This window comes from Leptodactylus fuscus, chromosome 5 (genome assembly GCF_031893055.1).
Source record: "Leptodactylus fuscus isolate aLepFus1 chromosome 5, aLepFus1.hap2, whole genome shotgun sequence".
Classification (NCBI taxonomy): Eukaryota; Metazoa; Chordata; class Amphibia; order Anura; family Leptodactylidae; genus Leptodactylus; species Leptodactylus fuscus.
The window spans coordinates 219,308,878-219,430,773 of NC_134269.1; the positions used below are offsets into that span (position 1 = coordinate 219,308,878).

The 121,896-nt window shown below is 44.3% G+C and overlaps 5 protein-coding genes across 5 annotated transcripts; 3 read left to right on the forward strand and 2 right to left on the reverse strand.

Moving 5' to 3' along the window:
- The first annotated feature begins 5,555 nt into the window (after positions 1 to 5,555).
- On the forward strand, positions 5,556 to 16,234 carry PTHLH (parathyroid hormone like hormone). Its single transcript, XM_075275443.1, has 5 exons — positions 5,556 to 5,782; positions 8,605 to 8,675; positions 10,308 to 10,426; positions 13,122 to 13,520; positions 15,748 to 16,234. Exons 3-5 carry the CDS (start codon positions 10,326 to 10,328, stop codon positions 15,755 to 15,757), a joined length of 510 nt encoding a protein of 169 aa, XP_075131544.1. The 5' UTR covers positions 5,556 to 5,782; positions 8,605 to 8,675; positions 10,308 to 10,325; the 3' UTR covers positions 15,758 to 16,234.
- Positions 16,235 to 23,079: 6,845 nt separating this feature from the next.
- On the reverse strand, positions 23,080 to 33,419 carry KLHL42 (kelch like family member 42). Its single transcript, XM_075275435.1, has 4 exons — positions 33,321 to 33,419; positions 31,623 to 32,469; positions 29,919 to 30,112; positions 23,080 to 24,166 (listed from the first exon to the last, which is right to left on the reverse strand). The coding sequence occupies exons 2-4, from the start codon at positions 32,429 to 32,431 to the stop codon at positions 23,733 to 23,735; spliced, it is 1,437 nt and encodes a 478-aa protein (XP_075131536.1). The 5' UTR covers positions 32,432 to 32,469; positions 33,321 to 33,419; the 3' UTR covers positions 23,080 to 23,732.
- Positions 33,420 to 33,531: 112 nt separating this feature from the next.
- Positions 33,532 to 55,307, forward strand: MANSC4 (MANSC domain containing 4). Its single transcript, XM_075275439.1, has 5 exons — positions 33,532 to 33,607; positions 50,623 to 50,798; positions 53,352 to 53,600; positions 54,248 to 54,382; positions 54,582 to 55,307. Exons 3-5 carry the CDS (start codon positions 53,378 to 53,380, stop codon positions 55,238 to 55,240), a joined length of 1,017 nt encoding a protein of 338 aa, XP_075131540.1. The 5' UTR covers positions 33,532 to 33,607; positions 50,623 to 50,798; positions 53,352 to 53,377; the 3' UTR covers positions 55,241 to 55,307.
- Positions 55,308 to 60,184: 4,877 nt separating this feature from the next.
- MRPS35 (mitochondrial ribosomal protein S35) lies at positions 60,185 to 66,834 on the reverse strand. Its single transcript, XM_075275440.1, has 8 exons — positions 66,720 to 66,834; positions 65,664 to 65,713; positions 64,597 to 64,764; positions 64,390 to 64,450; positions 62,292 to 62,431; positions 62,109 to 62,218; positions 61,963 to 62,032; positions 60,185 to 60,505 (listed from the first exon to the last, which is right to left on the reverse strand). Exons 1-8 carry the CDS (start codon positions 66,832 to 66,834, stop codon positions 60,248 to 60,250), a joined length of 972 nt encoding a protein of 323 aa, XP_075131541.1. The 3' UTR covers positions 60,185 to 60,247.
- Positions 66,835 to 81,976: 15,142 nt separating this feature from the next.
- On the forward strand, positions 81,977 to 121,678 carry LOC142204149 (potassium voltage-gated channel subfamily KQT member 1-like). The gene is made up of 18 exons (XM_075275432.1): positions 81,977 to 82,049; positions 83,000 to 83,455; positions 95,706 to 95,796; positions 96,054 to 96,180; positions 96,659 to 96,737; positions 99,025 to 99,121; positions 99,356 to 99,496; positions 99,834 to 99,944; positions 101,209 to 101,304; positions 101,385 to 101,513; positions 101,890 to 102,091; positions 102,395 to 102,454; positions 102,669 to 102,783; positions 108,472 to 108,547; positions 113,690 to 113,784; positions 113,918 to 113,958; positions 118,328 to 118,389; positions 121,520 to 121,678. Exons 2-18 carry the CDS (start codon positions 83,133 to 83,135, stop codon positions 121,676 to 121,678), a joined length of 2,004 nt encoding a protein of 667 aa, XP_075131533.1. The 5' UTR covers positions 81,977 to 82,049; positions 83,000 to 83,132.
- Positions 121,679 to 121,896: the final 218 nt, after the last annotated feature.

Consider the following 121,896-nt stretch of genomic DNA (forward strand, 5'->3'; position numbering starts at 1 on the left):
ACGATCCTGTTCCTATTCTTATCTGCTCGTGTTATTTTGTGTCACCGGAAATATGTGCTATAAATATCCCATTGTATAGTATTGGCGAGTCTTGCACGCAACGACCATCACAACACTGGCATGAAAATAATAACACGTTTTATAACATACATATATATATATATATATATATATATATAGACACTATACTGTATATACTCTATATATGTATATATAGACGCACTCTATGGTCAGCATTATTAGGATACCTACACATCGCACTTACCGTATACCTACATTACACCCACATGTATCATGACGTGTATATAGGTATATATGTTTACCTCATATATGTTACTTCAGCTGTATATATCTTACACTTGACCTTCTCTTCATATACACTTACCTCAGCCATATTTACCTCACTCCTTTCCCATATACAACATAATGCGACCTAATTGTCACTCACTTACCTCAGCTTTATTTACCTCATGTATATGTCAAATATCCCCCATATATTCACCTCATATCCAAGTTCATTGATTAGATCTACCTTGACACATACTATATATCCACCTATTCACCTCACATATATACAATGGCTTCTACAAGTTTACCTCACACACCAAATCTGGCTCCATTTACCTCAGAGATTTCTTCATATACTGTATAATGACCCCTATAGATTTACCTCATATACACGTGCATTGACTGTATTTTCCTTACATGTTTCCATATATCTAACGCCTAAACATTTACCTCATATACATTGACCTTATAGAATAACCTATTAGAGTATACGTTACCTCAGTTATATGTACATCACATATAGCCCTACATCTATAGTAGCCTCCTATATGTTACCTCACAGCTGTAATACATGTCTGGTTATCGGCCACCTCATCTCTAGCTTTACATTTACCTCATATTTATGGCATATATAGTCATTTACCTCAATAATATTCTACACATATTACCCATATTATTCACCTATATATACTTACTATATATAGACACTTACCTTATCACTATTCACCACACCTATTGTCCGTGTTTATCCACCTATGCAGCCATATATTTACCTCAGTCTTCCCATCATTTATAGATGCACGTTATAGTCTTTCTGATATACCTGTATACAGCATGACGTCACATATTTACCATATACACGTATATCCATTCAGTAGGATGCCATATGACCATATACACAGCAGGTTTACCTCACACATCAGACTCTTCTCTCCTCAGCTACAGCGCGGGATGGTGAGAACCGCGCAATACACAGAATGAAGACTGGTCACGTGAGAGGACACGCCCCCCGGGATCAGCGCGGGAAATTGTGACTGCTCCTGGGTGTGACGTGACAGAGAGGTATGGAGGGGCGGGGCGTCGTGAAGGGGCGGGACATCGTGGAGGCATGGGTGAACCTGAGGCGACGACAGAAAGCTGCCCCCCCCCCCCGGGAGTAGGGGGGCGGGGCCTAGCGAAGGGGGCGTGGCCGAGCGGCGTTAGCAGGCAAGTAGAGGACCTGCTCTCTGCGTGAGGGGAGGCCGCTGGCTCTGGTGACAGTAACCTATCTATCTGCAGGGCTGGGGTGATATACTGGTGCTGGTGACAGTAACCTATCTATCTGCAGGGCTGGGGTGATATGCTGGTTCTGGTGACAGTAACCTATCTATCTGCAGGGCTGGGTGATATGCTGGTTCTGGTGACAGTAACCTATCTATCTGCAGGACTGGGGAGATATGCTGATTCTGGTGAGAGTAACCTATCTATCTGCAGGGCTGGGTGATATGCTGGGTCTGGTGACAGTAACCTATCTATCTGCAGGGCTGGGGTGATATGCTGGGTCTGGTGACACTAACCTATCTATCTGCAGCGTTGGGGCGATATGCTGGGTCTGGTGACAGTAACCTATCTATCTGCAGCGTTGGGGCGATATGCTGGGTCTGGTGACAGTAACCTATCTATCTGCAGGGCTGGGGTGATATGCTGGCTCTGGTGACAGTAACCTATCTATCTGCAGGGCTGGGGTGATATGCTGGTTCTGGTGACAGTAACCTATCTATCTGCAGGGCTGGGGTGATATGCTGGTTCTGGTGACACTAACCTATCTATCTGCAGGACTGGGGTGATATGCTGGGTCTGGTGACAGTAACCTATCTATCTGCAGGGCTGGGGTGATATGCTGGTTCTGGTGACAGTAACCTATCTATCTGCAGCGTTGGGGCGATATGCTGGTTCTGGTGACAGTAACCTATCTATCTGCATGGCTGGGGTGATATGCTGGTTCTGGTGACACTAACCTATCTATCTGCAGCGTTGGGGCGATATGCTGGTTCTGGTGACAGTAACCTATCTATCTGCAGGGCTGGGGTGATATGCTGGTTCTGGTGACAGTAACCTATCTATCTGCAGGGCTGGGGTGATATGCTGGTTCTGGTGACACTAACCTATCTATCTGCAGGACTGGGGTGATATGCTGGTTCTGGTGACAGTAACCTATCTATCTGCAGGACTGGGGAGATATGCTGATTCTGGTGAGAGTAACCTATCTATCTGCAGGGCTGGGTGATATGCTGGGTCTGGTGACAGTAACCTATCTATCTGCAGGGCTGGGGTGATATGCTGGGTCTGGTGACACTAACCTATCTATCTGCAGCGTTGGGGCGATATGCTGGGTCTGGTGACAGTAACCTATCTATCTGCAGCGTTGGGGCGATATGCTGGGTCTGGTGACAGTAACCTATCTATCTGCAGGGCTGGGGTGATATGCTGGCTCTGGTGACAGTAACCTATCTATCTGCAGGGCTGGGGTGATATGCTGGTTCTGGTGACAGTAACCTATCTATCTGCAGGGCTGGGGTGATATGCTGGTTCTGGTGACACTAACCTATCTATCTGCAGGACTGGGGTGATATGCTGGGTCTGGTGACAGTAACCTATCTATCTGCAGGGCTGGGGTGATATGCTGGTTCTGGTGACAGTAACCTATCTATCTGCAGCGTTGGGGCGATATGCTGGTTCTGGTGACAGTAACCTATCTATCTGCATGGCTGGGGTGATATGCTGGTTCTGGTGACAGTAACCTATCTATCTGCAGGGCTGGGGTGATATGCTGGTTCTGGTGACACTAACCTATCTATCTGCAGGACTGGGGTGATATGCTGGGTCTGGTGACAGTAACCTATCTATCTGCAGGGCTGGGGTGATATGCTGGTTCTGGTGACACTAACCTATCTATCTGCAGGGCTGGGGTGATATGCTGGGTCTGGTGACAGTAACCTATCTATCTGCAGGGCTGGGGTGATATGCTGGGTCTGGTGACAGTAACCTATTTGTCTGCAGGGCTGGGTGATATACTGGTTCTGGTGACAGTAACCTATCTATCTGCAGGGCTGGGGTGATATGCTGGTTCTGGTGACAGTAACCTATCTATCTGCAGGGCTGTGGTGATATGCTGGTTCTGGTGACAGTAACCTATCTATCTGCAGGGCTGGGGTGATATGCTGGTTCTGGTGACAGTAACCTATCTATCTGCAGGGCTGGGGTGATATGCTGGTTCTGGTGACAGTAACCTATCTATCTGCAGGGCTGGGGTGATATGCTGGTTCTGGTGACAGTAACCTATCTATCTGCAGGGCTGGGGTGATATGCTGGTTCTGGTGACAGTAACCTATCTATCTGCAGGGCTGGGGTGATATGCTGGTTCTGGTGACAGTAACCTATCTATCTGCAGCGTTGGGGCGATATGCTGGTTCTGGTGACAGTAACCTATCTATCTGCAGGGCTGGGGTGATATGCTGGCTCTGGTGACAGTAACCTATCTATCTGCAGGGCTGGGGTGATATGCTGGTTCTGGTGACAGTAACCTATCTATCTGCAGCGTTGGGGCGATATGCTGGTTCTGGTGACAGTAACCTATCTATCTGCATGGCTGGGGTGATATGCTGGTTCTGGTGACAGTAACCTATCTATCTGCAGGGCTGGGGTGATATGCTGGTTCTGGTGACACTAACCTATCTATCTGCAGGACTGGGGTGATATGCTGGTTCTGGTGACAGTAACCTATCTATCTGCAGGGCTGGGGTGATATGCTGGTTCTGGTGACACTAACCTATCTATCTGCAGGACTGGGGTGATATGCTGGTTCTGGTGACAGTAACCTATCTATCTGCAGGACTGGGGTGATATGCTTGTTCTGGTGACACTAACCTATCTATCTGCAGGACTGGGGTGATATGCTGGTTCTGGTGACACTAACCTATCTATCTGCAGGACTGGGGTGATATGCTGGGTCTGGTGACAGTAACCTATCTATCTTCAGGGCTGGGGTGATATGCTGGTTCTGGTGACAGTAACCTATCTATCTGCAGGACTGGGGTGATATGCTGGGTCTGGTGACAGTAACCTATCTATCTTCAGGGCTGGGGTGATATGCTGGGTCTGGTGACAGTAACCTATCTATCTTCAGGGCTGGGGTGATATGCTGGGTCTGGTGACAGTAACCTATCTATCTTCAGGGCTGGGGTGATATGCTGGGTCTGGTGACAGTAACCTATCTATCTGCAGGACTGGGGTGATATGCTGGATCTGGTGACAGTAACCTATCTATCTGCAGGACTGGGGTGATATGCTTGTTCTGGTGACAGTAACCTATCTATCTGCAGGACTGGGGTGATATGCTGGTGTCCCTTTAAGCCCTTGAACTAGATAAAGGATACATATGGGGAATGGGTTTAGGATTGTTCCCGTCAGATTTCTCTCCGATCACTTTCCTCTATTAACCCCATGAAGAAGACATGAATTCCTCGCTACGACCAAGGTGGCGAATCTGTGGAGCAGATATGGCCGTAACCATTACCAGAAGGGAAATTTGCCGGTCCCTTTTTGTCTCTAATACCTCGAATCCCCATAAATCCACCCACATGGAGATTCCAAAGTCTCCTGCGCGTCGGAGGAATCCTCAGATACCAGACTGACACTAACTGGTGTGAAATTCTCAGACCCCTCCACCGAGTCAATGGAATAATCCTTAAAGGAATCCATGGAATAATCCTTAAAGGAATCCGTCATCCCTGTGCTGGGACCGTGCGATGCTCTTATATGGGAATGTCACTTATACTTGGGGCTTTCTTTTTCCTCTTCTTCCTAAAACACATTCTACACATCACAAGAAACCTTTATTGAAGCGCCCGCGTTCTTCTAAGGAAGGAGGGGGGTCCTTAAGAAAACCTATAAGACTCCTTGTATATGGTTAGGCTCTTTGAAGACCTGTGGTACAGTGGTTATATTGTGGGTCTTAAGAACACACGCTTGTGGTCGCGTTCTATCCCCAGCCACTTTGCAGCGTGACCACCCATCTGCCACAGGCAGCAAGTTTGTGGGAAGTTCTGCAAAGTACTTGTGGAGGGAGGTAGCAGGGCGGGCGGGCGGCTGACACTGAGGAGAAGACCCACCTAATAAGACAGTGAGTAAGGAGGCTGTCAGAGTGACAGGTGAGCTCCACTCCTCCTGCCGCCGCCGCTTCTGCTGCAGCTCTCTACACTATGTAAGCAGTGCTAAGAGGGCTGCTAGGTCACATGGCCCAACATCAATGAACCAAACATGACTGTTTAGCTGGAAAAGGGGAATGTGGCTTATGATGTCACAGTTTTGTCTTTATTAAGAGCTCACTGAGAAGGAATCCAGTTCCCCTCATACACAGCCAAAGGACACAGCTCCTTCCTGGAGTCCTGCACTGCTACATCACACCAGGATTATACAGACAGGGCGAGAGCTGCAAAAGAGGAGCCCAGCACAAGTAAGTAGCCTGCACCATGGGGGTGGTAGTGGAGAACTACCCTGCACCATGGGGGTGGTAGTGGAGAACTACCCTGTGTGATGGGGGTGGTAGTGGAGAACTACCCTGCACTATGGGGGTGGTAGTGGAGAACTACCCTGTTTGATGGGGGTGGTAGTGGAGAATTACCCTGCACCATGGGGGTGGTAGTGGAGAATTACCCTGCACCATGGGGGTGGTAGTGGAGAACTACCCTGCACCATGGGGGTGGTAGTGGAGAACTACCCTGCACCATGGGGGTGGTAGTGGAGAACTACCCTGTGTGATGGGGCAATAGTGGAGAACTACCCTGCACAATGGGGGCAGTAGTGGATAATTACCCTGTGTGATGGGGCAGTAGTGGAGAACTACCCTGCACAATGGGGGCAGTAGTGGATAATTACCCTGTGTGATGGGGCAGTAGTGGAGAACTACCCTGCACCATGGGGGTGGTAGTGGAGAACTACCCTGTGTGATGGGGCAATAGTGGAGAACTACCCTGCACAATGGGGGCAGTAGTGGATAATTACCCTGTGTGATGGGGTAGTAGTGGAGAACTACCCTGCATAATGGGGCAGTAGTGGAGAACTACCCTGTGTGATGGGGCAATAGTGGAGAACTACCCTGTGTGATGGGGCAGTAGTAGAGAAGAATTGCCCCTGCACTTGGATACAGATAAGTGACTGTAAAGAACTAAGAAGCAAAATGTTGCAAAGTCTTGGAGACGCTCGTCTGTTCTTGTAATGGGATTGTTACACTGTTGTGAGTTTTTGATGTGTCCTTCAGTGGTAAAGTAACAGAGTAATATAGAAGAGGGGGAGAGAGGAGCGATATCGGGGGATAGATTGTGCTGTATGTGGTTGAATTGTTTTATCTGTTTCTATATGTTCTATATCTATCTACCTAAATCTCTAATATTACATATCTATCTCCTATCTATCTATCTTTCTATCTATCTATCTATCTATCTATCTATCTATCTATCTATCTCCTATCTATCTATCTATCTATCTATCTATCTATCTATCTCCTATCTATCTATATATCTCCTATCTATCTATCTATCTATCTATCTATCTATCTATCATCTATCTATCTATCTATCTATCTATCTATCTATCTATTTATCTCCTATCTATCTCCTATCTATCTATCTATCTATCTATCTATCTATCTATCTCCTATCTATCTATCTATCTCCTATCTATCTATCTATCTATCTATCTATCTATCTATCTATCTATCTCCTATCTATCTATCTATCTATCTATCTATCTATCTCCTATCTATCTATCTATCTATCTATCTATCTATCTCCTATCTATCTATCTATCTATCTATCTATCTATTTATCTCCTATCTATCTATCTATCTCCTATCTACTGTATCTATCTATCATCTATCTATCTATCTATCTATCTATCTATCTATCTATCTATTTATCTCCTATCTATCTATCTATCTATCTATCTCCTATCTATCTATCTATCTATCTCCTATCTATCTATCTATCTATCTATCTCCTATCTATCTATCTATCTATCTATCTGTCTCCTATCTACTGTATCTATCTATCTATCTATCTATCTCCTATCTATCTATCTATCTATCTATCTCCTATCTATCTATCTATCTATCTATCTATCTCCTATCTATCTATCTATCTATCTATCTATCTATCTCCTATCTATCTATCTATCTATCTATCTATCTATCTATCTCCTATCTACTGTATCTATCTATCTATCTATCTATCTATCTATCTATCTATCATCTATCTATCTATCTATCTATCTATCTATCTATCTATCTATTTATCTCCTATCTATCTATCTATGTCGTATCTATCTATCTATCTATCTATCTATCTATCTATCTCCTATCTATCTATCTATCTATCTATCTATCTATCTATTTCCTATCTATCTTTTTATCTATCTGACATTTCCATCACAATCACAATGACTTGCCCCATCTCTCCCGTCCTGCTCTCAGGTGTTGTTGGTCCCTGTAGTGTATTTGGGGTCAGTCATGGAGCCGTCTGCCCCCTCTCACCTCCCCACAATCCTCAGCCTGATCCTGGTCCATACACTTTTAGCTTTCCACATAGACATAATCATAGTTTTTCCTGCAGAGTTGATAGACATCTCTGACTCCCCCACATGTCTGAGCGCCTGCACATCCCCTGGGCTGAGGAGGATGAGAGTAGTTGTAGGTCACTGATATACTTGTGGGTGTCATTGCTGCCACTTATAGGGTAAAGGTTGTGGCTGAGCGATCCCAGACAGTGTTATGGTAAGGGGTGATAGGAGAACAATCAATGGGTGATCTGGATGTGACATCCATAGCTATGAGGTGACAGTGGTCTTTGGTTGCCCCCATGATATGTTCGCTGGTCTTGACATTGCAATTAGCCCTATTGGCCAGGGGGGCACATACTTTATGTCCAACGTCTACCTAAACAGGACAGGGCAAAGTGATAGAGAAGGCATCGAAAAAGATTCCACTACAGTAAAGCGCAGAGTGAAGTTGTCTTTGTCTCTGCCTAGTGGGAAATAAAAGATGCTACAAGGGCGCCCCCTATGGGCGTGAAATCAGAGCAACCGCAGAAAGGACTGACAGTGTCCGAACATGGGAAAGTAAGCTGCAAAACTGGGGACCAGTCCAGTGCCCTATAGAGAGTCAGAGCTGGATGATGGGGCGACACTGCCCGAAAGTAATGTCTGATTACTACCTATTATATACAGCCTATAGTCATATATATAGTATATAGTAATAGTAATGTATCCTTCTCTGTATTTCAGGCTCCCTCTATTTATTCTGGAAAAGAAAGAAAATTATCTTCTAGATAGGAAGTGCTGGAAATATTCAAAAGGTAAGTGTCTACTCCAATGATACGGATAGATAGATAGATAGATAGATAGATAGATAGATAGGAGATAGATAGATAAATAGATAGATAGATAGATAGATAGATAGATAGATAGATAGATAGGAGATAGATAGATAGATAGATAGATAGATAGATAGATAGATGATAGATAGGAGATAGATAGATAGATAGATAGATAGATAGATAGATAGACAGATAAGAGATAGATAGATAGGAGATAGATAGATAGATAGATAGATAGATAGATAGATAGATAGATAGGAGATAAGAGATAGATAGATAGATAGATAGATAGATAGATAGATAGATAGATAGGAGATAAGAGATAGATAGATAGATAGATAGGAGATAGATAGATAGATAGATAGATAGATAGATAGATAGATAGATAGATAGATGATAGATAGGAGATAGATAGATAGATAGATAGATAGATAGGAGATAGATAGATAGATAGATAGATAGATAGATAGATAAGAGATAGATAGATAGATAGATAGGAGATAGATAGATAGATAGATAGATAGATAGATAGATAGATACGAGATAGATAGATAGATAGATAGATAGATAGATAGATAGATAGGAGATAGATAGATAGATAGATAGATAGATAGATAGATAGGAGATAGATAGATAGATAGATAAGAGATAGATAGATAGATAGATAGATAGATAGATAGATAGATAGGAGATAGATAGATAGATAGATAGATAGATAGGAGATAGATAGATAGATAGATAGATAGATAGATAGGTAGATAGGAGCTAGATAGATAGATAGGAGATAGATAGATAGATAGATAGATAGATAGATAGATAGGAGATAGATAGATAGATAGATAGATAGATAGATAGATAGGAGATAGATAGATAGATAGATAGATAGGAGATAGATAGATAGATAGATAGGAGATAGATAGATAGATAGATAGATAGATAGATAGATAGATAGGAGATAGATAGGAGATAGCTAGATAGATAGATAGATAGATAGATAGATAGATAGATAGATAGATAGATAGATAGGAGATAGATAATAGATAGATAGATAGATAGATAGATAGGAGATAGATAGATAGATAGATAGATAGATAGATAGATAGATAGGAGATAGATAGATAGATAGATAGATAGATAGATAGGAGAGAGATAGATAGGAGATAGATAGATAGATAGATAGATAGATAGATAGATAGATAGATAGATAGATAGATAGAATTGCCTGTCTTGTATTAGAGTATATACTCCCCTATTTGGGCTGTTTCTCACATAGTATCCTGTTCTCTTCAGACTCTCATTATGAGCAGGGTAACTAATTAGATGGCTTCGTTATTTGGTGTAATTAACCCTCGGCTGCGGCGGACTGACAGCTAACATGGCGTCTTGGCACTTAGGTCTCTTAAGCATGGGAGGTCTTGGATTTCCATTAAGAGATTAGATCTGATGTCTGTATTTTGGCTTCTCCCTGCGATGCCGATCCATTGTATTTTGGTAGCGCCATGGCTTTCACCTGTGATGTGGTTTGGGATGTGCCAGCCTGTCTGATGGTCCTGTCTGCGTTCCCAGGGAGGATATTCACAACCAAACTGATAAGGTTTCTCTTGCCCGCAGGTCTCGGTTCTTCTCAGGATGTTGCGGAGTCTTCTTCCACATTACAGTTTGGCGGTGTTCATCTTAAGCTGTTCCTTCCCCGCTCACGGGAGACCGGCGCATGGGCTCAACGGCAGAGTGTAAGAGACTGGCTCTGTCCTCATTACTTAGTGTATGTGTATATATACAGTATACGTATGTCTGCATGCAAACCTACTGTAGTCTGCGTGCCAACCCAGAGGCGTGTGTATCGAATCGCCATTAGGATTCTCTTTACATTGGCTTAGCTTACTGTATTATTTTGTTTTAAAGGGGACCTCTCACAACTTCCATCAACTCCAACTCTTTGCGTGCTCCAATAGACACCGCTCCACTAATTCTGGTACAGCTGGAATTTTTTCTCTAACCTTTACCGTTCCCAAGCAATCATTGCTGTTATATACAGCACCGTTTTTCTCTTTACTGTCAGGTGGGCGGTCCCTGTCTTTCTGCTAGAGCCCAGGACCGCCCACCGGACAGTAGACAGCATAATTGTGCTGAAACTAACTGCACTGATTGCTTTGGAATGGTGCGGGCTAGAGAAAAAATTCCAACTGCGCTGAACTCAGTGGAGCAGTGCCTATCGAAGGATGCAAAGTGTTGGAGATGTAGGAGGTGATGAAAGGTCTCCTTTAAGTCATGGGACTCCCTTTAACTAATATGGAAGTTCTAAGCGTTAGTCAAATTTCTGCAAGAATCTGCCATGTGTGACTATATGATAAGTAAGTGCTCAGCCTGTAGAGATTTGCACTGTCTAAACTGATACACTGTAACAGACCCACTGCTGTGTGGACACAAAGCAGAGAGCGAGGAGCGAAACACAAAGTCTTATATAAACTTACAAAACTTTATTATCCCGTGATGAGGTCATCCGTGCCTCAGCCTTTTTTTAACATGTGAACATGTTTTATGACGGTGCACGTATGGTTATCGACACGTGCATAAGGCTCACACATTAATAGCAACCTCAGCCCCCCGGCAAATCCAGCTGACACCCGCATAAAGGGATTAATCCGGCAAGACGGCAGAAGGAAGCAGTGCGGGCGATGAGGACGAGAGTCAAGTGAGCACATGTAGCATTTACGGGAGACGTGTCATTATATCTACACGGGAGAGAACCTCTCACTAACAGGAGCGCAAACCCCCGGGGCACGGAGCTCAGATAAACGCTGCATTGTGTGCGCCGGATCCTTCCCAGGCTTGTTAGGAGGGAGGGAGAAAGGTTAAAGGAGATCAGACATCCCCTGAGTGCCAGGGCAGTACCCCAAAATCACCGCTAAGAACTAAAGTAGGGTCTGCTTAAAAATAATTTGTCTGCGCCATCCTGCAATTTGGTAGTGTGGAGGGAAAAGTCGAATGAAGACAAAATCTCCAATGAAAACTCAAACCACAGCTTGTATATAGGTGATCTACTCCACAGGCAAAGCTGCCCCCTCCATATATACCCCTATTAGTATACCCTGTGTCTTTCATGGTCATTTACTTTAGCAATGAGGCATCTAGCGCCCCCTATCCCTTTACATGTTTCATTCTATAAAAATCCATAACAGATGGCTTAACCAACTGGCCAATAGGTGTAGCTTTAAAGGGGTGTCCCAATCTTGGTATATCGCCAGGATATACCATCACTTTATGATTGTAGGGGGGGCCGCACCGTTCCTAAGAATGAAGGGGCAGCAGATTTGGTTTAGTGGCACAGCTGTACACATAGCACTACACTAGTACACGTAGGTCCGTGTGGACTATACGGGACATACATAGGGGTCGTGGGGTGATCTGAGGTCACACGGAGAAGGCTGCCCGCTCTGACTCTCGAGGTATTCCTTTTCAAGATGTGCATGTCAGATGTGAAAACGCTTCAGCTCATCCCACGAAGCCACATAGTAAAATCCCCAACATCCGGCACGCCGAGTCTAAGAGCTGCTGCTAGATTTACTGTAGACCGCACATCAGTACGTCTGATCACTCCGAGCTATCAGCAGCCATCGCTTAAAGGACTCGTCCATCATAATCCCTGCATAATGAAACGGTCGGAGGCTTCTAATGGACTTTGTGATTCACTTTCTCAACACTAATAAAATCTAATTTCAAATGGGACGGCTCATGGTTTACAATCCCTTCTAACCTAGTCCTGCACACAGAGCTGTAGCTATTCACCTGAAGTCCAGGATAGGAATGAGGTTTGGAACCGACACACTGTAACAGAAGGCAGATGTGTGTGTAGGATCAGGTCTGGATGGGTTTTTGTCTGAATGTGAAAGTGAACATTTCCATTCACTGACAGCAAGCAAAGATGTTAGAAAATGTTGAAATTATGAATTCTTCCTTTTACTGAGAACGACCAGTGTTAAAGGGAGTGTCGCCAGAACCCGGCATATCAATCCAGTCCAAAGGATACATAGGTTAGGGTCAGCTGAATCAGATGGTGTTTCCCCTTTGCGAATCGCTGCCTCCATTGCTGAGATATTACTGTTTTTGTTATATGCAAATGAGTTATTTGGACTTACAAGGGCTCATTTGCATCTTAACAAAACAGCAATATCTCAGCAATGGAGGCCGCGATTCACAAGGGGGGAAACACTGTTTGATTCAGGTGACTCTAACCTATCTATCAGTAGGCTGGACTTATATGTCGCGTTGCGATGACAGAATCCCTTTAAGACAAGCTACATCAGTATCGTTACATTTTGTGGCCTCCGAGCTGCAGTATATAGACAGCCATAGGTTGCCGGTTACATTTGTTGCTCCACCAGATCATCTTCTCCTCTATTGACACGTTGTTTCCTCTTTTCTTAGGCGCCGGGCGGTCTCGGAACATCAGCTCCTCCATGATAAAGGCAGATCCCTCCAAGAACTCCGCCGCAGAATCTTCCTACAGAGTCTCATAGAAGGGGTGAACACGGCAGAGATACGGGCAGTGCCAGATGAAGCGCCGCGCCCAGTTCCCAGTGTCAAGAACTTTAACACCCTAAGATTGGTGGGTGAAGAGGAAGCAGTCACAAGTCACTTGACTCAGGAGACACACAAATCGCTGAGCTTCAAGGATCCCCCACCCAAAATTCATGGCAAGAAGAAGAAGGGAAAACCAGGAAAGAGGAAGGAGCAGGAAAAGAGGAAGAGGAGAGAGCGGTCAGCATTAGAAAGTCTGCAGGACCCGCCAGGGTCAGAGCTTTGGTGGGAAGAGCTGGGCATCAGGTCAGTAGAAAAGCGTTGGGCATCATGGCCCTTATTGGTGGATGTTTGGTGGGAGGTCTAAAACGTGGTGACCAACAAAGGACCCCGGTCAGGGAAGACTTGACCACCATCACCAGAGAGTAGAGTCTACGCCAAATCTATGGTGGTGGATTACGAAATCAGGGTTGGCCAAACAGGCCATAGACATCAGAGTCATCACTGTACTCGGCTAGGTTTGAGAAGAGAGGCCGGGGTCACGCATGACCACCACCCCACTCAAACTTCTCCGAGTATACCCCTATAACTGTCTCCACTGGTCCTCGATGTCAATCCAAAAACTCAAATTTTGTGACCTAATATTTCCCTGATGATAGTGATTCCTTATAAGACAGCTTAAAAAATATCCAAAAATTGTAAAAAAAAATTAAAAAATAGCGCACAATATAAAAAAGAAAAATAACAGAATAGTTGAAAGCAAACGATCCTTCCCCAAAAAAAGAGCTATTAACACCCTCCATTCCAGGCGTGAGCTTTTTTAAGCCCTCCATCCCTCCTCCCATGCGTGGGCCGACGCGTTTCGTGAATTTCCAAGCAAACTGCAAATTTTACTGCAAGGCGGTGAAATTTAAGTGCATTCTGGACGAGCGTCCTCCAGAAAACCACGACTAATACAGTTATTCATCCGCCGAGCCTAGAACTGGGAGATGCAGTTTCTAAGGAGAGCAGAGAGTTTCAAGACATTCCATCCTACCCCCAAATATGTCGGTCACAACAAATTTACATCTCCGTATAATGGAAGATGTTCTGCACACCTCCCACTCCTGGACGGACACACGGCTGGTTTATTTTTCTTAGGGTTAGTGTCTATAGTCTCATTGAAGGAAATGCTTGTCTAGGCCCCGAGTGACCAACGTCTACTACAGTATACCGGGATTTCTGGAACTTTTTCAAAAAAAATCATCACAAATTGGATTTCACTGAGTGCTGTACAATTTTACCCTCGTATTTTTTTAAATGTTTTTCATGATTTTTTTTGCTAAAAAATTCAATTTTTTCAAAAATCATTACTTTAATATTTTTACAAAAAAATGAAACGTAAAAAAGATTTTTTTAAATAAATCAAATTGTTAAATTAATTAAATTTATTAAAGGCCCATAATCTGTAGTGGAGTATTTATAGATTTATTAAAGGGATTGTCAAAAATTTATTTAGACATGGTTAAAAAAATTTCCACTCCCCAATCCCCCAACCCCTCCCATTCCAATGGTTTCTACTTCCTGGTCCATCTCAATAAACAGGAAGTGACTGCTCAACTGTCAAAGCCCCTCCCCTTTTAGAACTTTTGTGAATTTATTTATTATATTTTTTTATTATATACTATAAATTTTTATTTTTATTTTCAGTGTATTTTTATTTTATTATATTCATCATGATGCTTTCGTTTTTTTACTCGAAATGTTTGCTTTTATTTTCTGGGGTTTTTTTTATCTCATATGGTTTTTATTTTATTGTATAAAGTACATTTTTGCTTTTTTTTCAATAAATGTTTGCTTTTTTAAAAAAAATAATTTTTTTCAAATTTATGATTTTATTTTTACAATATATTTTTGCTTTTGTTTTTTAAATTTTTATTAGTTTTTCTCCAGATTTATGATTTTATATATGCAATTTATTTTATTTTAATTTTTAATAATTTTATTATTTTCTCAAATTCATTATTTTATTTGGACAATAAATTTTTTATTTTAGTCTATTAGCTTTAAAAATTCATTTTATTTTTACAATAAATTTTTGCTTTTGTTTTTTTTTTAATTTTTATTATTTTCTCAAATTCATTTTATTTTTACAATAAATTTTTGCTTTTGTTTTTTTATTTTTATTATTTTCTCAAATTCATTTTATTTTTACAATAAATTTTTGCTTTTTTTTTATTTTCTCAAATTTATTTTATTTTTACAATAAATTTTTGCTTTTGTTTTTTTACATTTTTATTAGTTTTTTTTTTTCCAAATGTGTGATTTTATATTTGCAAATTTTTGCTTACATTTTTTTATTTTATTATTGTCTCAAATTCATAATTTTTAATTTTTTTTATTACTTTTAAAAATTCATTATTTTATTCTGACAATAAATTTTTGCTTTTATTTTGCTTTTTTTTGTTTTTGTTTTATTCCTCTCGCTCGCTTCTTAACTTTCGTCAACCCTTTCCGTATCGCATTAACCCTTTGTTTTCCTCTCTCTCCGCAGCACACAATGAGAATTCAACTGGAGCTTCCACTTCTATTGAAGAGACATTACAAAGAAAATTTTCCAAAAAAAATTTTTTTTTAGAGAGCGGGGAGTGCAGCGGAAAAACAAAAACAAAATCTGGACTTGCACATTTTGTGATGTATTTATTTCCTGTAAATATCTAATGATGAGAGACCGCCCCGGACCCCACGTGCGCTGTTCTCCCCCCGCCGTCTGTAATACTGCACAGCCGCCTCCCCCTTGCGGCCCCCTCCCCTTATTTATTGGTTGAATTCTGTATTTATTGTGTTATATTTTTTTTTAATCCTTGTGCTGCTGGCGTCCCGTTTCATGTTGCACTTTACGTCCAGAACTCGCCAAGATCTTACGTGTTTTTTTATTTTATTTTTTGATATTGAACATTATTATTATTATTATTATTATTTTTTTTTTCTCTTTTGTGCATGTATGAAATGTGGCGACTGGTGGAATTTGTACAGAATGTGTAATAAATCCAGTGTCCAAAGTAAGCAAAGCGCCGTCTGCTTCTGAACCCCAGGTGATCGGGGCCAAATTTTCAACCCACGGCCTCGTAAACACTTCGTATTGAAGGAAAAAGTACATTGCTATTTATAGGAAGAGTGGACTTGGCTTAAAGGGACAGCTCATGTTGTTTGTCGGGCGGGGATGGCACATAAATGCTATATGGCAACCACAATGGAAGCCATGACAGGGCCTGTGACTCAGATTTCCTGAATGGTAGATGTCTGTGTCAGTCTTTACTGCAGTGCTGTCATTCTATTCTTGAGCCAGGAAGTTCAGAGTGAACTGTATATGATTGGCCGGTGTTAGACACTGGGAACCCCGACGATCATTACAATGGAGGTGTTTGTATGGACCGGTGCCATCTCCATCAGTCCCAGTCCCCGTGTTCCGACCCCCCCTACTGGTCATAAATATGATAAATATTTGTTATTAAATAACCCCCCTGAGGTTCCTTCCTGTACATGGAATTTTTAAAGTAGTCCTCCGGCTATCCTATAAATCGGAGTTTTTGACTCTGTTATCCGATTGGCCGGATGCCTATTATTATGTAATGTCACAAAACGTGTGATGATGTCATTTATTTGACAGGTGGTCTCCAATTTAGGGTTGACAAATTGGGCAGTTGTCCAGGACCCCCATTTTCTAGGGGCTCCTTCAGGATCGAATTCCCTGGAGGAAGCAAAAATCACTATTAAAGGGGTTATCCAGGACTAGAAAACATGGCCGCTTCTCCACATCTATTGGTCACATGGCCATGCTGCAGAATGTTATGTCACATGGGACTGACCTGCAGCATGGCCATGTGACCAGCAGACGTGATGTACAGGAAGAGGAAGTAGAATGTGTTCTTAAAGGCAGCAGCCATGTTTTCTATCCCTGCCCTTTAATTCATTGACTGTCTTGGGTCACCACTAGGGGGAGCTGAGGAGTTTTCTGTATACTGATTATACCTTAAAGGGGAATTCCCATATGGGTCACATATGGCAGAGATGAGAGTACGAGACCCGTTCTCCCGACCGCCATGTCAGGGATCCAGGAATAGCTGTCCTATGGGGTGTCTGTAACTCTGAAGTGTTTCCGTATGTACCGACCTCCTCAGGGGGGCGAGACAGGAATATCCCTTTAAATCCAATAATAAATCAGCACATGGAACACTCATAAGCTCCCCCTATGGGTGACACCAAGTAAACAGAACTTTAAAGGTGTTGTGCAATGTATGCCAGAAACAGTGCCACCCCTGTCCATAGGTTTAGTCTGGTATTGCATATGTCAGTCGTATTGAAATCCATTGGACTGAGCTGTAATCCTGGACAACCCCTTTAAATCTATGCCATAGATGAAAATAATTAACCCATGCTTGGCCTTATTAGTGGTTCCCTAAAACTAAGTGACCCCCTAATTTATCACATAGGTCGTACATAGGTCAAAGGTCTTGCAGATTCCTATACTATAAAATACAGGTCATTTAATACATGTTGCCTAGCAACCCTTTGACTTCCTGTCTTAGTGACCACCATCTGACTACACGTAGCTCTGGTCACATGATCTTCCATCAGCTATATGATAGGCTGCCTCTCTATGTTACACAGACTTGTTTTAGGCCCCTCCCACCCAGGAAGAATAAGAAAGTAAAGCAAATCAGAAGCTCCAGAAACGGGACCTTTAAAAGGGTTGTCCAGAGTTTCATTTTACTTTCACCGGGGAATTTTTTAAGCTGGACTGGGGGTTATGGGCTGGTTCTGACCGCAGGTCATATGGTCACATGATCAAAACCAGCCCTTCTGCCTGAATGGCTCCGCCTCCTCTCTCCTCCCCATTTTTACAAGTAGTTACCTGTGCTATGGTGGCTGGTGGACTATAGTGAAGCAAGCCCCCAGGCAATAAGTGGTGACCAATGGGGAGGGGGAGGCTGGGTCCGATCACATGACCATGCCTGGAACCCGCAGGACCAGCTTGAAAAATCCCTGGAGTAAGTAAGTAAACTCCCTGGACAACCCCTTAAGATGACCAAACCCTAGATGTCCCAGTATGTGGCCCTCGGGGTGCTCAGTCCCACTCACAGGACCCTGAAAACAGGTGATTTTCCTGGAACAAGTATTTGCCCTGCAGCGGCCACTGCAGGAGACCTGGAGTATTACACGATGACCATTCAGATGTATGGACAGCTCAAGGTCACCAGAAGAGAAGCCCAAATATAAAGGATGGTGACCTTACCATGGGCACCTTGATATTGGGACCAGTTCCAACTCTTAGACCCCTCCCCCTTCACAAGTTCTGGAGAGTCACCAGCTGCAGACCAGTCACCTGCAGGAACCTGTACTGGTTTAACTCCTTCCTGGCTGCAGCCCACCCAGAGAGCCCTGCCCTGGATGTTTTCACAGGTGTCGGCTGGGCCTGGAGTTCTGCGTATCGGGAGATTTCACCGGTTTAGCACACAGTTCACATGTGGCATCTAGAAGAGGGTCCGGCAGGGTCGTTGCTGACCACAGACTGTCATATCTCAGGCACAGACTTGCTGTGAGCAGATTTCAGAGCAGCCATGTCTGTAATGACCTATTGATGGGGTAGTGACAGATAGTGACAGATCTCAGTGCACATAAAGCATCAGCAACGCAGGGAAAACCCACCAACCTGTGTAATATAGCGACATTACTCCTGTCCTTGTTTCCATCACGTTTTTTAGTTGGTTTATCTTGTTTTTCTACATGGAAACCGTCAACAAGCAGCTGTGTAAGATCTTCTGTTCTTAATTTAGCTGTAGCTCTGACTTTTTCCAAGACATGTTTCCCTTGTAGAGTAGAAGACATTATAAAATAAAGTATGTAGGAATTTAAGAAAGATCAGTTCATGGAAACCATCAGCAAGTTGTTGCTATTCTTATTATAGCTGTAACTAACTTCTTATAATATATGCAGCCCAATACATTGGCACATTAGACCCCCCTGCAGCCTGGTACATTGGTACATTAGTACCCCCCGCAGCCTGGTACATTGGCACATTAGACCCCCCTGCAGCCTGGTACATTGGTACATTAGTACCCCCCGCAGCCTGGTACATTGGCACATTAGACCCCCCGCAGCCTGGTACATTGGCACATTAGACCCCCCTGCAGCCTGGTACATTGGTACATTAGACCCCCCGCAGCCTGGTACATTGGCACATTAGACCCCCCTGCAGCCTGGTACATTGGTACATTAGTACCCCCCGCAGCCTGGTACATTGGCACATTAGACCCCCCTCCCCGCAGCCCGGTACATTGGCACATTAGACCACACCCCCACCCCCCAAAGCCCGGGACATTGGCAGATTAGACCCCCCCGCAGCCTGGTACATTGGCACATTAGACCCCCCACCCCCCAAAGCCCGGTACCATGGCACATTAGACCCCCTACAGCCTGATACATTGGCACATTAGACCCCCCCGCAGCCCGGTACATTGGCACATTAGTACCCCCCGCAGCCCGGTACATTGGCACATTAGTACCCCCCGCAGCCCGGTACATTGGTACATTAGTACCCCCCACAGCCCGGTACATTGGCACATTAGTACCCCCCGCAGCCCGGTACATTTGTACATTAGTTCCTCCCACAACCTGATACATTGGCACATTAGTTCCTCCCACAGCCCGGTACATTGGTACATTAGTACCCCCTGCAGCCCAAGACATTGGCACATTAGACCCCCCCGCAGCCCAATACATTGGCACATTAGACCCCCTGCAGCCTGGTACCTTGGCTCATTAGACCCCCCCCCCCCTTTCCCCCTGCAGGCTTGTACTTTGGCACATTAGACCCCCCACAGCTTGGTACATTGGTACATTAGTAAACCCGCAGCCCGGTACATTGGTGCATTAGACCCCCTGCAGCCCAGTACTTTGGCACATTAGACCCCCCCGCCGCCCAGTACATTGGCACATTAGACACCCCCCACCCCACCCCCCAACCCCCGCAGGCTGGTACATTGGCACATTAGACCCCCCGCAGCCCAGCACTTTGGCTCATTAGACCCCCCCGCCGCCCGGTACATCAGCACATTAGACCCCCCGCCGCCCGGTACATCAGCACATTAGACCCCCCACAGCCCAGTATTTTGGCACATTAGACCCCCCCGCAGCCTGGTTCATTGACACATTAGTCCTCCCACCGCCCGTTACACTGTCACATTTACCAGGCAGTTATTCGATACCGCCGTCTCTTATACCTGAAGCTCCAACGTTTTCCAGGTTCAGTTTCCTTGTGTAGAAGAATAAATTATAAGAGAAAGTATTTAGGAATTTAAGGAAGGTCTGTTTATGGAAACCATCAGCAAGCTGCCGAGTCCATTCCAGAATGCGCATAAACAATCAGCAATGGTCGTGATGGATTTGATGTTTTATTTGGAGTCTATAAAGGTGTTTTTCTGCAAATGTTCTGTTCACATAATAGACATATGACCATGTGAGCGCCCCCTACAGCCCGGCCAGTGTACAAGTCTGACTACTAGGGCTGTAGTCAGGATATAATGCCTTGTATAGATGGAACATCCAGGAATGAAGGAGCGGCTCATGTAATACCTATATGCCATTAGATACAGCTATAGAATCAGGCGCTCGTAGGGTTAACCCCGCTCAGTCTGGGGGTTCTGTACATAATATACATAATATAAGAAGGTGTCACATTGACTGATACTAATATGAGCCTGACGGACTCCCCTGTAGCCAGACGAACTCCATGACCTCCTTATTTTTGAGTGGATGGGGATTGGACTGTACCACAGCGCCCCCTGCTGTTAGCACACAACCCCCTTCCTCCCCCGCCTCCCCTCCAGGCACTTCCTTCATCCCACTCATTACAATATTTTTCATGGCATTCTTATTAGGTATTTCCAGTACAATTCTGCCCCCTAGAGGTGCAATCCCAACGTCTTCCAATACATGTCCCCTTGTCTTGCAGAACGCGCTTTGGAAAATAATGTATTTATGAACGAAAGAACGGTTTATATATGGAAACCATCAGTAAGCTGCTGTGTATACTCTTATACAAACGGAAACAATCAGCCAGTTGTTGTTGATGGATTTGTTACTTTCAGGAGTATCATTCACATCTGTAGATATTAAAAATTATTGAAAAACCTAGCACAGCATGCTGGGCACCCTGACGGACACCGGTATAGTCAGTAGGGCCCGTCGGGGCCCCGCGTGTCTGTGGTGCAGGTATAATTCTGCTGGTTATAGACACGTTTGTAACATTGTAACAATCAGCATATACAAATAGAATGTTTGTCAATGGAAACCATCAACAAGCTGCTGTGAACATTCCAAATTGTGCCTGGAAACAGTCAGCAAGTTGCTGTTGATGAATCTGTTATCTCTGTCTAGTACATAGAGTATATATTGTTCCTATCTATAAGGGCTATAGGCATATTTGGCATCAGAAGTCCTTGTACCCCCTGCACCCGGGATAAGGTTGTCAACTCTGACAAGAAATTTTGTTTGTGGAAACCATCAGTAAGCTGTTGGGAGCAATTCATTACTTGGGGTTGTCAGGACTGGGATACTGAGCTCCGCCTCCTCTTCTCAGGACAGCGACATCACGTCCTTTGGTCACATGACCAGGCTGTTGTAGCTCAGTCCCATTCAAATGTATTACAGATACAACCTTATCTTGTAGGCCGGAGAACGCCGTGGCCGCGTGTCCTGGTCCATCAGATGTGGGGTCTGCGCTGTCCGGACCTAGAGCTTGCGTTCATGTGTCCTCTACAGAAGCCAGGAGTCCTCATTAAAGGGGTCCATGTGCTTGCCGCGCACATGGACCATCTACTTTCCTGTCCACATGATTCGTGCAGGCAATGCGCGGCAAGCACATGGACCCCATTATAGTTTATGGGGTCCATGTGCTTTTACTGCATAGCGCTTGCAATTGTGTTTGTATTCCATTCAGGGGGGGGGGTCTCCCTCCATGCAGACTTTCCCGGACGGAATACAAAAGCAGACGTGAAGCGACCCTTACTTGGTTGTGTCTGTAGCGAGCAGCGCGCCGCTGTGTCCATCACATGATCATATACAGAACGCAGATTGGAAAATTCTAGAACTTCTCATTATACAAACAATAACATTTGTCTCAATATTGGTCTGAAGCTGGACTATCCCTTTAAGGACTTGGAGACATTTATCGGCGGCGACTTCCAGCACTGACCCAAAATTCTGCTCTGAAGTCTCCTCCCAGAAGACGACGCCATCGCTGTACACAAATGGGTTCATATCATTTTTTTAATTCTATTTTCTGTCCACGATCAGGGCGGCGGCCATCTTGCCTGAGCTTCTTCTATCCTTGGCCATAGGCAGTAATAGGCTGCAGCCAACTCATTGAGGTCTATGGGAGAGTTTTCTAGACATGCTCAGTGCAGGGAGGGGGAGGAGACAAGCTGTGACATCATCTATTGTCAGTAATGATGTAATGACGGGTGAGTTGTATTATCTATAGAGGTGTTATCTTCCATTGTGATCCTGTCGGTTATATAAATGTGGTGACTGCTGGCAAAGAAAACCTCTACAGAATTGGTGTTAGTCTATTATTAGGCTTAGTGGCCAGGGTGAAAATTTCAGGATAAAATATCTATCGATGTTCAACATAAAAACTCCAATGTGTAATTGTCTCCTACCAATAGGTGGCGCTATTTCATTAAATAAGCTTTGGCCGGAGTCATGTGACCCAGTTTAGTTAATAATAACATAGGAGCTGTGTACAGAGAACGGTAAGCTACTGTAAGCAGTAATGAATCCCCGTAGGCGACATAATTTATTCTATTAATATATTACAGGGGGCGTCACAAAATATCAAAAAGTTACAAAAAGTTTCATAGTGAAGGTTTCCGCATCACTTGTCTGTGGCAACGACTTCCACTTGACCGCTTAATCGGGACGTAATGGACAATTGCTTGTTTGTTCTTTAATGGAGTCGTCAATAAAGTTTATTGAAGAGAGCACAGGAAGTGAGATCACATGTACTGTATGTGTCACATGACTGGCTCCATGGAGACAAGTATATCATAGACCAGAGCGGTGATCCCGGAGATCAAACGGAGTTGTCTTCAATAAACTTTATTAACACAGTTGTACAGAACGCCCTTAAAGGGGAAGTCCACTTATCACCTGATCTGCTGATAACTAGGTAGTTGTGAATACCGGGATCCCCCACGATCAGCTTTAATCTTCTGTAGAGCCGCATTGTGATCAGGAACGTGACAGATCAATCAATAAAGACATCGGCACCTGGTAGCCAATGGATGGCGGCACTGGTCACACTGTATAGGGGCGTGTGGGAGAACCTACCTATAACCTACTACTGCATATGGAATGTGGGTGTCCAATGTGGACAATCCCTTTAAGACAGCTGAAATGGTTGTGACCTCCGGTGGGAGGGGCTTGACCTTCTTTAGGACTGTCCATAGGGGCTCCGGAGCGTGGGTCAGTCCACTGTTAAGGAAGGTGAGGTAAGTACAAGGAGAATAGTTGCATGTTGCTGCCGTCGGTGGGGGGGCCTCGCACGTACTCGCACACCCCGGAGAACACACAGTACTTGAGGAAGATGCGGTGTCTCCCCACAGTGTTGGGGTTCATGTCCCTGCTCAGGATGTAGATCCCATCGTTGTGTAGGGTGCAGCTCACGCTCAGCCCCGATTTTGAGGTGTTGACTTTGAGACAGGTCCAGTCTCTGGTGCAGGTGTTATAGGAGTGCACACTCAGTGAGTCCTCGCTCTGCCCCGACTGAGAGTCCCGTCTAAAGCCCCCGACCAAGAACAAGGTCTCCTCGATAGACACCATCTGCTGCTTCCGCACGTGGTACCGGCACAGGTCAAACACCGACCACTCGTCTACTGAGGGGCAGTAACGCAACACGCTCATGTTCCGACCTGGGCAGAGAAGAGACACCATGTTACTGAGAGAGGAGCAGAACCGTCACAGTGTATCAGTCCTGCATTATTCCTAAGATACAGATTGTCTTATACTTCAGAGCTGTGCTCATGTATACAGTGACTGCACCAGCAGAATAGTGAGCGTAGCTCTGGAGTATAATACAGGATAAGTAATGTAATGTATGTACACAGTGACTATACCAGCGGAATAGTGAGCGCAGCTCTGGAGTATAATACAGGATAAGTAATGTAATGTATGTACACAGTGACTGCACCAGCAGAATAGTGAGCGCAGCTCTGGAGAATAATACAGGATAAGTAATGTAATGTATGTACACAGTGACTGCACCAGCAGAATAGTGAGCGCAGCTCTGGAGTATAATACAGGATAAGTAATGTAATGTATGTACACAGTGACTGCACCAGCAGAATAGTGAGCGCAGCTCTGGAGTATAATACAGGATAAGTAATGTAATGTATGTACACAGTGACTGTACCAGCAGAATAGTGAGTGCAGCTCTGGAGTATAATACAGGATAAGTAATGTAATGTATGTACACAGTGACTGCACCAGCAGAATAGTGAGCGCAGCTCTGGGGTATAATACAGGATAAGTAATGTAATGTATGTACACAGTGACTGCACCAGCAGAATAGTGAGCGCAGCTCTGGAGTATAATACAGGATAAGTAATGTAATGTATGTACACAGTGACTGTACCAGCAGAATAGTGAGCGCAGCTCTGGAGTATAATACAGGATAAGTAATGTAATGTATGTACACAGTGACTGCACCAGCAGAATAGTGAGTGCAGCTCTGGAGTATAATACAGGATAAGTAATGTAATGTATGTACACAGTGACTGCACCAGCAGAATAGTGAGCGCAGCTCTGGAGTATAATACAGGATAAGTAATGTAATGTATGTACACAGTGACTGTACCAGCAGAATAGTGAGCGCAGCTCTGGAGTATAATACAGGATAAGTAATGTAATGTATGTACACAGTGACTGCACCAGCAGAATAGTGAGCGCAGCTCTGGAGTATAATGCAGGATAAGTGTAATGTAATGTATGTACACAGTGACTGCACCAGCAGAATAGTGAGCGCAGCTCTGCACTATAATACAGGATAAGTAATGTAATGTATGTACACAGTGACTGTACCAGCGGAATAGTGAGCGCAGCTCTGGAGTATAATACAGGATAAGTAATGTAATGTATGTACACAGTGACTGCACCAGCAGAATAGTGAGCGCAGCTCTGGAGTATAATACAGGATAAGTAATGTAATGTATGTACACAGTGACTGTACCAGCAGAATAGTGAGCACAGCTCTGGAGTATAATACAGGATAAGTAATGTAATGTATGTACACAGTGACTGCACCAGCAGAATAGTGAGTGCAGCTCTGGAGTATAATACAGGATAAGTAATGTAATGTATGTACACAGTGACTGCACCAGCAGAATAGTGAGCGCAGCTCTGGAGTATAATACAGGATAAGTAATGTAATGTATGTACACAGTGACTGCACCAGCAGAATAGTGAGCGCAGCTCTGGAGTATAATACAGGAAAAGTAATGTAATGTATGTACACAGTGACTGCACCAGCAGAATAGTGAGTGCAGCTCTGGAGTATAATACAGGATAAGTAATGTAATGTATGTACACAGTGACTGCACCAGCAGAATAGTGAGCGCAGCTCTGCACTATAATACAGTATAAGTAATGTAATGTATGTACACAGTGACTGTACCAGCAGAATAGTGAGTGCAGCTCTGGAGTATAATACAGGATAAGTAATGTAATGTATGTACACAGTGACTGCACCAGCAGAATAGTGAGCGCAGCTCTGCAGTATAATACAGGATAAGTAATGTAATGTATGTACACAGTGACTTTACCAGCAGAATAGTGAGCGCAGCTCTGGAGTATAATACAGGATAAGTAATGTAATGTATGTACACAGTGATTAGCAGAATAATGAGCGCAGCTCTGGAGTATAATACATGATAAGTAATGTAATGTATGTACACAGTGACTGTACCAGCAGAATAGTGAGCGCAGCTCTGCAGTATAATACAGGATAAGTAATGTAATGTATGTACACAGTGACTGCACCAGCAGAATAGTGAGCGCAGCTCTGCACTATAATACAGGATAAGTAATGTAATGTATGTACACAGTGACTTTACCAGCAGAATAGTGAGCGCAGCTCTGGAGTATAATACAGGATAAGTAATGTAATGTATGTACACAGTGACTGCACCAGCAGAATAGTGAGCGTAGCTCTGGAGTATAATACAGGATAAGTAATGTAATGTATGTACACAGTGACTGCACCAGCAGAATAGTGAGCGCAGCTCTGGAGTATAATACAGGATAAGTAATGTAATGTATGTACACAGTGACTGTACCAGCAGAATAGTGAGCGCAGCTCTGGAGTATAATACAGGATAAGTAATGTAATGTATGTACACAGTGACTGCACCAGCAGAATAGTGAGCGCAGCTCTGGGGTATAATACAGGATAAGTAATGTAATGTATGTACACAGTGACTGCACCAGCAGAATAGTGAGCGTAGCTCTGGAGTATAATACAGGATAAGTAATGTAATGTATGTACACAGTGACTGTACCAGCAGAAAAGTGAGCGCAGCTCTGGAGTATAATACAGGATAAGTAATGTAATGTATGTACACAGTGACTGTACCAGCAGAATAGTGAGCGCAGCTCTGCAGTATAATACAGGATAAGTAATGTAATGTATGTACACAGTGACTACACCAGCAGAATAGTGAGCGCAGCTCTGCAGTATAATACAGGATAAGTAATGTAATGTATGTACACAGTGACTGCACCAGCAGAATAGTGAGCGCAGCTCTGGAGTATAATACAGGATAAGTAATGTAATGTATGCACACAGTGACTTTACCAGCAGAATAGTGAGCGCAGCTCTGGAGTATAATACAGGATAAGTAATGTAATGTATGTACACAGTGACTGCACCAGCAGAATAGTGAGCGTAGCTCTGGAGTATAATACAGGATAAGTAATGTATGTACACAGTGACTGCACCAGCAGAATAGTGAGCGCAGCTCTGGAGTATAATACAGGATAAGTAATGTATGTACACAGTGACTGCACCAGCAGAATAGTGAGCGCAGCTCTGCAGTATAATACAGGATAAGTAATGTAATGTATGTACACAGTGACTGTACCAGCAGAATAGTGAGTGCAGCTCTGGAGTATTATACAGGATAAGTAATGTAATGTATGTACACAGTGACTGCACCAGCAGAATAGTGAGCGCAGCTCTGGAGTATAATACAGGATAAGTAATGTAATGTATGTACACAGTGACTTTACCAGCAGAATAGTGAGCGCAGCTCTGGAGTATAATACAGGATAAGTAATGTAATGTATGTACACAGTGACTGCACCAGCAGAATAGTGAGCGTAGCTCTGGAGTATAATACAGGATAAGTAATGTAATGTATGTACACAGTGACTGCACCAGCAGAATAGTGAGCGCAGCTCTGGAGTATAATACAGGATAAGTAATGTATGTACACAGTGACTGTACCAGCAGAATAGTGAGCGCAGCTCTGGAGTATAATACAGGATAAGTAATGTAATGTATGTACACAGTGACTGCACCAGCAGAATAGTGAGCGCAGCTCTGGAGTATAATACAGGATAAGTAATGTAATGTATGTACACAGTGACTGCACCAGCAGAATAGTGAGCGCAGCTCTGGAGTATAATACAGGAAAAGTAATGTAATGTATGTACACAGTGACTGCACCAGCAGAATAGTGAGTGCAGCTCTGGAGTATAATACAGGATAAGTAATGTAATGTATGTACACAGTGACTGCACCAGCAGAATAGTGAGCGCAGCTCTGCACTATAATACAGTATAAGTAATGTAATGTATGTACACAGTGACTGTACCAGCAGAATAGTGAGTGCAGCTCTGGAGTATAATACAGGATAAGTAATGTAATGTATGTACACAGTGACTGCACCAGCAGAATAGTGAGCGCAGCTCTGCAGTATAATACAGGATAAGTAATGTAATGTATGTACACAGTGACTTTACCAGCAGAATAGTGAGCGCAGCTCTGGAGTATAATACAGGATAAGTAATGTAATGTATGTACACAGTGATTAGCAGAATAATGAGCGCAGCTCTGGAGTATAATACATGATAAGTAATGTAATGTATGTACACAGTGACTGTACCAGCAGAATAGTGAGCGCAGCTCTGCAGTATAATACAGGATAAGTAATGTAATGTATGTACACAGTGACTGCACCAGCAGAATAGTGAGCGCAGCTCTGCACTATAATACAGGATAAGTAATGTAATGTATGTACACAGTGACTTTACCAGCAGAATAGTGAGCGCAGCTCTGGAGTATAATACAGGATAAGTAATGTAATGTATGTACACAGTGACTGCACCAGCAGAATAGTGAGCGTAGCTCTGGAGTATAATACAGGATAAGTAATGTAATGTATGTACACAGTGACTGCACCAGCAGAATAGTGAGCGCAGCTCTGGAGTATAATACAGGATAAGTAATGTAATGTATGTACACAGTGACTGTACCAGCAGAATAGTGAGCGCAGCTCTGGAGTATAATACAGGATAAGTAATGTAATGTATGTACACAGTGACTGCACCAGCAGAATAGTGAGCGCAGCTCTGGGGTATAATACAGGATAAGTAATGTAATGTATGTACACAGTGACTGCACCAGCAGAATAGTGAGCGCAGCTCTGGAGTATAATACAGGATAAGTAATGTAATGTATGTACACAGTGACTGCACCAGCAGAATAGTGAGCGCAGCTCTGGAGTATAATACAGGATAAGTAATGTAATGTATGTATACAGTGACTGTACCAGCAGAATAGTGAGCGCAGCTCTGGAGTATAATACAGGATAAGTAATGTAATGTATGTACACAGTGACTGTACCAGCAGAATAGTGAGCGCAGCTCTGGAGTATAATACAGGATAAGTAATGTAATGTATGTACACAGTGACTGTACCAGCAGAATAGTGAGCGCAGCTCTGGAGTATAATACAGGATAAGTAATGTAATGTATGTACACAGTAATGTATGTACACAGTGACTGCGCCAGCAGAATAGTGAGCGCAGCTCTGGAGTATAATACAGGATCAGTAATGTAATGTATGTAGACAGTGACTGCACCAGCAGAATAGTGAGTGCAGCTCTGGAGTATAATACAGGATAAGTAATGTAATGTATGTACACAGTGACTGCACCAGCAGAATAGTGAGCGCAGCTCTGGAGTATAATACAGGATAAGTAATGTAATGTATGTACACAGTGACTGTACCAGCAGAATAGTGAGCGCAGCTCTGGAGTATAATACAGGATAAGTAATGTAATGTAATGTATGTACACAGTGACTGTACCAGCAGAATAGTGAGCGCAGCTCTGGAGTATAATACAGGATAAGTAATGTATGTACACAGTGACTGCACCAGCAGAATAGTGAGCGCAGCTCTGGAGTATAATACAGGATAAGTAATGTATGTACACAGTGACTACCAGCAGAATAGTGAGCGCAGCTCTGCAGTATAGTACAGCATATAACAATGTAATGTATAGGGTGTATTTTATAATCTACTGGATTATGGCTTGTGCACCAGATGATCAGACTTTCTATTGGATTGCAGATTATAATCATGTTATCTATAAGTACACGGACCCCGCGGGGTGTAACCTCCGATCACGTAGATCTTCCCCAGACTTTCACAGGCTGAGAACTCCACCAGTGTATCGGGTAGGGGGGTGACCAACGTCCATGTGTTCTGAGCAGGGCTAAAGGACTCCATAGTCTGTAAGGAATGGCCTCCAACTGCATACAGAGCGCCATCCACTGCCAGCAAGCGGAAATTATACCTGCAGACAAACAGGAGAGAAGAGAGGACAGAGAATGAGTGAATGGGCTGAGCTGTAATACCATGCACAGCCACTATACAATGAAGGGCGCTGTGCTTGGTAAGTATTGTAGAGGCCGCAGCGCTCACCTAAACTATGTGGCCCCATTTAACAGCTGATCGGTAACGTCGGGGTTGGACCCCCACTGACCTTCAATTGCTAACCTGGCCTCATCCATTACTAATCCCCTTTATGACTTCATTGCACTGCTGAAGGTTTGTTATAATTGTATCCAGCCCAGATCACACATCAGCAGGCAGAACCTCTCTCGTGTCCTGATAGTTTGTTACAATGTATCAGCCTGGGCCCACGAGCTCACAGAGCATTGTCTAGTCTGGATACAAATGTAACAAACTCTCAGCTTTAGGCTTTTGCAGGTTTTCAGTCTCTTATAATCCACTGTCAGTGGTGGGAACGCTGCAGAGAGGAGACGCCATATTTCCTTGCACCTCATACAGGTTCTGGAGGTGGCTGCCCTATAAGTCCCCTATAGATCTCACCCTATAGAAGTGTGCGGGGGAGGGGTCGCCAAAGTTTTCCAGAAGGTCCTTGTAAGGACATGTGGTACTAACCAGAGGAAGCCCCCAGGACTCCACATTGGAAACCTCCGGCTGCTGCTCCACCTCTGCCTGCAAAACTCCATATAAGGGAGCAGAAGAGATAACTGGGACCGCCCGGGCTCTGCTGCATCTGCACAGCATCAATTAACCCCTGGAGGAGAGGACATCTGGATTTACCAGAGATGAACATGCCCGCTTTGTCTATGTGATAAGGTCATACAGTCAGTTTGTCTACAGTCCTATGGGAAACCACAGATGACACACTCGGCTCTGCTACCTCTGACACGCTCGGCTCTGCTGCATTTGTCCAATATAAAGCAGTATTAATAATCTTTGGCTCTTTGCTGTAGATCTGGGCTGAATTCCCGGCCCTGCTCGGATTTCTTTTTGGATGCAAACAGCTGCCTGTCACTAGTTCACTACAGTCAGCTCTGTTATGGGGGCGCTCGGACTGGCACGGATATAGGGGGCGCTGTGACTGGCACTGATATAGGGGGTGCTGTGACTGGCACTGATATAGGGGGCGCTGTGACTGGCACTGATATAGGGGGCGCTGTGACTGGCACTGCTATAGGGGGCGCTCGGACTGGCACTGAAATAGGGGGCTCTGTGACTGGCACTCATATAGGGGGTGCTGTGACTGGCACGGATAAAGGGGGCGCTGTGACTGGCACGGATATAGGGGGCGCTGTGACTGGCACGGATATAGGGGGCGCTGTGACTGGCACTATTTTATAATGCAACATGCAATGCACTGACATTCTTATGGGGCGCTGTGGCTACTATAGGGGGGGTGCATTAGTTAAAATTCCCCACCCCTACTTTACAACTAGGTTACAGGGTTCTAACATGGGCCGGATACCCCTCTTGAAGGCGGCCATATTGGTTGCCCTCGGCATTTTGTAGGATACCTCTTCTGGTTCATAGCGGGCTCTTCACTCCAACAGCCGGTGCTGGGGTTATAGGAGTGCACGGCGCTGACCTCCTGCCCGTTCTCCCGGGTCCCTCCGGCCACGAAGAGGTAGTTGTTCAGGACTGTGGCCCCATATCCCCGCACCCTCAGCATGCTCGGAGGGATTGTCCCGGGCATCACCTGCCATCCGCCGCCTTCATCCGAATATCGAAAGAGCACCCAAGAGTCAGCGCCCTGCTGGGACAGCACCAGAAGAGACGGCGCCCCCCGTAGTCGCTCTTCCAAGACTCGTTCCTTAAGAGACTCGGGGCTGTCTTGGAAATTGGGCCTCTGCAGCATTGTGTGGTAATGAGTGGCCATATAGCGGAGGGAGGCGGCCGCCAAATCCCACTGACCGTGTATCTGGGACACGTCCAAGAGGTCCAAGCAGGTCTCCTCTGACAGGGAGGATTGTAGGAGGGACAGGAGACCTTGGACTTGTAGATAGCAGGCGGCCTCCACCAGGGCCTGCAGAGGGGCCCGCACCATGGCGTCATATCCCGGCTCCTCTGCCTCTGACTTTATTGGTCCACATTTGGGGTCTTCGATTGGGATACAGTCCTGTAGCGGGCTGCCCATAATGTGGCGGAGGACCCCCTCTAACCCCTCCTGGCTGAGGCCATGTAGAGTCACCACTTCTCCGCTGCTCTCACGCATCCCCGAGCGGAAGAGGGCCTGGAAGAAGCCGCTCTGGGCCACCAGCTGGTCCCGGGGCACGCTGTAGGATCTGGTGCCCAGAAGGATCTGTACATGATCCAGCGATGACATCACACCAACCGCCTCGTCCTGTGAGTGACATCACACACCTGCCAATGACATCAAGACAATGGATAAAGAGGACGGAGATGGAAGAAGACCCCCGCCCTAATGCTCAGCCCAGATGTCCTACAGGCCACTCCGGCCGATCCCACTACTTATTGCCCCAACCCCTTCCCATGCCCTACAGGGGGCAAAAACAGATTCACCCACACAGTGCCCCAGGCCATCAGCTGCCCCAATAATAGGTACCCCCGTGCCCCATAGTCTCCAGTAGTGATCATCCTCCTCTTCCTCAGTCATGAACAGAATGCCAGAATTACAGTGAAGACTGACACCAACCCAGTAAGTGCAAGAAGTACAAGATTAAGGGAATATCATTGCACAACAAAGGCAGATGCTTCAGCTATTCAGGGTCTGAGAAAAGCTGGGTGGTTAGCTGGGGGAAACCTACACCCCTTATAGGCTTATACACAGAATGTCAGAATTACAGTAAAGACTGACACCTAGATCAGCGAGAACGTCATTGCAAATACATAAGTCATGCAGGGTCTGAGAAAAGCTGGGTGGATATGGTGGAAAATCCCTTTACTGGTTCATGGATAGAAATCTAGAGCTGCATCTGTGTCCTCCATGCTGCGACCCCCTATATAGGTGCAGGGACCTCCTGGATTGGGGGTTGCAGCCGTCTCAGTGGATGGATACGAGATATCAGACAATTCCGCCATTTACTGATCAATATTTGAGGATAATTTGCTTGGATTTGGTGAATATGAAGCAGAGCCGGGTCAGGCCCTCCCCCCCCCCCGCCACAAGCCATAGTAGCCGCTGACTACAGACTACACTGCCCGCTCTGATACATTGTATACATCCAGGTCACATGACACAGCCCCCACCTTACCTTCTATATGTGATGTGATCTATAGGGGAATGTCCGGCATCTTCCTGCCTTCAGCTCCTGTGCACACTGCGCTTCCTGCAATCTGCAGCCCGCCCCACACAGCACACCCGGAAAACCCCTGACTCCTCCCAGCTGTCCACCCCCTCCCTATAGCTACACCCCCTGGTATATATATATCTCTGTATATACACCACAGTCTGCTCCACCTGCACAGTCACAGCCCCAAACCTCATATGGAAGAAGAGCAGTGTGAACAGTGTCCTACACCAGATACACAGAACTACAAAGTAATCTCCAGGGAAACTGTATACTAAGCTGTATCTAATCCTATCCCGTGTGATACTGTATACTGAGCTGTGTATCTAATCCTATCCTGTGTGATACTGTATACTGAGCTGTGTATCTAAGCCTATCCTGTGTGATACTGTATACTGAGCTGTGTATCTAATCCTATCCCGTGTGATACTGTATACTGAGCTGTGTATCTAATCCTATCCTGTGTGATACTGTATACTGAGCTGTGTATCTAAGCCTATCCTGTGTGATACTGTATCCTGATCTGTGTATCTAATCCTATTCTGTGTGATACTGTATACTGAGCTGTGTATCTAATCCTATCCTGTGTGATACTGTATACTGAGCCGTGTATCTAATCCTCTCCTGTGTGATACTGTATACTGAGCTGTGTATCTAATCCTCTCCTGTGTGATACTGTATACTGAGCTGTGTATCTAATCCTACCCTGTGTGATACTGTATACTGAGCTGTGTATCTAATCCTATCCTGTGTGATACTGTATACTGAGCTGTATCTAATCCTATCCTGTGTGATACTGTATACTGAGCTGTGTATCTAATCCTATCCTGTGATACTGTATACTGAGCTGTATCTAATCCTATCCCGTGTGATACTGTATACTGAGCCGTGTATCTAATCCTATCCTGTGTGATACTGTATACTGAGCCGTGTATCTAATCCTATCCTGTGTGATACTGTATACTGAGCCGTGTATCTAATCCTATCCTGTGTGATACTGTATACTGAGCTGTGTATCTAATCCTATCCTGTGTGATACTGTATACTGAGCTGTGTATCTAATCCTATCCTGTGTGATACTGTATACTGAGCTGTATCTAATCCTATCCTGTGTGATACTGTATACTGAGCTGTGTATCTAATCCTATCCTGTGTGATACTGTATACTGAGCTGTGTATCTAATCCTATCCTGTGTGATACTGTATACTGAGCTGTATCTAATCCTATCCTGTGTGATACTGTATACTGAGCTGTGTATCTAATCCTATCCTGTGTGATACTGTATACTGAGCTGTGTATCTAATCCTATCCTCTGTGATACTGTATACTGATCTGTGTATCTAATCCTATCCTGTGTGATACTGTATACTGAGCCGTGTATCTAATCCTCTCCTGTGTGATACTGTATACTGAGCTGTGTATCTAATCCTCTCCTGTGTGATACTGTATACTGAGCTGTGTATCTAATCCTAACCTGTGTGATACTGTATACTGAGCCGTGTATCTAATCCTATCCTGTGTGATACTGTATACTGAGCTGTGTATCTAATCCTATCCTGTGTGATACTGTATACTGAGCTGTGTATCTAATCCTATCCTGTGTGATACTGTATAATGAGCTGTGTATCTAATCCTATCCTGTGTGATACTGTATACTGAGCTGTGTATCTAATCCTATCCTGTGATACTGTATACTGAGCTGTATCTAATCCTATCCCGTGTGATACTGTATACTGAGCCGTGTATCTAATCCTATCCTGTGTGATACTGTATACTGAGCCGTGTATCTAATCCTATCCTGTGTGATACTGTATACTGAGCCGTGTATCTAATCCTATCCTGTGTGATACTGTATACTGAGCTGTGTATCTAATCCTATCCTGTGTGATACTGTATACTGAGCTGTATCTAATCCTATCCTGTGTGATACTGTATACTGAGCTGTGTATCTAATCCTATCCTGTGTGATACTGTATACTGAGCTGTGTATCTAATCCTATTCCGTGTGATACTGTATACTGAGCTGTGTATCTAATCCTATCCTGTGTGATACTGTATACTGAGCTGTGTATCTAATCCTATCATGTGTGATACTGTATACTGAGCTGTGTATCTAATCCTCTCCTGTGTGATACTGTATACTGAGCTGTGTATCTAATCCTCTCCTGTGTGATACTGTATACTGAGCTGTGTATCTAATCCTACCCTGTGTGATACTGTATACTGAGCCGTGTATCTAATCCTATCCTGTGTGATACTGTATACTGAGCTGTGTATCTAATCCTATCCTGTGTGATACTGTATACTGAGCTGTGTATCTAATCCTATCCTGTGTGATACTGTATACTGAGCTGTGTATCTAATCCTATCCTGTGTGATACTGTATACTGAGCTGTGTATCTAATCCTATCCTGTGTTATACTGTATACTGAGCTGTGTATCTAATCCTATCCTGTGTGATACTGTATACTGAGCTGTATCTAATCCTACCCTGTGTGATACTGTATACTGAGCTATGTATCTAATCCTATCCTGTGTGATACTGTATACTGAGCTGTGTATCTAATCCTATCCTGTGTGATACTGTACACTGAGCTGTGTATCTAATCCTATCCTGTGTGATACTGTATACTGAGCTGTATCTAATCCTATCCTGTGTGATACTGTATACTGAGCTGTATCTAATCCTATCCTGTGTGATACTGTATACTGAGCTGTGTATCTAAGCCTATCCTGTGTGATACTGTATACTGAGCTGTGTATCTAATCCTATCCTGTGTGATACTGTATACTGAGCCGTGTATCTAATCCTCTCCTGTGTGATACTGTATACTGAGCTGTGTATCTAATCCTCTCCTGTGTGATACTGTATACTGAGCTGTGTATCTAATCCTATCCTGTGATACTGTATACTGAGCTGTATCTAATCCTATCCCGTGTGATACTGTATACTGAGCCGTGTATCTAATCCTATCCTGTGTGATACTGTATACTGAGCCGTGTATCTAATCCTATCCTGTGTGATACTGTATACTGAGCCGTGTATCTAATCCTATCCTGTGTGATACTGTATACTGAGCTGTGTATCTAATCCTATCCTGTGTGATACTGTATACTGAGCTGTGTATCTAATCCTATCCTGTGTGATACTGTATACTGAGCTGTATCTAATCCTATCCTGTGTGATACTGTATACTGAGCTGTGTATCTAATCCTATCCTGTGTGATACTGTATACTGAGCTGTATCTAATCCTATCCTGTGTGATACTGTATACTGAGCTGTGTATCTAATCCTATCCTGTGTGATACTGTATACTGAGCTGTGTATCTAATCCTATCCTGTGTGATACTGTATACTGAGCTGTATCTAATCCTATCCTGTGTGATACTGTATACTGAGCTGTGTATCTAATCCTATCCTGTGTGATACTGTATACTGAGCTGTGTATCTAATCCTATCCTCTGTGATACTGTATACTGATCTGTGTATCTAATCCTATCCTGTGTGATACTGTATACTGAGCCGTGTATCTAATCCTCTCCTGTGTGATACTGTATACTGAGCTGTGTATCTAATCCTATCCTGTGTGATACTGTATACTGAGCTGTGTATCTAATCCTATCCTCTGTGATACTGTATACTGATCTGTGTATCTAATCCTATCCTGTGTGATACTGTATACTGAGCTGTGTATCTAATCCTATCCTGTGTGATACTGTATACTGAGCTGTGTATCTAATCCTATCCTGTGTGATACTGTATAATGAGCTGTGTATCTAATCCTATCCTGTGTGATACTGTATACTGAGCTGTGTATCTAATCCTATCCTGTGATACTGTATACTGAGCTGTATCTAATCCTATCCCGTGTGATACTGTATACTGAGCCGTGTATCTAATCCTATCCTGTGTGATACTGTATACTGAGCCGTGTATCTAATCCTATCCTGTGTGATACTGTATACTGAGCCGTGTATCTAATCCTATCCTGTGTGATACTGTATACTGAGCTGTGTATCTAATCCTATCCTGTGTGATACTGTATACTGAGCTGTGTATCTAATCCTATCCTGTGTGATACTGTATACTGAGCTGTGTATCTAATCCTATTCCGTGTGATACTGTATACTGAGCTGTGTATCTAATCCTATCCTGTGTGATACTGTATACTGAGCTGTGTATCTAATCCTATCATGTGTGATACTGTATACTGAGCTGTGTATCTAATCCTCTCCTGTGTGATACTGTATACTGAGCTGTGTATCTAATCCTCTCCTGTGTGATACTGTATACTGAGCTGTGTATCTAATCCTCTCCTGTGTGATACTGTATACTGAGCTGTGTATCTAATCCTACCCTGTGTGATACTGTATACTGAGCTGTGTATCTAATCCTATCCTGTGTGATACTGTATACTGAGCTGTATCTAATCCTATCCTGTGTGATACTGTATACTGAGCTGTGTATCTAATCCTATCCTGTGATACTGTATACTGAGCTGTATCTAATCCTATCCCGTGTGATACTGTATACTGAGCCGTGTATCTAATCCTATCCTGTGTGATACTGTATACTGAGCCGTGTATCTAATCCTATCCTGTGTGATACTGTATACTGAGCCGTGTATCTAATCCTATCCTGTGTGATACTGTATACTGAGCTGTGTATCTAATCCTATCCTGTGTGATACTGTATACTGAGCTGTGTATCTAATCCTATCCTGTGTGATACTGTATACTGAGCTGTATCTAATCCTATCCTGTGTGATACTGTATACTGAGCTGTGTATCTAATCCTATCCTGTGTGATACTGTATACTGAGCTGTATCTAATCCTATCCTGTGTGATACTGTATACTGAGGTGTGTATCTAATCCTATCCTGTGTGATACTGTATACTGAGCTGTGTATCTAATCCTATCCTGTGTGATACTGTATACTGAGCTGTATCTAATCCTATCCTGTGTGATACTGTATACTGAGCTGTGTATCTAATCCTATCCTGTGTGATACTGTATACTGAGCTGTGTATCTAATCCTATCCTCTGTGATACTGTATACTGATCTGTGTATCTAATCCTATCCTGTGTGATACTGTATACTGAGCCGTGTATCTAATCCTCTCCTGTGTGATACTGTATACTGAGCTGTGTATCTAATCCTATCCTGTGTGATACTGTATACTGAGCTGTGTATCTAATCCTATCCTCTGTGATACTGTATACTGATCTGTGTATCTAATCCTATCCTGTGTGATACTGTATACTGAGCTGTGTATCTAATCCTATCCTGTGTGATACTGTATACTGAGCTGTGTATCTAATCCTATCCTGTGTGATACTGTATAATGAGCTGTGTATCTAATCCTATCCTGTGTGATACTGTATACTGAGCTGTGTATCTAATCCTATCCTGTGATACTGTATACTGAGCTGTATCTAATCCTATCCCGTGTGATACTGTATACTGAGCCGTGTATCTAATCCTATCCTGTGTGATACTGTATACTGAGCCGTGTATCTAATCCTATCCTGTGTGATACTGTATACTGAGCCGTGTATCTAATCCTATCCTGTGTGATACTGTATACTGAGCTGTGTATCTAATCCTATCCTGTGTGATACTGTATACTGAGCTGTGTATCTAATCCTATCCTGTGTGATACTGTATACTGAGCTGTGTATCTAATCCTATTCCGTGTGATACTGTATACTGAGCTGTGTATCTAATCCTATCCTGTGTGATACTGTATACTGAGCTGTGTATCTAATCCTATCATGTGTGATACTGTATACTGAGCTGTATCTAATCCTATCCTGTGTGATACTGTATACTGAGCTGTATCTAATCCTATTCTGTGTGATACTGTATACTGAGCTGTGTATCTAATCCTATCCTGTGTGATACTGTATACTGAGCTGTGTATCTAATCCTATCCTGTGTGATACTGTATACTGAGCTGTGTATATAATCCTCTCCTGTGTGATACTGTATACTGAGCCGTGTATCTAATCCTATCCTGTGTGATACTGTATACTGAGCCGTGTATCTAATCCTATCCTGTGTGATACTGTATACTGAGCCGCGTATCTAATCCTATCCTGTGTGATACTGTATACTGAGCTGTATCTAATCCTATCCTGTGTGATACTGTATACTGAGCTGTATCTAATCCTATCCTGTGTGATACTGTATACTGAGCCGTGTATCTAATCCTATCCTGTGTGATACTGTATACTGAGCCGTGTATCTAATCCTATCCTGTGTGATACTGTATACTGAGCTGTGTATCTAATCCTATCCTGTGTGATACTGTATACTGAGCTGTATCTAATCCTATCCTGTGTGATACTGTATACTGAGCTGTGTATCTAATCCTATCCTGTGTGATACTGTATACTGAGCCGTGTATCTAATCCTAACCTGTGTGATACTGTATACTGAGCCGTGTATCTAATCCTATCCTGTGTGATACTGTATACTGAGCCGTGTATCTAATCCTATCCTGTGTGATACTGTATACTGAGCTGTATCTAATCCTACCCTGTGTGATACTGTATACTGAGCTGTATCTAATCCTATCCTGTGTGATACTGTATACTGAGCTGTATCTAATCCTATCCTGTGTGATACTGTATACTGAGCTGTGTATATAATCCTCTCCTGTGTGATACTGTATACTGAGCCGTGTATCTAATCCTATCCTGTGTGATACTGTATACTGAGCCGTGTATCTAATCCTATCCTGTGTGATACTGTATACTGAGCCGCGTATCTAATCCTATCCTGTGTGATACTGTATACTGAGCTGTATCTAATCCTATCCTGTGTGATACTGTATACTGAGCTGTGTATCTAATCCTATCCTGTGTGATACTGTATACTGAGCTGTGTATCTAATCCTATCCTGTGTGATACTGTATACTGAGCTGTATCTAATCCTATCCTGTGTGATACTGTATACTGAGCTGTATCTAATCATATCCTGTGTGATACTGTATACTGATCTGTGTATCTAATCCTATCCTGTGTGATACTGTATACTGAGCTGTATCTAATCCTATCCTGTGTGATACTGTATACTGAGCTGTATCTAATCCTATCCTGTGTGATACTGTATACTGAGCTGTGTATCTAATCCTATCCCGTGTGATACTGTATACTGAGCTGTATCTAATCCTATCCTGTGTGATACAGTATACTGAGCTGTATCTAATCCTATCCTGTGTGATACTGTATACTGAGCTGTGTATCTAATCCTATCCTGTGTGATACTGTATACTGAGCTGTATCTAATCCTATCCTGTGTGATACTGTATACTGAGCTGCTGTATCTAATCCTATCCTGTGTGATACTGTATACTGAGCTGTGTATCTAATCCTATCCTGTGTGATACTGTATACTGAGCTGTGTATCTAATCCTATCCTGTGTGATACTGTATACTGAGCTGTGTATCTAATCCTATCCTGTGTGATACTGTATACTGAGCTGTATCTAATCCTATCCTGTGTGATACTGTATACTGAGCTGTATCTAATCCTACCCTGTGTGATACTGTATACTGAGCTGTGTATCTAATCCTATCCTGTGTGATACTGTATACTGAGCTGTGTATCTAATCCTATCCTGTGTGATACTGTATACTGAGCTGTGTATCTAAGTCTATCCTGTGTGATACTGTATACTGAGCCGTGTATCTAATCCTATCCTGTGTGATACTGTATACTGAGCCGCGTATCTAATCCTATCCTGTGTGATACTGTATACTGAGCTGTATCTAATCCTACCCTGTGTGATACTGTATACTGAGCTGTGTATCTAATCCTATCCTGTGTGATACTGTATACTGAGCTGTGTATCTAATCCTATCCTGTGTGATACTGTATACTGAGCCGCGTATCTAATCCTATCCTGTGTGATACTGTATACTGAGCTGTGTATCTAATCCTATCCTGTGTGATACTGTATACTGAGCTGTGTATCTAATCCTATCCTGTGTGATACTGTATACTGAGCTGTGTATCTAAGTCTATCCTGTGTGATACTGTATACTGAGCCGTGTATCTAATCCTATCCTGTGTGATACTGTATACTGAGCCGCGTATCTAATCCTATCCTGTGTGATACTGTATACTGAGCTGTATCTAATCCTACCCTGTGTGATACTGTATACTGAGCTGTGTATCTAATCCTATCCTGTGTGATACTGTATACTGAGCTGTGTATCTAATCCTATCCTGTGTGATACTGTATACTGAGCCGCGTATCTAATCCTATCCTGTGTGATACTGTATACTGAGCTGTATCTAATCCTATCCTGTGTGATACTGTATACTGAGCTGTGTATCTAATCCTATCCTGTGTGATACTGTATACTGAGCTGTATCTAATCCTATCCTGTGTGATACTGTATACTGAGCTGTGTATCTAATCCTATCCTGTGTGATACTGTATACTGATCCGTGTATCTAATCCTAACCTGTGTGATACTGTATACTGAGCCGTGTATCTAATCCTATCCTGTGTGATACTGTATACTGAGCCGTGTATCTAATCCTATCCTGTGTGATACTGTATACTGAGCTGTGTATCTAATCCTATCCTGTGTGATACTGTATACTGAGCTGTGTATCTAATCCTATCCTGTGTGATACTGTATACTGAGCTGTGTATCTAATCCTATCCTGTGTGATACTGTATACTGAGCCGTGTATCTAATCCTATCCTGTGTGATACTGTATACTGAGCCGTGTATCTAATCCTATCCTGTGTGATACTGTATACTGAGCTGTATCTAATCCTATCCTGTGTGATACTGTATACTGAGCTGTGTATCTAATCCTATCCTGTGTGATACTGTATACTGAGCTGTATCTAATCCTACCCTGTGTGATACTGTATACTAAGCTGTGTATCTAATCCTTTCCTGTGTGATACTGTATACTGATCTGTGTATCTAATCCTATCCTGTGTGATACTGTATACTGAGCCGTGTATCTAATCCTATCCTGTGTGATACTGTATACTGAGCTGCGTATCTAATCCTATCCTGTGTGATACTGTATACTGAGCTGCGTATCTAATCCTATCCTGTGTGATACTGTATACTGAGCTGTGTATCTAATCCTATCCTGTGTGATACTGTATACTGAGCTGTGTATCTAATCCTATCCTGTGTGATACTGTATACTGAGCTGTATCTAATCCTATCCTGTGTGATACTGTATACTGAGCTGTATCTAATCCTATCCTGTGTGATACTGTATACTGAGCTGTGTATCTAATCCTATCCTGTGTGATACTGTATACTGAGCTGTATCTAATCCTATCCTGTGTGATACTGTATACTGAGCTGTATCTAATCCTATTCTGTGTGATACTGTATACTGAGCTGTATCTAATCCTATTCTGTGTGATACTGTATACTGAGCTGTATCTAATCCTATTCTGTGTGATACTGTATACTGAGCTGTATCTAATCCTATCATGTGTGATACTGTATACTGAGCTGTGTATCTAATCCTATCCTGTGTGATACTGTATACTGAGCTGTGTATCTAATCCTATCCTGTGTGATACTGTATACTGATCTGTGTATCTAATCCTATCCTGTGTGATACTGTATACTGAGCTGTATCTAATCCTATCCTGTGTGATACTGTATACTGAGCTGTATCTAATCCTATCCTGTGTGATACAGTATACTGAGCTGTATCTAATCCTATCCTGTGTGATACTGTATACTGAGCTGTGTATCTAATCCTATCCTGTGTGATACTGTATACTGAGCTGTATCTAATCCTATCCTGTGTGATACTGTATACTGAGCTGTGTATCTAATCCTATCCTGTGTGATACTGTATACTGAGCTGTATCTAATCCTATCCTGTGTGATACTGTATACTGAGCTGCTGTATCTAATCCTATCCTGTGTGATACTGTATACTGAGCTGTGTATCTAATCCTATCCTGTGATACTGTATACTGAGCTGTGTATCTAATCCTATCCTGTGTGATACTGTATACTGAGCTGTATCTAATCCTATCCTGTGTGATACTGTATACTGAGCCGTGTATCTAATCCTATCCTGTGTGATACTGTATACTGAGCTGCGTATCTAATCCTATCCTGTGTGATACTGTATACTGAGCTGCGTATCTAATCCTATCCTGTGTGATACTGTATACTGAGCCGCGTATCTAATCCTATCCTGTGTGATACTGTATACTGAGCTGTATCTAATCCTATCCTGTGTGATACTGTATACTGAGCTGTGTATCTAATCCTATCCTGTGTGATACTGTATACTGAGCTGTATCTAATCCTATCCTGTGTGATACTGTATACTGAGCTGTGTATCTAATCCTATCCTGTGTGATACTGTATACTGATCCGTGTATCTAATCCTAACCTGTGTGATACTGTATACTGAGCCGTGTATCTAATCCTATCCTGTGTGATACTGTATACTGAGCCGTGTATCTAATCCTATCCTGTGTGATACTGTATACTGAGCTGTGTATCTAATCCTATCCTGTGTGATACTGTATACTGAGCTGTGTATCTAATCCTATCCTGTGTGATACTGTATACTGAGCTGTGTATCTAATCCTATCCTGTGTGATACTGTATACTGAGCTGTGTATCTAATCCTATCCTGTGTGATACTGTATACTGAGCCGTGTATCTAATCCTATCCTGTGTGATACTGTATACTGAGCTGTGTATCTAATCCTATCCTGTGTGATACTGTATACTGAGCTGTGTATCTAATCCTATCCTGTGTGATACTGTATACTGAGCTGTATCTAATCCTATCCTGTGTGATACTGTATACTGAGCTGTGTATCTAATCCTATCCTGTGTGATACTGTATACTAAGCTGTGTATCTAATCCTATCCTGTGTGATACTGTATACTGAGCTGTGTATCTAATCCTATCCTGTGTGATACTGTATACTGAGCTGTGTATCTAATCCTATCCTGTGTGATACTGTATACTGAGCTGTGTATCTAATCCTATCCTGTGTGATACTGTCTGCTGAGCTGTGTATCTAATCCTATCCTGTGTGATACTGTATACTGAGCCGTGTATCTAATCCTATCCTGTGTGATACTGTATACTGAGCCGTGTATCTAATCCTATCCTGTGTGATACTGTATACTGAGCTGTATCTAATCCTATCCTGTGTGATACTGTATACTGAGCTGTGTATCTAATCCTATCCTGTGTGATACTGTATACTGAGCTGTATCTAATCCTACCCTGTGTGATACTGTATACTAAGCTGTGTATCTAATCCTTTCCTGTGTGATACTGTATACTGATCTGTGTATCTAATCCTATCCTGTGTGATACTGTATACTGAGCCGTGTATCTAATCCTATCCTGTGTGATACTGTATACTGAGCTGCGTATCTAATCCTATCCTGTGTGATACTGTATACTGAGCTGCGTATCTAATCCTATCCTGTGTGATACTGTATACTGAGCTGTGTATCTAATCCTATCCTGTGTGATACTGTATACTGAGCTGTGTATCTAATCCTATCCTGTGTGATACTGTATACTGAGCTGTATCTAATCCTATCCTGTGTGATACTGTATACTGAGCTGTATCTAATCCTATCCTGTGTGATACTGTATACTGAGCTGTGTATCTAATCCTATCCTGTGTGATACTGTATACTGAGCTGTATCTAATCCTATCCTGTGTGATACTGTATACTGAGCTGTATCTAATCCTATTCTGTGTGATACTGTATACTGAGCTGTATCTAATCCTATTCTGTGTGATACTGTATACTGAGCTGTATCTAATCCTATTCTGTGTGATACTGTATACTGAGCTGTATCTAATCCTATCCTGTGTGATACTGTATACTGAGCTGTGTATCTAATCCTATCCTGTGTGATACTGTATACTGATCTGTGTATCTAATCCTATCCTGTGTGATACTGTATACTGAGCTGTATCTAATCCTATCCTGTGTGATACTGTATACTGAGCTGTATCTAATCCTATCCTGTGTGATACAGTATACTGAGCTGTATCTAATCCTATCCTGTGTGATACTGTATACTGAGCTGTGTATCTAATCCTATCCTGTGTGATACTGTATACTGAGCTTTATCTAATCCTATCCTGTGTGATACTGTATACTGAGCTGTGTATCTAATCCTATCCTGTGTGATACTGTATACTGAGCTGTATCTAATCCTATCCTGTGTGATACTGTATACTGAGCTGCTGTATCTAATCCTATCCTGTGTGATACTGTATACTGAGCTGTGTATCTAATCCTATCCTGTGATACTGTATACTGAGCTGTGTATCTAATCCTATCCTGTGTGATACTGTATACTGAGCTGTATCTAATCCTATCCTGTGTGATACTGTATACTGAGCCGTGTATCTAATCCTATCCTGTGTGATACTGTATACTGAGCTGCGTATCTAATCCTATCCTGTGTGATACTGTATACTGAGCTGCGTATCTAATCCTATCCTGTGTGATACTGTATACTGAGCTGTGTATCTAATCCTATCCTGTGTGATACTGTATACTGAGCTGTGTATCTAATCCTATCCTGTGTGATACTGTATACTGAGCTGTATCTAATCCTATCCTGTGTGATACTGTATACTGAGCTGTATATAATCCTATTCTGTGTGATACTGTATACTGAGCTGTATCTAATCCTATCCTGTGTGATACAGTATACTGAGCTGTATCTAATCCTATCCTGTGTGATACTGTATACTGAGCTGTATCTAATCCTATCCTGTGTGATACTGTATACTGAGCTGTGTATCTAATCCTATCCTGTGTGATACTGTATACTGAGCTGTATCTAATCCTATCCTGTGTGATACTGTATACTGAGCTGTGTATCTAATCCTATCCTGTGTGATACTGTATACTGAGCTGTGTATCTAATCATCTCCTGTGTGATACTGTATACTGAGCTGTATCTAATCCTATCCTGTGTGATACTGTATACTGAGCTGTGTATCTAATCCTATCCTGTGTGATACTGTATACTGAGCTGTGTATCTAATCCTATCCTGTGTGATACTGTATACTGAGCTGTGTATCTAATCCTATCCTGTGTGATACTGTATACTGAGCTGTGTATCTAATCCTATCCTGTGTGATACTGTATACTGAGCTGTGTATCTAATCCTATCCTGTGTGATACTGTATACTGAGCTGTGTATCTAATCCTATCCTGTGTGATACTGTATACTGAGCTGTGTATCTAATCCTATCCTGTGTGATACTGTATACTGAGCTGTGTATCTAATCCTATCCTGTGTGATACTGTATACTGAGCTGTGTATCTAATCCTATCCTGTGTGATACTGTATACTGAGCTGTGTATCTAATCCTATCCTGTGTGATACTGTATACTGAGCTGTGTATCTAATCCTATCCTGTGTGATACTGTATACTGAGCTGTGTATCTAATCCTATCCTGTGTGATACTGTATACTGAGCTGTGTATCTATTCCTATCCTGTGTGATACTGTATACTGAGCTGTATCTAATCCTATCCTGTGTGATACTGTATACTGAGCTGTGTATCTAATCCTATCCTGTGTGATACTGTATACTGAGCCGTGTATCTAATCCTATCCTGTGTGATAATGTATACTGAGCGGTGTATCTAATCCTATCCTGTGTGATACTGTATACTGAGCCGTGTATCTAATCCTATCCTGTGTGATACTGTATACTGAGCCGTGTATCTAATCCTATCCTGTGTGATACTGTATACTGAGCCGTGTATCTAATCTTATCCTGTGTGATACTGTATACTGAGCGGTGTATCTAATCCTATCCTGTGTGATACTGTATACTGAGCTGTGTATCTAATCCTATCCTGTGTGATACTGTATACTGAGCTGTGTATGTAATCCTATCCTGTGTGATACTGTATACTGAGCTGTGTATCTAATCCTATCCTGTGTGATACTGTATACTGAGCTGTGTATCTAATCCTATCCTGTGTGATACTGTATACTGAGCTGTGTATCTAATCCTATCCTGTGTGATACTGTATACTGAGCTGTGTATCTAATCCTATCCTGTGTGATACTGTATACTGAGCTGTGTATCTAATCCTATCCTGTGTGATACTGTATACTGAGCTGTGTATCTAATCCTATCCTGTGTGATACTGTATACTGAGCTGTGTATCTAATCCTATCCTGTGTGATACTGTATACTGAGCTGTGTATCTATTCCTATCCTGTGTGATACTGTATACTGAGCTGTATCTAATCCTATCCTGTGTGGTACTGTATACTGAGCTGTGTATCTAATCCTATCCTGTGTGATACTGTATACTGAGCCGTGTATCTAATCCTATCCTGTGTGATAATGTATACTGAGCGGTGTATCTAATCCTATCCTGTGTGATACTGTATACTGAGCCGTGTATCTAATCCTATCCTGTGTGATACTGTATACTGAGCCGTGTATCTAATCCTATCCTGTGTGATACTGTATACTGAGCCGTGTATCTAATCTTATCCTGTGTGATACTGTATACTGAGCGGTGTATCTAATCCTATCCTGTGTGATACTGTATACTGAGCTGTGTATGTAATCCTATCCTGTGTGATACTGTATACTGAGCTGTGTATCTAATCCTATCCTGTGTGATACTGTATACTGAGCTGTGTATCTAATCCTATCCTGTGTGATACTGTATACTGAGCTGTGTATCTAATCCTATCCTGTGTGATACTGTATACTGAGCTGTGTATCTAATCCTATCCTGTGTGATACTGTATACTGAGCTGTGTATCTAATCCTATCCTGTGTGATACTGTATACTGAACTGTGTATCTAATCCTATCCTGTGTGATACTGTATACTGAGCTGTGTATCTATTCCTATCCTGTGTGATACTGTATACTGAGCTGTATCTAATCCTATCCTGTGTGGTACTGTATACTGAGCTGTGTATCTAATCCTATCCTGTGTGATACTGTATACTGAGCCGTGTATCTAATCCTATCCTGTGTGATAATGTATACTGAGCGGTGTATCTAATCCTATCCTGTGTGATACTGTATACTGAGCCGTGTATCTAATCCTATCCTGTGTGATACTGTATACTGAGCCGTGTATCTAATCCTATCCTGTGTGATACTGTATACTGAGCCGTGTATCTAATCTTATCCTGTGTGATACTGTATACTGAGCGGTGTATCTAATCCTATCCTGTGTGATACTGTATACTGAGCTGTGTATCTAATCCTATCCTGTGTGATACTGTATACTGAGCTGTGTATCTAATCCTATCCTGTGTGATACTGTATACTGAGCTGTGTATCTAATCCTATCCTGTGTGATACTGTATACTGAGCTGTGTATCTAATCCTATCCTGTGTGATACTGTATACTGAGCTGTGTATCTATTCCTATCCTGTGTGATACTGTATACTGAGCTGTGTATCTAATCCTACCCTGTGTGATACTGTATCTAATCCTGTTTGTGTGATACCACTTTTGGCCAGTAGGTGGCGCCCCCTCTCTTCCTCTCTGTGTTCCTTCCTCTTGTAGCTCACACATTGGCGCTGTTCCAGTACATGACACAGGGGGCGCTGTTGCTGTCTCTTCTTCTACCTGTAGGCTCCATTGTCTTCTCGCAGTGTAATCGGAGGAGCGGCTGATCGCAGTCTCTTAGCAGTCTCTTAGGAGGTCTCAGCGCTGGACATATGGGACATACATTAGTGATGGGTTTCTGGCACAATGGCTGATACCAGGGAACAATCGCTGGCATTCAGCAGGGCCGCACTTACAGCTTTATTGTAGACTCTGCCTGAAAGTCTCAGCTGAATGAGCAGCAGAACAATGAGCGTGGGAACCGGGGCCGAGGACACAAAGACACCAGGAAACTGTATCAGCCAGTCATGTGGAGGTGCGCCGAAACACTGACACGCACCTGCCCCTGTGTCTAATACACCCCACCCCAATATACCTACAGTCACAGCTCTGCTCACTGACAGTGAATGGAAGAGTCTCCCCTACACAATCCACAGCTGAGGGTTTGTTACAATGTATCCAGTCTATACAATCCTATCCTGACCTATTACTTCTCACAGCTGAGGGTTTGTTACAATGTATCTAGTCTATACAATCCTATCCTGACCCATTACTCCTCACGGCTGAAGGTTTGTTACAATGTATCCAGCCTTGTCAGCCACACTTTACCTGCTCTGATACATTGTAACAAACTGCCAGATTGCGAGCTTTCTGCTGCGGATGTGTTTAGCTCACAGAGCATTATCTACACTGGATACATTAGTAACAAACCACCCACAAGTTACAATGTGACACCAAAATATCTACAGTAAAGCCCATCCTGACTACTACTCACAGCTGCAGGTTTGTTACAATGTATCCAGTCTATACTATCCCTATGTATCTTGTTCTGATAGTTTGTTACAGTGTATCAGTCTGAAGTCCAGGCTGTTTAGCTTACAGAGGACAGTCCAGACTGGATACCTTGTAACAAACCCTCAGCAGTGGGCCGTATTAGGCCAAGGCAGGTGTTTGACTTCAGGTGTCGCCGTGAGTTTCCATTCATTCACAGTGAGCAGAGATATTAGAATTACATGCTGGGGCTCTAAACCAGGCACCCCAAAACGTTATAGAGTCCTCCTGTGTCAGGCGGCAGTGTAAAGCATGGTGGAGGTGCAGAGGTCACGGGGCCCCTGCGGTACCTGCACGTCTCTGCACTTCTGTTACCAGGGGCAGTTCGTTATTGGGGTCCTCACACTTGATTATTGGGTGCCCACCGACCTGACACTAATCTATTATCTGGCGCCCCCTGTGGTCTACCTATAGCCATACTCCATGCAGGGGTCAGACGTGACCCCATGGCGGGCCCTAAATATTAAACTGCGTCCCTGCGACATTGTATCTGATGACTCTGAAGTCGCAGATCAGAATTTACGATGATTTACAATGTGGCTACAAATAGAAGTGCCAATGTTTTTGGTTGCCTAGGATTTTCCGGTAGCCCATATGGCCGGTGGTCTTGTACTTGTTCTTCTGCATCTCATGGTGGGATCATGGGAGTTGTGATCCGCGCCCTGATGAGACGATCTCGACCCCTCCGGATTTCGCCGCCTTTTTATCCTGCGCAAGAAAACAAGAACTTCAATAATAAATGAATTAAAGATTAATATGAGAAAAATCCCAAAAACGTTTCATATTCCCGACTTTGGTTTCTTTTAAAGCTACGGCCAATAATGTGCGAGTGGCCCCCTCCCCCCGGCCCGGCCCTGAGGACAGGAGAGGACTGTGTGACGGAGGAGAGGAGGAGACAACCAGGGGGGATCCTGAAATCCGGAGAGGACAGAAGCCTGTGAGGAGAACCATGAGCCGACACATGGGGCCGGCACCTGCTACACAGGTAAGTGCCCGGAAACTGGGGGAGCCCCCGCACCACAAGGGGTTAACAGGGACCCTATCAGAGGAAGACTGACTAAAAACAGATTGTCTAGACTGGATACAATGTAACAAACCCTCAGCCGTGAGAAGTATTGTCAGTGTTACCTTGTAACTAGCGGCTTATATACAATGTAACAAACCCTCAGCTGTGACAAGTATTGTCAGTGCTACCTTGTAACTAGCGGCTTATATACAATGTAACAAACCCTCAGCGGTGAGAAGTATTGTCAGTGCTACCTTGTAACTAGCGGCTTATATACAATGTAACAAACCCTCAGCAGTGAGAAGTATTGTCAGTGCTACCTTGTAACTAGTGGATTGTATACAATGTATTAGTCCCTGACTCTGTAATAAGTGTATACTATAGGATATAAGGGATGAGTATATAGGGAGGCATTCACACTGCACCAAAACTGCATCAGAAAAAACTACCTGAGAAAGTGAATTGTCTAGACTGGATACAATGTAACAAACCCTCAGCAGTGAGATGTATTGTCAGTGCTACCATGTAACTAGTGGCTTATATACAATGTAACAAACCCTCAGCAGTGAGAAGTATTGTCAGTGCTACCATGTAACTAGCGGCTTATATACAATGTAACAAACCCTCAGCAGTGAGAAGTATTGTCAGTGTTACCATGTAACTAGTACCTTATATACAATGTAACAAACCCTCAGCAGTGAGAAGTATTGTCAGTGTTACCATGTAACTAGTGGCTTATATACAATGTAACAAACCCTCAGCTGTGAGAAGTATTGTCAGTGTTACCATGTAACTAGCGGCTTATATACAATGTAACAAACCCTCAGCTGTGACAAGTATTGTCAGTGCTACCTTGTAACTGGTGGCTTATATACAATGTAACAAACCCTCAGCCGTGAGAAGTATTGTCAGTGCTACCTTGTAACTAGTGGATTGTATACAATGTATTAGTCCCTGACTCTGTAATAAGTGTATACTATAGGATATAAGGGATGAGTATATAGGGAGGCATTCACACTGCACCAAAACTGCATCAGAAAAAACTACCTGAGAAAGTGAATTGTCTAGACTGGATACAATGTAACAAACCCTCAGCAGTGAGAAGTATTGTCAGTGTTACCTTGTAACTAGTGGCTTATATACAATGTAACAAACCCTCAGCAGTGAGAAGTATTGTCAGTGCTACCATGTAACTAGCGGCTTATATACAATGTAACAAACCCTCAGCAGTGAGAAGTATTGTCAGTGCTACCTTGTAACTAGTGGCTTATATACAATGTAACAAACCCTCAGCAGTGAGAAGTATTGTCAGTGCTACCTTGTAACTAGTGGCTTATATACAATGTAACAAACCCTCAGCAGTGAGAAGTATTGTCAGTGTTACCTTGTAACTGGTGGCTTATATACAATGTAACAAACCCTCAGCAGTGAGAAGTATTGTCAGTGCTTCCTTGTAACTAGCGGCTTATATACAATGTAACAAACCCTCAGCGGTGAGACGTATTGTCAGTGTTACCATGTAACTGGTGGATTATATACAATGTAATAAACCCTCAGCAGTGAGAAGTATTGTCAGTGTTACCATGTAACTAGTGGCTTATATACAATGTAACAAACCCTCAGCAGTGAGAAGTATTGTCAGTGTTACCATGTAACTAGTGGCTTATATACAATGTAACAAACCCTCAGCGGTGAGAAGTATTGTCAGTGTTACCATGTAACTAGTGGCTTATATACAATGTAACAAACCCTCAGCAGTGAGAAGTATTGTCAGTGTTACCATGTAACTAGTGGCTTATATACAATGTAACAAACCCTCAGCAGTGAGAAGTATTGTCAGTGTTACCATGTAACTAGTGGCTTATATACAATGTAACAAACCCTCAGCAGTGAGAAGTATTGTCAGTGTTACCATGTAACTAGTGGCTTATATACAATGTAACAAACCCTCAGCAGTGAGAAGTATTGTCAGTGTTACCTTGTAACTAGTGGATTATATACAATGTAACAAACCCTCAGCGGTGAGACGGTCTGTGTCAGTGCTACCATGTAACTAGTACCTTATATACAATGTAACAAACCCTCAGCGGTGAGACGGTCTGTGTCAGTGCTACCTTATATACAATGTAACAGTCTCGGGATTCTCGGGCTCTGTGCACACAGGGCAGGTGAAATGTATTAAAATTAAGAAGCTGCGCCACAACCAGTTGTCACGGTACCAGCTGCGCTGTGTGAACACAGTCATATATACCAGTCTATACCCTGTCCTTGTATCCTGTATACAGTTACTACACTATATACACTGCTCCTCCTGACATGTCTCACAGCTGAGGGTTTGTTACATTGTATTCAGTCTAGACCCCCCCTCTATGATGTGACCCCAGCAGTAACCCCATCTCTATTGTGCTGATGCTTTGTTACAATGTATCTCTCTGCATTGGCTGTTTGTCTACACCAGATACAATTGTACCAAACCCTCAGCTGTGGGTAGTGTCGGTATTATCTGTGACCCGGCCGTGTCCCCCTCTGCAGGACCCCGCACCCTGTAGCAGCCGGTCATGGTGGTGACCCTGGTGCTCCTCTCGCTCCTGGACCTCCCGTGGATCCTGTGCCTGTCCAGCGCCCTGTGCCCGCACACTGCCTTCTACCATGGCTGCTGGATCCGACGCTTCCCCGGACTCTTCCTCAGCTTCTCCGGCTCCGAACAACGCGGCGCCCGAATATTACAGAGACGCCCCGAGCCCTCCGCCCAACTGTGCAGCCGCAAGTGCTGTCACCAAGGTAACCCGTGTCTGCTACAATGTATCAGTGCAGGTGACAAGTATCAGAGGACTGACTGGTGCAACTGTAACAAACCCTCAGCTGCGACAAGTATCAGAGCGCTGACTGGTGCAACTGTAACAAACCCTCAGCTGCGACAAGTATCAGAGCGCTGACTGGTGCAACTGTAACAAACCCTCAGCTGCGACAAGTATCAGAGCGCTGACTGGTGCAACTGTAACAAACCCTCAGCTGCGACAAGTATCAGAGCGCTGACTGGTGCAACTGTAACAAACCCTCAGAGGTGACAACTTCTTCTATCACGTCATTCCTTGCCTGGTTGTCACTGAACCTTCTGGTTACTGTCAGTGGGCCAGAAATGAAGGGGCGATTGGTTTGGGGGCCCCTCTAATATGAGACCTCCGTGTTTGGAGCTTTGTATATTGGGATGTCTCCAGCACAGATTGTGGATTAGGAAAGTGCTCGAAAGACAATCCCATAATACACTGTTATATAATCCCATACAGAAGCGGCAGCGCCCCCTGACAGCTCAGGTCACAGCTGATATTACAGGATTATATGATATTATATATCAGGCAATTACTTGAAGGACAATCCCATAAGACGCCGTTTCCTGATAACACCCCCTGCTCCTCCTGTCTCCCCAGACTCGTGTAACGTGGCGGTCTTCTACTCCAAGGCGAGAGCTGAGAGCGGTGACTGTCACCTGGTGCACTGCCCAGAGCCGGAGAGCTGCCTCCTCCAGCTACAAGATGGCGGCGTCCTCTACACGGTCACAGCCGGTGAGTCCGCCATACTACAGGGGCGGAGTGAGTTGGCTCCTCCCCTTCCCTCCCTCTGCTCTGCCTGGCAATCAATCATATGTTCATCTCCTGACTCCTCCCCTTCCCTCCCTCTGCTCTGCCTGGACCTTGCAGGAGCTTTGGATGTGACTAGAGTATAAGCTGTGATGTAACGCCTTCCGTGTCTTCCATCTTCTAGGTGTTGATCCAGATCTTCTGGTCTTTGACACTTTGGGACACGTTGACTTGAACCCTCGCTCGTCCTCAAAATGGGAGCGTCTGAATATATCCCGAGCGCCGGCCCCCTCGCCCCCCGTCGTCACCTCTAAGGAGCCTCATGGCTACTCATTGCCCACCCGACCACAGGATGAGCCACCTACCCAGCACCCCCCTCCCCAGCCCCCTTCCCCGGCAGACTCCCCTCTGCGCTCCTTACCACCTACTTATTCTCCTCCATTCACTGCTCAAGCTTCATCTATGACCACATTGATCTCCTCTCCGGAAGACGAAGACCCCCACCAGAAGACTCCTCCGTCCTCCGCCCCCCTGGACCAGCCGGACCTTCAGAGCCCGGCCCACCTGGACAGCAGCAAGCAGCACGTCAATGACACCAAGGGCCACAGTGGTAGGAACCAGACGTATGAGGGGGACACAGAGGACTCCTCGGACACCCTGGCCGGTCTGTGGCCCCTTCCTGCCTTGATCGGGTCCACGGTGACCCTGCTGTGCTGCTGCTCGGGGATCCTGGTGTTTGGGTGTTGCAGGAGGAAGCGACGAGGGCGGTACAGGCCCTGCAGGGCGCCGAGGACTGGCAAAGGGACACTCATAACATGCACTCTGGTCAAGGAGAAGGACTGACCGTCATAGCCATGGACCTACCCCTAGTGGATAATATAGGTACTGCCAGTCCACCGCCACCTGGAAGGGTCCACTTCTGATTTTTCGTCACCCCCAGGACACATTTTTGGCTGTGGTCTCTACATTAAAGCTGCAAAATGTTACAGTAAAACAAACCTGAGGGCGTGTATACTTTTACAACCATGCGCCCAGGGGCATCGAAACTTAAAAACCAGAAGAAAATTTGCAAGAAAAATCCACCGTTTTGTGTTGACAGCTCCTACGCAGATCTATGGGCTGTCAAGGTTACAGACTGACGTGTAGTCAGCCCCTTGGCCTTGGTGGGGGGTCCCTGTGCTCAGATCCGGAGGTTCGGTGACGACTTGCAATCTCGGTCCAACCCCTGTAATAACATCAGAAAGACACCCCCGAATATTTGATAATCCGGCATCTCGCGGGTCCCGTTGGCACCGGATTAAAGGAATTGCGCGGTATAAATCTTACTGTATGTGCATCCTAAGCCGTGTGGTTCCTGTGCCGGGCGGTGGTGCGGCTAATATATCCCCCCCCCCCCCCTCCTCGTAGTCAGAGGGGAGGGGGCCCCGGGTCCTTTGTCCTGCTCTTGCTGAATGGCTCCATTCTTCCTTAATGCAGTGTTTGGGTTCTCTTGCGCTGGGAGCGGCCTGTGAAGGTCACCGCCGCTGGATCGGGCCCAGGAAAGGGGATTTGGTGTCCTGAGATTAGAAGGAGGTCACTAAATGAGCCCTCAATGAGTCAACAGCAAGAATGATAGCGGGGGGCGACGGCACCGTGACCCCGGGATTATGGCAAACACCTGCAAAGAGTGGCGTGTAAGGGGTCAAATGTGAGGGGACGGTCTCCTGGGGTCGGGGGATTATAAGGGGGAAGAACATACAAGACATTCCCTATGGGCGGGGATCTTCATATGGCGCCATCATAGGCCACAGCGTTGTACACAGATTGAATAAAAGTCTTCTGTATGCTCAAAAAAACCTCTGACTTATCTGTTCCTAGGAAAGCTGGGTGACAACCAATATGGCCACTTAAAGGGATTGTCCATTATTTTGCAGAAGTATGTGCACCCCTTCATGTGTGTGTTGGGCACCTCAGTCCAGAGCCATGGGCACCAGTATATAGACAGACCCCTATAGCTGCCCCCCTTCTGGGATTTGGGCTCATCTGTGACAATTCAGGTCGATTTGGATAACTAGAGAGGATCAATAATAAGATTGGGGCAAGGCCGAGGTCACAGTCGGGGTCAGAAGATTCCTCCATCACATTGCTGTATACTGATCCATCCCTCCGGACCTCGGCGCTCCAGCCATCCTGTCCTATATTGGCGGCTTTCCATCTCTCCAGCTGCCGCCTGGCATTGTGTATACAGTGTCCCGCTCTAGGTGTATTCACACAATGCAGTCACGTACAGGATTCTGCAAATACAACAGGGCCGTGATGTGTGAATACGCCCCTATTGTATGACCTATAGGCAAGTAATCTGTCAGAAGGAAAACCACGCATTAGAAGACAGGGGGCACATACTTATAGTCACCCCTTGGCAGATTTGTTATTCAGAAGTCTGGGAAAGCTGAGTGATCACCCCTGAGCCACGATTGTTGTCTAGAAAGTGACAGAATGATGAACCTACAAGAAACCCTCTCACTGTTCTCCCCGGCAGCCAATCACAGCGCAGCGGTAACAACACAGCAGACACCATCTCCACCTGAAATCAATACCACAGCGTGTACAGAGGGGAGAGGACTGATGAGGGCGCTATACAGGGTCCACAACCCACCTACTGGGGGCCCAATCCTCAACTACATCCCTTGCTGAATATACCGCCACTAGGGGGAGCTCACTACATACAGAGACCATACATACAGGTCCATGTGCAGTGAGCTCCCCCTAGTGGTGACTGTATAATCTGTATGTAGTGAGCTCCTCCTAGTGGTGACTGTATAATCTGTATGTAGTGAGCTCCTCCTAGTGGTGACTGTATAATCTGTACGTAGTGAGCTCCCCCTAGTGGTGACTGTATAATCTGTATGTAGTGAGCTCCTCCTAGTGGTGACTGTATAATCTGTACGTAGTGAGCTCCTCCTAGTGGTGACTGTATAATCTGTACGTAGTGAGCTCCTCCTAGTGGTGACTGTATAATCTGTACGTAGTGAGCTCCCTCTAGTGGTGACTGTATAATCTGTACGTAGTGAGCTCCCCCGAGTGGTGACTGTATAATCTGTATGTAGTGAGCTCCTCCTAGTGGTGACTGTATAATCTGTACGTAGTGAGCTCCCCCTAGTGGTGACTGTATAATCTGTACGTAGTGAGCTCCCCCTAGTGGTGACTGTATAATCTGTACGTAGTGAGCTCCCCCTAGTGGTGACTGTATAATCTGTACGTAGTGAGCTCCTCCTAGTGGTGACTGTATAATCTGTATGTAGTGAGCTCCCCCTAGTGATGACTGTATACTCTGTATGTAGTGAGCTCCCTCTAGTGGTGACTGTATAATCTGTATGTAGTGAGCTCCCTCTAGTGGTGACTGTATAATCTGTATGTAGTGAGCTCCCCCTAGTGGTGACTGTATACTCTGTATGTAGTGAGCTCCTCCTAGTGGTGACTGTATACTCTGTATGTAGTAAGCTCCCTCTAGTGGTGACTGTATAACCTGTATGTAGTGAGCTCCCTCTAGTGGTGACTGTATAATCTGTATGTAATGAGCTCCCTCTAGTGGTGACTGTATAACCTGTATGTAGTGAGCTCCCTCTAGTGGTGACTGTATAATCTGTATGTAGTGAGCTCCTCCTAGTGGTGACTGTATAATCTGTATGTAGTGAGCTCCCTCTAGTGGTGACTGTATAATCTGTATGTAGTGAACTCCCTCTAGTGGTGACTGTATACTCTGTATGTAGTGAGCTCCCTCTAATGGTGACTGTATAACCTGTATGTAGTGAGCTCCCTCTAATGGTGACTGTATAACCTGTATGTAGTGAGCTCCCTCTAGTGGTGACTGTATAATCTGTATGTAGTGAGCTCCTCCTAGTGGTGACTGTATACTCTGTATGTAGTGAGCTCCTCCTAGTGGTGACTGTATAATCTGTATGTAGTGAGCTCCCCCTAGTGGTGACTGTATAATCTGTATGTAGTGAGCTCCCCCTAGTGGTGAATGTATAATCTGTATGTAGTGAGCTCCTCCTAGTGGTGACTGTATACTCTGTATGTAGTGAGCTCCCTCTAGTGGTGACTGTATAATCTGTATGTAGTGAGCTCCCCCTAGTGGTGACTGTATATACTGTATGTAGTGAGCTCCCCCTAGTGGTGACTGTATAATCTGTATGTAGTGAGCTCCCCCTAGTGGTGACTGTATATACTGTATGTAGTGAGCTCCCCCTAGTGGTGACTGTATAATCTGTATGTAGCGAGCTCCTCCTAGTGGTGACTGTATAATCTGCATGTAGCGAGCTCCCCCTAGTGGTGACTGTATAATCTGCATGTAGCGAGCTCCCCCTAGTGGTGACTGTATAATCTGCATGTAGCGAGCTCCCCCTAGTGGTGACTGTATAATCTGCATGTAGCGAGCTCCTCCTAGTGGTGACTGTATAATCTGCATGTAGCGAGCTCCCCCTAGTGGTGACTGTATAATCTGCATGTAGTGAGCTCCTCCTAGTGGTGAATGTATGATCTGCATGTAGCGAGCTCCTCCTAGTGGTGACTGTATACTCTGTATGTAGTGAGCTCCCCCTAGTGGTGACTGTATAATCTGCATGTAGTGAGCTCCCTCTAGTGGTGACTGTATAATCTGCATGTAGTGAGCTCCGCCTAGTGGTGACTGTATAATCTGTATGTAGTGAGCTCCCCCTAGTGGTGACTGTATAATCTGTATGTAGTGAGCTCCTCCTAGTGGTGACTGTATAATCTGTATGTAGTGAGCTCCTCCTAGTGGTGAATGTATGATCTGTATGTAGTGAGCTCCTCCTAGTGGTGACTGTATAATCTGTATGTAGTGAGCTCCTCCTAGTGGTGACTGTATAATCTGTATGTAGTGAGCTCCCCCTAGTGGTGACTGTATAAACTGCATGTAGTGAGCTCCCCCTAGTGGTGACTGTATAATCTGCATGTAGTGAGCTCCTCCTAGTGGTGAATGTATAATCTGTATGTAGTGAGCTCCTCCTAGTGGTGAATGTATGATCTGTATGTAGTGAGCTCCCTCTAGTGGTGACTGTATAATCTATATGTAGTGAGCTCCCCCTAGTGGTGACTGTATAATCTGCATGTAGTGAGCTCTCCCTAGTGGTGACTGTATACTCTGTATGTAGTGAGCTCCTCCTAGTGGTGACTGTATAATCTGTATGTAGTGAGCTCCCCCTAGTGGTGACTGTATAATCTGTATGTAGTGAGCTCCCCCTAGTGGTGACTGTATAACCTGTATGTAGTGAGCTCCCCCTAGTGGTGACTGTATAATCTGTATGTAGTGAGCTCCCCCTAGTGGTGAATGTATAATCTGCATGTAGTGAGCTCTCCCTAGTGGTGACTGTATACTCTGTATGTAGTGAGCTCCTCCTAGTGGTGACTGTATAATCTGTATGTAGTGAGCTCCCCCTAGTGGTGACTGTATAATCTGTATGTAGTGAGCTCCCCCTAGTGGTGACTGTATAACCTGTATGTAGTGAGCTCCCCCTAGTGGTGACTGTATAATCTGTATGTAGTGAGCTCCCCCTAGTGGTGAATGTATAATCTGTATGTAGTGAGCTCCTCCTAGTGGTGACTGTAAAATCTGTATGTAGTGAGCTCCCCCTAGTGGTGACTGTATAATCTGTATGTAGTGAGCTCCCTCTAGTGGTGACTGTATAATCTGTATGTAGTGAGCTCCCCCTAGTGGTGATGATGCAGAGGTAGCAGAGCTGAATCAGCCAATATTGAGAATCAGCGCAGTGTGAACACGGTCACATATAGTAAAGAACTCTGAGCTTTATTCCGTTTCAGTCCATATTGCGGGATAGGTCATGTGACAGGTTAGGCCACACCCAGCAGTTTCTTGACGCTTTCCTTGTAGGAGCTGATGGTTTCCTCGCTCTCGCCCTGGTTTCGCAGGTTCAGCATCGCCTGGCGGTATTCCTGCACGCTGGGTGACTGGAGGATCTGTTCGCTGGAGGCGGAGTCGCGTAGGGACCTGGCGAGCGTGTTCAGGACGTTCTGCTGGGACTTGCTGCCCTCCCAGAGATATTCATCCATGTCGCCCTCCTCCTTTTCGCTCTCCCACGCTTCCGTTTTCTGTCAAGACAAAAACAACATGACATTATGATGAGGAGCTGAAATCTCCCAGCATGCCCTGCGGCTTGGGGGAGGGGTCTGTAATCTGGGAAGTGTCATATTCACACCACGCACTGTCCTGCCCCCCTGTGGTAGAGGATCTCAGCTGTTAGGGGCGGAGCCTGACAAGCTTGCTGACTATTTCCAATGACAACCATCAGAATTCTATATGTAAACTGGTGCAATAGTCACAGCCAAAGCTGCAGGGGAAGATTACAATCACAGTCACCCTGGGCTCATATCAGATCTGTGGATTTCCTGCCTAGTGTGAACACTACATCTCCCACAATGCAGCACAGCAGGGAGTATGCAGGGTCCTAAAGCCCGACAGCAAACCAGACCATTCAATAGCAATAGATCCATGAAACGTCAGGCTGTATTCACACAGGGAAGGTTTTTGTTGCAGTTTTTTGCAACTTTCCAATTACAAATTAAAGAAAGTTCTGAAAATTTCTGGCGATAGCTCCCCCTGCAGGTCAGACGTCAGGACTACACCGCCCCAGAATAAACCCAAAAACACACGGCGGCAATCCTCCTTAAAGGGACAGTCCACCAAATCTGTGGAGCCCAAGCGATTGCCCCCTGTTATCAGCCCGTTCCGGCGGTGGAGACGACCGTGCCACTTATCTGCAGAGACATGGAGAGCGTCGTGCTGATAACAGCGAGTAATAGCTGCCCGTGTAATGGAGACACAACTCGCCCACGGCAGGACACGATGGGGGTTGTAGTGTCACAAGAGACCTTGCACTTACCTGGACAGCTCTTGTAGGGTCAGAGTTGGGGGGAATCGGTTTGGGGGGTGACGGGCGCTCGGGATACCCCCCTGCATCCTGCAACCCAACACAAGCGCTCGCCCCGGATCATGGAAAAATCACAAGTGTCAGAGCGGCTCATAAAATATTCAGAGCAATCAAAGGCGATTCATCCGACGGCCGGCGCTGAATTATTAAAGAGCCACTGAAAGGTAATGAAAGCGCCAGCAGGGTTGTGTACGGGGGACGGCGGCCCGAGATCAGGTGGCGGGCGCGGGGCGGGGGGAGCGCAGGCTCCAGGCTATAGAGTATGTACAGCGTGCAGTACCGCCTGACAGCCTGCAGGGGTCACTGCTGCAACTGCTGTGGTCTGTGATCGTACACACTGATCAGCCACAACATTAAAACCACTAGCGGTAACAATGGCGCCTGCCGGAGCGCCGCACGCCGGGGCTACGCACGCCTATTTGGTTTTTTACTGCCCTGAGCTCCAGAGCTGCGCTCACACTGCTGCAGGCTAATGGAAACAGTCAGCAAGCTGATGTCGGGAACCCCCAAACAGTGTAGCCAAGCTGGTATAATGGAGGAGGGGTCACTGCTGGGAGGATTTAGGCCGATACATTGTAACAAACGGAGGCGATTTTAGGCTGCAGAGCTGTCGCTCACCCAGGCCTCGTGGTAGAGGACGGTCAGCAGGTACATGGCGTAGTCCTGATTCTGCTTCCGGACCGGACACCTGCAATGAGGCAGAACAGGATCAGTCGTGCACCCCGATAACGGCGCCGATTCCAGGGGTGCGGGTTACGTCCTACCTGTCGGTGCGGATGGTCAGGACGTCGTCCTCGGGGTTGTAGCGCGCTCCGACCAGCTTTATCAGCTTCCTCCTGGCGTGAGTGTCCAGGTTCAGATTGGATAGTTTGACCTGAGGGGATGGAGACATGACAGTGACCTGCCGGGGGCCCCCCCAACTATACAGGGACCCCCATAACACCCACCTGTAAGGTCACCGCTCGGGCCTTGGGGTTGCGGAGAGACGGGCCGGCAGACACGTAATCCACAGACTGGAGCTCGATGGGAAAATGCTGGGAGCAGAGGTCATCACTGGTGAGAGCCGCCGGCCATGGGGTGCAGAATTCTGGGGGGCACATAAAATAGATCACCCTATACCCTGAACAGAATGCGAGAATTACAGTGAAGACTGACACCGAGGCCACAGGGTGCAGGATTCTGGGGGATACATAGAATAGACATATAATTTCACACCTATACTTCATATATTTGGGCTGCCTAGATTATGAATAGAATGCCACAATTACAGTGAAGACTGACACCGAGGCCACAGGGTGCAGGATTCTGGGAGATACATAGAATAGACATATAATATCACACCTATACCTCATATATTTGGGCAGCCTAGATTATGAATAGAATGTGAGAATTACAGTAAAGACTGACACCGAGGTCACAGGGTGCAGGATTCTGGGGGATACATAGAATAGACATATAATATCACACCTATACCTCATATGTGGAGCTGCCTAGATCATGAATAGAATGCCAGAACTACAGTGAAGACTGACACCGAGGCTGGCCATATATACAATAGCGGAGATAAGCGGCTACCAGACACTGGGTGACACTGACAGCAGTCTGCGCAGACTATGAAGCCGCGGCGTGGTGGGGGGAGGGGTAACGGCACATTCCTGCCGCTCCGATAACCATCTGTAACGTAAGTCTCCTCCGCCACGAGCCAAATAACATTTTTACATTAATACGACCGGATCAAATCATCGCAATTTTATCCCGAAGTTATTTATATCGGACACCGCAGAGAAATTAATATAAGTTATCAGCAATTCCTGGACCTGACCCCCCCCCGGGGGAGGGGGCGACTAACCAGGCCAAAAACTGCACCCCCCGCCAGCCCTGAGCAACACCTCATAGGTGAAATCTAGATAACAGAGTAACACTCTATTCACATCCAAAGCTTCCAATATAACTGCTTTCTACATAAAATGGCGATAATCGGCCTTATCCTCCAGTCACATCCAAAGCTGCAATTACAACACTGCTGGCTCTGTATGTATAATGCAGATAATGGTCTTCTACTCTGGTCACGTCCAAAGCTGCAATTACAACACTGCTGGCTCTGTATTTATAATGCAGATCATGATCTTCTACTCTAGTCACGTCCAAAGCTGCAATTACAACACTGCTGGATCTGTATTTATAATGCAGATAATGGTCTTCTACTCTAGTCACGTCCAAAGCTGCAATTACAACACTGCTGGATCTGTATTTATAATGCAGATAATGGTCTTCTACTCTAGTCACGTCCAAAGCTGCAATTACAACACTGCAGGTTCTATATTTATAATGCAGATAATGGTCTTCTACTCTAGTCACGTCCAAAGCTCCAATCACAATACTGCCGGTTTCTACAGGATATGCTGATAAATCTCATACTCTAGTCACATCCAAAGATGTCATGACAATAGTACTGATATGCTAAAAACCGTCTTGTACTCCAGTCACATATACAGCTGCGGTGACAATAAGGCTGCTTTCTAAATAAAATGTTAATTGCCTTATGCTCTAGTCACATCCAATGCTGCAATTACACCAGAGCTGGTTTCTATATAATATGATGACTAATGTCAAACACTATTCACATCCAAAGCTGCAGCCACAATACTGTTGGTCGCAGCAGCTACTAGTTCAGTGTTCGGCTCTGCTGCACCGTCTAGTAGCTACACTGGTGTCCAGCAGAACTGTGAATACAGCTTTGGATGTGACTGGAGTATAAGGCAGAGTTTACATGTAGCTCACAGAACAAGCGCCAATGTACCCGAGCTCGTGGTATCTCAGCTAAGACGTCAGGGCGTGACCGCAATCCAACTGGTGTGAACGCAGCTTTGGATGTGACTAGAGTAGAAGGCTAGGTTTCACTCAAGGAGATATATGGAGCAAATAGTTTGCAAGTCTGCACCTTGGGGTGTTTCTTAACACAGTTCAGACTAATTCCAAGTATCCAGAATGGTGAATGCAGCTTTGGATGTGACTGGAGCACCGTGTGTCACGTGCACACCTCACCTCTCAGGACGCTGCAATGTTTCTTGATGGCCGCCGGCGTTAAGTGCAGAAAGTTGGGAATCTGGGAAAAAAAAAAAAAAAGTGCATGCTGGGAGTTGTAGTTTCTGCCGTGAACTGACCAATTACGTTTCTCACAGAGGGCGACACGCTGCAGCTGCTCCCTCCCCCCCCCCCCCCATATTTCCCACAATGCTCAGGGGAATTTACCTTCAGCAGCTCCAAGTTCCCAATCTTATCTGGGGGCGCCGCCTTCTTCTTGGGGTACCCCATCCTCACGGGGAGCGGCACGGCTGACGGCTTGAAGGAGGCGGCTGTGGGGTACACGCTGCTCCACTCCTGATCTGCAGACATCTTTTCTGTGCGAGGAGGCGGAACCTAAAATACATGACAAGCGGTAACCCGGGGATATGGTGCGGTGTATGAGAGGTCACATGACCAGGGGATACGGTGCGGTGTATAAGAGGTCACATGACATGGGGATACAGTGTAGTGTATGAGAGGTCACATGACATGGGGATACAGTGCGGTGTATGAGAGGTCACATGACCAGGGGATACGGTGCGGTGTATGAGAGGTCACATGACATGGGGATACAGTGTAGTGTATGAGAGGTCACATGACCTGGGGATACGGTGCGGTGTATGAGAGGTCACATGACCTGAGGATACGGTGCGGTGTATGAGAGGTCACATGACCTGGGGATACGGTGCGGTGTATGAGAGGTCACATGACCCAGGGATACAGTGCGGTGTATGAGAGGTCACATGACCTGGGGATACAGTGCGGTGTATGAGAGGTCACATGACCCAGGGATACAGTGCGGTGTATGAGAGGTCACATGACCTGGGGATACGGTGCGGTGTATGAGAGGTCACATGACCCAGGGATACAGTGCGATGTATGAGAGGTCACATGACCTGGGGATACGGTGTGGTGTATGAGAGGTCACATGACCTGGAGATACAGTGCGGTGTATGAGAGGTCACATGACCTGGGGATACGGTGTGGTGTATGAGAGGTCACATGACCTGGAGATACAGTGCGGTGTATGAGAGGTCACATGACCTGGGGATATGGTGCGGTGTATGAGAGGTCACATGACCTGGGGATACGGTGCGGTGTATGAGAGGTCACATGACCTGGGGATATGGTGCGGTGTATGAGAGGTCACATGACCCAGGGATACAGTGCGGTGTATGAGAGGTCACATTATCGTAATATACAGCACATCATCATGAAAGGTCGGGGGTGACATTTTGGGCTCCTGCTCTCACCTCTCTCCTCTGGAGATTTCTCTGTCCTGCACGTTTCCTGCGACCGACGGCTGGAAAGAAATCAGAGACACCAGTGAGGACAATCACTCCCATCATCTCCTGTATATACAGACACCAGTGAGGACAATCACCCCCATCATCTCCTGTATATACAGACACCAGTGAGCACAATCACCCCCATCATCTCCTGTATATACAGACACCAGTGAGGACAATCACTCCCATCATCTCCTGTATATACAGACACCAGTGAGCACAATCACCCCCATCATCTCCTGTATATACAGACACCAGTGAGGACAATCACTCCCATCATCTCCTGTATATACAGACACCAGTGAGGACAATCACCCCCATCATCTCCTGTATATACAGACACCAGTGAGGACAATCACTCCCATCATCTCCTGTATATACAGACACCAGTGAGGACAATCACCCCCATCATCTCCTGTATATACAGACACCAGTGAGGACAATCACCCCCATCATCTCCTGTATATACAGACACCAGTGAGGACAATCACTCCCATCATCTCCTGTATATACAGACACCAGTGAGGACAATCACCCCCATCATCTCCTGTATATACAGACACCAGTGAGGACAATCACTCCCATCATCTCCTGTATATACAGACACCAGTGAGGACAATCACTCCCATCATCTCCTGTATATACAGACACCAGTGAGGACAATCACCCCCATCATCTCCTGTATATACAGACACCAGTGAGGACAATCACTCCCATCATCTCCTGTATATACAGACACCAGTGAGGACAATCACTCCCATCATCTCCTGTATATACAGACACCAGTGAGGACAATCACTCCCATCATCTCCTGTATATACAGACACCAGTGAGGACAATCACCCCCATCATCTCCTGTATATACAGACACCAGTGAGGACAATCACTCCCATCATCTCCTGTATTCTGGCTGTCACTGTCATGCTGGGGCTAGTGTCTCCCTGGTGCTGTTCTCTCAGGTGTCTCCGGGCAGGCTGGGCTCAGTAGTTCCCTCCCCGCCTATATATAAGGTCTCCTCACCCGCTCCAGACACCGCCAGCCCCGAGCTGTACCACTGCACCCTGATAGGGGCCACAGCAGAGACCGCGGGGCCCCGAAGGGTCACACACACCCGGCACAGCATAGAGGCCGCCATCTTGTTTCTCTGCTGACGGAGCGCGGTGAGGGACAAACTATGAGAGAAGGCGAAGTGGTGAGAGGAATTGTACTAAGATGATGATAGATAGATAGATAGATAGATAGATAGATAGATAGATAGATAGATAGATAGATAGATAGATAGATAGATAGATAGATAGATAGATAGATGGATGGATGGATGGATGGATGGATGGATGGATGGATGATGGATGGATGGATGGATGGATGGATGGATGGATGGATGATGGATGGATGGATAGTAGATAGATAGATAGATAGATAGATAGATAGATAGATAGATAGGAGATAGATAGATAGATAGATAGATAGATAGATAGATAGGAGATAGATAGATAGATAGATAGATAGATAGATAGATAGGAGATAGATAGATAGATAGATAGATAGGAGATAGATAGATAGATAGATAGATAGATAGATAGATAGATAGGAGATAGATAGATAGGAGATAGATAGATAGATGATAGATAGATAGATAGATAGATAGATAGATAGATAGATAGATAGGAGATAGATAGATAGATAGATAGATAGATGATAGATAGATAGATAGATAGATAGATGATAGATAGATAGATAGATAGATAGATAGATAGATAGATAGATAGATAGGAGATAGATAGATAGATAGATAGATGATAGATAGATAGATAGATAGATAGATAGATGATAGATAGATAGATAGATAGATAGATAGATAGGAGATAGATAGATAGATAGATAGATAGATAGATAGATAGATAGATAGATAGGAGATAGATAGATAGATAGATAGATAGGAGATAGATAGATAGATAGATAGATAGATAGGAGATAGATAGATAGATAGATAGATAGATAGATAGATAGGAGATAGATAGATAGATAGATGATAGATAGATAGATAGATAGATAGATAGATAGATAGATAGATAGATAGGAGATAGATAGATAGATAGATGATAGATAGATAGATAGATAGATAGATAGATAGGAGATAGATAGATAGATAGATAGATAGATAGATAGATAGGAGATAGATAGATAGATAGATAGATAGATAGGAGATAGATAGATAGATAGATAGATAGATAGATAGATGATAGATAGATAGATAGATAGATAGATAGATAGATAGGAGATAGATGATAGATAGATAGATAGATAGATAGATAGATAGATAGATAGGAGATAGATAGATAGATAGATAGATAGATAGGAGATAGATAGATAGATAGATAGATAGGAGATAGATAGATAGATAGATAGATAGATAGGAGATAGATAGATAGATAGATAGATAGATAGATAGATAGATAGATAGATAGATGATAGATAGATAGATAGATAGATAGATAGATAGATAGGAGATAGATAGATAGATAGATAGATAGGAGATAGATAGATAGATAGATAGATAGATAGATAGATAGATAGATAGATAGGAGATAGATAGATAGATAGATAGGAGATAGATAGATAGATAGATAGATAGATAGATAGGAGATAGATAGATAGATAGATAGGAGATAGATAGATAGATAGATAGATAGGAGATAGATAGATAGATAGATAGATAGATAGATAGATAGATAGATAGATAGGAGATAGATAGATAGATAGATAGATAGATAGATAGATAGATAGGAGATAGATAGATAGATGATAGATAGATAGATAGATAGATAGGAGATAGATAGATAGATAGATAGATAGGAGATAGATAGATAGATAGATAGATAGATAGATAGATAGGAGATAGATAGATAGATAGATAGATAGATAGATAGATAGATAGGAGATAGATAGATAGATAGATAGATGATAGATAGATAGATGATAGATAATACTGCGTATATACAGTATACTGCACGACTGTAGAAGATGACAGTGACAACCACAGTGCCAGTTGTGTAACTAGAAATGGTGGGACCCCAAGTATGATGCCCCATTGTGGTTCACTCCTCAGAGATCTCTTCATTGTTAGACCAGACCACCTGATCCAGGCCGCCGTTGCGATATATAATGGCGTTGGCCTGGACCACATAACGTCTGTGACATCACCAAACAGACCCGAAGCCTTCTGGAGCACAGGAGAGGTAAGTAGCAGAGTATTATGTTCCCTCCCCTCTCCTGGACTACCATTAGTTATATTGCGGGGTCTGACAATGATATGATATCAGTGTTTTTTGGGGTTTTTTTGGGTTTTTTTAAGGAAGGAAGAGAGAAAGAAAGAAGAGAGAGGGGAGAAGGAAGGGAGAGAGGAGAAGAAAGGAAGGAAGGAGGGAAGAAAGAAAGAAAGAAAGAAAGAAAGAATGATATCAGTGTTTGTGGGGTTTGCAGCCTTATTTATTGATCTCTGTTCCTGATCACAGCCGCCTCTAAGGAAGGAGAAGCGCAGGACGCCGTGACCAGGAGCCGTGAGTAAATGGGGCCCATTATATGCTGAGGTTACTCCAGAAGTAATGGCCTATTTAATAAAACACTGAGCCCCCCTAATGTCCTGGGCCCTGTGGCTGCCGCTACCACTGCTACCCCTGTAGTTACACCCTGAACAGCGCCCCCATAATAACACTGACAACCGCAGCGCCCCCATAATAACACCGACTACCAGAGAGCTTCACACATCAGACATTATGGTCTATCAGACTGATACATATTGATTATTGCCCCTCAGTATGGGGGAGGGGGGGGGGTTATTTTAGCCCTGGTCTGATGTCTTTCCGGGATTATCCAGCGAGGAGGTCACTGACACATCCAACATCAGAGGGTAGAAGTCATCATTGTATTATATCAATAACCCCCCAGGAGAGGGCGACGTGAACCCCGAATGTCACAAGGCTGCACATAAGCTGCACTACTCCCTACTGCCTGCAGGGGTCACTGTGGAGGTTTCTTATACTACAGGCCCTGTATCCTAGAAGACGCTCCCCAGTATACAAGCAGATTAGATACACTGCTCAGTATACAGTATCACACAGGATAGGATTAGATACAGCTCAGTATACAGTATCACACAGGATAGGATTAGATACACGGCTCAGTATACAGTATCACACAGGATAGGATTAGATACACGGCTCAGTATACAGTATCACACAGGATAGGATTAGATACAGCTCAGTATACAGTATCACACAGGATAGGATTAGATACACAGCTCAGTATACAGTATCACACAGGATAGGATTAGATACACAGCTCAGTATACAGTATCACACAGGATAGGATTAGATACACCGCTCAGTATACAGTATCACACAGGATAGGATTAGATACACGGCTCAGTATACAGTATCACACAGGATAGGATTAGATACACCGCTCAGTATACAGTATCACACAGGATAGGATTAGATACACAGCTCAGTATACAGTATCACACAGGATAGGATTAGATACAGCTCAGTATACAGTATCACACAGGATAGGATTAGATACACCGCTCAGTATACAATATCACACAGGATAGGATTAGATACACCGCTCAGTATACAGTATCACACAGGATAGGATTAGATACAGCTCAGTATACAGTATCACACAGGATAGGATTAGATACACAGCTCAGTATACAGTATCACACAGGATAGGATTAGATACACAGCTCAGTATACAGTATCACACAGGATAGGATTAGATACACCACTCAGTATACAGTATCACACAGGATAGGATTAGATACACGGCTCAGTATACAGTATCACACAGGATAGGATTAGATACACGGCTCAGTATACAGTATCACACAGGATAGGATTAGATACACCGCTCAGTATACAGTATCACACAGGATAGGATTAGATACACAGCTCAGTATACAGTATCACACAGGATAGGATTAGATACAGCTCAGTATACAGTATCACACAGGATAGGATTAGATACACCGCTCAGTATACAATATCACACAGGATAGGATTAGATACACCGCTCAGTATACAGTATCACACAGGATAGGATTAGATACACCGCTCAGTATACAGTATCACACAGGATAGGATTAGATACACCGCTCAGTATACAGTATCACACAGGATAGGATTAGATACACAGCTCAGTATACAGTATCACACAGGATAGGATTAGATACAGCTCAGTATACAGTATCACACAGGATAGGATTAGATACACAGCTCAGTATACAGTATCACACAGGATAGGATTAGATACACAGCTCAGTATACAGTATCACACAGGATAGGATTAGATACACAGCTCAGTATACAGTATCACACAGGATAGGATTAGATACACAGCTCAGTATACAGTATCACACAGGATAGGATTAGATACAGCTCAGTATACAGTATCACACAGGATAGGATTAGATACACGGCTCAGTATACAGTATCACACAGGATAGGATTAGATACACAGCTCAGTATACAGTATCACACAGGATAGGATTAGATACAGCTCAGTATACAGTATCACACAGGATAGGATTAGATACAGCTCAGTAGACAGTATCACACAGGATAGGATTAGATACACAGCTCAGTATACGGTATCACACAGGATAGGATTAGATACACAGCTCAGTATACAGTATCACACAGGAGAGGATTAGATACACAGCTCAGTATACAGTATCACACAGGATAGGATTAGATACAGCTCAGTATACAGTATCACACAGGATAGGATTAGATACAGCTCAGTAGACAGTATCACACAGGATAGGATTAGATACAGCTCAGCAGACAGTATCACACAGGAGAGGATTAGATACACAACTCAGTATACAGTATCACACAGGATAGGATTAGATACACAGCTCAGTATACAGTATCACACAGGATAGGATTAGATACACAGCTCTGTATACAGTATCACACAGGATAGGATTAGATACACAGCTCAGTATACAGTATCACACAGGATAGGATTAGATACACAGCTCAGTATACAGTATCACACAGGATAGGATTAGATACACGGCTCAGTATACAGTATCACACAGGATAGGATTAGATACACCGCTCAGTATACAGTATCACACAGGATAGGATTAGATACACAGCTCAGTATACAGTATCACACAGGATAGGATTAGATACAGCTCAGTATACAGTATCACACAGGATAGGATTAGATACACCGCTCAGTATACAGTATCACACAGGATAGGATTAGATACACCGCTCAGTATACAGTATCACACAGGATAGGATTAGATACACCGCTCAGTATACAGTATCACACGGGATAGGATTAGATACACAGCTCAGTATACAGTATCACACAGGATAGGATTAGATACACGGCTCAGTATACAGTATCACACAGGATAGGATTAGATACACCGCTCAGTATACAGTATCACACAGGATAGGATTAGATACACCGCTCAGTATACAGTATCACACAGGATAGGATTAGATACACCGCTCAGTATACAGTATCACACAGGATAGGATTAGATACACCGCTCAGTATACAGTATCACACAGGATAGGATTAGATACACGGCTCAGTATACAGTATCACACAGGATAGGATTAGATACACAGCTCAGTATACAGTATCACACAGGATAGGATTAGATACAGCTCAGTATACAGTATCACACAGGATAGGATTAGATACACAGCTCAGTATACAGTATCACACAGGATAGGATTAGATACAGCTCAGTATACAGTATCACACAGGATAGGATTAGATACAGCTCAGTAGACAGTATCACACAGGATAGGATTAGATACAGCTCAGCAGACAGTATCACACAGGAGAGGATTAGATACACAACTCAGTATACAGTATCACACAGGATAGGATTAGATACACAGCTCAGTATACAGTATCACACAGGATAGGATTAGATACACAGCTCTGTATACAGTATCACACAGGATAGGATTAGATACACAGCTCAGTATACAGTATCACACAGGATAGGATTAGATACACAGCTCAGTATACAGTATCACACAGGATAGGATTAGATACACCGCTCAGTATACAGTATCACACAGGATAGGATTAGATACACGGCTCAGTATACAGTATCACACAGGATAGGATTAGATACACCGCTCAGTATACAGTATCACACAGGATAGGATTAGATACACAGCTCAGTATACAGTATCACACAGGATAGGATTAGATACAGCTCAGTATACAGTATCACACAGGATAGGATTAGATACACCGCTCAGTATACAGTATCACACAGGATAGGATTAGATACACCGCTCAGTATACAGTATCACACAGGATAGGATTAGATACACCGCTCAGTATACAGTATCACACGGGATAGGATTAGATACACAGCTCAGTATACAGTATCACACAGGATAGGATTAGATACACGGCTCAGTATACAGTATCACACAGGATAGGATTAGATACACCGCTCAGTATACAGTATCACACAGGATAGGATTAGATACACCGCTCAGTATACAGTATCACACAGGATAGGATTAGATACACCGCTCAGTATACAGTATCACACAGGATAGGATTAGATACACCGCTCAGTATACAGTATCACACAGGATAGGATTAGATACACGGCTCAGTATACAGTATCACACAGGATAGGATTAGATACACAGCTCAGTATACAGTATCACACAGGATAGGATTAGATACAGCTCAGTATACAGTATCACACAGGATAGGATTAGATACACAGCTCAGTATACAGTATCACACAGGATAGGATTAGATACACAGCTCAGTATACAGTATCACACAGGATAGGATTAGATACACAGCTCAGTATACAGTATCACACAGGATAGGATTAGATACACAGCTCAGTATACAGTATCACACAGGATAGGATTAGATACAGCTCAGTATACAGTATCACACAGGATAGGATTAGATACACGGCTCAGTATACAGTATCACACAGGATAGGATTAGATACACAGCTCAGTATACAGTATCACACAGGATAGGATTAGATACACAGCTCAGTATACAGTATCACACAGGTTAGGATTAGATACACCGCTCAGTATACAGTATCACACAGGATAGGATTAGATACACGGCTCAGTATACAGTATCACACAGGATAGGATTAGATACACCGCTCAGTATACAGTATCACACAGGATAGGATTAGATACACAGCTCAGTATACAGTATCACACAGGATAGGATTAGATACAGCTCAGTATACAGTATCACACAGGATAGGATTAGATACACCGCTCAGTATACAGTATCACACAGGATAGGATTAGATACACCGCTCAGTATACAGTATCACACAGGATAGGATTAGATACACCGCTCAGTATACAGTATCACACGGGATAGGATTAGATACACAGCTCAGTATACAGTATCACACAGGATAGGATTAGATACACGGCTCAGTATACAGTATCACACAGGATAGGATTAGATACACCGCTCAGTATACAGTATCACACAGGATAGGATTAGATACACCGCTCAGTATACAGTATCACACAGGATAGGATTAGATACACCGCTCAGTATACAGTATCACACAGGATAGGATTAGATACACCGCTCAGTATACAGTATCACACAGGATAGGATTAGATACACGGCTCAGTATACAGTATCACACAGGATAGGATTAGATACACAGCTCAGTATACAGTATCACACAGGATAGGATTAGATACAGCTCAGTATACAGTATCACACAGGATAGGATTAGATACACAGCTCAGTATACAGTATCACACAGGATAGGATTAGATACAGCTCAGTATACAGTATCACACAGGATAGGATTAGATACAGCTCAGTAGACAGTATCACACAGGATAGGATTAGATACAGCTCAGCAGACAGTATCACACAGGAGAGGATTAGATACACAACTCAGTATACAGTATCACACAGGATAGGATTAGATACACAGCTCAGTATACAGTATCACACAGGATAGGATTAGATACACAGCTCTGTATACAGTATCACACAGGATATGATTAGATACACAGCTCAGTATACAGTATCACACAGGATAGGATTAGATACACAGCTCAGTATACAGTATCACACAGGATAGGATTAGATACACCGCTCAGTATACAGTATCACACAGGATAGGATTAGATACACGGCTCAGTATACAGTATCACACAGGATAGGATTAGATACACCGCTCAGTATACAGTATCACACAGGATAGGATTAGATACACAGCTCAGTATACAGTATCACACAGGATAGGATTAGATACAGCTCAGTATACAGTATCACACAGGATAGGATTAGATACACCGCTCAGTATACAGTATCACACAGGATAGGATTAGATACACCGCTCAGTATACAGTATCACACAGGATAGGATTAGATACACCGCTCAGTATACAGTATCACACAGGATAGGATTAGATACACCGCTCAGTATACAGTATCACACAGGATAGGATTAGATACACCGCTCAGTATACAGTATCACACAGGATAGGATTAGATACACCGCTCAGTATACAGTATCACACAGGATAGGATTAGATACACCGCTCAGTATACAGTATCACACAGGATAGGATTAGATACACCGCTCAGTATACAGTATCACACAGGATAGGATTAGATACACCGCTCAGTATACAGTATCACACAGGATAGGATTAGATACACAGCTCAGTATACAGTATCACACAGGATAGGATTAGATACAGCTCAGTATACAGTATCACACAGGATAGGATTAGATACAGCTCAGTATACAGTATCACACAGGATAGGATTAGATACACAGCTCAGTATACAGTATCACACAGGATAGGATTAGATACACAGCTCAGTATACAGTATCACACAGGATAGGATTAGATACACAGCTCAGTATACAGTATCACACAGGATAGGATTAGATACACAGCTCAGTATACAGTATCACACAGGATAGGATTAGATACAGCTCAGTATACAGTATCACACAGGATAGGATTAGATACACGGCTCAGTATACAGTATCACACAGGATAGGATTAGATACACAGCTCAGTATACAGTATCACACAGGATAGGATTAGATACACAGCTCAGTATACAGTATCACACAGGTTAGGATTAGATACACAGCTCAGTATACAGTATCACACAGGAGAGGATTAGATACACAGCTCAGTATACAGTATCACACAGGATAGGATTAGATACAGCTCAGTATACAGTATCACACAGGATAGGATTAGATACAGCTCAGTAGACAGTATCACACAGGATAGGATTAGATACACAGCTCAGTATACGGTATCACACAGGATAGGATTAGATACACAGCTCAGTATACAGTATCACACAGGATAGGATTAGATACAGCTCAGTATACAGTATCACACAGGATAGGATTAGATACAGGTCAGTAGACAGTATCACACAGGATAGGATTAGATACAGCTCAGCAGACAGTATCATACAGGAGAGGATTAGATACACAACTCAGTATACAGTATCACACAGGATAGGATTAGATACACAGCTCAGTATACAGTATCACACAGGATAGGATTAGATACACAGCTCTGTATACAGTATCACACAGGATAGGATTAGATACACAGCTCAGTATACAGTATCACACAGGATAGGATTAGATACACAGCTCAGTATACAGTATCACACAGGATAGGATTAGATACACCGCTCAGTATACAGTATCACACAGGATAGGATTAGATACACGGCTCAGTATACAGTATCACACAGGATAGGATTAGATACACCGCTCAGTATACAGTATCACACAGGATAGGATTAGATACACAGCTCAGTATACAGTATCACACAGGATAGGATTAGATACAGCTCAGTATACAGTATCACACAGGATAGGATTAGATACACCGCTCAGTATACAGTATCACACAGGATAGGATTAGATACACCGCTCAGTATACAGTATCACACAGGATAGGATTAGATACACCGCTCAGTATACAGTATCACACGGGATAGGATTAGATACACAGCTCAGTATACAGTATCACACAGGATAGGATTAGATACACGGCTCAGTATACAGTATCACACAGGATAGGATTAGATACACAGATCAGTATACAGTATCACACAGGATAGGATTAGATACACAGCTCAGTATACAGTATCACACAGGATAGGATTAGATACACGGCTCAGTATACAGTATCACACAGGATAGGATTAGATACACAGCTCAGTATACAGTATCACACGGGATAGGATTAGATACACAGCTCAGTATACAGTATCACACGGGATAGGATTAGATACACAGCTCAGTATACAGTATCACACAGGATAGGATTAGATACAGCTCAGCAGACAGTATCACACAGGAGAGGATTAGATACACAACTCAGTATACAGTATCACACAGGATAGGATTAGATACACAGCTCAGTATACAGTATCACACAGGATAGGATTAGATACACAGCTCTGTATACAGTATCACACAGGATAGGATTAGATACACAGCTCAGTATACAGTATCACACAGGATAGGATTAGATACACAGCTCGGTATACTGTATCACACAGGATAGGATTAGATACACAGCTCAGTATACAGTATCACACAGGAGAGGATTAGATACAGCTCAGTATACAGTATCACACAGGATAGGATTAGATACACAGATCAGTATACAGTATCACACAGGACAGGATTAGATACACAGCTCAGTATACAGTATCACACAGGATAGGATTAGATACACAGCTCAGTATACAGTATCACACAGGATAGGATTAGATACACGGCTCAGTATACAGTATCACACAGGAGAGGATTAGATACACAGCTCAGTATACAGTATCACACAGGATAGGATTAGATACACAGCTCAGTATACAGTATCACACAGGATAGGATTAGATACAGCTCAGTATACAGTATCACACAGGATAGGATTAGATACACAGCTCAGTAGACAGTATCACACAGGATAGGATTAGATACAGCTCAGCAGACAGTACCACACAGGAGAGGATTAGATACACAGCTCAGTATACAGTATCACACAGGATGGGATTAGATACACAGCTCAGTATACAGTATCACACAGGATGGGATTAGATACACAGCTCAGTATACAGTATCACACAGGATAGGATTAGATACACAGCTCAGTATACAGTATCACACAGGATAGGATTAGATACACAGCTCAGTATACAGTATTACACAGGATAGGATTAGATACACAGCTCAGTATACAGTATCACACAGGATAGGATTAGATACACAGCTCAGTATACAGTATCACACAGGATAGGATTAGATACACAGCTCAGTATACAGTATCACACAGGATAGGATTAGATACACAGCTCAGTATACAGTATTACACAGGATAGGATTAGATACAGCAGCTCAGTATACAGTATCACACAGGATAGGATTAGATACAGCGCTCAGTATACAGTATCACACAGGATAGGATTAGATACACAGCTCAGTATACAGTATCACACAGGATAGGATTAGATACAGCTCAGTATACAGTATCACACAGGATAGGATTAGATACACAGCTCGGTATACTGTATCACACAGGATAGGATTAGATACACAGCTCAGTATACAGTATCACACAGGATAGGATTAGATACAGCTCAGTATGCAGTATCACACAGGATAGGATTAGATACACAGCTCAGTATACAGTATTACACAGGATGGGATTAGATACACAGCTCAGTATACAGTATCACACAGGAGAGGATTAGATACACAGCTCAGTATACAGTATCACACAGGATAGGATTAGATACACAGCTCAGTATACAGTATTACACAGGATAGGATTAGATACACAGCTCAGTATACAGTATCACACAGGATAGGATTAGATACACAGCTCAGTATACAGTATCACACAGGATAGGATTAGATACAGCTCAGTATGCAGTATCACACAGGATAGGATTAGATACACAGCTCAGTATACAGTATCACACAGGAGAGGATTAGATACACAGCTCAGTATACTGTATCACACAGGATAGGATTAGATACACAGCTCAGTACACAGTATTACACAGGATAGGATTAGATACACAGCTCAGTATACAGTATCACACAGGATAGGATTAGATACACAGCTCAGTATACAGTATCACACAGGATAGGATTAGATACACAGCTCAGTATACAGTATTACACAGGATAGGATTAGATACACAGCTCAGTATACAGTATCACACAGGATAGGATTAGATACACAGCTCAGTATACAGTATCACACAGGATAGGATTAGATACAGCTCAGTATGCAGTATCACACAGGATAGGATTAGATACACAGCTCAGTATACAGTATCACACAGGAGAGGATTAGATACACAGCTCAGTATACTGTATCACACAGGATAGGATTAGATACACAGCTCAGTACACAGTATTACACAGGATAGGATTAGATACACAGCTCAGTATACAGTATCACACAGGATAGGATTAGATACACAGCTCAGTATACAGTATCACACAGGATAGGATTAGATACACAGCTCAGTACACAGTATCACACATCAGGAGCTTAGATACGCGGGTGTTTGCGGCTTTTTCTACAGATTCCCCTTTCTTTCACCTGCAGGATTTCTGCCCATCAGATTAGTTGGGGTTTGGAGTCTTTGGACTGATGGCAGATACTGAGCTGACACCAGATAGCAGTCGCGGTGTGAGATAACGCCGTTCTCTTCGCGCTCTCTTGCTTTCATATATCACTCCGAGACGCATCAATTATTGAATTATTTGTCACTTCTGATTTTCCGACCTTCACTGTGGAATTTACCGATATCAATAAGTGCACATTTCTATCTTCTACTCTAGTCACAGCCAAAGCTGCTGTCCCCATCCTGATGGCTGCCTGTAGAGATCACTCTGTGCTGCGTTGTATACGGAGAGTTGTAGAGTTTACCCCAGGGGAGATACAATAGTGACAAATAGAGAGCAACCATAGGGCTGGGTCAGTGTGTAGAATTCTGAAGGCAGCTTTGACTGTGACTAGAGTAGAAGCAGTGCAACAAATGCGAGGTTACTAAACATGATATCATTTATGCAAGCTCTTTGGTCATTGAGTTGAAATTTGAATGCAGATTTGGTAGCGACTGGAGTATAAGTCATAAGAACCAGTACAAGGAATGCAGAGTTACTGAAAATTGTATGCTTTTAGGGCTGGGTCAATCTGTGCAATTTTGACTGCAGCTTTGGCTGTGACTGGAGTATAAGCCTTAACAATCAGTACAATGAATGCAAAGTTACTGGACATTGTGTGATTCAGCCAAACTGTTAGAATGTTGAATGCGGCTTTGGCAGTGACTGGAGTATAAGTCATAGTAATTAGCCCCATGAATACAGAGTCGGCGCCTATTGTATTTTTGGAGTGTTCCCCCTGTGGGTGAGTCAGCTGGCACCTGAGTGGCACATTCACAGTGTGCAGGGCCCCCCGCCCCCCGCCTTGTGCCCACACGTAACACAATGACAGGACACTTAGAGTAATTGAGTGAGCCTCAGGTGACAGCAGAATTTCATATAATATCCGTGCCCTGGGCGCAGACACCCGATCCCTCCGCTCACACAGCAGCCTCACACCGGCCCGCGCCTTTCATCAGCACAATGACACGAGCAAAAAGTCCCCAGGGCCCACGACTAATGATAGCCCGCGCAGGGGGTCAGGTGTCCCCGGGGTGCTCACTATACACAGACGGTGTAATGGTTACAGGAGCATTCGCTTCACGTGGAGAATCCGCCCATGACCTCTGCCACATCCCAGGGGACAGATTGTGGAGTGTATAGTGTCCAGAAGGGAGGCAGAAAAGGACAAAAATTTAGAGTCAAGGATCGCAGTTCTCGTATTGGCCACTAGATGTCAGCACTGTAGATGTGCGGTGGAAGGAGCTGTCCAGCCTGGGACTTGTAGTGACCTCGGGGCTGGAAACAGGAGGGGGCCTACAAACCAATCAGGAGGCTGCTGCTTCCCAAAATCAGCGCCACCCCTGCCCACAGGTTGTGTGTGGTATTGCAGCTCAGCCCCATTCATTTATGACACCAGAGTCATTTTGGATATACTTTGCAGTACAAGATCAATGTGCGATAAGGAAAAGATCTGGACAGAATGTGAGGAGATGTCACTGCTGCTTGTGGATGCAAATTCTTCAGCTTGAGAGGTGATCAAAGGCCAGCAGAATCTTGAATGCTGCTTTGGATGTGATTGGAGTATTATATATTGTAGCTCAGAAGGATCAGTGTGTGATAAATAAGGTAAGTGACCTGCCCAGCATTGTGCCTAGCTATACTGCTCTGGATGTGATTGGAGTATAATGTATGCTATAGCCCAGCATTGTGTCTAGCCGTCACTGGTGCACCGGGCAGCTCGGGTACAGGCCCACAAATCCTGCAGCAGAGTTGTGGGTACTGCTTTGGATGTGATTGGAGTATAATGTATGCTATAGCCCAGCATTGTGCCTAGCCGTCACAGGTACACCGGGCAGCTCGGGTACGTCCCCTGATGGCCGCCCTGGGTCTGGCAGTGCCCCCAGATCTGGTGTTTGCAGATGTTGTGCAGATATTCGCCTCCCCCTAATCTCCATGTGACCTTTCACTAATCCCCCCCATGCTGCCGGGGGGGGGGGGGGGGGTGCTGTCATCTATGATCTCTGCCCACAAGACGACCCGTTGCCCCCTGGCAGGTAGTGATTCCTTCCATTGCAGTCGCTGATAGTTGACCATCTGCAGCCTTACCTAGGTGATCCCTGCGGGGGGCGCTGCCACCTCAGACCGGCACCCTCTGGGCACTGCCACCTTGTAAAGGTGCAACGCTCTGCATGCAGCCCCCAATCTGATGGACTTTGCAAGGCAATAAGTGAATGTCCATCGCCCAGTGAGTGGTTATTGGTAGAGCCTGCAACAGGAATTGCTGGAACTTGTGGTTCGCTAATACCTGGAGCGCCGTAATCCCGCCTAGGAGTGAGACAATGGGCGCACAGGTGCTGGTAGGACGGCGATGGCCAGGATGGATGGGGAGTGACAGTGACTGAGCGGGGGGAGGGGACAGAGCCCGAGCCTGCAGCAAGGACACAGTGAGCCCACACTGTGCGCCAGGTGCTGCGGGCAAAACTCAGGGAGTCGCCATCCTCGCCATCCTCGCCCTCCTCGCCATCCTCGCCCTCCTAGTATTAAAAAGGATTAATAGCAACGAAGCGCAGGGATCAGTGAAGACACCGGGCAGAGCAGAGGGCACAGACCGGCAGGTAATACATACAGTGCCACAGTGCGATGCTCTGCAGAGCCCCGGAGCACTGAGGGCACACTGAGTGGGGGCCATGGGGTAGGCGGGTACGGGGGCGGGCAGGTATATGGGTGTCCTATGTAGGGGTATAGCAGAAAGTTGTATTTACTATACAGTGCAATGCTCTGCAGAGTCCTGGAGCATGTATAGGGCAGTGATCGGTGCGGGGACTTATAGTAAAAACTGAAACCCCCTCCCCAAATGTAGAGCTGGTCCTGATGGCTGGGGTCAGCCTTGGTAGAGAGGTGACAGGTATGGGGTAGGGGTGTAAGCAGGGGGCAGCGTGCACTGAATGTGTGGTGCAATGTTCTGCAGACCCTATATCTATACCTGCCTGCTGTTGTGTTATGTGTGCTGACATTTAGTATTGGAGCTGTCAGTAATGTACGGTGCAATGTTCTGCAGAGCCGGGACAAGGGTGCAATCATCTGCTGACATCTAGTATCCTCCTATAAACTGCATTAAGTATTTGCTGAGATGCTCTGCAGACCTGCCCACTATATCATATCTCTGCTTGCTGTCAGTGACAATCTGTCCATGCCTAAAACTTCTCACAGCTGAGAGTTTGTTACAATTGGATCAAGTCTGTGAGATAAACACGGCGGCTGTGCGGGGAGACTGTTACAATGCGTCAGTCAGGTGTGTACAGGGCTGGATGTTTGTTACAATGTATCAGTCTGGATATAATAGTCACTTACAATGTATCAGGTGTGTGCAGGGCTGGATGTTTGTTACAATGTATCAGTCTGGATATAATAGTCACTTACAATGTATCAGGTGTGTGCAGGGCTGGATGTTTGTTACAATGTATCAGTCTGGTCTCACTGACAGTAAGCAGAGCTCTGGTATGTGGCGGTTCTCTTGCGGTTTCTGACCGCCCGTGTGACCTTGTGTTGTTCTCTCTATTGCCAGCCATGAGTGACAGCAGTGACAGCAGTGACAGCGGGTGACACGGCGGTGATAAGAGGGATCAGGTCCCCCGGGATCGTGCAATCTAACACCGACCTGTGAGGATGTGAAATATTGATCAGCGGCAGTCTGCGGCATGTCGTGCGATCCGGGGGAGTGCAGGGGGCTCCCCCTCTACAGCCGCTACACAGCGCCCCCTGCTCCGGACCCCAGGCACTACTCCTCTGTGGCCCTCAGTGCGGAGCCCCCCTTAAACAATGGCTCCGGGAGCCCCTGCTCGGCCCAGGATCCCACAGTGCAGGTGAGCGGCCCGGCCGGGGGCCCCAAGGACAGCCCAGCAGAACCGACCCCGCGGAGCTTCTACCGGCACTACCTGACCCGCACCAGCATGCAGGGCGACATCTACAACTTCCTGGAGAGGCCCAGCGGGTGGCGCTGCTTCATCTACCACTTCAGCGTGTGAGTACCAGCGGGCACCCTGGGCACAGCGGGCACTGGAGGGAGGCCAGGAGGGGCGGCTCTCACCCCAATCCATCCATTATGTATGTTTATCAGGTCTAGCTGGGCACATCACATGGAGGAAGACCGAGAGTAGCAGAGCTGAGTGTGTCACATCAGAAGTAGCAGAGCTGAGTGTGTCACATGTACAGAGAATGCGTTTATTAGCTGTATTAGTGCTAATTTTGTCAAATAGCAAAAGTTTTATCACATGTAGGAAAGCTGAGTTTGTCACATGTACTGAGACTGAACGTATAAGGAGTAGCAGAGCTGAGTATATCACATGTAGTGAGTTTATTAGAAGTAGAAAAGTTGAGTATGTCAGATTTAGCAGAGCTGAGTTTGTCAGATATGTCAGGGCCACTTTTATCATTTCTAGCAGTGCTGGGTTCATCACATGTATTATAGCTGTGTACATGTAGCAGAGCTGAGTATATTGGATAGTAATAGATTTGTCAGATGTAGCAGAGCTGAGTATATCGGATAGTAATAGATTTGTCAGATGTAGCAGAGCTGAGTATATCGGATAGTAATAGATTTGTCAGATGTAGCAGAGCTGAGTATATCGGATTGTAATAGATTTGTCAGATGTAGCAGAGCTGAGTATATCGGATTGTAATAGATTTGTCAGATGTAGCAGAGCTGAGTATATCACGATGCTTCTGGATCACATTACATTGTCTTTATTATACAGTAAGATGGCACAGACTGAGGCTACATTCACACTATAGTGAGTAATGTCTCCATGATGGCGGTTTTATTAGCGGCGTCACACGGCAGCATTATTTTCAGTGTCTGTAAATGGGGGCTATTCACATGACTGTTATGTTGATGATCCGTTGGGTCATGTCCTATTTTTGTCCATTTTGATGGATCTCTTCATACACTGAAATATATGGTGGATCCATGAGATCGGGAGTCTTACTGCATTAGCTCTGCTACATCTGTCCACAGCACTCTCCATGTGTATGAGCCAGCCTGACCAGCCCAAATCCTTTTAGATAGTGGGGATGTAGCGACTAGGCACGTGGTGGGAAATTACCCCTTACATGCTGATGGGCTCCCTCCCAGGGACACAAACCTCCCTCTCTCCATTTTTGCACGCTCTACAGTTCTCTGTTATCTGCCATATCAGATGGGGGGGGGAGTCAGTCACTGGTGTAGAAAATCCAAAAAAATCCGCCAGTCTAATAACGCCGCCGTCTCTTTAAATAATCTTGTGATGGGTCAGGACACTGTATGGGCGGGGTGAGGGGGGGTCCATGAGCCAAGACCCCCAAACTTCACCTCACTGTAGTGACCCTTCAGACTAAAGATAATGATGTAGCGTTGGGGGACAGGGGGGGTGCGATGGTCACCAGGGTCCGTCAGTCCCTCCATCTAATAAATTTGGGGGTCTCCGCTTATCGACCACCCCCATCTATAACATCTTGTGACCCATTTCAATTCAATAGACCGATTTTTAAAGGTGTACACACCCTTTAATTCTCTCAATCCTCTATGTATGTGTACATGTGCAGATCCTCAAGTGTTGGTAAAATTGTGGTGGTCTGTGCGCACAAAATGGCGTCCGTCCCCGTATCGGCGGTCACTTATATCATAGAGTTTAGTAACTTTATAGATTTCTATAGCCCACGCTGTTATTCGTGACTCTTACACATTGCTGCAGGGTAAAGCATGGCGGTTTTACAGCAGATAACAACCTCATTTACTGTAATGAATAAATTTATGCATATTTTGTATATAATGATGAGTATTAGGCGTCATGGCGGATGTTGGTCACGTGACTGTCATGCTGGACAAGTGCAAAAATTGCAGCAATGCTTCCGAATCTGTTACCATCACTTTAAGACACCCGTTAAAGTTCTCCATATAACAAAAACTTTAAGGGCACACGATGGGCGATGCAACCCCCCATACTTTACACTGCAGGTTAGGTGCCATCCATAAATCTCCGATACCCTCAGTTAACCCCTTCCGTGCTGCAGAGGAGTACAGCGGCGCCCCCTGCCCCCATGGCCCCCTGTCCCTCCATCCAGGATTTTTGCCATGGTCTCCTGCCAAGTTTTGGGATCGGCCCCTCTTTCGAGGACAGAGGGCTCTAATCCTGGCGTGTGGATAAGCCGTGTCAGCGCTGCAGATGTTGCAGTGAGTGGCCGGGATAATCTGCAGCTTTATCCACATGATGTGCGATGTGCGGGTGAGGATATGATCAGCTCCTGAGAGGGCGCCACATGGCATCTGCACACCGACCACTGCGCCCACTCAGCTCTGCTACATCTGACTTATCAAAGAGCCCGCAGCAACCTGATGTCAGGGGAAAGTGATGTCACAGTACAGGATAATACACACAGTGATGTCACAGTACAGGGATAATACACACAGTGATGTCACAGTACAGGATAATACACACAGTGATGTCACAGTACAGAGATAATACACACAGTGATGTCACAGTACAGGGATAATACACACAGTGATGTCACAGTACAGAGATAATACACACAGTGATGTCACAGTACAGAGATAATACACACAGTGATGTCACAGTACAGAGATAATACACACAGTGATGTCACAGTACAGAGATAATACACACAGTGATGTCACAGTACAGAGATAATACACACAGTGATGTCACAGTACAGAGATAATACACACAGTGATGTCACAGTACAGAGATAATACACACAGTGATGTCACAGTACAGAGATAATACACACAGTGATGTCACAGTACAGAATAATACACAGTGATGTCACAGTACAGGGATAATACACACAGTGATGTCACAGTACAGGATAATACACACAGTGATGTCACAGTACAGAGATAATACACACAGTGATGTCACAGTACAGGATAATACACACAGTGATGTCACAGTACAGAATAATACACAGTGATGTCACAGTACAGGGATAATACACACAGTGATGTCACAGTACAGGGATAATACACACAGTGATGTCACAGTACAGAGATAATACATACAGTGATGTCACAGTACAGGATAATACACACAGTGATGTCACAGTACAGAGATAATACACACAGTGATGTCACAGTACAGAATAATACACAGTGATGTCACAGTACAGGGATAATACACACAGTGATGTCACAGTACAGGGATAATACACACAGTGATGTCACAGTACAGAGATAATACATACAGTGATGTCACAGTACAGGATAATACACACAGTGATGTCACAGTACAGAGATAATACACACAGTGATGTCACAGTACAGAGATAATACACACAGTGATGTCACAGTACAGAGATAATACACACAGTGATGTCACAGTACAGAGATAATACACACAGTGATGTCACAGTACAGGGATAATACACACAGTGATGTCACAGTACAGGATAATACACACAGTGATGTCACAGTACAGGGATAATACACACAGTGATGTCACAGTACAGGATAATACACACAGTGATGTCACAGTACAGGATAATACACACAGTGATGTCACAGTACAGAGATAATACACACAGTGATGTCACAGTACAGAGATAATACACACAGTGATGTCACAGTACAGAGATAATACACACAGTGATGTCACAGTACAGGGATAATACACACAGTGATGTCACAGTACAGGATAATACACACAGTGATGTCACAGTACAGGATAATACACACAGTGATGTCACAGTACAGGATAATACACACAGTGATGTCACAGTACAGAGATAATACACACAGTGATGTCACAGTACAGGGATAATACACACAGTGATGTCACAGTACAGAGATAATACACACAGTGATGTCACAGTACAGGATAATACACACAGTGATGTCACAGTACAGGATAATACACAGTGATGTCACAGTACAGAGATAATACACACAGTGATGTCACAGTACAGGATAATACACACAGTGATGTCACAGTACAGGATAATACACAGTGATGTCACAGTACAGAGATAATACACACAGTGATGTCACAGTACAGAGATAATACACACAGTGATGTCTCAGTACAGAGATAATACACACAGTGATGTCACAGTACAGGATAATACACACAGTGATGTCACAGTACAGGGATAATACACACAGTGATGTCACAGTACAGAGATAATACACACAGTGATGTCACAGTACAGGATAATACACACAGTGATGTCACAGTACAGAGATAATACACACAGTGATGTCACAGTACAGGATAATACACACAGTGATGTCACAGTACAGAGATAATACACACAGTGATGTCACAGTACAGGATAATACAGTGATGTCACAGTACAGGATAATACACAGTGATGTCACAGTACAGAGATAATACACACAGTGATGTCACAGTAGAGATAATACACACAGTGATGTCACAGTACAGAGATAATACACACAGTGATGTCACAGTACAGGATAATACACACAGTGATGTCTCAGTACAGAGATAATACACACAGTGATGTCACAGTACAAGGATAATACACACAGTGATGTCACAGTACAGGATAATACACACAGTGATGTCACAGTACAGGATAATACACACAGTGATGTCACAGTACAGGATAATACACACAGTGATGTCACAGTACAGAGATAATACACACAGTGATGTCACAGTACAGAGATAATACACACAGTGATGTCACAGTACAGGGATAATACACACAGTGATGTCACAGTACAGGATAATAAACACAGTGATGTCACAGTACAGAGATAATACACACAGTGATGTCACAGTACAGAGATAATACACACAGTGATGTCACAGTACAGAGATAATACACACAGTGATGTCACAGTACAGAGATAATACACACAGTGATGTCACAGTACAGAATAATACACACAGTGATGTCACAGTACAGGATAATACACACAGTGATGTCACAGTACAGGGATAATACACACAGTGATGTCACAGTACAGGATAATACACACAGTGATGTCACAGTACAGAGATAATACACACAGTGATGTCACAGTACAGAGATAATACACACAGTGATGTCACAGTACAGAGATAATACACACAGTGATGTCACAGTACAGAGATAATACACACAGTGATGTCACAGTACAGAATAATACACACAGTGATGTCACAGTACAGGATAATACACACAGTGATGTCACAGTACAGGGATAATACACACAGTGATGTCACAGTACAGAGATAATACACACAGTGATGTCACAGTACAGAGATAATACACACAGTGATGTCACAGTACAGGATAATACACACAGTGATGTCACAGTACAGAGATAATACACACAGTGATGTCACAGTACAGAGATAATAGACTCGGCTGCTTTGTCTTCCTCTCTGGTTATTCTCTTGTATACTTCGGCCTCTGTGTTCTGACTGTTATATATTTCTGACTTGCTGGGAGTTGTAGTTATATGACACGGGCTCCTTATTTTTGGCTCTGACACCTTCTAATGAACCTCCTGTGCGAAGATGGAAACATATTAAGATTTAATGCTCGGTGACTTCACACCTCAGACAGTCAGGAGGGGCCGAGCGTCAGGGAACAGCCGCTTCTCGGAAACTGTACACAAGCCGGAGATGATGAGAGTGTCTGTATATTAGAGCAAAACAGTAATTGTTGTAGATTCTGCTCTTAAGGCCCCCAGTAATCATCTGTAATATGTGGGGGAGAAGCATTCAATGTCCTTACAGCACCTCCACAGGAGCAATCAGGAATTACACAGTAGGATGTCCATGTATAACATGGATGTGTTGGGTCCTGTAGAGAGAGATAAGGACGTGAGACCCCCCCACTATACCCTAATAGGGTGTAAGTGACTCCAGCGTCCATAACTGAATAATAGTGGGGTGTATGGACAGACGCACGGTTAGATCCACTATCCTGTGTATTACAGGCGCCACATGGCCACACATAAAATCTGATCATTGGCACCATCAACAAATGGCGGATTGACATAAAGTGGACCTGGCACCTACAGGCGGGCACATGTCTGATGGATTATAATGGGAGGGTGGTGCAGTGATTAAGAGCTCAGGGCATGTGGCTGCGTTACTGTATAGGACTGTATTGTGGTCATGTTGGGGGTTGTAGTTTTCCATGTATACAGTATATTAGGATTGTATTATGGTCATGTCCGGGGTCGGGTCATATTGGGGGTTGTAGTGTATAGAATATATTAGGATTGTATTATAGTAAGGTTCAGTAGTCGGGTCACATTGGGGGTTGTAGTGCTGTATATATAAAGTATATATTGTATTATCTTTTATATACGGTAGTTATGTCAGGAGATGCCCCGTATACCTCTGCCATCTGCCCGGGGCTGCCCCGAGTCCTCCGTGTCTGTCAGGGCTGCGTGTTGTGTGTCTGTGACATGTCATACGTCTGTCAGGTGTGCGTGTCAGGGGTTGCATGTCATAGGCCTCACCCTGACACACTGCGCCGCTCGGATTAGCTGTGTCTTGATCTCTTCATCTTTTATTTAGAGGTTACAGTTGTTCTAATCTAACATTACACACAGACAGGGCCCGAGTCCTGTACTTAACACAGTGTGGCCAGACACGTCCGCTGTGCCCGCCGCCACTCGCCTGGACCCCACACTGCGTGCCCTCCTGCTATGGGCGCTCTATACGTACCTGTATCACTCTAATATATCCCAATACCCGTATACCTGACCTGTGCCCCTCTAATATACTGCTATACCTATAGAGCCGACCTGTGCCCCTCTAATATACTGCTATACCTATAGAGCCGACCTGTGCCCCTCTAATATACTGCTATACCTATAGAGCCGACCTGTGCCCCTCTAATATATCCCGATACCCATATACCTGACCTGTGCCCCTCTAATATATCCCGATACCCATATACCTGACCTGTGCCCCTCTAATATATCCCGATACCCGTATACCTGACCTGTCCCCATCTATTATATCCCGATACCCGTATACCTGACCTGTCCCCATCTATTATATCCCGATACCCGTATACCTGACCTGTCCCCATCTATTATATCCCGATACCCGTATACCTGACCTGTCCCCCTTTATTATATCCCGATACCCGTATACCTGACCTGTCCCCCTCTATTATATCCCGATACCTGTATACCTGACCTGTCCCCCTCTATTATATCCCGATACCCATATACCTGACCTGTCCCCCTCTATTATATCCCGATACCCATATACCTGACCTGTCCCCATCTATTATATCCCGATACCCGTATACCTGACCTGTCCCCCTTTATTATATCCCGATACCCGTATACCTGACCTGTCCCCATCTATTATATCCCGATACCCGTATACCTGACCTGTGCCCCTCTATTATATCCCGATACCCGTATACCTGACCTGTGCCCCTCTATTATATCCCAATACCCGTATACCTGACCTGTCCCCCTCTATTATATCCCGATACCCATATACCTGACCTGTCCCCCTCTATTATATCCCGATACCCGTATACCTGACCTGTCCCCCTCTATTATATCCCGATACCCGTATACCTGACCTGTCCCCCTTTATTATATCCCGATACCCGTATACCTGACCTGTCCCCCTCTATTATATCCCGATACCCGTATACCTGACCTGTCCCCCTCTATTATATCCCGATACCCATATACCTGACCTGTCCCCCTCTATTATATCCCGATACCCATATACCTGACCTGTCCCCCTCTATTGTATCCTGATACCCGTATACCTGACCTGTGCCCTTCTATTATATCCCGATACCCGTATACCTGACCTGTCCCCCTCTATTATATCCCGATACCCATATACCTGACCTGTGCCCCTCTATTATATCCCGATACCCATATACCTGACCTGTCCCCCTCTCTTATATCCCGATACCCATATACCTGACCTGTCCCCATCTATTATATCCCGATACCCGTATACCTGACCTGTCCCCATCTATTATATCCCGATACCCGTATACCTGACCTGTCCCCCTCTATTGTATCCCGATACCCGTATACCTGACCTGTCCCCCTCTCTTATATCCCGATACCCGTATACCTGACCTGTCCCCCTCTATTATATCCCGATACCCGTATACCTGACCTGTCCCCCTCTATTGTATCCCGATACCCATATACCTGACCTGTCCCCCTCTATTATATCCCGATACCCGTATACCTGACCTGTCCCCCTCTCTTATATCCCGATACCCATATACCTGACCTGTGCCCCTATAATATACGGCTACACCTATAGAGCTGACCTGTGCCCCCTTACATACACCTATACATGACGACTATAGCACCCGGAGCAGGGCCCCCGCACCCCTCTATCACCACCATGTCGCTCCCCCCATATCTCGCGCTTCACACATGGGGACATCTTTCCAGCCTGTAATCCGGGAATGTGTGTAATCCCAGCTGTCTGATGATTAATTGATGGCCGCCTCCTAATCCCCGGATCCACGTGACGCTGCTCGATTCACAAACTGTGCGCAGCGGCCATGGGGGCTCATTATGGCGCTCAGCGGTGCAGGGGTTAATTACACCAGGCGTTAGTCATTTCCTCATTAATAATTCAGCTAATTTTAATTACTTTTCTTGGGAAGAATAATAAGGCCCAGTTCTGAGCAGAGGAGGGCGCCGCGTACGGTAAAGCTACGGTCGTATTACTCACTGTATGAGGAAGGTTTACAAGTATGGCCGAGCTCAATGTATAGCAGATACTGCAGGCCTCAGGTATGGAGGGGAGAGGATTAGATACACCGCTCAGTATACTGTATCACACAGGATAGGATTAGATACAGCTCAGTATACAGTATCACACAGGATAGGATTAGATACAGCTCAGTATACAATATCACACAGGATAGGATTAGATACATAGCTCAGTATACAGTGTCACACAGGATAGGATTAGATACACAGCTCAGTATACAGTATCACACAGGATAGGATTAGATACATAGCTCAGTATACAGTGTCACACAGGATAGGATTAGATACAGCTCAGTATACAGTATCACACAGGATAGGATTAGATACAGCTCAGTATACAGTATCACATGGGATAGGATTAGATACAGCTCAGTATACAGTATCACACGGGATAGGATTAGATACACAGCTCAGTATACAGTATCACACAGGATAGGATTAGATACACAGCTCAGTATACAGTATCACACAGGATAGGATTAGATACACAGCTCAGTATACAGTATCACACAGGATAGGATTAGATACACAGCTCAGTATACAGTATCACACAGGATAGGATTAGATACACAGCTCAGTATACAGTATCACACAGGATAGGATTAGATACAGCTCAGTATACAGTATCACACAGGATAGGATTAGATACAGCTCAGTATACAGTATCACACAGGATAGGATTAGATACAGCTCAGTATACAGTATCACACAGGATAGGATTAGATACACAGCTCAGTATACAGTATCACACAGGATAGGATTAGATACACAGCTCAGTATACAGTATCACACAGGATAGGATTAGATACACAGCTTAGTATACAGTATCACACGATAGACTTAGATACACAGCTCAGTATACAGTATCACACAGGATAGGATTAGATACAGCTCAGTATACAGTATCACACATAAGATTAGATACACAGCTCAGTATACAGTATCACACAGGATAGGATTAGATACACAGCTCAGTATACGGTATCACACAGGATAGGATTAGATACACAGCTCAGTATACGGTATCACACAGGATAGGATTAGATACACAGCTCAGTATACATTATCACACAGGATAGGATTAGATACACAGCTCAGTATACAGTATCACACAGGATAGGATTAGATACACAGCTCAGTATACAGTATCACACAGGATAGGATTAGATACACAGCTCAGTATACAGTATCACAGGATAGGATTAGATACACAGCTCAGTATACAGTATCACACAGGATAGGATTAGATACACAGCTCAGTATACAGTATCACACAGGATAGGATTAGATACACAGCTCAGTGTACAGTATCACACAGGATAGGATTAGATACACAGCTCAGTATACAGTATCACACAGGATAGGATTAGATACACAGCTCAGTATACAGTATCACACAGGATAGGATTAGATACAGCTCAGTATACAGTATCACACAGGATAGGATTAGATACAGCTCAGTATACAGTATCACACAGGATAGGATTAGATACACAGCTCAGTATACAGTATCACACAGGATAGGATTAGATACACAGCTCAGTATACAGTATCACACAGGATAGGATTAGATACACAGCTTAGTATACAGTATCACACGATAGACTTAGATACACAGCTCAGTATACAGTATCACACAGGATAGGATTAGATACAGCTCAGTATACAGTATCACACATAAGATTAGATACACAGCTCAGTATACAGTATCACACAGGATAGGATTAGATACACAGCTCAGTATACGGTATCACACAGGATAGGATTAGATACACAGCTCAGTATACGGTATCACACAGGATAGGATTAGATACACAGCTCAGTATACATTATCACACAGGATAGGATTAGATACACAGCTCAGTATACAGTATCACACAGGATAGGATTAGATACACAGCTCAGTATACAGTATCACACAGGATAGGATTAGATACACAGCTCAGTATACAGTATCACAGGATAGGATTAGATACACAGCTCAGTATACAGTATCACACAGGATAGGATTAGATACACAGCTCAGTATACAGTATCACACAGGATAGGATTAGATACACAGCTCAGTATACAGTATCACACAGGATAGGATTAGATACACAGCTCAGTATACAGTATCACACAGGATAGGATTAGATACAGCTCAGTATACAGTATCACACAGGATAGGATTAGATACACAGCTCAGTATACAGTATCACACAGGATAGGATTAGATACACAGCTTAGTATACAGTATCACACAGGATAGGATTAGATACACAGCTCAGTATACAGTATCACACAGGATAGGATTAGATACACCGCTCAGTATACAGTATCACACAGGATAGGATTAGATACACAGCTCAGTATACAGTATCACACAGGATAGGATTAGATACACGGCTCAGTATACAGTATCACACAGGATAGGATTAGCTACACAGCTTAGTATACAGTATCACACAGGATAGGATTAGATACAGCTCAGTATACAGTATCACACAGGATAGGATTAGATACACCGCTCAGTATACAGTATCACACAGGATAGGATTAGATACACAGCTCAGTATACAGTATCACACAGGATAGGATTAGATACAGCTCAGTATACAGTATCACACAGGATAGGATTAGATACACAGCTCAGTATACAGTATCACACAGGATAGGATTAGATACACAGCTCAGTATACAGTATCACACGATAGACTTAGATACACAGCTCAGTATACAGTATCACACAGGATAGGATTAGATACACAGCTCAGTATACAGTATCACACAGGATAGGATTAGATACAGCACAGTATACAGTATCACACAGGATAGGATTAGATACAGCTCAGTATACAGTATCACACAGGATAGGATTAGATACACAGCTCAGTATACAGTATCACACAGGATAGGATTAGATACAGCTCAGTATACAGTATCACACAGGATAGGATTAGATACACAGCTCAGTATACAGTATCACACAGGATAGGATTAGATACACAGCTCAGTATACAGTATCACACGATAGACTTAGATACAGTGGCTCAGCAGACAGTATTACACAGGATAGGATTAGATACACAGCTCAGTATACAGTATCACACGATAGACTTAGATACACAGCTCAGTATACAGTATCACACAGGATAGGATTAGATACAGCTCAGTATACAGTATCACACAGGATAGGATTAGATACACAGCTCAGTATACAGTATCACACAGGATAGGATTAGATACAGCTCAGTATACAGTATCACACAGGATAGGATTAGATACACAGCTCAGTATACAGTATCACACAGGATAGGATTAGATACACAGCTCAGTATACAGTATCACACGATAGACTTAGATACAGTGGCTCAGCAGACAGTATCCCATTGGCTTAGACAGACTTGCTCAGTGATTAGCGGCGCCCCTGCTCCCCTTATCTCCATGTATATTGCCTGGCTGTGGATGATGATTAGTATATACCCCTCACACATCACATATACATGGCCGCCTTACTATTACCATCTCCCCTCTTGCTCTATTCCGGCAGGTTCCTCCTCGTCCTCATCTGTCTGATATTCAGTGTCTTGTCCACCATTGAACATTATTCTGAATTTGCCACTGGGACTCTCTTCTGGATGGTGAGTAGCACTACAAATCCCAGACTGTCCATGAATGATCCTGTGTGGGGACAGGGGCTCACTTACCTTCTGCCTGTTCCTCCCCATGTAACACACAGGGGTTGTCCCCCAGATTCCCTGTAAACCTGCGCACTGTTATGAGTTATATTTTGTCCCCTCCCTCCATAGTGTCAGTCTTTACTGTATTTTTGGCATGCTATTCCTGAGTTATACTGCATATATTGTTTTGGTCTCCTATAACCATTTCTGTCTTGCAGGAGATCGTCCTGGTGGTGTTTTTCGGTGCCGAGTACCTGGTGCGGCTGTGGTCGGCAGGCTGCCGCAGTAAATATGTCGGCTTCAAGGGCCGGATACGTTTTGCGCGGAAGCCCATCTCCATAATCGGTGAGCGGCTCCTGTAGAGCTATAGGGTGAGCTGTCAGGCAGATGTATAGGGCGCGCTGCACACCCCTCTGTAGCAGACAATAGGCGCTGTGGACTCCGGTTCTGGTGACGGAGATGCTGCGGTCTGGTGTCTAGGGGGGGCAGTTACAGGGGGTGCAGGACACGTAGTCACACCTGGGCCCTAATCACTTAGGGATCCCAAAGACCCCTCCTCTATATACCCAGATCCCACCATTGTAACTGGGGGCACTCTTCATATCTGGAGACCCCGCACTGCACCCATCTGTGCCCGACTGTCCAGGGGCCTCATCCCCCTTATAGAGACTTAAAAAGGCACCGACCCAAAGTGCCATCAATCTGAGGGATCGGTCACCCAGGGCACGTCTGTATCCACCAGGCCACAGATCACTTACATTTAAAGGGATTGTCCATTAGACTGACAGGAAATAATAACACATGTAACTCCTCCTCCCTCCAGATCTCATCGTGGTCATAGCGTCCATTATCGTGCTCAGCGTCGGCTCCAATGGACAGGTCTTCGCCACATCTGCCATTAGGTTGGTGAGTTTGTTGGGCTCCAGGATTCCTCAGGTCTGGAAGTCACACACATTATACATCTCCATATACAATACATATTATACACAGTGACTGTACCAGCAGAATAGTGAGCGCAGCTCTGGAGTATAATACAGGATAAGTAATGTAATGTATGTACACAGTGACTGCACCAGCAGAATAGTGAGCGCAGCTCTGGAGTATAATACAGGATAAGTAATGTAATGTATGTACACAGTGACTGTACCAGCAGAATAGTGAGCGCAGCTCTGGAGTATAATACAGGATAAGTAATGTAATGTATGTACACAGTGACTGCACCAGCAGAATAGTGAGCGCAGCTCTGGAGTATAATACAGGATAAGTAATGTAATGTATGTACACAGTGACTGTACCAGCAGAGTAGTGAGCGCAGCTCTGGAGTATAATACAGGATAAGTAATGTAATGTATGTACACAGAGACTGTACCAGCAGAGTAGTGAGCGCAGCTCTGGAGTATAATACAGGATAAGTAATGTATGTACACAGTGACTGCTCCAGCAGAATAGCGAGCGCAGCTCTGGGGTATAATACAGGATAAGTAATGTAATGTATGTACACAGTGACTGTACCAGCAGAGTAGTGAGCGCAGCTCTGGAGTATAATACAGGATAAGTAATGTATGTACACAGTGACTGCTCCAGCAGAATAGCGAGCGCAGCTCTGGGGTATAATACAGGATAAGTAATGTAATGTATGTACACAGTGACTGTACCAGCAGAATAGTGAGCGCAGCTCTGGAGTATAATACAGGATAAGTAATGTAATGTATGTACACAGAGACTGTACCAGCAGAATAGTGAGCGCAGCTCTGGAGTATAATAGAGGATAAGTAATGTAATGTATGTACACAGTGACTGCACCAGCAGAATAGTGAGCGCAGCTCTGGAGTATAATACAGGATAAGTAATGTATGTACACAGTGACTGTACCAGCAGAATAGTGAGCGCAGCTCTGGAGTATAATACAGGATAAGTAATGTAATGTATGTACACAGTGACTGCACCAGCAGAATAGTGAGCGCAGCTCTGGAGTATAATAGAGGATAAGTAATGTAATGTATGTACACAGTGACTGCACCAGCAGAATAGTGAGCGCAGCTCTGGGGTATAATACAGGATAAGTAATGTAATGTATGTACACAGTGACTGTACCAGCAGAATAGTGAGCGCAGCTCTGGAGTATAATACAGGATAAGTAATGTAATGTATGTACACAGTGACTGTACCAGCAGAATAGTGAGCGCAGCTCTGGAGTATAATACAGGATAAGTAATGTAATGTATGTACACAGTGACTGTACCAGCAGAACAGTGAGCGCAGCTCTGGAGTATAATACAGGATAAGTAATGTAATGTATGTACACAGTGACTGTACCAGCAGAATAGTGAGTGCAGCTCTGGAGTATAATACAGGATAAGTAATGTAATGTATGTACACAGTGACTGCACCAGCAGAATAGTGAGCGCAGCTCTGGAGTATAATACAGGATAAGTAATGTAATGTATGTACACAGTGACTGCACCAGCAGAATAGTGAGCGCAGCTCTGGAGTATAATAGAGGATAAGTAATGTAATGTATGTACACAGTGACTGTACCAGCAGAATAGTGAGCGCAGCTCTGGGGTATAATACAGGATAAGTAATGTAATGTATGTACACAGTGACTGCACCAGCAGAATAGTGAGCGCAGCTCTGGAGTATAATAGAGGATAAGTAATGTAATGTATGTACACAGTGACTGCACCAGCAGAATAGTGAGCGCAGCTCTGGGGTATAATACAGGATAAGTAATGTAATGTATGTACACAGTGACTGCACCAGCAGAATAGTGAGCGCAGCTCTGGAGTATAATAGAGGATAAGTAATGTAATGTATGTACACAGTGACTGTACCAGCAGAATAGTGAGCGCAGCTCTGGAGTATAATACAGGATAAGTAATGTAATGTATGTACACAGTGACTGCACCAGCAGAATAGTGAGCGCAGCTCTGGGGTATAATACAGGATAAGTAATGTAATGTATGTACACAGTGACTGTACCAGCAGAATAGTGAGCGCAGCTCTGGAGTATAATACAGGATAAGTAATGTAATGTATGTACACAGTGACTGCACCAGCAGAATAGTGAGCGCAGCTCTGGGGTATAATACAGGATGTAAGATGTAGGATCGGTATAAGTAGTCATTTATGTTTTTGTGTTTTCTCTGTTGTTGAGTCTTCTCCTTCTCTGTTTCGCCTGTTCTTTAGGGGGATCCGGTTCCTTCAGATTCTCCGCATGCTACATGTGGACAGGCAGGGAGGAACGTGGAGACTTCTGGGATCTGTAGTGTTCATTCATCGCCAGGTAAGGGCACAGCTTATGACACCAGGTCATGTTTCCCTGTGACGTGCAGGGGTGACATCAGCCTTTGGGACACCCTCAGATCCTCACAGGCCTCCGTAGTGTTGTCACCCACAGGTGGAGGGAGTCTCCATACATGGCAGCTGGTTTGATATCATTGGTCTCTTTGGCAGGGGTATGATGATTGTCCTGTATATTATCTCGGGGTGATTGATATATATATACTCCTTCCTGCAGGAACTGATCACCACTTTGTATATTGGGTTCCTGGGGCTGATCTTCTCCTCGTACTTCGTCTACCTGGCCGAGAAAGATGCTGTAGATGAGGAGGGGAGGACGGGATTCTCTAGCTACGCCGATGCCCTCTGGTGGGGAGTGGTGAGTATGACAGCATTGGCTCTTATTTTTAATATCCTGTTTTCTCTAGTCACATCCAAAGCTGCGTTCACAATGATGATAATTTCCTGTTAGCAGACAGGGTGTGTGATCTTACATCTCTGCTGCCCCCTGCTGGGTGGTGTCTGTAATGATGGTTTTTGGGAGGTCCAGTTAAAATTTATATAGAGGATCTGCCCCTTTAAGGTATCTATCTATATATATATATATATATATATATATATATATATATATATATATATATATATATATATACATGTTTCTGAGGCTTCTGCCTGTTCTCCTGCTGTATGACTCGGTTCAGTTTCCTGTTGCGCAGGTCACGGTGACAACCATCGGGTACGGGGATAAAGTCCCACAGACCTGGATCGGGAAGACCATCGCTTCCTGCTTCTCCGTCTTTGCCATATCGTTCTTTGCTCTCCCAGCTGTGAGTATCAGCCGCATCATTATGAAATGGGCAGTGGTGGGCTACGGCTGTGAAGGGGTTAATGTCAGAATCCCTGGTGGGCTGGGGTCCACACGGTGGCTCAGTGGTTAGCACTGCAGCCTTGCAGCCCTGGCATCCTGGTGTTCAAATCCTGCCAATGGCAAAAAAAAACATGTGCCTGTAGTTTGTATGTTCTCCCCGTGTTTGCATGGATTTCCATCCCATATTCCAAAGACATACTGATAGGGGAAAAATTAATTGTGAGCTCTATATGGGGCTACCCATCTACATGAAAAAAAAACAAATCCCTGGTGGTCTATGGCTGTGAAGGGGTTAATGTCAGAATCGGGTCATCAGGAGCCTTAATAACTGATATATGATAGAGAGGGATCCACAGCAAAACACCAACCGGTCACATCCTTTAGGCGGGGGAGGCCATTGTAGGATGTAAAGAATAAGGAGGACGATGGCGACATAGGAACACTCCAATGGAAACCTAAAATATTATACGGGTATTGTACGGTTAATATAGGATTAGTATACGGTTATTTAAGGGTTAATATGGGATTATTGTATAGTTATTGTACGTCATTATACGGTTATTATACAGTTATTATACGGGTATTATATGGGTATTGTACGGTTATTATACAGTTATTATACGGGTATTATATGGGTATTGTACGGTTATTATACAGTTATTATAAAGTTATTATACGGTTATTATACGGGTATTATATGGGTATTATACGGTTATTGTACGGTTATTGTACAGTTATTACACAGGTATTATATGGTTATTGTACGGTTATTGTACAGTTATTACACAGGTATTATATGGTTATTGTACGGTTATTATACGGTTATTGTACAGTTATTACACGGTTATTATACGGTTATTATACGGGTATTATACGGTTATTATACAGTTATTATAAGGTTATTGTACTGGTATTATACGGTTATTGTACAGTTATTACACGGGTATTATACGGTTATTATACGGGTATTATACGGTTATTATACGGGTATTATACGGGTATTATACGGTTATTATACGGGTATTATACGGTTATTATACGGGTATTATACGGTAATTATACGGTTATTATACGGCAATTATACGGGTATTATACGGCAATTATACGGGTATTATACGGCTATTATATGGTTATTATACGGTTACTATACGGTTATTGTACGGCTATTATACAGTTATTGTACTGCTATTATGGCCCCTGATCGCTTCTCTCTGCCCTTTTAGGGGATTTTGGGCTCTGGTTTTGCTCTTAAGGTTCAGCAGAAGCAAAGACAGAAACATTTCAACAGACAGATCCCGGCGGCTGCTTCGCTTATCCAGGTACGGTATGTGCGGTGGCGAGGACGGCGGCTCCTCCTGTATACCGCCTGATATGTCTAATATATCTGTCTCCCGTGCAGACCCTCTGGAGGTGTTATGCCGCTGAGAAGTCCTACAGCTCCACGGCCACATGGAAAATCTACCTGACCCCTCCAGATCAGGGGAACAAGATGGCAGCAGCACCGCTCAGCCCGGGCACACGGAGACAGGTCTGGGCATTCCTGCCAGCTTCAAGTCTTAGGAGTGACGCATGTGCACCCCGACTCGAGGTGTGGGGGGGTCTAGTACCTGGAATCCCTCTGAGCTGCTCATGATGGCCACTAGGGGGAGTGGATGGATTTATTATAGAGTTCAGTGGAAGCTGTAACATCTGTATGCAGAGAGCTCCCTCTAGTGGTGGCTGCAGGTAGAATTTTAGCTCCCTGTAACAGGATTGGGATGTATTTTTCTGCTATGTACTGCAGACTAGAAGTCCCAGCATGTCCTGACCCTGTAACCTCCATGAGATGCTGGGACATACAGTAAATGCTATAATATGATGGGGTTTAACAATTTGGTGACTGAAATTCCTTGCTCTTCCCCCAGAACAGAAGATGTAAGAGGAAGACCAAGTCTATACACGAGGCCCTGGTCAGCCCCACAAGTCCTACATTGGCCCCGCTATGCCTCTCCCCAATACCACGGGGCCCCCGAGCGGGCTCCCAGGAGAATGCATTGTCTGTGCCTCACATCACGTATCAGCACACGGAGGGCGAGAAGAGAGACATGAACTTCCAGGGATCGACAGGTAGGGGGCAGACATGTGCTGCGGATCACCTGGTAACCATAGTTAGAGAATAGGAGACCCTTTATCTAGCCGCTCTCTTCTCCCCCCATGACTTCCCTGTCCCTTTAAATGTCAGCAGCTGTTTCTGTATGAGGATGGGGACATCTAGTGGCCAGTGTAGTTCCTGCAGCGGTATTGTGAAGCATTGCTCACCGCCATCTGTATACGGTATACAGCGATATAGTCCTGTCTCGCTCCCTGACCTCGCCGTCATCTCTTTACTGTCACCTTCTCTCTTTCCTCTCCTCTTCCTCGCTGTCACAGGTCGCTGTCGTTCTTGGTCCACTCTCTCTATCTGCACGCCGGGTAACTCCACATTACAAGGTACAGATTGTCAGTGACATTTTTATTCTCTGTTCACATCCAAAGCTGCATTCAGAAATCTGTATTTAAGTGCATTGTAGGTGCTCAGCTAGTAGCCTGACAGAGGGGTGGAGTTAAAGTCTGCAGCTTTGGATGTGACTACAGAACAAGGACAGAAAAGAAAGACTTTTTAAAGCTTTGGCTGTGACTGGAGCATTCCTTTACTTCTCCACAGGTAAGAATCGGACGGATGAATCTTTGCCGGATATCTCCAGGACTAACAGCTACACTGATGACATGGACGCCATGAGCGAGGAGAGCCCCCTATCGGCCGTAACAGATATATCACAGTAAGGCACTGGAGGGGTCTGCCAGTATATGGGGGTGGCACTAAGCAGAGGCTGGATGTTATATACGTCATACATCCAATCCTCCCGGAGTCAGGGTGCAGGCCGTAATGGTGGTCATGGTTGTGGACACCCAGCTTTCCCTAGTCTTCTCTCTGACTGTAATACTCAGTGACATCCTAATGTGCCAAAATCCATCTAGTGCAAAACAGTAAAATAAACTGGGGTGGGAGAGGAGGGAGATGCAGCTGCAGGTTATCTACTCTGTATGCTGTGAGAGGGAGGGAGGAGCAGCAGAGGGGAATTATCTGTCATTTGAAAGAACAAATTGCACCCCTCTTGTCCATGTGGCTATGTCCAGTATTGCAGCTCAGCTCCAGTGGAAGTATTTAGGGCTGAGCTGCAATACCAGATACAGCCACACAGAGAAGGGTGGCGCTGATTTGTATAAAAGCAGCCCATTTCTATCTGATCAGCCTGTCCCTTCTGCTTGGTGCCCCCTTCACCCCTTGTACATGTTCCTTAGTACATACATGTGCACATTGTGACGACCGCCCTATGTAATGACTATTCTTTATCTCCCTGGCAGCACTATGAGCAGGTGAGGGTGTGCGCAGCGAGCGGCTGTGTAAAAGGGAAGCCTCTGACTTTATCACAGATTTTCTTGCACTTTATGTATAACACAATAGTGTGGCCTGCAGAGGGCGTTACTGGTGTGAGGGGCTGTAATACACCAGTATATCAGTAGGTGGCAGCACTCAGGATTAGTCACATCACGCACTTTTACACATCAGCTCCTGCAGGTCTGCAGTGTGTGTGCCCCCGGGTGTGCATGTTGTGTTGTCGTTATTCCTGGTGTCATTATCGGCCATAGTATGCCGCCATCTTAGCTTCCATGTCATACCTGGGATCCGAGGATCTACACAACTGTGCTGCAGTACTTACCTGTGTGTGTCTATGCTGCAGTACTTACCTGTGTGTGTCTGTGCTGCAGTACTTACCTGTGTGTGTCTATGCTGCAGTACTTACCTGTGTGTGTCTATGCTGCAGTACTTACCTGTGTGTGTCTATGCTGCAGTACTTACCTGTGTGTGTCTGTGCTGCAGTACTTACCTGTGTGTGTCTGTGCTGCAGTGGTTACCTGTGTGTGTCTGTGCTGCAGTACTTACCTGTGTGTGTCTATGCTGCAGTGGTTACCTGTGTGTGTCTATGCTGCAGTACTTACCTGTGTGTGTCTGTGCTGCAGTACTTACCTGTGTGTGTCTATGCTGCAGTACTTACCTGTGTGTGTCTGTGCTGCAGTACTTACCTGTGTGTGTCTATGCTGCAGTACTTACCTGTGTGTGTCTGTGCTGCAGTACTTACCTGTGTGTGTCTATGCTGCAGTACTTACCTGTGTGTGTCTATGCTGCAGTACTTACCTGTGTGTGTCTGTGCTGCAGTACTTACCTGTGTGTGTCTATGCTGCAGTACTTACCTGTGTGTGTCTATGCTGCAGTGGTTACCTGTGTGTGTCTATGCTGCAGTACTTACCTGTGTGTGTCTATGCTGCAGTACTTACCTGTGTGTGTCTATGCTGCAGTGGTTACCTGTGTGTGTCTATGCTGCAGTACTTACCTGTGTGTGTCTGTGCTGCAGTACTTACCTGTGTGTGTCTGTGCTGCAGTACTTACCTGTGTGTGTCTGTGCTGCAGTACTTACCTGTGTGTGTCTATGCTGCAGTACTTACCTGTGTGTGTCTGTGCTGCAGTACTTACCTGTGTGTGTCTGTGCTGCAGTACTTACCTGTGTGTGTCTGTGCTGCAGTACTTACCTGTGTGTGTCTGTGCTGCAGTACTTACCTGTGTGTGTCTGTGCTGCAGTACTTACCTGTGTGTGTCTGTGCTGCAGTACTTACCTGTGTGTGTCTATGCTGCAGTACTTACCTGTGTGTGTCTGTGCTGCAGTACTTACCTGTGTGTGTCTATGCTGCAGTGGTTACCTGTGTGTGTCTATGCTGCAGTACTTACCTGTGTGTGTCTATGCTGCAGTACTTACCTGTGTGTGTCTATGCTGCAGTACTTACCTGTGTGTGTCTATGCTGCAGTACTTACCTGTGTGTGTCTATGCTGCAGTACTTACCTGTGTGTGTCTGTGCTGCAGTGGTTACCTGTGTGTGTCTATGCTGCAGTGGTTACCTGTGTGTGTCTATGCTGCAGTACTTACCTGTGTGTGTCTATGCTGCAGTACTTACCTGTGTGTGTCTGTGCTGCAGTACTTACCTGTGTGTGTCTATGCTGCAGTGGTTACCTGTGTGTGTCTGTGCTGCAGTACTTACCTGTGTGTGTCTATGCTGCAGTGGTTACCTGTGTGTGTCTATGCTGCAGTACTTACCTGTGTGTGTCTGTGCTGCAGTACTTACCTGTGTGTGTCTATGCTGCAGTACTTACCTGTGTGTGTCTATGCTGCAGTACTTACCTGTGTGTGTCTGTGCTGCAGTACTTACCTGTGTGTGTCTATGCTGCAGTACTTACCTGTGTGTGTCTATGCTGCAGTACTTACCTGTGTGTGTCTATGCTGCAGTGGTTACCTGTGTGTGTCTATGCTGCAGTACTTACCTGTGTGTGTCTGTGCTGCAGTACTTACCTGTGTGTGTCTGTGCTGCAGTATTTACCTGTGTGTGTCTGTGCTGCAGTACTTACCTGTGTGTGTCTATGCTGCAGTACTTACCTGTGTGTGTCTGTGCTGCAGTACTTACCTGTGTGTGTCTATGCTGCAGTACTTACCTGTGTGTGTCTATGCTGCAGTACTTACCTGTGTGTGTCTGTGCTGCAGTACTTACCTGTGTGTGTCTGTGCTGCAGTACTTACCTGTGTGTGTCTATGCTGCAGTACTTACCTGTGTGTGTCTGTGCTGCAGTACTTACCTGTGTGTGTCTATGCTGCAGTACTTACCTGTGTGTGTCTATGCTGCAGTGGTTACCTGTGTGTGTCTATGCTGCAGTACTTACCTGTGTGTGTCTATGCTGCAGTACTTACCTGTGTGTGTCTATGCTGCAGTACTTACCTGTGTGTGTCTATGCTGCAGTACTTACCTGTGTGTGTCTATGCTGCAGTACTTACCTGTGTGTGTCTGTGCTGCAGTGGTTACCTGTGTGTGTCTATGCTGCAGTACTTACCTGTGTGTGTCTATGCTGCAGTACTTACCTGTGTGTGTCTGTGCTGCAGTACTTACCTGTGTGTGTCTGTGCTGCAGTGGTTACCTGTGTGTGTCTATGCTGCCGTGGTTACCTGTGTGTGTCTATGCTGCAGTACTTACCTGTGTGTGTCTGTGCTGCAGTACTTACCTGTGTGTGTCTATGCTGCAGTACTTACCTGTGTGTGTCTATGCTGCAGTACTTACCTGTGTGTGTCTGTGCTGCAGTACTTACCTGTGTGTGTCTGTGCTGCAGTACTTACCTGTGTGTGTCTATGCTGCAGTACTTACCTGTGTGTGTCTATGCTGCAGTGGTTACCTGTGTGTGTCTATGCTGCAGTACTTACCTGTGTGTGTCTATGCTGCAGTACTTACCTGTGTGTGTCTATGCTGCAGTACTTACCTGTGTGTGTCTATGCTGCAGTACTTACCTGTGTGTGTCTATGCTGCAGTACTTACCTGTGTGTGTCTATGCTGCAGTACTTACCTGTGTGTGTCTGTGCTGCAGTACTTACCTGTGTGTGTCTATGCTGAAGTACTTACCTGTGTGTGTCTGTGCTGCAGTACTTACCTGTGTGTGTCTGTGCTGCAGTACTTACCTGTGTGTGTCTATGCTGCAGTACTTACCTGTGTGTGTCTGTGCTGCAGTACTTACCTGTGTGTGTCTATGCTGCAGTGGTTACTTGTGTGTGTCTGTGCTGCAGTACTTACCTGTGTGTGTCTGTGCTGCAGTACTTACCTGTGTGTGTCTATGCTGCAGTACTTACCTGTGTGTGTCTATGCTGCAGTACTTACCTGTGTGTGTCTATGCTGCCGTGGTTACCTGTGTGTGTCTATGCTGCAGTACTTACCTGTGTGTGTCTGTGCTGCAGTACTTACCTGTGTGTGTCTGTGCTGCAGTGGTTACCTGTGTGTGTCTATGCTGCAGTGGTTACCTGTGTGTGTCTGTGCTGCAGTACTTACCTGTGTGTGTCTGTGCTGCAGTACTTACCTGTGTGTGTCTATGCTGCAGTGGTTACCTGTGTGTGTCTATGCTGCAGTACTTACCTGTGTGTGTCTGTGCTGCAGTACTTACCTGTGTGTGTCTATGCTGCAGTACTTACCTGTGTGTGTCTGTGCTGCAGTACTTACCTGTGTGTGTCTGTGCTGCAGTGGTTACCTGTGTGTGTCTATGCTGCAGTACTTACCTGTGTGTGTCTATGCTGCAGTACTTACCTGTGTGTGTCTATGCTGCAGTACTTACCTGTGTGTGTCTGTGCTGCAGTACTTACCTGTGTGTGTCTATGCTGCAGTACTTACCTGTGTGTGTCTATGCTGCAGTACTTACCTGTGTGTGTCTGTGCTGCAGTACTTACCTGTGTGTGTCTATGCTGCAGTACTTACCTGTGTGTGTCTATGCTGCAGTGGTTACCTGTGTGTGTCTATGCTGCAGTACTTACCTGTGTGTGTCTGTGCTGCAGTACTTACCTGTGTGTGTCTGTGCTGCAGTACTTACCTGTGTGTGTCTGTGCTGCAGTACTTACCTGTGTGTGTCTATGCTGCAGTACTTACCTGTGTGTGTCTATGCTGCCGTGGTTACCTGTGTGTGTCTATGCTGCCGTGGTTACCTGTGTGTGTCTATGCTGCAGTACTTACCTGTGTGTGTCTATGCTGCAGTACTTACCTGTGTGTGTCTATGCTGCAGTACTTACCTGTGTGTGTCTATGCTGCAGTACTTACCTGTGTGTGTCTATGCTGCAGTACTTACCTGTGTGTGTCTATGCTGCAGTGGTTACCTGTGTGTGTCTATGCTGCAGTACTTACCTGTGTGTGTCTGTGCTGCAGTACTTACCTGTGTGTGTCTATGCTGCAGTACTTACCTGTGTGTGTCTATGCTGCAGTACTTACCTGTGTGTGTCTATGCTGCAGTACTTACCTGTGTGTGTCTATGCTGCAGTACTTACCTGTGTGTGTCTATGCTGCAGTACTTACCTGTGTGTGTCTGTGCTGTAGTACTTACCTGTGTTTGTCTATGCTGCAGTGGTTACCTGTGTGTGTCTATGCTGCAGTACTTACCTGTGTGTGTCTGTGCTGCAGTACTTACCTGTGTGTGTCTATGCTGCAGTACTTACCTGTGTGTGTCTATGCTGCAGTACTTACCTGTGTGTGTCTATGCTGCAGTACTTACCTGTGTGTGTCTATGCTGCAGTGGTTACCTGTGTGTGTCTATGCTGCAGTACTTACCTGTGTGTGTCTATGCTGCCGTGGTTACCTGTGTGTGACTGTGCTGCAGTACTTACCTGTGTGTGTCTGTGCTGCAGTACTTACCTGTGTGTGTCTATGCTGCAGTACTTACCTGTGTGTGTCTATGCTGCAGTACTTACCTGTGTGTGTCTATGCTGCAGTGGTTACCTGTGTGTGTCTATGCTGCAGTACTTACCTGTGTGTGACTGTGCTGCAGTACTTACCTGTGTAACCATCAGTACTACTACCCCCAATATGAGTGATTATCAGCCAGTGTCTATTCTTCTGTTCCAGACTGACCGATGCGCACCGGACCGCAGTCAAGGTCACTCGCCGTATGCAGTATTTTGTTGCCCGAAGGAAATTCCAGGTACAAGATGAAGGAGAAAAACTTACAGTACTAGAGTATTATATACCTGCCCTATACCCCTCCCCCGTACTGACAGTATACTGACCTCACCTATATCTTATACTACAGTACTAGAGTATTATATACCTGCCCTATACCCCTCCCCTGTACTGACAGTATACTGACCTCACCTATAGCTTATACTACAGTACTAAAGTATTATATACCTGCCCTATACCCCTCCCCCGTACTGACAGTATACTGACCTCACCTATAGCTTATACTACAGTACTAGAGCATTATATACCTGCCCTATACCCCTCCCCCGTACTGACAGTATACTGACCTCACCTATATCTTATACTACAGTACTAGAGTATTTTATACCTGCCCTATACCCTCCCCCGTACTGACAGTATACTGACCTCACCTATATCTTATACTACAGTACTAGAGTATTATATACCTGCCCTATACCCTCCCCCGTACTGACAGTATACTGACCTCACCTATAGCTTATACTACAGTACTAGAGTATTATATACCTGCCCTATACCCCTCCCCCTTACTGACAGTATACTGACCTCACCTATAGCTTATACTACAGTACTAGAGTATTATATACCTGCCCTATACCCCTCCCCCGTACTGACAGTATACTGACCTCACCTATAGCTTATACTACAGTACTAGAGTATTATATACCTGCCCTATACCCCTCCCCCGTACTGACAGTATACTGACCTCACCTATATCTTATACTACAGTACTAGAGTATTTCATACCTGCCCTATACCCTCCCCCGTACTGACAGTATACTGACCTCACCTATATCTTATACTACAGTACTAGAGTATTATATACCTGCCCTATACCCCTCCCCCTTACTGACAGTATACTGACCTCACCTGTATCTTATACTACAGTACTAGAGTATTATATACCTGCCCTATACCCCTTCCCCTTACTGACAGTATACTGACCTCACCTATAGCTTATACTACAGTACTAGAGTATTATATACCTGCCCTATACCCCTCCCCCGTACTGACAGTATACTGACCTCACCTATAGCTTATACTACAGTACTAGAGTATTATATACCTGCCCTATACCCCTCCCCCGTACTGACAGTATACTGACCTCACCTATATCTTATACTACAGTACTAGAGTATTATATACCTGCCCTATACCCCTCCCCCTTACTGACAGTATACTGACCTCACCTGTATCTTATACTACAGTACCAGAGTATTATATACCTGCCCTATACCCCTCCCCCTTACTGACAGTATACTGACCTCACCTATAGCTTATACTACAGTACTAGAGTATTATATACCTGCCCTATAGCCCTCCCCCGTACTGACAGTATACTGACCTCACCTGTATCTTATACTACAGTACCAGAGTATTATATACCTGCCCTATACCCCTCCCCCTTACTGACAGTATACTGACCTCACCTGTATCTTATACTACAGTACCAGAGTATTATATACCTGCCCTATACCCCTCCCCCTTACTGACAGTATACTGACCTCACCTATAGCTTATACTACAGTACTAGAGTATTATATACCTGCCCTATACCCCTCCCCCTTACTGACAGTATACTGACCTCACCTATAGCTTATACTACAGTACTAGAGTATTATATACCTGCCCTATAGCCCTCCCCTGTACTGACAGTATACTGACCTCACCTATATCTTATACTACAGTACTAGAGTATTATATACCTGCCCTATACCCCTCCCCCGTACTGACAGTATACTGACCTCACCTATATCTTATACTACAGTACTAGAGTATTATATACCTGCCCTATACCCTCCCCCGTACTGACAGTATACTGACCTCACCTATATCTTATACTACAGTACTAGAGTATTATATACCTGCCCTATACCCCTCCCCCGTACTGACAGTATACTGACCTCACCTATATCTTATACTACAGTACTAGAGTATTATATACCTGCCCTATACCCCTCCCCCGTACTGACAGTATACTGACCTCACCTGTATCTTATACTACAGTACTAGAGTATTATATACCTGCCCTATACCCCTCCCCCGTACTGACAGTATACTGACCTCACCTGTATCTTATACTACAGTACTAGAGTATTATATACCTGCCCTATACCCCTCCCCCTTACTGACAGTATACTGACCTCACCTATAGCTTATACTACAGCACTAGAGTATTATATACCTGCCCTATAGCCCTCCCCCGTACTGACAGTATACTGACCTCACCTATATCTTATACTACAGTACTAGAGTATTATATACCTGCCCTATACCCCTCCCCCGTACTGACAGTATACTGACCTCACCTATATCTTATACTACAGTACTAGAGTATTATATACCTGCCCTATACCCCTCCCCCGTACTGACAGTATACTGACCTCACCTATAGCTTATACTACAGTACTAGAGTATTATATACCTGCCCTATACCCCTCCCCCGTACTGACAGTATACTGACCTCACCTATATCTTATACTACAGTACTAGAGTATTATATACCTGCCCTATACCCCTCCCCCTTACTGACAGTATACTGACCTCACCTATATCTTATACTACAGTACTAGAGTATTATATACCTGCCCTATACCCCTCCCCCGTACTGACAGTATACTGACCTCACCTATATCTTATACTACAGTACTAGAGTATTATATACCTGCCCTATAGCCCTCCCCCGTACTGACAGTATACTGACCTCACCTATAGCTTATACTACAGTACTAGAGTATTATATACCTGCCCTATAGCCCTCCCCCGTACTGACAGTATACTGACCTCACCTATATCTTATACTACAGTACTAGAGTATTATATACCTGCCCTATACCCCTCCCCCGTACTGACAGTATACTGACCTCACCTATATCTTATACTACAGTACTAGAGTATTATATACCTGCCCTATACCCCTCCCCCGTACTGACAGTATACTGACCTCACCTATATCTTATACTACAGTACTAGAGTATTATATACCTGCCCTATACCCTCCCCCGTACTGACAGTATACTGACCTCACCTATATCTTATACTACAGTACTAGAGTATTATATACCTGCCCTATACCCCTCCCCCGTACTGACAGTATACTGACCTCACCTGTATCTTATACTACAGTACTAGAGTATTATATACCTGCCCTATACCCCTCCCCCGTACTGACAGTATACTGACCTCACCTGTATCTTATACTACAGTACTAGAGTATTATATACCTGCCCTATAGCCCTTCCCCGTACTGACAGTATACTGACCTCACCTATATCTTATACTACAGTACTAGAGTATTATATACCTGCCCTATACCCCTCCCCCGTACTGACAGTATACTGACCTCACCTATATCTTATACTACAGTACTAGAGTATTATATACCTGCCCTATACCCCTCCCCCTTACTGACAGTATACTGACCTCACCTATAGCTTATACTACAGTACTAGAGTATTATATACCTGCCCTATACCCCTCCCCCGTACTGACAGTATACTGACCTCACCTATATCTTATACTACAGTACTAGAGTATTATATACCTGCCCTATACCCCTCCCCCGTACTGACAGTATACTGACCTCACCTATAGCTTATACTACAGTACTAGAGTATTATATACCTGCCCTATACCCCTCCCCCGTACTGACAGTATACTGACCTCACCTATAGCTTATACTACAGTACTAGAGTATTATATACCTGCCCTATACCCCTCCCCCGTACTGACAGTATACTGACCTCACCTATAGCTTATACTACAGTACTAGAGTATTATATACCTGCCCTATACCCCTCCCCCGTACTGACAGTATACTGACCTCACCTATATCTTATACTACAGTACTAGAGCATTATATACCTGCCCTATACCCCTCCCCCATACTGACAGTATACTGACCTCACCTATATCTTATACTACAGTACTAGAGTATTATATACCTGCCCTATACCCTCCCCCGTACTGACAGTATACTGACCTCACCTATATCTTATACTACAGTACTAGAGTATTATATACCTGCCCTATACCCCTCCCCCGTACTGACAGTATACTGACCTCACCTGTATCTTATACTACAGTACTAGAGTATTATATACCTGCCCTATACCCCTCCCCCGTACTGACAGTATACTGACCTCACCTGTATCTTATACTACAGTACTAGAGTATTATATACCTGCCCTATACCCTCCCCCGTACTGACAGTATACTGACCTCACCTATAGCTTATACTACAGTACTAGAGTATTATATACCTGCCCTATACCCCTCCCCCTTACTGACAGTATACTGACCTCACCTATATCTTATACTACAGTACTAGAGTATTATATACCTGCCCTATACCCCTCCCCCTTACTGACAGTATACTGACCTCACCTATAGCTTATACTACAGTACTAGAGTATTATATACCTGCCCTATACCCCTCCCCCGTACTGACAGTATACTGACCTCACCTGTATCTTATACTACAGTACTAGAGTATTATATACCTGCCCTATACCCCTCCCCCGTACTGACAGTATACTGACCTCACCTATAGCTTATACTACAGTACTAGAGTATTATATACCTGCCCTATACCCTCCCCCGTACTGACAGTATACTGACCTCACCTATATCTTATACTACAGTACTAGAGTATTATATACCTGCCCTATACCCCTCCCCCGTACTGACAGTATACTGACCTCACCTATAGCTTATACTACAGTACTAGAGTATTATATACCTGCCCTATACCCTCCCCCGTACTGACAGTATACTGACCTCACCTATATCTTATACTACAGTACTAGAGTATTATATACCTGCCCTATACCCTCCCCCGTACTGACAGTATACTGACCTCACCTATATATTATACTACAGTACTAGAGTATTATATACCTGCCCTATACCCCTCCCCCGTACTGACAGTATACTGACCTCACCTATAGCTTATACTACAGTACAGAAATTGCTATATATTTGAGTCCCTGCCCTTTTCTGAGCACGCCCTGACCCCCTGGCGCTGACATCACCCCCTGCCGTATCCTCTAGTCCTCCATGTTGGATCTGTATCCGCAGTCCCTGATATATTTCTCTACGGTTTCTTTCCTCCCCACACTCCCAGCAAGCTCGGAAACCGTACGACGTGCGGGACGTGATCGAGCAATATTCCCAGGGACACCTGAACATGATGGTGCGGATCAAGGAGCTGCAGAGGAGGTAACAAGCCTGAAATCCTGGTGGTCTGTTACAATGTGTCAGGACAGGACAGAATTGTAACAAACCCTCAGCTGTGTAAGACCAGGCATACCACCATCCACTGACAGCTTTAACCATGTCCCACTCTTTACAGACTGGACCATTCCCTGGGCAAACCGGGCCTCTTCCTGCCAGGTACCCCCTGTGTATGAGCTGTGCATGTGTGGTATATAGCGGTGCAACCACTGGTGTGACTGCAGGGGGCGCACAACTTATAGCCAGTCCTAGGCATTAGTAGCTAAAGGGCCGTGTACACCGTGTACATAATACTGCCATACACTGTACATAACACTGCCATACACTGTGTACATAATGATGCCATACAGGGTGTACATAATGATGCCATGTACTGTGTACATAATACTGCCATACACTGTGTACATAATACTGCCATACACTGTGTACATAATACTGCCATACACTGTGTACATAATACTGCCATACACTGTGTACATAATACTGCCATACACTGTGTACATAATACTGCCATACACTGTGTACATAATACTGCCATACACTGTGTACATAATACTGCCATACACTGTGTACATAATACTGCCATACACTGTACATAACACTGCCATACACCATGTACATAATACTGCCATACACTGTATATAACACTGCCATACACCATGTACATAATACTGCCATACACTGTACATAACACTGCCATACACCATGTACATAACACTGCCATACACTGTACATAACACTGCCATACACCATGTACATAATACTGCCATACACTGTGTACATAACACAGCCATACACTGTATACATAACACTGCCATACACCATGTACATAATACTGCCATACACTGTATATAACACTGCCATACACCATGTACATAATACTGCCATACACTGTGTACATAACACAGCCATACACTGTATACATAACACTGCCATACACCATGTACATAATACTGCCATACACTGTATATAACACTGCCATACACCATGTACATAATACTGCCATACACTGTGTACATAATACTGCCATACACTGTGTACATAATACTGCCATACACTGTGTACATAATACTGCCATACACTGTACATAACACTGCCATACACCATGTACATAATACTGCCATACACTGTACATAACACTGCCATACACCATGTACATAATACTGCCATACACTGTACATAACACTGCCATACACCATGTACATAATACTGCCATACACTGTGTACATAACACAGCCATACACTGTACATAATACTGCCATACACTGTATACATAACACTGCCATACACCATGTACATAACACTGCCATACACCATGTACATAATACTGCCATACACTGTGTACATAATACTGCCATACACTGTGTACATAATACTGCCATACACTGTACATAACACTGCCATACACCATGTACATAATACTGCCATACACTGTACATAACACTGCCATACACCATGTACATAATACTGCCATACACTGTACATAACACTGCCATACACCATGTACATAATACTGCCATACACTGTACATAACACTGCCATACACCATGTACATAATACTGCCATACACTGTACATAACACTGCCATACACCATGTACATAATACTGCCATACACTGTGTACATAACACAGCCATACACTGTATACATAACACTGCCATACACCATGTACATAATACTGCCATACACTGTATATAACACTGCCATACACCATGTACATAATACTGCCATACACTGTGTACATAATACTGCCATACACTGTACATAACACTGCCATACAGGGTGTACATAATACTGCCATACACTGTACATAACACTGCCATACAGGGTGTACATAACACTGCCATACACTGTGTACATAACACAGCCATACACTGTATATAACACTGCCATACACCATGTACATAATACTGCCATACACTGTGTACATAATACTGCCATACACTGTATATAACACTGCCATACACCATGTACATAATACTGCCATACATTGTGTACATAATACTGCCATACACTGTACATAACACTGCCATACACCATGTACATAATACTGCCATACACTGTGTACATAATACTGCCATACACTGTACATAACACTGCCATACACCATGTACATAACACTGCCATACACTGTGTACATAATACTGCCATACACTGTATATAACACTGCCATACACCATGTACATAATACTGCCATACACTGTGTACATAATACTGCCATACACTGTACATAACACTGCCATACAGGGTGTACATAATACTGCCATACACTGTGTACATAATACTGCCATACACTGTATATAACACTGCCATACACCATGTACATAATACTGCCATACACTGTGTACATAATACTGCCATACACTGTACATAACACTGCCATACAGGGTGTACATAACACTGCCATACACTGTGTACATAATACTGCCATACACTGTATATAACACTGCCATACACCATGTACATAATACTGCCATACACTGTGTACATAATACTGCCATACACTGTACATAACACTGCCATACACCATGTACATAATACTGCCATACACTGTGTACATAATACTGCCATACACTGTACATAACACTGCCATACACCATGTACATAACACTGCCATACACTGTGTACATAATACTGCCATACACTGTATATAACACTGCCATACACCATGTACATAATACTGCCATACACTGTGTACATAATACTGCCATACACTGTACATAACACTGCCATACAGGGTGTACATAACACTGCCATACACTGTGTACATAATACTGCCATACACTGTATATAACACTGCCATACACCATGTACATAATACTGCCATACACTGTGTACATAATACTGCCATACACTGTACATAACACTGCCATACACCATGTACATAACACTGCCATACACTGTGTACATAATACTGCCATACACTGTATATAACACTGCCATACACCATGTACATAATACTGCCATACACTGTGTACATAATACTGCCATACACTGTACATAACACTGCCATACAGGGTGTACATAATACTGCCATACACTGTGTACATAATACTGCCATACACTGTATATAACACTGCCATACACCATGTACATAATACTGCCATACACTGTGTACATAATACTGCCATACACTGTACATAACACTGCCATACAGGGTGTACATAACACTGCCATACACTGTGTACATAATACTGCCATACACTGTATATAACACTGCCATACACCATGTACATAATACTGCCATACACTGTGTACATAATACTGCCATACACTGTACATAACACTGCCATACACCATGTACATAATACTGCCATACACTGTGTACATAATACTGCCATACACTGTACATAACACTGCCATACACCATGTACATAACACTGCCATACACTGTGTACATAATACTGCCATACACTGTATATAACACTGCCATACACCATGTACATAATACTGCCATACACTGTGTACATAATACTGCCATACACTGTACATAACACTGCCATACAGGGTGTACATAACACTGCCATACACCATGTACATAACACTGCCATACACTGTGTATATAATCCTGACATACACTGTACATAACACTGCCATACACCATGTACATAACACTGCCATACACTGTGTACATAATGATGCCATACACTGTGTATATAATCCTGACGTACACCATGTACATAACACTGCCATACACTGTGTACATAATACTGCCATACACTGTGTATATAATCCTGACATACACTGTACATAACACTGCCATACACCATGTACATAACACTGCCATACACTGTGTACATAATGATGCCATACACTGTGTATATAATCCTGACATACACCATGTACATAACACTGCCATACACTGTGTACATAATACTGCCATACACTGTGTATATAATCCTGACATACACCATGTACATAACACTGCCATACACTGTGTACATAATACTGCCATACACTGTGTATATAATCCTGACATACACTGTACATAACACTGCCATACACCATGTACATAACACTGCCATACACTGTGTACATAATACTGCCATACACTGTGTATGTAATCCTGACATACTATATCCAAATAACATTACCATATAGTGCTCCAATACTAGCCCTATTATATTATACCACACGGTTGTTGGTCTAGGTCATAGGTTATAGGGGCAGGATGATGGGGGGCTACGGGGGCAGGATGATGGGGGGTTTCGGGGGGGGGGGGGGGGGGGCAGAATGATGGGGGCTCCGGGAGCAGGATGATGGGGGGTTCCGGGGGGGGGGGGGGCAGAATGATGGGGGCTCCGGGAGCAGGATGATGGGGGGTTCCGGGGGGGGGGGGGGGGGGCAGAATGATGGGGGCTCCGGGAGCAGGATGATGGGGGGTTCCGGGGGGGGGGGGGGGGCAGAATGATGGGGGCTCCGGGAGCAGGATGATGGGGGGTTCCGGGGGGGGGGGGGGGCAGGATGATGGGAGCCCCAGAGCAGTCCCCCCTTTTCCCCCCTTATCAATAACTGTTTCTTCTCCGCAGAGAAGGGCGTAGACAAGGGCTTCTACACGGTGGGCTCTCGCCTCATGCGCCTGGAGGAGAAGGTACCGACAAAATGAGTCATTCTTAAAGGGGAAGTCACCTGTCACTTCTCATCTGTCTCAGTGCTTTTGGCGTGATTCCCCTTTAAATAAACCCCTTCATATAACATGTAGCTAGGTTGGTTTTTGTCCTGAGCCCTCCTCACTTTGTTGGCTGTTACACCCCCTGGGCTCAGACCCCTTCACCCCCCATCTTGGCTCAGACCCCTTCACCCCCCATCTTGGCCCAGACCCATTCACCCCCCATCTTGGCTCAGACCCTTCCCCCCTTCCCTGGCATACTACCACTTTCCCAGCACTGAATAATACAGGGGGGGCTCCAGCCTGGCACACGGAGGGTAGACCTGGGGTCAGCGCCTCTTCTCACCCCCCCTTCTACCATTTGCCTCTTGTTCCTGGGAGACCCTCTTGGGTGTTGTATTGTGGGGGTCTCACCGGCTACCGAGCTGGAACAAGGCCCGCCCACTTGGCAGTGCCAGGCAGTTCTGGCATGGCTGGGCAGCTGGACGCGCTGAGTGCGGGTATTGTCTGAGTGTCGTGGAATCCGCCAGACGCCCAGCAGACGGCAGCCCCCCATGTACCCAACATAATGAGTGTATCTAATTATCCCCTGTCCCCGCATCACCCCCACCAGTGTCAGTGTAACCGCCAGGCTAGGTGAACGTAATGCGAGGACAAGGAGGCTACAGAAGTGCAGAATCCTGATGTACCAGGCAGGACAGGCTTAGATACATCAGGACAGTATCACACAGGACAGGCTTAGATACAGCTCAGTATACAGTATCACACAGGATAGGATTAGATACACAGCTCAGTATACAGTATCACACAGGATAGGATTAGATACACGGCTCAGTATACAGTATCACACAGGATAGGATTAGATACACGGCTCAGTATACAGTATCACACAGGATAGGATTAGATACACAGCTCAGTATACAGTATAATACAGGATAGGATTAGATACACAGCTCAGTATACAGTATCACACAGGATAGGATTAGATACACAGCTCAGTATACAGTATCACACAGGATAGGATTAGATACACAGCTCAGTATACAGTATAATACAGGATAGGATTAGATACAGCTCAGTATACAGTATCACACAGGATAGGATTAGATACAGCTCAGTATACAGTATCACACAGGATAGGATTAGATACACAGCTCAGTATACAGTATCACACAGGATAGGATTAGATACACAGCTCAGTATACAGTATCACACAGGATAGGATTAGATACACAGCTCAGTATACAGTATCACACAGGATAGGATTAGATACACGGCTCAGTATACAGTATCACACAGGATAGGATTAGATACACAGCTCAGTATACAGTATAATACAGGATAGGATTAGATACACAGCTCAGTATACAGTATCACACAGGATAGGATTAGATACACAGCTCAGTATACAGTATCACACAGGATAGGATTAGATACACAGCTCAGTATACAGTATAATATAGGATAGGATTAGATACAGCTCAGTATACAGTATCACACAGGATAGGATTAGATACACAGCTCAGTATACAGTATCACACAGGATAGGATTAGATACACGGCTCAGTATACAGTATCACACAGGATAGGATTAGATACAGCTCAGTATACAGTATCACACAGGATAGGATTAGATACACAGATCAGTATACAGTATCACACAGGAAAGGATTAGATACACAGCTCAGTATACAGTATCACACAGGATAGGATTAGATACACAGCTCAGTATACAGTATCACACAGGATAGGATTAGATACAGCTCAGTATACAGTATCACACAGGATAGGATTAGATACACAGCTCAGTATACAGTATCACACAGGATAGGATTAGATACACAGCTCAGTATACAGTATCACACAGGATAGGATTAGATACACAGCTCAGTATACAGTATCACACAGGATAGGATTAGATACACAGCTCAGTATACAGTATCACACAGGATAGGATTAGATACACGGCTCAGTATACAGTATCACACAGGATAGGATTAGATACAGCTCAGTATACAGTATCACACAGGATAGGATTAGATACACGGCTCAGTATACAGTATCACACAGGATAGGATTAGATACACAGCTCAGTATACTGTATCACACAGGATAGGATTAGATACACGGCTCAGTATACAGTATCACACAGGATAGGATTAGATACAGCTCAGTATACAGTATCACACAGGATAGGATTAGATACACGGCTCAGTATACAGTATCACACAGGATAGGATTAGATACACAGCTCAGTATACAGTATCACACAGGATAGGATTAGATACACAGCTCAGTATACAGTATAATACAGGATAGGATTAGATACAGCTCAGTATACAGTATCACACAGGATAGGATTAGATACACGGCTCAGTATACAGTATCACACAGAATAGGATTAGATACACGGCTCAGTATACAGTATCACACAGGATAGGATTAGATACACAGCTCAGTATACAGTATCACACAGGATAGGATTAGATACACAGCTCAGTATACAGTATCACACAGGATAGGATTAGATACAGCTCAGTATACAGTATCACACAGGATAGGATTAGATACAGCTCAGTATACAGTATCACACAGGATAGGATTAGATACAGCTCAGTATACAGTATCACACAGGATAGGATTAGATACAGCTCAGTATACAGTATCACACAGGATAGGATTAGATACAGCTTAGTATACAGTATCACACAGGATAGGATTAGATACACAGCTCAGTATACAGTATCACACAGGATAGGATTAGATACACGACTCAGTATACAGTATCACACAGGATAGGATTAGATACACGGCTCAGTATACAGTATTACACAGGATAGGATTAGATACACAGCTCAGTATACAGTATCACACAGGATAGGATTAGATACACAATATCCTGCCTTGGTCTATGATAGATCTGCTCTTAGGCAGGGGTCTCCCCCTTTCTCTCTGTGTATTTTTTTTGGGAGGGTAGGGGGGTCTTGGTGGTCTCCATGCTTTACACTGCTCATTCTCTTGTTATGCCCCTCCCCCTTTCCCCTTTGTATTATGGGGGGTCTCAGCAGTCTCCATGCTTTACACTGATCGTTCTCTCCTCTTCCTCCTCCAGGTCTCTCAGATGGACCACAAGTTGGATGAAATCCTTCGTGTCTTCCGAGCTCAGTTGGTGCCAGAGGAGGACCAGATTTTGCCTCCTGAGCCCACACCCCCCTCCCCCCACCGCCTGCACCCCTCTCACAGCTCCCCGATCTCCAGCCGCCGACTCTGAGAACCGCCGTCCATCTCTTCCAAGGGTCAAGAGACTGACCACGTATCTCCGAGCTCCATGAGAGGCTTCCCAGGACGGACTCGACGTATCCTCCCTCAAAGAGTCTGCCAGAGCTCCTCAAGACGCACCATGTCAGAGATGCCACAAAATCCCATAAGTGGTGCCACATGTCCACAAGACCTCCGCACGGGGTGCCACGTGACGTCGCCAGGAGGTCA

Excerpts from the sequence above, each read along its gene's own strand:
- PTHLH (XM_075275443.1), top strand. The coding sequence starts at position 10,326 with ATGTTGCGGAGTCTTCTTCCACATTACAGTTTGGCGGTGTTCATCTTA. Across the intron at positions 10,427-13,121 it reads CATGGGCTCAACGGCAGAGT|GCGCCGGGCGGTCTCGGAAC; the intron begins GTAAGAGACTGG and ends CTCTTTTCTTAG.
- KLHL42 (XM_075275435.1), bottom strand. The coding sequence starts at position 32,431 with ATGTCATCGCTGGATCATGTACAGATCCTTCTGGGCACCAGATCCTAC. Across the intron at positions 30,113-31,622 it reads CCCGCTATGAACCAGAAGAG|GTATAATTTCCGCTTGCTGG; the intron begins GTATCCTACAAA and ends GTTTGTCTGCAG. Across the intron at positions 24,167-29,918 it reads CGGAGGTTACACCCCGCGGG|GTCGGAACATGAGCGTGTTG; the intron begins GTCCGTGTACTT and ends TTCTCTGCCCAG.
- MANSC4 (XM_075275439.1), top strand. The coding sequence starts at position 53,378 with ATGGTGGTGACCCTGGTGCTCCTCTCGCTCCTGGACCTCCCGTGGATC. Across the intron at positions 53,601-54,247 it reads CCGCAAGTGCTGTCACCAAG|ACTCGTGTAACGTGGCGGTC; the intron begins GTAACCCGTGTC and ends CTGTCTCCCCAG. Across the intron at positions 54,383-54,581 it reads CCTCTACACGGTCACAGCCG|GTGTTGATCCAGATCTTCTG; the intron begins GTGAGTCCGCCA and ends TCCATCTTCTAG.
- MRPS35 (XM_075275440.1), bottom strand. The coding sequence starts at position 66,834 with ATGGCGGCCTCTATGCTGTGCCGGGTGTGTGTGACCCTTCGGGGCCCC. Across the intron at positions 65,714-66,719 it reads GCTGGCGGTGTCTGGAGCGG|CCGTCGGTCGCAGGAAACGT; the intron begins GTGAGGAGACCT and ends ATTTCTTTCCAG. Across the intron at positions 62,432-64,389 it reads ACATTGCAGCGTCCTGAGAG|AATTCTGCACCCCATGGCCG; the intron begins GTGAGGTGTGCA and ends TGTGCCCCCCAG.
- LOC142204149 (XM_075275432.1), top strand. The coding sequence starts at position 83,133 with ATGTCGTGCGATCCGGGGGAGTGCAGGGGGCTCCCCCTCTACAGCCGC. Across the intron at positions 99,497-99,833 it reads ATGCCCTCTGGTGGGGAGTG|GTCACGGTGACAACCATCGG; the intron begins GTGAGTATGACA and ends CCTGTTGCGCAG. Across the intron at positions 99,945-101,208 it reads CGTTCTTTGCTCTCCCAGCT|GGGATTTTGGGCTCTGGTTT; the intron begins GTGAGTATCAGC and ends CTGCCCTTTTAG.